The sequence below is a fragment of the Gymnoscopelus microlampas genome (genome assembly GCF_963454915.1).
Source record: "Gymnoscopelus microlampas genome assembly, chromosome: 11".
In the NCBI taxonomy this organism is placed as follows: domain Eukaryota; kingdom Metazoa; phylum Chordata; class Actinopteri; order Myctophiformes; family Myctophidae; genus Gymnoscopelus; species Gymnoscopelus microlampas.
The window spans coordinates 35,897,078-36,011,253 of record NC_139948.1 but is presented as its reverse complement, the minus strand read 5'-3'; the positions used below and the strand labels follow the sequence as shown (position 1 = coordinate 36,011,253).

The 114,176-nt window shown below is 42.4% G+C and overlaps 3 protein-coding genes and 1 long non-coding RNA gene across 10 annotated transcripts; 2 read left to right on the top strand and 2 right to left on the bottom strand.

Annotated features, from left to right (window-relative positions):
• Positions 1–15,354: 15,354 nt before the first annotated feature.
• pde4a (phosphodiesterase 4A, cAMP-specific) lies at positions 15,355–80,961 on the top strand. Of its 2 annotated transcripts, XM_084073053.1 has the most exons (16): positions 51,821–52,217; positions 52,485–52,704; positions 56,238–56,405; positions 57,059–57,095; positions 58,085–58,158; positions 59,076–59,125; positions 60,493–60,605; positions 69,130–69,223; positions 69,615–69,778; positions 71,639–71,737; positions 72,159–72,323; positions 72,716–72,815; positions 73,859–74,013; positions 74,405–74,527; positions 75,292–75,474; positions 76,419–80,961. In XM_084073053.1, exons 1-16 carry the CDS (start codon positions 52,211–52,213, stop codon positions 76,974–76,976), a joined length of 2,310 nt encoding a protein of 769 aa, XP_083929179.1. In that variant the 5' UTR covers positions 51,821–52,210; the 3' UTR covers positions 76,977–80,961. The 2 variants fall into 2 exon arrangements, with proteins under 2 accessions (XP_083929178.1, XP_083929179.1); XM_084073052.1 differs by lacking the exons at positions 51,821–52,217; positions 52,485–52,704 and adding an exon at positions 15,355–16,233.
• On the bottom strand, positions 30,706–31,848 carry LOC311056444. Its single transcript, XR_014601880.1, has 3 exons — positions 31,685–31,848; positions 30,915–31,033; positions 30,706–30,807 (listed from the first exon to the last, which is right to left on the bottom strand). It is a non-coding gene; the product is annotated as an uncharacterized lncRNA (long non-coding RNA).
• Positions 80,962–82,392: 1,431 nt separating the features above from the next.
• On the top strand, positions 82,393–93,412 carry prkcsh (PRKCSH beta subunit of glucosidase II). Of its 3 annotated transcripts, none has more exons than XM_084071569.1 (18): positions 82,393–82,411; positions 82,948–83,091; positions 84,078–84,194; positions 84,411–84,506; positions 84,589–84,646; positions 85,123–85,240; positions 86,142–86,271; positions 87,779–87,863; positions 89,477–89,555; positions 89,740–89,823; positions 89,916–90,071; positions 90,155–90,245; positions 90,470–90,539; positions 90,789–90,878; positions 90,967–91,041; positions 91,134–91,233; positions 92,160–92,316; positions 93,189–93,412. In XM_084071569.1, the coding sequence occupies exons 2-17, from the start codon at positions 83,007–83,009 to the stop codon at positions 92,301–92,303; spliced, it is 1,578 nt and encodes a 525-aa protein (XP_083927695.1). In that variant the 5' UTR covers positions 82,393–82,411; positions 82,948–83,006; the 3' UTR covers positions 92,304–92,316; positions 93,189–93,412. The 3 variants fall into 3 exon arrangements, with proteins under 3 accessions (XP_083927695.1, XP_083927693.1, XP_083927694.1); XM_084071567.1 differs by having other exon boundaries at positions 82,393–82,505; XM_084071568.1 differs by lacking the exon at positions 93,189–93,412 and adding an exon at positions 92,893–93,169 and having other exon boundaries at positions 82,393–82,505.
• Positions 93,413–101,466: 8,054 nt separating this feature from the next.
• elavl3 (ELAV like neuron-specific RNA binding protein 3) lies at positions 101,467–108,830 on the bottom strand (the record flags this gene model as incomplete). Of its 4 annotated transcripts, none has more annotated exons than XM_084072659.1 (6): positions 108,075–108,830; positions 107,868–107,971; positions 104,685–104,838; positions 103,971–104,196; positions 102,567–102,605; positions 101,467–101,815 (listed from the first exon to the last, which is right to left on the bottom strand). In XM_084072659.1, the coding sequence occupies exons 1-6, from the start codon at positions 108,277–108,279 to the stop codon at positions 101,467–101,469; spliced, it is 1,077 nt and encodes a 358-aa protein (XP_083928785.1). In that variant the 5' UTR covers positions 108,280–108,830. The 4 variants fall into 4 exon arrangements, with proteins under 4 accessions (XP_083928785.1, XP_083928786.1, XP_083928783.1 ...); XM_084072660.1 differs by having other exon boundaries at positions 101,467–101,794; XM_084072657.1 differs by lacking the exon at positions 102,567–102,605.
• Positions 108,831–114,176: the final 5,346 nt, after the last annotated feature.

Sequence of the window (114,176 nt, the reverse complement as noted above, 5' to 3'; positions counted from 1 at the left end):
AAAGAAGGGTCACTTTGTTTTTTACGCAATTACAATGGGCCATCACTTTGGGACGGACAGACACTATCTTGGATTTGGCTATAAATAACTGATGGTAATTCCACTGAAAACATAGGTTAGACACCAAACCACCTCTATCTAGGTTATATAGCAATTGAGATCTATCTATAAGCTCCTGTCATCCAAAATGATGCCATCTTGAAAATGGCACCTTTACAGTAGTTTGATTTTTCTAGATTCTTAGTACTGGAATCAATTGAAATCTGGTCCAGTCTAATTTGCATATGTGGCAGGAAAAAAGATGTTGCCCACATTTTTGCGTGGGGCATGGGGGCTCAATTTGTTAGCCTAAATGACAAATCCACTGTACTGAGAAACGGACTTCCGTTAGTCCACTCTCCACCGTCACGGAGGTTCTTGAAATGACCCAACTAGTTTTTTTCATGGCAAATTATCCTAACTAAGTGAACCTTGAGCATGAGGCATCCAAAGGTTTGTTTTAGGGTAATTCATTCTTTTTTTGGCAAAGACACTTTTCAGGAGGTTTCCCACTCCCACCTAGGGTTATAGTCTAATTTCAAATGATGGGAGTCATTTAATCATTTTGTGTTTCTAGTACACTGCTAACATAACTCTATAAGTAACCAAAGCTAAGAAGAGATTCATATAATTTGTCGCACTACATTTTTATTTTGGTTTAGCTATTGGGGAGCTGTTGGAGGCAAAGCATATGGCAAATGCATTATGTCACCTGATGGCTTTAGGTTATCATTACTCACAAAAGTGAGTTCACCTCTTCTTATAGCTAAATTATATCACACTTTATCATCCAATATATCCAAACTTTTAGCAGATACTTTCCCTCAGGCATGGGATGGGAAAACAATGGCAAATCAGAAGGCAGCCAACTGCTAACAAACACTTTCTTTTTTTTGTATAAAGCTACTGCATACGGTTGCGTTCCAAAAAATTACATTACAAAAGTTCCTTTCTACAGAATGTGATTCAAAAAGTGAAACTTTAATATATTCTCGATTCATTACACAAGGTGAATATTTAAAAACTTGTCTTGATTAAGGTATATAGCTCATGAAAATAATGACTGATCAATCTTTTTTCTCATTCAAAATATTAGAACATTACATAAAACCACATAAAACCAATCAAATATTTATAATACAGAAATGGCTACCTTCTGTAAAATATGTTCATTCATGAACTAAATACTTGGTCGCGGCTCCGGGCTCCTAACACAAATTGCCTCTTTTCAGATGAAAGTAAATTATGCATTTCATTTGGAAATCGAAGTCCCAGAGTCTGGAGGAAGGGTGGAGAGGCTCAGAATCCAAGATGCTTGAAGTTCTAGAGTTAGTTTCCACTCGGTAATGTTTTGGGCTACCATGTTATCTGCTGGTGTTGGTACACTGTGTTTTATCTGAGTCAATGCAGCCGTTCAGGAGTTTATAGAGCACTTCATGCTTCCGTCTCCTGACAAGCTTTATGGAGATGTTGAATTTATTTTCCAGAAGGACTTGGCACCCCCAACAATGCAGACTAGTTGAAGGCCGCTATCAAAGCAAACCTGGGCTTCCATAACACCTCAACAGTGCCACAGGCTGATCGCCTCCACACCGCATTGTTGCAGTCATTTATTCAAATGTAGCCCCGACCAAGTATTGAGTGCATAAATGAACAGACTTTTCAGATTGTAAACATTTCTCTATTAGAAACTTTTTTTATTGGTCTTATACATCTGTATTCTAATATTTTGAGATACTGGATTTTCTTTTTACCCCTCTGTCGCCTCAATTTAGACATTATGCCAATTCATTTTTCCCCACACACATTTATGTTGTACTGACTCAGCTGCCAGTGAGGAGCCCCCACGGGGAAGACGTGGAGCCTTTGTCCTACTCCTTCCTTCCAACACTCCCTGCTGACAGGTGCCGCCCCAGCCCGTAGGAATACGTGCAGTGACAAATATCACCCTCCCTGCCTGGCGTCCCTCGCCCGAACACGCCGATTGTGTTCGTATAGGCGCTTGACAAAGCACCACGTGGATTCAAACCCACAACTTCACCAGTGGTGGGCAGGCTCTCTACCACTGCGCCACCCCAGCACCTGAGATATTGGATATTTGATATTCATGAGCTGCCGTAATCAAGATTAAAACAAAAGATGCATCATTGTACCACTGTACTATTTGTGAAGTAACAAAAAAAGCAATTTTAAACGACCTGGGCATGCACTCACTGTGGCATCCCAAGTCTGAAGTTGCATCCACGTTTCCTTTACTTGCATCTTTTCCTTGTGTCTTAGTCTAGTCCCTCCCATGAGAATAGATGGATATGTCGCTTGATTGTGACATTGACCTTTGATCTTTTCAACCCAAAACTTAATCATCTTTTCTGGGCACCCTACTGATCATTCCCACCAAGTTTCATGTAAACCCACCCATCCGTTTTCAAATGTCTTTCTTGACCTTGATTGTAAACCTGTCCTTTGCAACCCAAAACGTAATTATCGCTGTCTGCAGTCTGCTGAGGTAATAAGTAATATTAAATGTATGTTTAGAAAGTAACTTTTACAACACTAATAGATCTCGGGTGCAACATATGGTCTGGAAGCAAACTCCCCAGATAAAATGAGGAGTAAAATAAAAAAAAGACTCAGCCATGGAGTTACTGAACTCAGATGCCTCCCAAAGATAGTGTTAGCCATAAAGTTTGACATTTAGAGATAGCTTTAATTATGAATAAACACAACCTTTAAAAAAAACAACTCTGATCAGCTTTGATTATACTGAAGAATAGACTGTTGTTGACATCAAGATAGACACAGAGGAAAACAAGCTGAAATGTCACCTGCTGTTTCTATATTCAGGGTGAGCAGTGAATGGTAAGGGACAATCAAGGTCTGTTATTAATGGATTCATTGTGAATGCACATCCAGGCGTCGGGCTGTTTGGCATTCAAAAGCTCTTTCCTGTAAGCAGTGATCAGGAGAGATTTGATTAGCTGATGATTGATTATCACAAGCTCACAGCTTGTGAGCTTGTAGATCTGCTATTTTCAAAATGTTTGCTTCTATCTTATAATATTTGACAATTTGGCCAATGTTTGACCATTACTGCATTATTGATGCAGTAATCATATTTTTTCATTTCTTTTTTTTTTGGGGGGGGGGGGGTATTCAAAATATCTTAAGTCCTTACATTGTCTGTCATCTGGGGACCCCCCCCCCCCCCAAAACAAATAAAATAATGTGAGGACCCCTCCTGGAGGACCCGACCCACAGGTTGAGAACCACTGTCATAGATGACAGGCTGGCCAGGTGAAGCCCGAGATCCACATGAAGCCAACCTCTTCCAATTTGTATTAGGCATTTGGAAATGTTATTTTGTCGTTGACAGTTAGGCTAATGCTTGTTTTAGCATCTCTATTTGTGTTCTCATGCCCACTGTCTGTCTACCCAGGGTTCTCTGAGGGAGCAACTGCGGCTCAGTGGATGGTATGTCAGACACATTTAGAATTCTGCCTTTCATATTTCCACCATTTCCACCCACACTGCCGCATCGACATTTCTCAAATGAAGACAAATAAGGGACAGTGGTGTCTATTTGGCCTTGGTACAGTACTTCTACCTTTTACTGTGTCACAACAGAGGGATGCCTTTGTATTGTAGCACAATCGTGATTTCCAGTGCAATAGAGAAATCAAGTTGATTTGGGTGAATCCTCTTGGTCCACTTAGTAGATGAAGAATTCTAACCTGATAGCTGGGTTACCACCTCATTGCATATGTATATATAAAAAAACACAAATATAACGTGTGACCAAGTGGAGTTATTTTTAGCTAGATTAGTCATGGAAATCCATCACATCCCTGTGTCACCATCTTTGTAATACAGTGTTGAACACACTGTTTTTCCATGAGAGAACTACACGTTTACCTTTGTTAAATTTAAAACGGAACATGTATTTATTTCTACACTTTGATGAGGTCATGTCATGGGATAATGGAGCAAATGTATCCTGATCCACTATAAATAATCGTGATACACAGAGTGTCTCGTTCATTATAAGGTTGAGGCATTACAGACTGAGCCAAAGAATGCTTTTCACACATGTTTACAGTATAGTGCATAGAAGTGGTATGTATTCATACAGACTTAGCTGCCCAAGGCAGAGGATGCATGCATACTTCAAATATGAAATGGCCCCTACGAAACCCAAATATTATTGATCAAATAAATCAACTGTTTTTGCTTAGTAGTGCATTATTAATTATATTGGATTTTATTGGTTGTTTACCTGGGATAGCTGTATCATATCTTGCATATTGATAGCCTACTAAGCAAAGACGTAACCTAATGAATAAGTGAATAAGAAATCCATTCAGGCAAATTGAGATGACACTGAAACCTAATTAGACTGTTTTCTCGTGTTTAAAAGTGGCTTCTTATTCTTAATGTGGCTGCCAATAAAAAAATAAAATAAAGATAAAACAAAGCACAAGGCGTGGTACAATGTAATACGATGCTGTGGTGCGCCACTGGGCCGTTAGTAGCACAAAGTCAGAAAAGATGCAACAGTCAGGGGTGCTCTGTGGTTTGTAAGGGCCCAATTAACATTGAGTTGAATTTTGGAGGTGCACTGGTGGAGTACCCAGGAGGAAACTGCCTGTCCTTGGGGCCAGTCTGACACTTGATTCCAGGCTCCGGTTGCATTTTTAGCTCCACTGGCTCATCAATACCGGTTCTGTGAAGCTCTGAGTGGCATTCAGCGTGTCCCCAAAGTGAAGCACTGTCTCTTGAGGTCTCCAACTCCATGCTGCAAACATGACATCATTTCTTTCAAACTCCCACTCCCTCTACACATCCTCGTTCTGTTTGAAAACACATCAATGAAAATGGACCTTGCTTCCAGTCCAGAACTCAGATGTGCATTTGGGTGATTCTCCATTTATAGGTAGCGTCATCTGCTTTCATGTTGTTAAATGGTTGGATACTTCTAAACGCTGTAGACTGTGACTAGCCTGGAATTCAGTAGGACACACACACACACACACACAAACACACACAATGGAAATACATGTAGTTTTATGATTTATGATGAACAGGCCAATACCAACGCTGCAGAAAATAAAGGAAAAATCCAAGGATCACGCAGTACAAATATAACCTGCTTGAAATGGAACACATATACCATACCTGCAACTACACCACATATGGGCATCTCTCTCTCTCTCTCTCTCTCTCTCTCTCTGAGAAACAAATTATGGTATATAACATGCCATTAACTGTTCATGGTCCTGCACGTGTGGAAACGCATGCACACAAACACACATGTGTGTGTGCATTAGATGCTAGGCTATCCCTCACTGTCAGGAAAGTGTGGATTAATATTTCATGGCCCTCCAGTGGAGGAAGGGGGAGATCCAATTCCCAGCATTCCCTGATGTACATTTAGTTTAGGACCAAGGCCAGGCAAACAGGAGGTCTTTCTGTGGGTGATCAGCAATTTGTGGTTCAATATAAAATATATTGACTAATCTTAAAATAAAAGAGTGTTACGACCAGTCTGCCTGCCTGCACCTATAGCCTTCCAATAAATTATGTTGTGCGCCTCTCTCTCTCCCCCTCTCTCTCTCTCTCTCTCTCACACACACACACACACACACACACACACACACACACACACACACACACACACACACACACACACACACACACACTCAACATCTCTGATGGTGAAATAAGAATGAATTAGGATGAAGGTAGGCTTACATGTCTTTCCATGGCATGTACGCCATCAGATTGAGTCCTTTGGCAGTTCAATTATGCCTCACAATATGAATGCATAATGTGGAAAACCATTTGTGCGGCTTCGTCATAATAAATCATGCCATCCACTAAATTAACTGAGCAGCTGACTCAAGCTACATCATTTTTTCCATACTGCACTGTCTCGCCCGAGGTCATTTTTGCCATTACATTTTTCTTTATACTGTACATAAATTGACAATGTTAACAAAAACTAAAAGTAATAAATAGCTTAGTGATTACAGACTGTTACATATTCAAAGCATAGTTCAATTTATGTGTAATCAAGGAGATCTAACTCCTGGCATAAACATTTGATTAAATATCACCTCCAGAAACATTTTATATGCTTGGTTATAATCAGGGCATATGGACTGTAACAACCTTTTGTAGTGGGTGTGCTGATAATAAGCCGGACTGGACATGTGCAATGTCGGTGCATATCAGTGTTGTTAGGCAACGGGTAACATCAGCGCAAATCAACATTATTCGGCAACGCTTTCTGCTGTGTGTGATGTCAGACCAAGTAAGTCCTGCCCCATGCAGGATCTCTTTCTATAGATAACTTCCTGGTGGCTTCTGTTCCAACAGCCAGGATCCTGGGGGTTGTCCTGGACAGTCAGTTGTCCTTCAAGGCACACATTGCAGCACTCACTCACTCCTGTAGGTTCACACTTCATAACATTCAAAGGATTAGACCCTTCCTCACCCAGGAGTCAGCCCAGCACTGTATCCAGGCCTCAGCCATCTCAAAGTTTGACTACTGTAACTCCCTTTGTATGCCTCCTGGCATGCTCACTTAAGCCCCTCCAAATGATCCACAATGCTGCAGCACGCCTGGTCTTCAACCAGACAAAACCTTCACGTCTCCCTTTTCCGCTCCCTCAATTGGCTCCCGGTTTCTGCCCGCACAGAGTACAAAACACTGACATGGTAACCAAAGGCATGATCCAACCCTACAATCTGAAGCCGTAATCTGAAAACTCATCTCTTCAGACTCCACCTCCCTCCCTAGCACTCCCTCACTTCCCTCTGTGCCCCTTCTTGTGACCTTTTTCGATTGATGAACTAACATTAAGTAACTAATTATCGGTATCACAATGAAAACCTTCTTTAAAGGTTTTAAAGAAAAGAATACCATGACTTTATTTTTACATTATTATTTTAAATATTCATTTTATAATATATAATATAAAATCTTGTGTTTTGCCCACTTGCAATATCTTCACGGCCCACCACCACCAGTGGACCCCAGTGGGGTTCTGTGCAATATTGTGGAGGATAATGGGGTGTCATTGAATGTGCCAATACAACCTGATGAACCGATGCCATGGCCAGCACAGCGCCAACTGGGGCCTATAAAGGAGACAGGACCTCATTCATCGCTTCTAAAATGTAAAGCGTTAATATCTGATCTCTTTAAAAGTGTCGCTGATGGATAGAAGTGAGCAATTTACCTCCACTGCTGTTGAGCACATTGTCAGCCGGTGGAATAGTTATATGATTTGTTTGGTTGTTTGGTATTTTGTGTGATTATTGTTTGCTTTTCTTTATTACTTTGAGTTTGCAATGTATGTTTGACTTGCATGTTTGTTCTTCATTTTATTCTTCCTGTCTACTGACACCAAAGCCTGACTTGATTAGAAAAGAAGACCTGCAGCTGTGTGAATGCAATGCACCTGGGTGTGTAAGTGGCAGCCCATCAAGAAGCTGTAAAGTAAGGAGCTAGATAGGAAGGAACAAGCAGAGAAACACGCTGGATCCCGGGCGTGTGCCATGATGCTAATGGGTGGCAAAGCACCGGAAGTTTGATGAAATACATTGCAGTGAATGAGAGCCGGCTGGACCAGCTTATGAACAAACCCTATTTCTGAACGATTGCGACCTTTGTCAGTTAATCGGTTCAGGAATATAAAAGAAGACATATCACAGGTTGTTTTGTGATCACTGGTTTTTCGATGTGCATTGTACGTAATTTTATTGAGGCATCTAAACAGTGGCAGGTTGGACAGTCTCACGATACTTTGGCATGTTCATAAACTCACTTTGTGCTCTTTAGATACCGCCTAGCAGAACATGGGTGACATGATGTCTTCTTTTATTATTTTATCCTGCCCTGAGTATTTTACAATGGTCTCAATTGTTCAGAAATAGTGATTATTCATAAGCTGGTCCACAGACTACCTGGCTCTCTTTGACACGGGATGTGGACTGAAATGCATTCCATTGAACTCCGTCCCGGCTGCAGTTTGCCACCCAGTGCGACAAATCTGCCAGCTGGAATTGCAGGATAGAGAAAATGACATCTGTGTCATGTCCTTAATTTACTGTCCTTCCTTTAAAAGAAAACACAGCAGCTCAAAGATGGCCACCTAGGCTAAATAGAGTATGTTGCACAGGAGAGGAGAGAATGTGAGCACTGCGGCCTGGCCAGAGGGAGAACAGGTCAGCTACCATGGACAGGACAGTTTGGGCGAACTGGGACGGGGACACCATAGTATGGGGGACACCCTGCCGGTGGAGGTCCATCGCTGCACGACGAGACCTTCAGTGCAGCACTGGCCTGTGAGTGTGAATATTGTTTTGCAATGTGCGGGTGTGCCCTGTCCGCCTGTTTATATTGGCCATATTCCGATTCTCCATGTCAGGGTATTTGTCTAGCCTACACGTGGCCCTTGGTGATTACTTAGCCAAATAAAACATCTGATCAGATTGTTCAGTGAAGATATAAAAACAGAGGCGACATGGATTGAAAGGGATAGAAACGTACACAACATTCATTTTTTCAACATTAAAGGAGGAGTTCACCCAAAAAATGACTTATTTTCTATCAATTGCACACCCCATGAAGCCTTGAATTCATGGATTTATTTTTGTTTTTGTGGCATTCCTAAGCCAATAATTTGATGACCGGGTGTGTATCCGGTAGGAGACACAAATAATATAATTTGTGTCTCCTACCGGATACATTAGCCGGTAGGAGACGGGAATCAAATTATTGGCTTAGGAATCCCACAAAAACAAAAATAAATCCATGGATTCAAGGCTTCATGGGGTGTGCAATTGATAGAAAATAAGTGATTTTTTTGGTGAACTCCTCCTTTAATTTGGCCTAGTAAAGTAAGAGGGAGGTCTATACACTTATTCTGGTCATCCTCCACTCTCTGCAGCAAAGTTAAAAGGTTGAGTTTATATAAGTTCCTGAGGTCCTTATCCTTATGGGCCACTAAAAGGGATTATTATGTTTCACTGTTGTCAAGGTTAATCTCATAATGAGAAAATGAGCTGCATTCAGTAGTGTATGTACATGTCTACTAAATGGGAAAGGGAGCTTTTCTTGCAAAAAGTACATGTTGGTAAAATGTTTTGTGTGAGATGGATCAGATTTCAAGACTGCTTATACTGTATTACTTAAGAGTCTACTCTGATAGTCCCAGTTAGAGGTTCCAGGGGGAGGGCCAAGAGGGCAGGCTAAGTGAGCATTCCTGTCTATTACCCTTAAAGATGGTGAAATAGTCTAAAATTATCCCATTTTCCACAATCTCAGTTTTGGAAGAACATTACAATGATTATTATCAAAATGACAAATTTGGCCTCAGTGATGTCAGTCTTGCTCACATATGGAGGTGTGGACAGATTGAGGACACACGAACATGCTCTTCTACATGGCTCACCCCCTAGGCACCACGCCTTAAGGATGTCTTAAATATTTAGAGGAAATCATTTTGGTTACTAATTTATAATCAGTATTCAAGAGGGAATTTGGGGCCTATAGGAGGGCCGCTTTAGTGGATCTTTTCCTGTTTGGTGAAAAACAGAGATAATGGCCTGCAGAATGTTTCAGGAAATCATTTTCAATTCCCTTGCTAATATTGAGGACTTCAATTAAGGCGGGATTAGGATATTTTTAAATTCCTTGTAAAACTTGTGGGAGGGGGGGTTATTTGAGGGTAACAATTTAATTACTTCAGTTAATTATAGAAAACGCTTTACTCGTGAATTGTCTGTCTTCAGCACTTTACTAACCTTTTCTCTTAGCACATAGTGTATTTATTTTAGACAATGATGGATTCCTCTATTTGGTATGTATTCAAATAACTTGAATATATACCAAATAGAGGAATCCATCATTTCCTTGGTGTCCTCTGATTAGTTTTTTCAAGTGCTTGAATTTCAGGCTCAATAGAGTAGAGTTATGCATTAATCTACAGAGGGATGGTCTTCCTGCTAGCAGCTAGCCCTTAGGTGCCCATGGTGGACTATGCCTGGCAGGGCCTGGCATACCAAATTTATTTCAGTACTTTTGTCAAGGAAATCATTTGCCTTGAGTGTTTTGATAGTGTATAAGAAAATGTGTCTGCTTTCTAATAAAGGAGCAAAAGTCTGGTTGCTTGAGTAGTGCAAAGGTAGACACGCTGTAAGCGTTGAAAAGCGTCTGTTGCCGAAAATCTGCTGTTGAATGGGCGGTAGGTACACTGTCGCGTCTGGTCGGAACTTTTAGGGAAGCGTACCGGCATTCGACCTTCGGGTATTGCAGTGTCTATATGTGTGTCTCCCTCTCTTTGTCTGTGTTCAGTAGCCTACACATACAGTATATATATTTGCAATGTCAATGGCCAGTAGTAGATCCCATACATCTAGTTTCACTCCGTAGAAACGTTGCATCATCAGGCTTTCTGCAGTAACTGTGGAAAGCCTGGTTTGCATGGACATTATGCTGACTGTATCCATCCAGTGTCTGGGTAGCTCAGTCGGTAGTGCTCTTGCCTTTGGATCTGACCACTTCAAAACGGCAGCCATTTGGTTGCTGTGTTAAGTGGTCAGATGGGTGGGCCGCTTGCATTTTCAGAGCTAACTAATTTCCTATTTGGTATCACAATCAAACTATTTTTTCAAGGTTTGAAGAAAAGAAAATACCATGACTTTCTTTTTTAATATATAATGTTATTTTATCATTCAAATCTTTTTCTTTTTTTTTTATAATTTGGGGGTCCACTTGCATTATCCTCACAGCGTACCCCGGCCCACAGGTTGGGAATCTCTGATCTAGAGCAGTGGTTCTCAACCTTCGACCCCCCAAAATAATCATATTTGAACTGGGGACCCCCCACCCTGACAAGCACTGTACTGGAATGTAGGAGTGGAGGTAGTACATTTAGTTTGACTCGGTTCCACAGATAAATATTGTGAAAATAGCCTACAAGCTCACAACACCTTGCAATGCGAGGCGTTGTGAGCTTGTAGATCGGCTATTTTCAAAAATGTTGGCCAGTGTTTGACCAGTTTTTAAAGTATAGTCTGTTGATTACTTTTGATGCAGTAATGGTCTTTTTTCTTTTATTTCTTTCTTTTTTTTCTTTCTTTTTTTTGTTAAAAAGGTCCTTAAATTGTCACTTCACTGTCATCTGGGGACCCCCCCAAAATCATGTGGGGATCCCCCTGGGGGTCCTGACACACCGGTTGAGAACCACTGATCTAGAGTGCAATCTGGGCTCATGGGTGTGTGGACAGAGCAGCAAAGGATTCAAATGTTTACAGAATGCTACTTGCATCAACCTAGCTGCTCCTCTAAAGATAACTTATTCACAGAATAACTTGGGTTTTAAATAGACCAATTATTTGTTTACTAACATTGAGACTGGACGCACAGGTGATTGTTTCACGCAATCAATTCCCAACCTGTTGTTTCGGGGTGCGCTGGTTTCAGCACACCCCAACCCCCTCTTGTGCTCTTGTGTGTTGGCTAGTGAGGCGTGTCCTAGCAAGACCTGATAGAATGGGTTTCATTGCGCGCATACTGGTTGCACGCATACTGGTTCTTATCAGTGTGACGTCGTCTGTTAAGGGGTCTATAATAATAAAATGTGCTAAACTGCTAATGAACTGGAGGGTTTATTATATGCATAAATATGTGACTGATGAATTACAATCAGCGTCCTCTGGTCTTTTACCACGTAATGTGACTGTTCACTGTTCGACTGTTCAGCTGTAACCAGAGGTTTTCAGTGGAGCATCAGATTGGGAGGCAACACTTGAAGGCATCAACTTGTGCTAGGTCTAATATTTTACACGACCTTCACATTACTTCTGTGTTACATCCAAAATGAAGAGTAAAAGGACTAGGCATTCAATGTGGAAGAGGGTGAATTGAATAGAAATGCCACAATAATGTTATGAAAAAGCTTTTTTTGCTGCCTAAATGTCAATGTCTTGATGAAACACAAACAACTCAGAACCTGCAGCACCATCTTGAAGAATTGGATACCTAAGTCTAAACAGCTAATGGTAGATAAACTGCATTATCATTAGTGTGCATGAATTTGTTTGAAGCTTAAAGGACTATTTTGCCACTATTTGAAGGCTTTTGTCATCCTTTAGTATGATCGATTGAAAATAGCTATGTGCCAGTCCACTATTTGTGAGAATGTGTTGATACAAATGTGTAGTTCTGTGCCTTGTATGCACTTATTGTGCAAAATGTACCTGCTTCAATCGAGTGGTTGGGGGAGTGTGCCAGCCATGACAACTACTATTTACCTATTATATAGTAATAAATGTGCTCCTTCTGCCTGCAGGCACACGTAGCCGCCTCTACTTTTGGTAGGCCTACCAAATTAATAAAGTTGATACAGCTACAGATTAAAGAGAGAGGAAAAATGCAGGCGGCTGGATTGACAGAGGAAGATGCAGATGTAATGCCTGGGATTTCGTACTCCGGTCTCCCGCATTGAAAGCCAACATCTTAACCGCTAGACTAAAGGGAATTCTCCTTATCCCAGGGGATATATTAGGCTTTTAGGTCATCAGGCTGAGGTTGTGAGCCACTCTGCTACACAGTGAACAATCCAATCCAATCCAATCCATAACAACCAAAGTGCTGCACACTCAGTAAAGAATTAGGTGGATCGTTCCACAGTTTGGGCACTACAGGGAAAATGATCGATCCCCCTGTAGCCTGTTTTTGGGACCACAAGGAGTGACTGGTCAGAAGTGACTGACAGAAGCAGATAGAAGCAGATGATCCACTGTTCCCTGATGAGAATTAGTCGAAAGAAGAAGAAGATAACGTTGTGAATTATTCTATGCCACGGCAATTTCCTAATGTTACACACGAAAGATGAATTATTAAGAATTTGCTCTGGGCAGGGTAGCTTTGAGTCCATGGGCCCCTGGGCCTGAGACTGCCTATGGAAGTGACAAGCTTATACTGTAGATATCCTTAGTGCACCATCATATTTCATATCTAAAGTCCAAACAACCAAATGGTCCCTTATCCATTTAGTTCCTGAGGTGCAGTCTTCTGGGAAACAAAATGGTGCCCAGAGGACTCAGGTGCCCACTGTGCCCACTGTACCGGTTACCCACTCAGGCCATAATGTCACACATGTACACAGCATATCTTATCATTTAATAGGCCCATTTTCAGGATGAAAACCTCTCAGCAATGGTCCAGTTGTTTTACCTGTTTAGCACATGGGCTACTGCTACTTTTCAACCATAGAGCGAGACGAGTAGACAACATCAGTAGAATGAGTTGACGCTACGAGACAAAAGACATATAATAAATCATTATTTCATCACGTTGAATGGGAAATGTATTTGTCTCATCAGCACCAACCACCCCCCTGGGAAACAGAAAGTCCCAGGTTTGATTCCCGGCCCCGGCAATGTGTCGAGCTGTCCCAGAGCAAGACTCTCTAACCCCTAACTTATTATTATTAATTATTAATGATTAATAGTTAATATGTAGTTAATAGTTAATAATTAATAATTCATCATTAAAGCCTCACTAACTTATTTTTAATGAATAAAATGTAATTTGGTCCCATCTGTATGGTAGAGTATGTTAATACAATTGTGGTGGTTGTATTTTGTCTCCCCTGCTCTTCTATTGAGACATTTAGATCGTGTCAAAGGTCATGTCTCACCTAGACACAGGATCTGACACGAAGTTTGACCTGATGGTCAAGATTCAATTTATCCCCCGAGCAAGCAGAACAGCTTTTTTTTTATTAGCTCAATGGTAAAGATTACTGCACACAGTAATGGCGGAGAAAGGGAACTTGGATAGACACTTTCAAACAAATCACAAATCAATCACAGAGTAGATTTTTCCAACCAACAGTCTGAGAAAAGCAAACAAAGAAATTAATGTCTACCATGTGTAGACTACCATGCATAAAAGCAGAGCCATTCTTGAGACTGTTGAGTCCATGGGCAGAAAACATTCTATTCTGATCTATTCTTGAATGAGCCTGGGCCCCTACTTTTCCTGTTCAGAATATGTACCTCTAAGTGGTGTGTTTTTGGTTCAGCTTTTGAAATTCAGGGCCAGGACCTGAAACAGTGGGTCTCAGTTGGCCTAATTTTCTAGAGGGGCATCCTGACCTTTGGGCCCCTGGGCCTGGGACCAACAGGCCCGATCAGGGATCCAGCTCTGGCTTTGGGACATGGTGTTCTGGTGTGATGATTTATAATCACTAGCAACCGAAACTACATCACTATGGCAGATTAGCCAATCAAATCACAAGTGATAGCCTAACTATGACATCCAGGGAAAATTAGGTAAATTCTTCACTGCCATTTGTGAATAACATGTTTGAACTTCTAAACCCCTCACCTAAATTACATAATTTGAACAATTTGTGTTCATTTCCAGTCTATTCCAAATCTCCAGAAATGCGCAATGCACAACATATAGCCATACAATCTGCCCAGACAAACAAATGATGGAACAACAAACGCTCAAAGCCTCAACCAACCACGCGTGCACTTGAGAGGAGAGAGAGAGAGAGAGAGAGAGAGAGAGAGAGAGAGAGAGAGAGAGAGAGAGAGAGAGAGAGAGAGAGAGAGGGAGAGGGAGAGGGAGAGGGGGGGGGGGGGGGGAGCTCTTGTGGCCAAGCATTCATTCTCATTCATGTATCATTTTTGTCGTCGAACTCATAATGGGTAAGATATGGCCATATGGCCAACCATAAGAAGGATCACAGGACTCACCACCATTGTTAATTTCACTTTTGATGATGTATTGTGGAGAAACAGAAGCAGGAGGGGAAGGCGTGCAGAGAACAGATAAGGATCGCATGGGTTCTGGTGTATATGTTCAATCATATAGATAATCATGATTTGATGAGAGATTGATTGTCACTGTCTGCTAAAGTGCAATTTAACCTCGCACTGAAATGATTGGATCCAGCATTTTCATGGATGAGTCGCCACTGATGCGGGGTAGAGACTACGCGCGCACGGAGACGCCGTAGAGCTCTGTGTCACGGACCCCTGAATTAAAATGTTTTTGCCCACAAACCCCCCCATCTGAAAATATTTTTTGCCAGGGATTTGTGTTGTAAAAATGTTCACATTTTTTCCCTAAGATTCTTTTTTCCCTTTTTTTTTTTAACATAGCAGATCTGCAAGCTCACAACGCGCAGCGTCGCGAGGCGTTGTGAGCTTGTAGGTCGGCTATTTTCAAATAGCCCGTAGCCTACTTTGGAAACAGCGGATTGCCTTGGACTGTCAAAGCGAGCAGAGCAGATCAGGAGACAGACATGTACAGGCAGCCACAATACCCACCACACCGCGCATGCAGCAGCCAAGCGGCAGGCTGTGTGTCTCTGCAATAAGAGGGTTGATGATAAAAGCAATATTACATTCTTCAAATAACTGATGCCGTGCGCCATGGGCGACGAGGATTCAAAGTTCAGGAGGAGCAGCAGCGTCGGTGAGAGTCGTCGCTCATCATCGCCGAACACTTGGATAAATCAATGACTGCATGGGTAGACTGGCAGGATCACAGCAGAACATTGGAGATCTTTGGCTTAAGAGAGACAAAACTACGAGACCAATGCATGGACGGACAACTGCCAGTTTCATCATGTCACCACTGTGATAGCTGGTGTTTTTTTTCTTCATGTTATTGAGGTACCAATTAAGATTTAAATCTGGACGGAGCTGGACTTGGTTACTTTGATTGGACACCACGGGGCCACAGAGATCAAGTGACAGCCACGGACATGATGAAGCCTTGGGTTTTGTTTGTTTCTAAGTAGGCCTAAACGAATATAGCCATAACTATTATTTTGTCAATAAGTTCAGATAAAAAGGGGATCTTTATAATTTTTGCACTATGATGGAAGTACCACCACCACCATGTCCGAAGAAGAGCCTTTCTCTTTCGCTCCCCGTTCCTCGAGAAGGACAAGCGACCCTAAAGCCTCCCCAACATCTCTGGAGGCAACCCCGGACTCCTATCAAGATCAAACACCGTGGATACAGCGACACGGACCGGCACCACCACCGGCAGATCGAGCGCTCCAACGCCGTGGATACAAGCGACAGACCGGGGCTGAGGAAGTCTCGGATGTCCTGGCCATCCTCCTTCCATGGAACCACGTCCATTGGAAACAGACGGTAGGCTGAGGGTTTTCAGTGCATACCCCGACTGTAGCCCTGATACATGACTGTCATCATGGATGAACTTCAACCTGGTGTTTGCACTTTCGCCCTTTTTGGCCCGTACATCTACATTAAACGTTCAGATTTCAAATATAAAGTGCTTATGCCTTGGCCACGGATGTTACAATTATGTTCGGGCACTCAAAAGTACCTGCATCTTCCGTATTGTTCAATAAGAAGCATTTTAATCCGATCAGTGGCCATTTTCTCCGTATTTTGTCATATGCTTTCAACTTCGTGACCCCATCGATGGGGATGTGTATTGCACTCTGATACATCATAACCTTAAGAGAAAATAACCACCGATCGGATGAAAATGCTTTTTTATTGAACAATACGGAAGATACGGGTACTTCTGAGGACCCGAACATAATTGTAACATCCGTGGCCATGGGGTAAGCACTTTATATTTTAAATATGAACGTTTATGTAGATGTACGGGCCAAAAAGGGAGAAAGTGCAAACACCAGGTTGAAGTTCATCCATGATGGTCATGACAGACGACAGCTATGTCTCCACAAGGCATATAGGCTTGTGCGTAAAACCGGGGACATCACATGCACGCATTTAATGAGTGAGTAATAATAATTCAGAATTCCCGACTTGTGGTTTAACTAATATGAAGGATTCTGTATTAGGAGGCGGGACGCGTGCGTGGGCTCACCACGGTGGTGATGCGTTATGCGTCTTGGATAGGATGAGTTTGAAGCGCTCAGTCGGACTCGACTCGGACTGCAGCCCGCCCACTCAAACACACAAGCAGCTTCGGCAAATATCAATAAACGTTTATGGAGCGTATGCATGTCAAATGTAGGCTACCGAGCTTTGATAAGAGACATGGCAGTGTCGTTTTAATGGCATCAAAGGTCTAGTGGGTGCGTTCGTTCGTGCATGATGCTGCCTCACAGGACATGAACGCTGCGCGCTCTCCATTCTGTACCCCCCTATAGCCTGGCTGTGGGCCATGTTGGCAGAACTTGGCTCTTTATAAGGAAAAACAATTGGAATCAGAACTATCAAGTGTTGTTTTTTATTTTATTTTATTTTTTTCATTTTTTTTAATCATGGCTATGCTCCACCTGCAATATATGGGCTTTTTACCAAAAAGCAAGAAAGAAAAGATGATAGTCTATTTTTTGTCATGAGGCTGGAAATCTGTTGGACATGGTTTTGATTGATTGATTGAATACATTATTAACAGTTTGCAAAAAAGGTACAGTGATACAGTTGTATACAAAAGGATACTAAAAGGATAACCCAAAAAAGCCCAGGATTATTTCCATGAGGTCCTGGCTGTGTGTCCTGTGTTGTCCTGTGTTGACAGACACCGGTGGACTTTGTGATATTAAAAGTATACATTATGTAGGTTACATTCACCCAGCTGTATCTAGCATCAAAGCGGTAAAAATCAAAACGTTATTCAAGCAGTGGATTACTGCATAGCAGAGAGCTCAGTGAAAGATATTTCAGTGGATGAGTCATGAAACAATATGTCACTCCTTCCCCTCACAACAAATATCCTGTTTAATTTCCCAACAAATGATTTTACTCACTCACATCACAGACTTGGTGTCCCTTACATTGTTTTGGTCTAATTACTCTATTCTCATTTAGAGCCATATTAGGCCTAATATAGACTATCTTTCAGAGTATCCCAATTCCAATTTAAACCATGACACATTCTGATTCACCGTTTATATGATTCTTTCCTTTTTCAACTAGTATTCTCTCTCTCTCTCTCTCTCTCTCTCTCTCTCTCTCTCTCTCTCTCTCTCCTCTCCCCTCTCTCTCCCTCCTCCTGATTCATGTCTCTTAACACAGTATCTTATGGTTCCTCCAGTATGGGTGTATATACTATAGGACCTGTAACTCCACATTGGGGTCTATGAGTCTCTTTTGTTCTCCCCCTTCCAAGTCAATTGAGGAAGGCTTGACTTCCAGAGCGGCAGACCGGCAGTAACAGTAAACAGGGTGATTATTACAGTAATAACACAGCATTGTGAATGTGGTGTGCCCCCAAGGTTGCTTTTGGGAAGAACCCAGTCCTGGCGTCTCTCCTGTCCTGTCATTGATTTATTGATTTCTTTATTTTTCTCTGTGCCACATGCAGCAGACAGCCTCTGCAGCAGGCTCCGGGGAATAGGGCCAGCTGATTGGAGTTGTATTTTAGTCCACAGGAGCTCTGAGGCGGTCCAAGCGTTCAGTGCGCCGTGACTGTGACTCGAACTGCCCTACTCCTTCCGTGGGTGGCACATCATGATGGGATAGAGAGAGAGGGGGGGAGAGAGCAGCAAGTCCACCCAAGTGTGTGTGTGACTGACTGTGTGTGTGAGTGTGTGTGTGTGTGTGTGTGTGTGTGTGTGTGTGTGTGTGTGTGTGTGTGTGTGTGTGTGTGTGTGTGTGTGTGTGTGTGTGTGTGTGTGTGTGTGTGTGTGTGTGTGAGATTGTTTGTATGTGTTTCTGGGAATTCTGGGTCAGCATATAACTTTTGTGCCACACATACACACGTTTAAAATCAATGAACCCATTGGATTTTATTGTGCACCGTCCATAGGTCATGTTGGAATGACTTGTGTTTGCAGTGCAGTGCACAGTGATCAAGCATTCAGGAGGATGTGTGCATGGGTACTCGTGTGGTGTACGCTAAGATGTAGTGTGTTCTATTTGTGAGTGTGTTTATGAGTGGCTTGTGCACAACATAGTGTGCGGATTGAGCCACATCTCAGTTGGGGGAGGGGAGGGGAGGGGGGGGGGGTTCCGTGGCAAAAATGGCGGAATAATGGAAGCTGTGAGCCAGGGTGCCTTTGGCGGCTTCATGAACAACTATTTGGATCCGACAGCTCTTGTTTTAGCCCATGGCTATGGCTTGCATTGAGCTCATGCATGCAGGCTTTGGGAGGCAGCTATAGCAGCTTCATCTTCCGGAATCTCGCTGCGACACTCTATTGGTCAGCCAGTTGACTTGTCCTAGCAACAGACTAGCCTCTCTAGATCAGTGGTTCTCAACCTTTTCAGGCCGTGACCAACCCAACCCCCCCCCAAATAATCATATTTGAACTGGGGACCCCCCAAAGGGCACCCCCCCAAAATAATCATATTTGAACACCCTGACAAGCACTTGGAATGTAGGAGTTTAGGCATTCAATTTAGTTTGACTCGGTTCCAGATAAAAATTGTGAAAATAGCCGATACAAGCTCACAGCGGCTTGCACTGCGAGGCGTTGTGAGCTTGTAGATCGGCTACAGGACTCTAGAGCTCACAAGAGCAAGCCCGTTTTTCGTTATTCTAAACTTCCATGATCTGGAGCTTTGCTTTCAATTGCGTTGAGCATTTGTCATGAAAGCAATCAAAATTGCAATTTGCCTAATCCAAATGGTTTCTGCCTCATCCCTAGTGAGTCATAAAATGTTGTCCCGAACAAGTTTATTTGATCCCATTCTGAGTAATTTCATATGCCAATTGTCCTGATTCAATATTTAGGATATCAATCAACTTTATTTGTGCAGACTCAAGGGTCCATTCAAACACACAACATAAAAACACTATATACAAAAAGAACACCATCATAAAACATCAGCTATTACAGGAGACAATCATACCAGTGTTTCCAAAAAAGTAGACCGGATTATTATCGGACATCTCTTCAAGCAACGTTATGTTTTGGCCAATACCATCTGATCCATAGGATATAGAATCACCCACTAAATCTCGATCACCTACTACACCTACTACTACAAATTGATTTACCGCTTGGCCAGATGGTAGCGCTATATTAACAAACTTTACATTTTGGCATCTAACCTTTGAACAGTAAGTCTCACAAACAAAAACATTTTTTTCCCCTGTATTCCTTGGGTGGTTTAAAATCTGCAAAGGCCACACCCATTTTCTACTGGATTATTTGCCATTTTGAATTCTGTCCAATATGTCTATATTATGTGTAGAATCATTTTTTATAGAGTTACAGAGACGAAAGAAAAACTAATTTAACAGCAGTAGATAATGGCGTTCTATATTTTTCAAGACAACAGAGACAGCATTGAGGTCAAAGTTTAAAGTAAATCAATACTCAAAGCTGGACACAGCAATCATTGCAACAGTGCCCAGAATGACAATCACTGAAAGCATAAGCTGTCAAACAAACTTGACCATCGCCGGTTGCAACAACACTAAATCACCAGACTAAACAGCACTATAGTCTGATGGTGTCTTAAGTAGATTTTTTAAAATATATGTTTGGGGCTTTTCTGCATTTATTTCAATAGAAATGGGGAGAGAGTCGAGGAGTAACATTCAGCAAGGGTCTGTTGGGCTCAGAAATTGAACCTGGGACTTGTTGTCAGGCCTGAGCTATTGTATCCAAACATGGTGCATGTGTTCAGAAGCTATAGTTCAGAGCTTCTCTGCAAAGTCGTAGAATATTCAGCCACAAATGTGATGTTTATATCTCATAATTAGCTGCACGGATTTGAGGTAAAAAATAATCCACATTTTCTATGGTCATGTTCAATTCATTGTACATTAATGAAGTCTGGTCATCATTGGCAAACGGGAGTGGTTTCTAAGCATAAACATACCTTTTCCTCAATATCATTTAAATTTCACCATACAGTAGGTGACATCACATCCGCTGATGTGTAACAAGGGTTTGCCTCACTGCAACCTATGGTCATTTCCGATGTTTTGCTATTATTTTCAAAATGTGTTACATCAATTAACATCGATATCGCCATTAGTCTTCATTCAAATGCTACCAAAATATTTGACAGTACACCAGACGTCTGTCTGTGTTTGTCTAGACTGGAGGAGCCAGCCCTTTCGAAGGTCTTGAAGGGCGGATCCAAAGCCTTGCGCTCTGTACCAGCGCCGCTTCCTATTGCTTCACCAATCTATGTCCCCGCCTCCCCTCCTCAAAATCGCAAGAGAAATGTATTAAAACATTGCCTGAGGTATGTGCACTGCACAATATAAACAAACACAATATATCAACAGCTTTTGTTGGTGTAATGTTACTTGCTGCAGTCGCCATGTCTGTTTCACGGAGTAGTTATTTAATGTGGACAATTGATGGGCAAATGCAACCGTTTAAGTTTAAGCAGACAAAAATACCCCAGTCTGACACATGTGATGTCATTGCCTCATCGTGCAAGGAGGTATATGTAAAACCATGTCTCCCCAATGGCACAATCAGTAATTCACCTTCTGTGCATGTCCAATTGAAATTTGCCAACCATATGGCAAGTTATGCATGGGCATCTTTTCTAATTCTTCTGATGGTCATATCATAATTGAATTCATTTTACACCTATGGTTTCATAAAAAAGACAGTTTTTCGGAACAGTTTTTGGGATCTAGTATTCTATTGAGTGTCTTTATGATTTGATATACCGCTTTAATCTCATTAACCACAGATCCAATCCTTGGTTCCTGTAGATGGATGTGATAGAAGAGCGAAAGCTTTCTTCCTTAATAGAACTATTGGGAAACAGTGTTATAAAATACAAGCCTCTTCTCTCTCACAATATAAATATATTTCCCATAGGACCTTAACTAATGGGGAGAGTGCTATCACGCTTTCATTGACTGCAGTACAATCTGCAAGCTCTCAGTCTCATTTCTTAAACTTACAGATTTGTGCTTTCCCACACTCCTCCGGTCATAGAGGGGCGACAGTTGCTGATTGAAATAATATAGGCCTATTAATTATCAACCCACAATGTATATTGAGTTTTACTCTCTTTATAGCCTATTTACATAATGGATATTTGATATCGTTGTTCCGTTATCTGACTTTTTCATTCTTCTCTATTCTCATTCTCATAGTCTATAGGCTACTTTAGGTATGGCAAATAGTTGTAGCTTGCCTTGTACATAACATAACATGGCATCATTTCACTGATTTGTTCCGTCCTCCAAAGTTTGCACTTAGTGGGTCTTAGGTGGTTTGGAAGTAATGCTTGACCTCCTTAGATGCATGTGATCAATGGATGTGATCCACATGTTATGTTACCTGTATCATTAAAAATAAAAAGCCTCACGTCTGTACTAGGAACCATAACGCTCTGGTGTGTCACATGCTAGCTATAACTTTAGTTTACAGAGAGCTTCTAGCAAGCGTCAAATTTTGTCAATGTTAGTGTGACGATGATTGGCAGAGTGGAGCTGGTCGTCAGCCACTGGGCCCCACCTGGGGGTAATCAGGGGAACCCTATGTAAAGCTGGGGAAACTAACATTATTCTGTCTCCTGTTATCCTGTGAGTATAGACCAATTATTTGTTTAACATTGAGACTGGATGCACAGGTGATTGTTTCATGCAATCAATTCTCAACCTGTTGTTTCGGGGCACGCACCGCAACCCCCTCTTGTGTGTTGGCTAGTGAGGCGCGTCCTAGCGAGACCTGACAGAATGGGTTTCATTTGGAGCCAGTATGACGTTTGGAGCCAGTGTGACATCGTCTGTTAAGGGGTCTATACAACCAAGTAACATTACGTCACCTGGCTAACATCATCCTTTTTAGACTAATCTTAAAGAATTGCTGGTATTTTGCATTCTATATGAACAGTATTGCGTTTTGCAAGTGTCAGTGTACACTAACTGCCATTGTGCGTGCAGTGTGTGTGTGTGTGTGTGTGTGTGTGTGTGTGTGTGTGTGTGTGTGTGTGTGTGCGTGTGCGTGCGTGCGTGCGTGCTAACTGCCATTGTGTGTGTGTACGTCGCTGTTCATTCCCTGTAGTGCTGAAATGCGTGCATTTGGTTACTTGTTCCGACAAGTCATGTAGGCTGCGTGCTTATTCATGCTTCTCTGGCAAATGTGTGAATAAGAACATACTGGAATCCTGATGTATCAGGTAGACAGGGCCTTATGCCTTCGCATTACATTGACTTCATATTGAATTACGTCTCTGAAAAGAACCAGGAAATGTATACATGGAACTTGTTGATAATCTATGTAATCCACGCATGCAAAAGGCTATTTTTTGCAGCTAATGTCTTGGCAAAGTAGACAGACGGGTAGAGAGAGAAGTGCTTTGGTGAGACTTAGTGGGCGGTGAAAAAGTCAAGTCTAGTATTTGTAATGAGCTGTTGGATGTGTCCACAGAAACATAGATTTATAAACAAGGCAAGGCAGGCAAGGCAAGTTTAGTTTGTATAGCACATTTCAACAACAAGGCAATTTAAAGTGCTTTTCATGAAACATTAAGTATACAGACAGTAGATCAAGATGCAATAAAAAAAGGAGAAAAGTGCACTCCTCAGAGCGCAGGCAGACAGCCTGGCCGGGTTGCCTAGCCAGGGCATTAAAAATGTCCGGAACCGGAATGGAATCTGAAAAATCTGACCTATACATCTTGATCGCATAACCACGGAGATAATGTGTAATGTATTATTGTGTACCGATGTGTGTGAGCTTTGGAAAAAAGCTGTAGGAGTTGTAGAATAAAATGTGTTTTGAGGAAAATGCTGAATGCCGTTGAATCTTGCGGATAGGAGCGAAAACATAGTCTCCGGCCTGGCAGAGAAAACAAATTAAAAGATGAATAAAAAATAAGAATAGAATTGCAGATGCAAATGACATGATACAAAATGAATAAAATAAAAATACGGCAAAAAAGTCCGCGGCAAACAAACAGCTGACAAATTCGGAAGAAGACAATAAAACAGTAATACCCAGCGGTCATTATTGAGGAGGAAATAGGCCTGTGGCACTCCAAGTTTAAGTTCAACCAGGGTGCAAACTCACAACATGCATGCAGTACCAATGTATTGGGCATAATGGTACACGCATAGTTGTGTCCATTATTCATAATCATAATTCACCAACACATATACTCACTGGCATGTCTCGGGGTTCAGCTTAACTAGGCTTGCCTAGTCTTGTTTGTATGTGAGTTGTATAAATCTGTTAATAAATCAGACATGGCATGCTAACAGTGGTGGAAAGTAACTTAGTACATTTACTCAAGTAGGCTACTGCACTTAAATACAAGTTAGAGGTACTTTTACTTTACTTACTATAATACTCTACTCCACTTCATCTCAGAGTCAAATATTGTACTTTTTAATCCACTACAATTATTTTACAGCTTTAGTTACAAGTTACTTTTCAGATTTTGATTATTGTTACAAAACATTCACCACTAGCCCTATTTTATACTTTGGCTATTCGAAAATAGCAGATCTACAAGCTCACAACGCACTTGCAGATCTGCTATTTTCAATCAAGTAAAAGTGAAATGGGCCATTCATAATGAGTAACCTACTTTACCTTTTAGTACTTCTGTGCTTTTACTCAAATAAAATGATGAATACAGAAGTTTTACTTGTAACAGAGTGTCTTATATTGTGGCATTGCTACTTTTACTCAAGTAAAATAGCTGAGTACTTCTTCCACCACTGCTATTAGGCCTGTGTGACATGTTAATCACTGTTAATTGTCCCGTCCATGCGCAGTGCGCTCGCTCAGCGAAGTTTCACATAGAAAGCATGACCAAATGCTGAACCGAGAGAAATAGCTCTTCCTCACGCAGTTCCGTTGCTATGGCAACTTGTTTTGTGCATTTGTAGAAAAAGATAGGTTTATCCAAAAAAAGGCAGACCCTCCAGGCACTGATGGGCTTTAGTGATGTGTCACTATGCGCAGCCTCTACCACCATGCATGCATTATAGGACTTTGTCACTGTCGGGTGGAAACCTTGTATGTAAATGGAGAAAAGAGCCTGCGTTCCATTGGATCCAATGTAGTTATTATTTAGTCACAAGCTCTTGTTAATACTTTTCATTGGTTCAATATTTATAAAACCCACAGACACACATAACCAATTTCCACTTTCACAAAAAAACAAATAGCAAAAAAAGCTGATCCATAAGCACACAACGTGTCACATCACAACATTTTGTGAGCTTGTAGATCGGCTATTTTTGCTACTTTTGCGTGACACTGTAGCATGACGAAGTAGGGTATTAATTTACCAAAAAAAGGGAAAAGTTTAAACATGGAGATACAAGGTTTCTGCCCACAACAGCAACGACGACGTGTGTGCTTATGAGGTGAAAAGTGGAATAACAATTCGCCGATGCCAGCTGAAGCCCCCCCGCTGCTTAGACACAGAACTCCAACGGCATCCCGCTATTCACTGCTCTGCACTTTAAAGCAACGCCACCCTCCCTCGCGTACCACTCCATACATTCTCTACTCCTCTCTCTCTCTCTCTCTCTCTTCCAAGCTCTTATCCAGGGCTGATTGGTAATCTGTGTGCTGTTCTTTTTGCCTACTTACTGGCATAACAATAATTTGGCACTTCATGAGATCCACCTCCAATTAATTGTTTTGATTGATTGATTGAATATTTTATTAGGCAAAAAATGTAAAACAGCACAGTTACATTTAAAATACTTTGTCTAACAGGTCCGTTCATGAAAGTCCTTGCGGACTTGTTTCCAATGAGGGCCTTGGTATTCAATTCATAGACATTTTGCCGTTGCTTCATAGTTTTGTCAGTCACACATTGCATTTACACTCGTAGGCTGTGGGAATTTGCATGTGGATAATAGTTTGCTCGTGCAGGATTTGTTGGGATAAATGAATAGCGTATTATTTTTTTTTTTGCTTTTACTACCCAATTTAGTCGTTATGCCAATTGATTCCTCCCCACACACATTTGTGTTGCGCTCAACCTCAGCAATCCATCTCCCAGGGGTCTAGTGCACTGTGAAACGGGGATAGACTCCCGCACTCATGGCTGATACTGACAATAAGCCTCTCCGTACTACTACTACTACTATTACTATGTGCTGTCACTGCTGTTGTATCCTACGGACTCACCTGCCAGTGAGGAGCCCCCACCGGGAGGACGTAGAGCCTTCATCCCGCTCCTACACTCTCTGCTGACAGGTGTCGCCCCCCCAGCCCTTAGGAATACATGCAGTGACTTATATCACCCTCCTACGAACACGGGCTAATTGTGTTCACGTAGACACTCTCGACAAAGTCGGATGCATCGCGGTGGATTCGAACCCACAACCTCCGTGGTGGCGGGCAGGCACTTTACCTCTGCACTACCTGAGCGCTAATACATCTCTTTAAATGTTATTTGTCTAACACACCACCCCCCCAAGGCTGTGTGATGAACAAAGCCAGCTCTTGCATGCTTCTGCACGCTCATGCTCAATGTTGTTGTTATGTTTACATTTAGATCAGTGGTTCTCAACCTTTCCTGGATCAGGGCAACCTTGAAAATCTCAAAAGCGTTACACCCGGACCATCAATCAATAACATAGTAAACCTGATTTCTTTCTTCATATTATTATTACTACTATCTTTTTTTGTATAGATATCACACCTATTACAGCTCATACAGCTACAATGTCTGAGGAGCCGAACAACATTTTTTGTTTACTCTTTTGTACCTGTACACAAGGCACCTTGAACCTTAATTCAAATTTCAGAACCATCCATTTAAGCCAGTGGATCAACGTCTTTCTCTGTTAATACACTGTGCCTCCTCGCAGCCCTCACTTCTAAGTGGTGACTGCAGGCTGTTTATATGCTGGAACAGCGCTCCGTGATGATTGGCTCTTGCTAAATCCCGGCTTCCCGGGTTGTATCCCTCTGGGTCTTTAACACTGACACCAAACAGGTTGTTCACACTATGGGGTTTCTCCTCCGGCGGGGTCCTCCTTTTGTGTTTGGTCTATACTCATTACTCACCTCTCCTTGGAGGTGCCCATAGGCAGTGTGGTGGGGGCCTTCTCTCTTCTCATATGCTTCCAGTGGCATGCACAGACATTTTGAGGGGCAGGTGCTCAAGTAAATTATACTTTTTTTTGTTTATTTGGTCTGCTCTTTTTTCCCTCTACACCTATACCTCCTTGCCAAAAATAGCCGATCTACAAGCCCACAACGCCTCGCAGCGCGAGGCGTTGTGGGCTTGTAGATCTGCTATTTTTAGCTAAAGTTCTCCTCAGAAAAGGGATGCTATAGGTTTCGAGTGGTTATGGTAAAAAGAAAAATCATATCACATAAAGATTTGGCCTGTAGTAACTCTGAGGACCCCCTAGGGGTCCCGGACCCCCTGTTGAAGACCCCTGCTGTAAACTGAAAAAAAAAGGGCAAAAAAGAGGGCAAAGGGCAGGTGCTCTAGCACCACCTAGAGTCTATCTGTGCACGTCCCTGGTGCCCATAGGCAGTGTGGTGGGGGCCTTCTCTCTTCTCATATGCTTCCAACAGTAATCATATATCTTCTACCTCCCCCAGTTCTGCACACAACCATCACGGTTATTGCTAAGTAGGCTGACATTTTCTTTCTTTCTTTCTTTTTTTTTTTTACACTTGACATCTACTCAGTTATCCACTCCTGATCTCACTGATTGAATCTTCTCAGTGTGGGACTATACTGATATGATTTTTGCATAATGTACAGCTGATGGGCAGCTCCAGGAAACAAAGAGCATTTCCTGCCAGCAAGATGGTCCTATATTATTAAACCAACTGTTTAACTCCTTGAGTCCTGTTGCCTGTCCAAGTGGGCCTAAAAGATTACTTTTTAACACTGTTTTATTCCTGACTTGCATCGTTCCCGACTTGTGTGGCGCCTGAGTTTGGGCGCCGGTCTAGTTCCATCTATATAATCATGTTTTTGTTCATCTTCATTTTATGATCTTGTCCATTGAATGCTGTGTTATACATGCACGGTCCCTCAGCTTCCTATGCTGGTTTTCAGTTCCATGCCCTCTATCACTTTCAAGATGCCCATATTCTGATAGGATAGCCTTTTATGAGTCCCGAGGGAAATTCAGCCATCATAGCTCTCTTGATAAACTCCTGTTGGACAATTTCAATGCCATCTCATCTAATATTATTGCTCACGTGGCTCCCTTGTCCATTAAAATGGTCTTCGCCTTTGCCTCCATGCCGATCTATTATTTCATCGTCTTATTTTCACCCTCTATAAATGGGGAATATTGATTCCATCTCTATTTCTCTTCTGCTCTTTGTGCCCTATTGTGAGGCACTTCTCATTGGCTCCCGGATGCCTCTGAGATGGTTGTTGATAGCCTTGTACTTGCTCATGGCTGTGTTAATCACACAGTGTCTCCATCATAAATCTATCATGGCTTTCCACTCTCCCCCTCTTGAACACCGAGATCATCATCTGCTACCAGACTCTCACCCTCCTCTAAGCGGTCTCTGAATCTCAATTTCTCCAGATTCCCTGTGGTGAAATAAACTGCCCACCACTGTCAGTGTGCGGTGCTTCATCTCCTCGAGAACTCGTCTCTCTAAAGATGTGCTTCGTTTAGTGATGTCGTGTCATTTTTCCTATGCATTCTGCTCAGTTTACAGTAAAGGCTGGCAATTGAAGGTTAAAAGGCTCTCCTCAACATCACAGTTAATAATTATGTTGTATGCGAACCTCACCCTGGGTAAAGATTTAATGGCTTTGTGGAGCTTTCATGCTTATGAATTGTTTTGTCCTACCCAATAATATATAAATGAGTGGTATTAAGAACAGGGTCATCTAAAATGCCTTAAATGTGAATGTTTGTTATCTGACAATAAACACTGCAAAAAAAATAAGGTTTCCGGCTATGAAAACCGATGAATATGAGATGTAAACTCAGAGAATTTACAAGAATTTACAAGAGTTTTCCACCCGGAAAACTCAAAGTTTTGTAGGTCGGTAAACTCCTGTATGGTACCAAATTAAGTATGCGTGACCCCCTGCTGGGGTTGCTGCCAGAAAATCACACCTTCAGCCCTGACCTAGATTTCCACAATTTGGTAGGGGGGAGATCCCCCCTCCCTATCTCGAGTAATGCTACTGAGCATGTGCAATAAGCCACGTATGATTGGCTGTGACGTAGGTGGGCATCCCGCCCTCATTTTGGGGGTCACATTGTGTGGGGGGGGGGCTCACAAGGTGACCCCCCCTCCTAGGGATCTTGGCGGGGGGGGGGGGGTGCCCCCCCCCCCTTATTTTATTTATATATATATATATATATATATTTATATTTATATGTTATGTATGCATTTATTTAGTTATATACACACATATATATATATATATATATATATATATATATATATATATATTTATATTTATATGTTATGTATGCATTTATTTAGTTATATACACACACACACACACACACACACACACACACACACACACACACACACACACACACACACACACACACACACACACACACACACACACACACACACACACACACACGATTCTGAAAACAAATAGGCAACAATCTCAGTCAGGTAAATTGTGTTTATTGATAAAAAAAACAAACATATGAATATATATATATTTTCTTAAAGCGAACATTTGTTACTCAAATCTTTGTTTCTGGGGATTCTACAAATATCTTCTAAAACAGTAAAAAAAAATCCCCAGGGGTCCTTGAGGGGGTTCCAGGGGGTCCCCAGCTAAATGATGGATAGGAACCAAATGGACCCTTATGGGTCTGTAACTCTGAGAGTGTACAAATGGAACCAAATGGACCCTTACGGGTCTGTAACTCTAAGAGTGTACAAATGGAACCAAATCTGCTCCAAAATCGTGGAAAATTTGTGCAAATCTTTGAATATATATATTTTCTTAAAGCGAACATTTGTTACTCAAATCTTTGTTTCTGGGGATCCTACAAATATCTTCTAAAACAGTAAAAAAAAAATCCCCATCTCCAAATGTTTTTTTCCAGGGACCCCCAGAAGTTGTACAAAACTCCCACAAAGGGGACAATAATAACAAAAAGAAATTGTAGTTCTGTCTCTCAGGCAGTGTCTCGCTGAACGGCCTCTCTTGTCTTTGGAGTCCCTCCACCAAACTGGACAACTTAGTTACTGTGTAAGAGAGCTAAAAATGAGCTGTTCTGTGCCAGTGTGTCTCGCCGCACGCGGTAAGGCTGCAACTAACGATTAATTCCATAATCGATGAATCGGGCGATTATTTAAACGATTAATCGATTAATCGGATTATCGCACTTATTAAGCAATTACCTTATCATTTTGAAGTTTAAGGCATGTTTTATCTAAAAATAAAGACAATTTGTAGTTTTGTAGAAATATTAGACCTTAATTGTCAAATATTTAAGCATGTTCTAATCATGTATACTTTAATTTACTTAAACACTTTCCAATTTTTTTTTTTTTTTTTACATTTTGGATAAAATAGCCAATTTTACATTGAATTAATTACATTCCATTATCGATTAATCGATTATCGATTAATCGATTATCAAATTAGTTGGCAACTAATTTAGTAATCGATTATTAATCGATTAATCGATTAGTTGTTGCAGCCTTAAAGGGAACGCGGGTCTCTTCGGTTGTCTTTCCTCTCCTGAAGCACCTGGCATAAAGCAGAAAGCTCCTCATCTCTCTCGGGTGGAGATGAAATAATCCACACCGCCCGTCCATCTACGATGCCGTCCTCTTCATCTGGGCCTGCGTGCGCCCACACGGCCCTTTCTCCATCAGACTCCAGACATGCAGTCCTGGTGGTCATCAACTGTAAAACATAGAATAGCAATTAAATTATGTATTACATTACCATTATTACAGGAACACAGAATGTAAAACAAAAAAACATCTTACAAACAGTTCCATATAACTTACCCTCAATCTTCTCTGTCGGCTCTTCATTGAGGCATTCATCTTTTTCTTCTGGTCAGCATTCTCTGGTTGGTCCAGGCGATGGCTTCTTCTCAGAGACTCAAAGAGAGTCCTGCAAGCCGCTGAAATACAAGGAAAACACAATTAGGATCTATTTAGTTGTTTATCTACACAAACAACACAATTCCACATCTACACTGCTCTAAAAGAGAACCTACATGTGACTGCAATGTTTAACTGGCCCCAGTAAAAGTCTAAAAAGCAGTATATGTTAGTTGACTTGATTCCAGAGAAGCCAGTTTCAGAGTGCAGACTGCAGACTGTAGACACCTCCACCCCACCCCCGACCTGTTCAAAGCCTCCATCAAAACCTAGCATTTAAGCTTTTGAACTGTATGTGAAAGGCTAACACAATTACCTACTTAGATAAAAATAAAACAAATCAATAAATATGTTGTAGCACATGTAAAAGTTTCAGCTAATAGCTTAGCTAGCATACTATAATAATTCAACCAAGACAAGCAGGAAGAATACCCAAACTGAGCAGCATAAAACAGCATGAAAATAAAGTTTAGCTTGTGTTTAGCTTGATGTAAACAAGCCATAGGCTTTTTGGGGTTTAAAATCCTCTTAGCAGACCTTGTATTGAACTGTAGGTTACTTGCTCTTTTTTTTTAGCAAACTGCTAATAAAGTATTCAATCAAAATCAAACAAAGGAATACACAATAATCTATAACTTAAAGAGATCTGTACAGCATGTAAATCCACTTACTTTCTTAGTTTTCACTCCTCTCTGCTTGGCTCCTTTTCTGATTTGAATTTGGTGAACAAAGGGACTCAATGGGGTCCTGGAAGGGCCCAAATAAGGACCTTTAGCTGTCCTGAGAAATGCCTGACCAAATAAACAATAAATAAATAACAATAAAATACTAACTGAATACTAAATACAATGGGCTTGCCTGTCTTAAGGTAAATGTGTAATAATGCATAAAAGCAAACATCACCAGCCTTTATCAACATAACCTGTGCTGCTGTAAATGAACACCCGTCTCTCTCTCTCTCTCTCTCTCTCTCTGTCTCACACACACACACACACACACACACACACACACACACACACACACACACACACACACACACACACACACACACACACACCATCCCCCTTCACACCTCAAGCAAGCTCGCTTGCTTAGGCTACTCCCCTGTCTGTCTTTGAGTGTCTTCCCACAGGTCCTGCAGGCTGGGCATTGGGTTTTCTGAAAAACTTGTGTCCAAAACAGTTACTTTTCAGGATTCCATTAAAAAAAGCATTTGATGCTTTTGTGTGACGCTGTAGTATGAAGAAGTAGGGCGTTTATCTAATAAAAAACATAAGTTTGAATATGGAGATAAGAGGTTTCTTTTCGACAACAGCGATATAGCAGCAACTAATTTGGTCTTCTTTAGTTTAGTCTTTGGTTTGCACACATCCACTCACTTACTGATTCTACAGACTAACACACTCCATGCCATTCTTTGTTATATTTAAGTTAAATATATGATATTATTGTATACACTTTTAAACCAGCCGTGTGTCTTCCTCCTTTTTGTTATGGCCTACGAGCCAGGTCGTAACAGTGTACAGTAGGTAAGATACCCGCAGCAGCACATAAAGCAGACATGTCCAAAGTCTGGCCCAGGGCCCAAGCGTGACACACAGGCAAAGGTGGACACACGCACGCACGCACACACACACACACACACACACACACACACACACACACACACACACACACACACACACACACACACACACACACACACACACACACACACACACACACACACACACACACACACACACACCATTAAGTCAGTCACCTATTCGGTGAACAGATATGGGAAATATTCTTATTCACTTAGATTATATATAAAAAAAAGATTAACAAATGAAGCCCTTTTTAAGCCCTTAACAAAAACATTGAAAAGTATAGTTTTGTTTTGTTCCATTTTTGCTTTGGTAATGGGGAGAGGGAGAGAGAGACCCCCTCTTTAAACAAAGAGTGAATTTGGATGTCAAAGGAAATGGCCAGTCTCCTGCTGGGTCTTTGTCTGGCAGAGGAACGGTAAATCACTGATTTCCAAAGTATATAGACGTATTTCACAGTAAACATTTTCAACTGTAAATTTCCAATTACGTACAAAAACACCAGCAAACTGCAGGTTTACTGAGCAACTGTAAATGCCCAAAAATGCCCATTAATGCCTCTTTTCTTGCAGTGAAATGCGCCAAATCTCTGTCCGTGTGTCTAGTTGACGTATCTCGAGAGCCGTCCATCCGACCGACTAGATGCGAGGGACTGATCTGAACCCTATGCCCATATATGGAACCGACTTCAAACTCGGCATGCGTATCGCTGAGGACCAGAGGACGTGATGTGCCAAGTGGGAAGTCAGTCGGATCTGTGAATCTCCCCAAAATATTGATACATCCGCAAATCTCCTATTATGGAGTACGCTGATGTCATCAATATGACATCATAGTCTGGCCTAGACTCCATATTTAGGCATGCCTGACACTGAGCTCCATATATGGGCATTAAAGTGACACAGACAGACAGATACAGAAAAATCCAAAGAACTCATGCATTTTTGTGCACAACGACAGGTGTGCACTCCTGACACAGGTGGGAACTACACATGGGGAATTGGCAATGACCTGGAGAGAAAATGGGGGAAACTCATAAAAAGATAAGCTCCCTGTAATGCATTCTGAAGACATTATGATACCATCATCCTGATCCCCAGGGTGCCTCTGTGAACCAGTCCATCAAAAATACTTCATGACTTCAATTTGAAGGTGTGATTGTAGCTGTCTTAGCTCGGTCAATGAGAGACCACTGTTGGCCCCCCAGACCAAAAACGGTACCCCAGTCCCATTCTCACCTTGTCGGAAACCCCCATAGGATGTGCTTTAACCTGCTGTCTCAGCGGAGACACATGAACCTCTGTCTGCTGCATGTCAGCACAGACACAAATGCACACATAGCAGAAGTGGTAGGAACCAGCAATACACCTGTCGTGCACACCAGAATGCAAACCTAATGCAAGATATAAAAGGGGACCACACAGGTAAAAGACGACGCCTTGTTCACTCCAGGACCATGAAAACAAATAAGTGTTGAAACGACTAAAAATAATTCACGTTGGAGACTTTGTCCTTCAAAGCTGGTTCAAAGCTAGTCCCCAGATTAGGTCCTTGCCCAAAATGACATGGCAGGATGTCAGTGTCACTGGATGATATAAGTAGAGAGTTGCGGCCCTGCTTAGAAAGGAAGGATAGGTGACTACCATACACACACATTTCAGTGCCTTTTTTTGGGAATGTATGATAACCATTCAAATTCAGAATAGCATACATGTCAAATTTGATGAGAGACAGCCTGAGGCAGTGATCTATAGGAGAGGACAAGCTGACACGTCTTGTCTTGTCTTCATCTCGTTCAACTGGCATTTAACCGCCATCAAAACTATGAATCTAGATGGTGGAATTGAAACAGATTTTCTTTTTTACCTTATTGAAAACTGTTACTGTTTAATGTATGTCATAAATTATTTTTTATTAAAATTAAAAGTATCCATACTGCAGTGGCATTCATAATGTCCAGTACTGTATGTTTGTGTGAATATAGCATAGATGTGAGCATGGCCGTTGTGCTTATCAAAGCAATGCACCCTGTTCACCGTTTGTTACCGTCGTTAATGCAGCATTTTGAATCGGAGCATCAGCAAAGCAATAACAGAGGGAGCGAGTACATACTCTGAGAATAAACAGCAACAATGCTGGCATGCCATAGATCCCATTGTTGTGGGAATCACTTAACACTTTTACATTATGCATGAGGTACCTCATGATTTATTACTACTGTATAGTGAGTCGAATGCGACGGTCTAACCATTTAATTTACAATATAGGCATTTAGCAGATGCTCTTATCCAGAGCGAATTACATCTAAATGGCGTGAACCCTGCTGCACTGACTCTGTGCAGTGGGCATCTGCTGAGAGCTAGGATGGCATTTATTTTTTCTTGCAAAAACAAATTAATTGTCACCACTGGTGCCTGGGTCTCTCTCAACTCCCATTGTCTTCTTCCTTTTCTCTATCTTTCTCTCCTTTCTACTTCTCATTCTCTCTCCCACTCTCTCTCCCCCTCCCTTCTCGTTTACTCTCTCATTCTGTTTTGTGGCAGAGGATTAGGTACACCAGTGGACGTGTCACCTCTTCAGACTCCAACAACTCTACCCTAGATATTCAATCCTCCCTCTCCCTATAGTTCCTTGAATTTGCCTGGCATTTACTATTTTTGCATCTGTACCTCATTCTCATTTATTGTTTTCATACATTCTTGTTGTGTTGCTTACTTGCTGTTCTATACAGTAGATATCGTTCTCCTACAGTAGGTCTCCAACAACCTATGGTTGTTGGAAGGTAACATTGGGGGCTCGTCCGGATCGGTTTCCTGGTGGGGTGGGGGGTGAATGTATAATAGCAGAGTAGCCCTGCCTGAATACCAGAATCCTTGTATCTCTCAAATAACCCTTTTTGGATCCGTGGTAGATGTTTGGGAAATTGGGATCCCATGCAGAAGACCATGGGTTCGAATCAATACTTGAACTTTGTAAGTCATTCTGGATAAGAATCTCTGCGAAATGGATAAATTGTAATTGAGTTTATGAGGAAGGTTCGGTGGGAGAAAACATTGTATTTGTCACTAACTCTGAATTGCAATTCAGAGATAGTGACAAATAAAATGTTTTCTCCTGCTGTGCCACACCACCACTAAACATAGCTCCATCCTGCCGGGAGAAATGTACCATCATTCCCTTATTATTATTCTATCACAGCTTGCCCCATTCAGTATACAGCCACAGGTCCAAACACTGCCCTCCAAAACTCCCGACTGTTCATGCGGTCGCAGTCCAGCGGGGGTGTTCCACTTTACATCGGTCCACAGCCGGGGGTCGAGTACTCCCGCTGCTTCACAGCCAAAGAAAGAAGAAATCACCCCTCCCCTGCTGTTTTCCTTTCCCACTGTCTTGAATCTTGAAAGGAATATGAGGAATCTTGAACAGGTGAACCCTCAACAATCCGTCCCATAATTTGCAATCTTGCCCATTCAGGGCTGCACAATGAATTGAAAAATTGAAAATGATTTTAGGTTTTTCACTTATATAAATGTGAAACTTGGTAACTTGCCCTCATTTGCTCACCATTACACAAGGATGAATAATCAGAATATTGTATACAAACCTTTTTCAGGCTCACAGAGGAACAATAAAATCACTGAGACAATTACACACTATTTGACCAAAGACACGACACCAAATAAACACAGTGAGCAAAAGGGCATTCAATAATAATATTTTTCAGTGATTCTTTCTGCATAATCTTCTGCTTTCTGTTGTGAGCTTGTAGATCCGCTTTTTTGTACAAACAAGTATTTACTGCTTAAGCCAAGTGTGACTGAACCCAGGCTTCCTTCCTCTGTTTGAAAGTATTTACGGCTTACACAGTTTGTGGTTAAGAAAATGCCCCCTCTCCTCTGTTTTGTTTTTTTGTTTTTACAGATGAAACCCTGCTGTGTAGCTTATTTTACTGTGCAGGGAACCCCCATCAGGTAGAAGGTGCACAGATACTGTAAGCAGAGCGAGGCAGAAAGAAAATCTTACGATTGAGTGAGAGAGAGCGTGAGTATGGAGAGTAAGGAATGAGGGTGGCTGTCATCACAGATCATTGGCAGTGTTTTGCCTTTTTTCCATGTCAAATTTGATCCTAGCTCTGCCTGCGATTGGCTCGGTCCTCTGTCACACATGTGGCCGCCGAGGCACCAGCCAGTAAGAAGCTTGCATGGAGGCGTGCCCTCCTCTCTGCGAGGATGCTATAAATAGGGGGCGAGGAGGAGGCCCCAGGCATCAAATGTAATGAGATTAAACCAAACCAGCTTCAGCACCCCAGTGTTTTTATTGAGCTTCATTTCCGTTTCCTTTTTGCGTTTCAATATGTATGAGGGAGATATTGAGCAAGTCTGGCCCCTTGCTCGCTCCATGTCAGAGCATTGTGTGTGTGTGTGTGTGTGTGTGTGTGTGTGTGTGTGTGTGTGTGTGAGAGAGCAGAGGGAGGGAGAGAGAGAGACGGAGAGAGAGAGCACGTGAAAGGAAGACATCGTGTGAGAATGTATGTTATGTGTTCATTTTTCACCCTGCAGGGCATGGCACATGTCCTAAAAGATGCGTTCATGGTGATGGTAAAGAGCTTGTCACCATATCGTCATGCCGTCACGAGGCCGACCCCAACCACAGGGTGGGAATTGTCATGGCTTCCTCACATGTTTGCAAGCATTGCTCTATACATTAAGCCTCTGTGCTGCCGCCAAGGAGCAGGATCAGCGGTTCTCAAAGTGGGGTCTGGGGACCCCCAGGGGCCCTTGCGGGGCTTCCAGTGGATCCCCAGTAAAATAAAAAAAGGAATAGTTTAATTTCACTATTATTTCACTGGCCAGAAGTTAACCCAATGAGAGAATGAAGCATGACCATTCAGACCATACTCTAGGTTTCACTCTCCATTGTTATCTCCTCACCTACAGTACTATATACAGTTATTTAATTCTGTACCACATCTAGTATAACAACACAAAATATTCTGTAATGTGGGTCCCTACCACAACATCCTTTTAAATGGGGGTCTGTGGTAATAAATACATATCAATTTGGGGATCCGACATAAAAATGTTTGAGAACCCCTGCAATATACTGCAGTGCACAGGCTTTTATGCACTGCTACATTATGTTGAGTCCTGATCTGTGTGAAAGCCAGGCAAAGTTCCGTTCTGGCAAAAGCCACTGTGGCTGAGTCACAACGTGCGCTCAAAGTGCGGGCGCGCTGGTGCGAATGCTATTGTGAGACAGAGCGCGTCCGGGGACGTGCAGAGTGGGAGACATCCATTCTGTTTGGACACGCTGCTGATTCACACAGGCCCATATTTCCCCGCTCTGATGTTTTAGAATAGCCTGTTAGAAGACTGGAGAGTGGAGTTCCCAGCATATCTCTCTCAGGCCTCATTAACCAATCTCAGCGTCTTATACCCCATCATTTTGCCATCAATTAGAGAGTCCTTGCCTTCCAGAGTTCACTCGGCTCTCCGCTTCACAAAAGGACCTGCTAAACACATCTGTCTGCCCATCCAGTCCCATTAGGTGTACAGCTGGAGCCACGTCATTGTCATTATTAACCATTTCCGCCCTGGCGTCCCTATTTTGGGCATGTCATTATCAGTGGTGATTTTTTAGGTATTTGTACTTTACTTGAGTATTTCCAATTTCCAATACTTTTACTACTTCACATACATTAACAACTTCACGCCTATATACATTTCGGCGATTTGAAAATCACATCGCATCGCATCGCGACACATTGTGAGCTTGTAGATCTCTTATTTTTAAAAGTTATTTATACATATACATATTTATATATTTATTTGAAAACTTGAAATGGGACATTCTGCACAGTGAGTTCTTTTACTTTTGGTACTTTAAGTAGATTTTGATGCGAATACTTTTACTCAAGTACATTTTGAATTATGTACTTTTACTTGTAATGGAGCATACATTGTGGTATTGATACTTTTACTTAAGTAATTTATTTGAGTACTTTTTCCACCACTGGTCATTATACAGTAGGTGAAAATGTTCGCACGACGCACGTTTTAAAAATAGCTCACGGCGAGTCATGGCGCAACATGCTGTGGGATTGTAGATCTGATCGGCTGTTTCTTTCTCTATTTTCTAAATAGGGCATAAGTGGTTAATATAGCACGACTCTGAGCTTCATCATAACCACCTATCTATCCATCAGCAGTAAGTGATGGAGAGAGAAAGAGACAGTGGAAGAAAGGCAGATGTGGAAGTTTTCCAGCCTACAGTGTGAACTCGGGGATATCAGAGTTCACACTGTGCATCAGAGGGAAATGTTTGAAGCGGTACCATCTTCCATTTCCAAAAGAGAAAATTTAATGAAATTATGTCCTGAAAGAGGGAAAGGTCATGTCCTCACATTTTACGTGTGATAATGAAACAGACCTATGGGAACATTGGATCTTCCCTGGCCTGCATACAGATTGCAGAGTGCTTGAGAGAGGCCAGTGCTTAACCACTTAAACCCGTATATTTCTTTGACCGGGGTCCCCCAGGGGTCTGTACTTGGCTAGCCTGGAAACCAGACGAATCTGCCAGTGCAACAAAAAAAAGCCCTCAGCAATTATGATCTGACCCGCTCGGTTGTGATTGGATTTCGCTGCCCCGGAAGTTGTGGGGCACCAATCAGGGCCCAGTAGGCAAATATGGGGCGGGTTTTATATGGGGCATTTTTTTTAAACCGTCCCTTGGAAATGCAGGTTCCACACAGAGATTCCAGACTAATACGCACTAATACGACTAATACGCAGTGATATTAGTCTGGCCATGCCAGGCTAGCACTTGGCCCCCCAACCCTTAAATTTCTTTGGCGGATATGATAGATCTATAAGCTCTTGTGAGCTTGTAGATCTGCTATTTTCGCCAAATGCTCGCCTATTATGTTGTCATGCCAAGAATTGGGACGCTATAGGGTTCGTGTTGTTGAGACTATTATTGTAGCTACATTGTGACTACTGGGCAGAGGAGAATTTGTCTATTTACAACATACTTTGATGTGAGGACAGGAAGTGGAAGCAAGCAGGGAACGCAGCATTTGGAGCCATTTTTGAAGTCTAAAATGACAGTGCTCATGCCTAAAACAAAGCGAAAGTATTAATGAGGCAACAATATGAGTGACAGGCAGCTTGAATCATTAGCCAGTCACATACGCTGCCAGCCTGTGATGAAGTGACTCTGATTGGCAGTTTCAGGACAATAATCCTCACTGACAATGCCACCTTTGCTACGCTCATGACAATTTTACTGCTATCTAGGATAATCATGTCAATCTCACCATTGTTCCCTTATTAATATCATTCTCCTGGTTAAAGCCTTTTATCACATCACTCTAATAAGGATTCCGTTTGGCAAATTGGTCTCATTTAAATCGGGGTAAATGCGAACTCCCTTGTGGCGTCATCATGGAAACTGTGAATAAAGTGCATAATAATGAAGCCTTGGAAGAATATACTCGGTGATACATTTTAGATTGTGTTCATCTACATCCTGAATGTACTACAACACAGCGTGAAGCATCTACTGTAGCTAAATAGCACATCGACCTTGTATACGATACGTATCTCAGTCGACACCACCCTACCCAGTGTCAGCTATTGTGGTGCATTATATCAGTAATTATGTATCATTTCAGGCTAATACCCAGCCAACCGTATCATCTGTGCAAGGAAATCTGTGTGACAAATTGGATGCCAAGATTGCTCATTAGTCTGCATCTCACTTTTAGGCTGGATTACAGTATATGGGACAGAATTTAAATGTATTGAGGAAATGTACTTAACTGAACAGTGATTGTGTAAATATGTTGACGGGTGGATGGATGGATGTGCAGAGACTTGCATTCCTGTACTAACTAGCAGAGAAACAGAGAAAGGCAGATGGAGGGAGAGATACTGAGATGGTGAAGTGGAACTGAGCCACGGTGACACAAAGGTAGCTCTGGATGACTCACTCTCCCCCTGTGTTTGTGTTACTCTCTCTCTCTCTCTCTCTCTCTCTCTCTCTCTCTCTCTCTCTCTCTCTCTCTCTCTCTCTCTCTCTCTCTCCCCCTCTCTCTCTCTCCAGTCTGGATTCAAATAAAAGAGGCCTGGTAGCCCCCAGCCTGCAGAGAGGGAGTTACGAGTTCCATCTCAGAGATAGGCTGATGTGCTAAAAATACCACTCCTTGTGTGGGCTTGTTTCGGGGGGAGGGGGGGGGGGGGTCAGCGCTGAATGGTGAAGGCTGCCTGCTGAATTGGCGCTGTGGTTGGTTGGAACGGCGATGCTTGCATTCCTGCACAGTGAAATCTGTACCCGTAAGGGTCCATTTTCACACTCTCAGAGCGACTGTAAATTAACGCTGCTGAGATTCTTGCTGTATAGCATCTTTGCTTCTAGTTGCTTTTGTCGTCATTTCTGATCCCCACTGCGCCCTACTCAGGCTCTCACAGAAGCCTCTTTCTTTACTTTCTAGGAATTTTCTGGGTGAGATTTTTCTTTTATAGTAGACAATTTATTTTTTCCTATCAACTTTAGGAAAAATGTATTCCTCCCCACACATTTCTGTGTTGCCACTGCAACACAGAACACTACTACTGGCACACCTGCCAGAGAGGAGCCCCCAACAGAGAGGCATATTGCCTCCATCCTACTCTTCCTGTTCAACATTCCTCACTGACACGTGCTGGCCCAAACCGTAGGAGTACCTGTAGCGACAAAGATTACCCTCCCCATGGGCTTCCATCCTCACACACAGCCAACTGTCTTCATTTAGACACTCAGCCAAACCGGATGCACCTCGTGGATTCATACCGCTAGACTCTGCTGTGGTGGGGTGGTGGGCAGGTACTTTACCCCTGTACCACCATCTGACACCGTAAATAAATCAATATCATTGTGCCCCCCCCTTAACTGCATTGTTATAGATGCAGTTAAAGATGCAGATGTCAGGATGGGAGTAATGGTTCTTAAGTACTTGCCTCTCGGTCACGCTAACCAGCCCCAGGATTTGGAGGGGTAATTTCCATAATATGAAAGGTTAGGGAGCTCAGTGGTGCACGAGAGAGACGGAGAGAGGGAGAGAATGAGGGGGAAGTTGAGGAGGGTGGGTTCGTGTCTGGCAGGATCCACTGAACACCAAGATAACTGAACTGCCTGAAAGGAACAGAAGAAAAAACACAGTAACTCAGTGGCGTAACAAGCAAACAGTGGGCCCCGACACGGGGTGGTCACCGCGGGCCCTCAACTGCCGCGAATCCGCGATTCATGAACAGAGCAGTATAAACAGCGTATGACGTATACTACTGTCAAGACGCCGTAGGCATAGAGTTATTATGGCCGTAGATCGTTGTGGCGAAATATATATGGCTTTCCATAGTTGGTTTTCCATAAGCAGCATCGCAGTCGGTGGAGCCCGCGGGGCGCGGTATCCTCGCGTCTTCTGACTTCCTCCACGTTATTACTCTCTCCACCACAGCGGTTGGGGGTGCTGGTGCTAGCAGCAGCCACCATTCCGCCAAAATTCGGGCCAACTTAACTGTCATTGCATAGATCTGTCTGTTTGTCTGTCTGTCTGTCTGTCTGTCTGTCTGTCTGTCTGTCTGTCTGTCTTTCTGTCTTGAGATCTATCTATCTCAAAATGTGGAAGTGCAAAGAACTTTATGTCTGGATGGTACAGCCAGTTATGCTGAATTCGCACCATTGGCGCTACTTCCCTTCTGTATTCTGAGAAAGTAGTGTGGTTTCATGCATTTATATGGTGAGAAGTGACTTCAGTGCAGCAGGAGGCAGAGCCGACAAAAAGTGTGAAAAAGGAAAGGATTTCTTGCTGTAGCTTTTCAGCAAGACAAACGACCTGTGGTCTGAACATTTTGTACAAATGCATTTAGTGGAAAAACTCTCCGAGGAAATCCTCTACGATTGGACACTGAGCTGCCTGAGCATGTCTTCACTCTCTCTGCCCTCGGGTTTCTGTGCCTTTACACTGTCATGTCTAAGTAAAGTAAAAAATGTAACTTTGCTCGTGCAGCAGGTGTGTCCAAAGTCCAGCCTGGGGGCCAATTGTGGCACAAGGGCAGATTTTATTTGGCCCTCGGCTTCCTTTCTACAATGTGAAATTCATACATTGAGTGTTTTGAAATTAACCTGCAGATACACTATTTCTCGAGAGCTACTTTTTCCTTGTGGTGTTTCATTCTCAAGATGTGAAAGAAGGCACTTAGGTGGCGCAGTGGTCCCTGCCCACCACCACAGAGGTTGTGGGTGCGAATCCACCGTGGTTCATCAGGCTTTGTCTGGCGTCTACACGAACACAATTGGCACGTGTTCGGGGGAGGGAAGCCGGGCGGGGAGGGTGGTATTGGTCAATGCGTGTGCTCCTACGGACTGGGGCGGCGCCTGTCAGCGGGGAGTGTTGGGCGTGAGTAGTAGGATGAAGGCTCTACGTCCTCCCGGTGGGGGCTCCTCACTGCCAGGCGAGTCAGTAGGATACAACAGCAGTGACAACACAGAAATGTGAGTGAGGAGGAATCAATTAGCACAACAACTAAATTGGGGAGAAAAGGGGTAAAAATGTATTGGCTACTCTAAATTTTGAGAGAGAAAAAAGATTTGAAAGAAAGGCTATTTTTATTTTATAAAAAAAAATTGGGAGACGATTTCACATCTGATTACATTTGGCTACACTTTTTGACTAATATTTGAACAAAAGACAATTCATTGGAATGCAGTGCATGCATGTGAAAATAGGCTGAAATCATTTTGTTTTTTTCACAGCACAGATGACTGAGGTGCGTGACTTAGATTTGTCTAAACTGCCAACAAAAGACTTGTGATTTTGCACTGTAGTTAAGTAAAACCTTTGTAATGTGATGCATTTGTATGCAACTTTGTTATGGTCCAAAGGTACAGCATGACAGGAGATGCAGTCGGCCCTAAGGTATTTAGATATTTTCAAATATGGCCCCCTTTGGGACGCCATTACTGTAATATGAGACATTCCTCTAAACATGCTGAACATAATCAAACACAGGGCTGTTTTTAAGTTCAGCCTCAGAGATCAAGTCTCACGTCAAGTCCTGATTTTGGTGACTTATGTCCGACTCGGGTCCCACGTCGCAAGTCAACTAATATAGAGGTTGTGTGAAGATGGGTGTGAAGGAGGATGTGATGTGAGTGAAACAGCTGTAGAAGCATGCCGCACCCCAGAGCGTACAGTTTCACATGTGCCAATTGTACTTACAGTCTACAAGTAAGAAAAGTGATAGAGCTAGATCAGAACGGCTGAGAAGAGAGTCAATTGTGGTTGCGCAACGCAGAACACAGAGGGAGAAGCGACAGAGAAGATTTCCTAACCGGGTATAGGGACTCCTGTGAGAGTTGCAAGGAGCGCAGACACCCACTGATGGAAATGGGAGGTGATGGGTGTCTCTGGTGGATTGAGGAGAACGCAGACACCTAGACAAACAACATGAGTGACACAGGCCAAGTTAGGCGGGTGAAATAAACGGCGCGCTGGGAGCTGCGCGTGTCTGTATCGCATATTAATTAATCTGGGTGACTTGTCCCTTGTCTGTCACACGAATATTCTCAGATGGCTTTAGGGGATCGCTCTGTCACAATGAGAGTGTAGGCCTGGCATCAGGTACAGGTGCGGAAGCAAAAGCTGTTTGTAACGTAAAGGGCATTCATGAAAGAAATCCCTTTCCTTCAAGGCATTTTGCCAGTCGCGAAGGGATCTGCCTGCACTCGGCTGTTGGCGCTTGAAGCGGACCATTGAGAGCTGGATCAGTGATCTTGCGGGCAGGATAATCTGCTGTAAATCCCCCAGCTTCGTTATCTGACCATAGCACAGTGAGGTTCTCCCCATCCATGCCAGACAGACAGTGGTAGCAGATAGTGTCAAGGGATTGCCTGCTGTTTTGGGAATGACCTATCACTCTCTTTCTACTTCACTCATCCACTTTTCTCTCTCTGCTCTTTCCTCTCTCTCTTCTCCCTTTATGTAATTGGTTTATCCCTATCCCAGGCCCACTCAGATGAGGTTCTGATGGCCAGATGTCCTGTCTGGGCCCATGTGGCACGAAGCCGCGTGTGTGCGTACACACACACACACACACACACACACACACAGATCAGCAGCCTCTCGGATATTGTGATCTGTGATGTTAATGTCACTATTAAAGTGCCGGCAGACTGAAAGTGTGCCCTTTATCCTTGAGCTGGGACTGAGAACTGAGAAGCACTAAAGGTGAGCTGAGGCAGGCAGACTTTACAAACCCACGTTGAACCGAGTCATCCGAGAACCATTAGTCACGGGCCAATCCCCCTGAAAGCATGTCCCTGCCCATGGAAGAAAACTTGAAAACAAAAAACAAAAATATATAAAGGAAACTCTTGAGTGTTAATTTAACTCCAGATCAGGTTCTGGGTTGACAGAACGACTCAAACAGCTGCAGAGCACAGCTGTGATTGTATGATGAGCCCATAAAAAGCAGCAATATACAATATTACACGTCCCCCCCCCTCTCTCCCATTTTACTACCTTCCTCTTCCACTCCTCCACCCCCCCATACTGTATCAGCCAGGTGCTAAATGCCTGGCTGAGCCACGGCATGCCCAATGGGGCGATGGAGAGAGGTTGAGATTGTACGTACAGAAATAAACGTCTGCTTGTTTGGCAGAAAAGGAAGTGGACGCCGGAAATTGACATCCTCCACAGAGGCCCAGAGCACAGACCCTTGCTCTGTGTGTGTGTGTGTGTGTGTGTGTGTGTGTGTGTGTGTGTGTGTGTGTGTGTGTGTGTGTGTGTGTGTGTGTGTGTGTGTGTGTGTGTGTGTGTGTGTGTGTGTGTGTGTGTGTGTGTGTGTGTGTGTGTGTGTGTGTGTGTGTGTGTGTGTGTGTGTGTGTGTGTGTGTGAGTGTGTGTGTGTGTGTGTGTGTGTGTGCGTGCGTGCGTGCGTGCGTGCGTGCGTGCGTGTGGTTTGAGATGGGTTATAATGGACTGAGGCAGGTTAATCATTAACTTAGAGTGAATGACAAAAGAAAAAGAGAGCGAGAGAGCGGGGGATAGCTTAAAAGGAGGGTTCCTTCATCCCCTCCCCCTTGGGAAAGACTGATTAACAGCAGTATAATACAGGACAGTGCAGGCAGATTACAGCTGACATGGGCCTTTATGGAGGAAATGCTGATGTGGCTGTAGTTCACCCCAGACAGGGTCTCGGTGATTATTATTGTAACTGAATAATCAATGTCTGGCGAGGGTCAAAGCAAGGATTGTAAAACAAATCTCCTCCATAGTTTAATTAAACTAATCACCGCCGCACTGAGGCAAGCTTCAAAGTCATTTAGAAGGCTTCAGTATACTAGATGACATGTAAATCATCTTCCTGAGTTTTTGAAGCGAGCGCAAAGCAGAGAAAACTAATTATCTCTGCCAGGTCGATAGGACGGGAGGCGAACATCACGTTTTCACCCCTGTGCGTGTCCATCCATCCATGTGTCCGTCCGTCCGTGTGTCTTTCTGTGTACAGCTAATCGGCGGTCTCAGATCAGCCCACTTGTGGCGCTATATCAGGCCACTTCACATTTTGGCAACTAACTATATGTCCTCCTGGATTCCTTGGATCATGTCGCAACCCCTATGTATGCCACGCCCATTTCCACCTAATCTGATTTCCCAGAAGTTCTCGCCAGCTTTCGCATGAAAACGGGAGGGGCGAGAACTTCTGGGCCAGAGACCACATTTATGTGGATTTACGTTTTGGCAACTAAATTTCCTCCTGGATTCCTTGGATCATGTCGCAACCCCCATATAGGCCACACCCATTTCCACCTAATCTGAGTTCCCAGAAGTTCTTCTGGGTCAGAGCCCACATTTCTGTGGATAGGAAATATGTCTCACTCACCTAACTAGAAATCTAGTTCGGCCCACCTAACTAGATTTTCTGCAATTTAGCATTATCTGCCAAACACACGTTTTGCTACAACTACTTTGATTGATTGAATGCTTTAGTTTGCAGTACAGAGGTACAGTTATACAATAATGCTAAAAGGATAACACAAAAAGCCCTGAGGGCTTGTTTCCATTGTGGTCCTGTGTATTCAATTCATCAATACATATAAAGACATATAAGGACATTCAATACTATACAAGAAATCATCAATACTAGGAGTAAATGTATATTTTCAGAAAAACTGTGGGATAATTTATTTTGGCAAGCTAGAAGACTTGTTTAGGTCCAGTTGCAAATTGCAGACAGGATTCTCTTTTATGGCGTTTTTTAGGAAGTCACACTTTTTGATGTCTGGTGGTAGGGCATTCCACATTTTGGTGGCATAATAGTAGAATGAATATTTGTACCGAATATGGGGGAAATAGGATTAGTGGAGCTCCCTCTGGTGTTGTGCCCGTGGGTGTTTCCTCACTCTTTTGAAGTACTTTGACGGCACTGGTCCCTTGAGTATCTTGAAAACCAGGTCCATTGCAAGTTGCTGTACTCTGTCCTCTCTACCCTGAGCCATCCCCTAGCATAATGAGCAGGGGTTAGGTGAGTCCTACAGTAGGTGTGAGGTCAAGTAGTAGTCTGATTAGTTTGCTTTGAGAGGTCTGTAGTTTTGTACCGTGGCATTAGGTGCATGCATAGTCAAAATGGCATTGGATGAGTACTCCAGCTAGTGTCCTCAGTGCATTCCCACTGAACAACGAGGAGATAATTGCCCAAAATCGTATTCTTTGGTTGACTTTCTTGATTGCTTTTGTTTCCATTTTATCACCGGAAAGATTGTTATCTAAAATACAACCCAGATAGGTAATCTCTTCTTTCCTTGTTGTCACCCATGTGAACATTGTCACCCACTAATCGTGAAGTATGTGGCCTTACTGAGGTTGATTTTGGACCCAAAAAGAATGGATTCAGTTTTACCTATAATGACAGGTTGTTATCAGCGAGCCATGTGCAGATTTTACCGAGCTCGGAGCTAAGGGACATTGCAGAGCATGTGACATTGCAGTCACATGCTGATATCATGTTGTTAATGTAAACTGCAGATTTTGTCCCAAACTCACATAAATCGGTAGGCCTACTCATTATCGCTGTATCATACAGATTTTTCATGTTCACTATTCACTCGCATTTGCCCTGTGTGAACCGGAATAATAATTTGGACAGAGAGAAAGATTGAGGGAGGCAGAGAGCGAGTGTTTGGGCGAGATAGAAAGAGAAGGAGAGCGACATCAAGACATGCAGGCACCAGGGCGCTCGGGTGGCACAGTGGTAAAATGCCACTGTGGGCTCAAATCCACCGTGCTGCATCCGGCTTTGTCAGTCAATTGGAATAACCACTAAATAAAAAATAATAAAAATAAAAAGACATGAAGGCACTTCACAGGCATAATTATTTTATGGAATGCATTCATTTCTGGAAAAGAAGGTCACGATTGCTAAGATGACAGACATCCTTTTATTTTTAATGGTTGATATAGCTCTGTATCGAGTTTTGTGAGTGAGTGAGAGAGAGAGAGAGAGAGAGAGAGAGAGAGAGAGAGAGAGAGAGAGAGAGACTTGCAGGCAGAGCCCATGTTGCGCCCGTAACACTCGCACTCGGGCCTTTGGTGCCCCCAAAGGAGCAATCTAATATCCCGACGTTGTCAGGAGATGTCAGTTCAAGACAGAGGCCTTTAAGTGTCACTGCAGGAAAATTAAAATGTTGCATTTTCCCTCATCTCTGTGGCACACAGGGGTGCCCTCCGAAGATGTTGGATATATTCTTTTACCCAGTTCTCTCGGAAATTTGATAGCCCAGTCAGAATAATGCAGCTGTATACGATATCTCAGCCAAAATACCACTCAGCTAAATGTCGTGCGGGCGTCGTGCAAGCGATAAATGAGCTCTAAATTTTCCAGGTCAGTGGCTGCATCTCTCAGTACAAGCCAGAATTGTGTTGTTTAAATATGGCCATTATTGCAGCTCGCTCTACAGTCAGATGATGAATATGCGTCATTTGGCCCCAATGGGCGGTTCAGGTACATAGTGGAGCCACTTGACAGACAGCTTTAATATGCTCCTCTGCCATCTCTGACAGTGATGGACAGTACGCAACCCCATTATTTCAGTCAGTATACTCCTCCTGGTCAGATGTTATGTTAAGTGAAAATTGCTCTGTCAACTTGAGTTAAAATACTGGAGTACTTGCTTTTAAAAATAGATTTATTGAAATTTTGACATAAAAAATGCAAAGATTTTCAGGAAATCTCCAAAAAGTATGAATAATAGTGAAAATAGCAGCGCTACAAGCTCGCAACACACTCACAACATAGCTTATAGACTGGCTATTGTCCACTATATTTGAAATAGGGTAGGTCACCAAAACTTCATTCACTGATAGTTCCTGCAAAGCCATGCCGCATTCAGACAAAAGATTCAAACATAGATCTCAAGTCAATAGCATGACTGAGCAGGGACGCAGAGAATCTTGGGTAATGACAGCAATAACGTTGGCTGCCATTTGTGTCCAAAGTGGCCACTGATACCCAACATTACATAGTGGGGCTTTAAGAGGTTAATTCATGATGTACTTTTTTCCCCTTCCTAAAAATATGGTGAAAAAAAAGTACAATAGTTGTCTTTGAAATGTAATGGAGTGAAAGTCGCAAGTATCAAAAAATGCTAATACTCAAGTAAATTACTGATACTCCAAAAATGTACTTAACCCCTTAAATTGAACCCCAGCGTCCTTATTCTAGGGGGGGGGGCATTAGTAAAAAAAATGCCAGCTGGATGCTTGTTGATCGACGTGTGTGTGTGTGTGTGTGCGTGCGTGCGTGCGCGCACGTGTGTGAGAGAGGCAGAAAAACATTGTTTTTGATATTACGAATAGCTCTCAAAGGACGTTTTTAATTCAACCTTTAAGCAGCAGGTTTTTCCAATTTTTTGGTTCTAGCTGAATAGTGAATAGTGGTGAATAGTCCAGTTTGAAGGTTCAAGTGGTTAAGTGCAGTACCACTGGTTAAGTAAATGTACTTTGTTACTGTCCACCACTGCCTCTGCTATCCTGACAGAGACTCACTCATCTGGCATGTGATCATCATGTCATTGTCCACTGTGAACCAAAAGAGCTTCCCACAGCCTGCCTTGTAATCACACTGCATAAATACAGAGTGTGCACTGCGAAATCCAGACTATAAATGTAACTCTGAGAGTGTGCAGATAGAATCAAATGAGTCCGTAAGGGTTTTTCCTGTGTGTGTGTGTGTGTGTGTGTGTGTGTGTGTGTGTGTGTGTGTGTGTGTGTGTGTGTGTGTGTGTGTGTGTGTGTGTGTGTGTGTGTGTGTGTGTGTGTGTGTGTGGCGTGCGCGTGTGAGTGCGTGCGAGTGTGTGCGTGTGCGTGCATGTAAAAATGGGCCCCTATGGATAAAATGTTACACTCTCAGGATTGTTGCAGTGTATATACAGTACAGCGTTTGTGTGTGTGTACACACGTGCACTGTAGGTGCGTTTGTGTGTGTATGCGTGCGTGCGTGTGTGCGTGTGTGCGCGCGCGCGCGTGTGTGTGTGTGTGTGTGTGTGTGTGTGTGTGTGTGTGTGTGTGTGTGTGAGCACACACGCACATGACTCACTTTGAGTGGCTGCCCTTGCTTTCCGTCGCCCCTGCTTAAAGGGAAAAGGGAGTGACAGAAAAGACATGAACTGTTGAATATGGAAAACGATGGTAGGAGGAGGAGGCGGGGGAGGAGGAGGAGGGGGAGAGGGACAGGGGACTTGACAAGACGTTTTATTTTCATTGTGTTCTTCAGTGCAGCTCATTGAAAGGTGGAACACTTAATCCATGTGTCAAGCCCGATTTATACTTCATTATATGTCAGTATCGCGTGGCAGAAATAACCGATTTACAAGCCCACGATGCGTTGCATCCATGTTGCATTGTGAGCTTGAAAATCTGTTATTTTCAGCGCATAGCACCGTTGTACAACGAAGGATAAATTAGACGCCAGTCGGCTCGCTTCGCTGCTCAGCTCTTGCAAAAGAAGGCAGACAGAAAAGCAGATATTCGCAAGCTTTCTTCTTTGGCATGTGCACAGGTGCACGTGCAAAATCTCATGCTGCACGCTCGTCGCTCACACAAGATAGAATCTCAGCCTTTATCTCTCTATCTGCTCGTTGTCTCTAAAAATGTAAATCACAGATGCACACAGACGGATGCACAGACAGACATAAGTATAGTACTAAGTAAGTACACATGCTCTCCCTTGCGCGCTAACATAATAAACATTGCTCTCACACATATTCACATGCACATGTACACACCCGGGGGCCATGCACAGACTTTTGGAATGGCAGGTGCCCTAATGTAACCCATCTATACTGTGTATGTATAGAGAGAAAAATAAAGCGTGTGCGCGTGCGTGTGTGTGTGAGAGAGAGAGAGAGAGACACACACACACACACACACACACACACACACACACACACCCTCACCAGCAAAACAATATCTGCATACTGAGTTAAAATGATGAAATACTAGTAAATGAAAAAACTAAACAAAACTACAACAACAAAAAAAACCTGCTCATGCCTTTAATAAATTGTCAGCCGTGTCATCTGTGAGTACTTGCGGTAGACCCTATGTGCTCCCTTCCAAGCCATTTCATGGTCCAGTTGTCCTTCCCACAGTATATTACGCTAGATTAAGAGTCTGAATCTGTTCATATCCAAAGGCCAAGGAATGTGCGGTCGGTGAGCAATGCTGTTGATGTCAAAATACAACATGTTTTGGGCGCAAACCTTGCATGCACTTTGGTGGAATATGTAAACATTTACACAGGGCTGTGACTCAACCCATCTTTGTTGTCTTTATTTTCTCTGCTGTCCCTTCCTCCTTCTGGGGTGATTTCTTACTTCCATCCAAACCCTCTGTAGTTTTTCTCTTTCTCTAGTCAAGTGCCTGTGGTCTGTACTGTCGCCTGATCTATCTGTCTTCCTGTTAGTGCAAGAGGAACTGCAAGGTGTGAGATAAGGAGCGTGAGAGGCCCAATATGCTTGCGGTTGGAGGGCGTGGGGACAGGGGCAAATGAAACAGATACCAAAAGTGAAATGAAAGAAAGAGGCAAATTAGGAACATTTCCAAATGATGACCCACCAGCCCCTCTGGGATGTGTGCTGACAGTTGCACGATGGTTGAGAGAGGGGGAGGAGCCGCCAGTGTGAGGTGGAGAACCAAGGACAGCCAAGAAACGTGACGGGGCCGGTCCCGGCCAAGGGCTGAGAGAGAGCCGAGGTGGTGAAATATCAGAAGCACCAACTTGAAAAGAGGCTGGCTCAGACAGGAACTGCACGTACCGCAAAGCCTCACCGCTGACACGCGAGCCTCAAACAGATCTGCAAACACAGACAGGGACACACAGAGACCTATGTAAAGGCAAGGGGACATAGTGAGAGGGCGAAATTGGAAGTTCAGCACCCAGGGATGCGTGCATGTTGACTCTTCCCACAGCAGATGATTAGGAAACCAGGACGATAAGGCAAGGATCAGGATCTGATAGTAGACTATTTTTGGACTGGGGGACCATTTTGTTCTGACCCTCGTTCCTGCATGAGACGTGAGTTGGGGTACTAAAAGTGGGATGAAGGGGACTGCATAGGAGGCGGGGAGCGAGAAGAAAGCTCATCTGAACCACTTTGAAGTGGTTTGAATACTGTGTGTGTGTGTGTGTGTGTGTGTGTGTGTGTGTGTGTGTGTGTGTGTGTGTGTGTGTGTGTGTGTGTGTGTGTGTGTGTGTGTGTGTGTGTGTGTGTGTGTGTGTGTGTGTGTGTATGGGGGGGATTTAAACATTTCTTCAACTGTTCTGCCCCGCTGGGACCAAAAGCGTCAGAGATGAGTCAGAGGAAGCTAACACGACAGCTGACACTGTTGGAGACCCAGGAGTGCCCTCCTCTCACCACCTCCACCTCCAATGCCCCCACCCAGGCCTCACCCGTGTCCCCCGATCAGCCTCGGGGACACGGGGGCTCCTCTCTCTTCCGTCGCATGAAACTGAACCGCAGCATTCAGGAGCGCAGACGCTCATCATCTCACTGTTATTACAGGTACACGTCTCTCTCACCGTCCCTTTAAGTCCAGAGGAGTGCTGAAGCTGACTTGATTGTATGGTGGTATTTGTGTGCGTGTGTGTGTGTGCCAGCGTGTGTGCATGCGTGCCAGTGTGTGTGTGTGTGTGTGTGTGTGTGTGTGTGTGAGAGAGCAAGGCTGAAAAACATTGGTTTTGATATTACAAAGAGCTCCTCAAGGACGTATTTAATTAAACCTTTCAGCAGCAGGTTTTTTCCCAATTTGTTGTTCTAGCTTAATAGTGAATATGGTGAATGGTGGATAAATACTAATGTAAAGTAATATAAAGTAATATAATGTCATGAGTTTATTGTTATTAACGATAGGGATAATAATGCACACTCTGGTCCCTTCCACGGGCTATACGCAGTCAAACCCTCAGTATACTGTACATTCATACGTGGTGTAAAAATGGACACTGAATACCCAAATAGCAAAACTCAGGGTTTTGCTGTGCAATAATGACCATAGATAGATGGATTAGATTGTGAGGAAATGCTGAATTCAAACTCTCATAATTACTCTGAAAGTTTGATGGATTAGTGAATAAAGTTTGCAGAGGGCACCCCCAGCATACACTTGTGATGTATTTTACATCATAGAGATGCATGGATTCTAAATTCACCACTGAATTAAAAAAGGATGCCTGTGAACTCTGCCATGTTAATGATAAACTTACTGATCTTTTATTTTGTGAAACACGTTACATAATTGTTGAGCGCTTGAGCAGAACGTAAAGCGATATTGATTGAAACACCGAGCTGCGCGTTCACACACTGGTGCACGTGCTCGTCACCTCACCACATAACATGTCACAGTAACGGTGCTGGCCAATAGTATCACGATAGCAGAACCTGAAAATATCTTTTATATAATTAAGTAACATTTACATAAATTAATAAAATACATATATATAATGTAAAGAAATTAAATAAAAACATTTTCTCATTTTCAGGCCCCCCTCCACCAGATCAGATAGACACGTGCCTAATAATGCCTGTGCATTAACACGGCCGTACTCCAGTTAAAAGAAAATACCAATTCTCTTCACACAAAAGAGGGCACCTTTCTCTCTCTAAGAGAATGACAACGGTGATACTGAGACATGGGGATTAATTATTACTGTGGAAAGTGTCTGATGACAAGGTTTGATCTGGGACCATGTTCACACATTATTTCTATGGCTTAAGAGTGGTTCCTACTCGGACCATTTTTGAAGTAAATATAAATACACAGTGTGCTTCGCTCTCAATTTAAGGGGTCTGCCAATGTGATGGAGCTTTCCCAGCATGCCTCGGGGCACAAACTACAGTTTATTGTTGTATTATTGCATGGTTATTTGAGTTTGGAAATTGATAACGAGTCTATTGTGAAGAGTGTTGTTGTATGTTCCATGTTGCCATTTATTTAGTTGTATAATTCTGGTTGCAAACCATTGGCGATAGGGGTGGTGGGTGGTGGGTGGCAGTAGTGGTCACCCCCTCCCTTTCTACTGTGAGGGAGAGCCTCTTTTAAGAGCCACTTTGATTTCTAAAGGGTTAGTTTGACATGTGCCTTTGAAGTTGTTGAACTGTTTTTGATTTAGACTTTTTGTTTTGTTTCACCTACAGTATGGTTTAATGACATGCCCAAACTAGGGATACCAGGTTGAAGGTGGTTAAAAGCAAAAGTTTGAGGAAAGGCTTGATGATTGAGAGAATGAAGTTGGCTTCAAAACATACAGTAAATTTGAATTTTTCACTCTAAAGTTTGAAAATGGCCTTCATGTTATATCATTTGAAACACAAAACCATCCTTGCCAATGCTATAACGTAGATCTCACTATGCCCTTCATTTAGATTGAAGGGCATTTGGTGTGAATTCATTTGAATTCAAGAGCTGTTGTTTAGGTGGAAACAGTGCTTTGTCACTACGGGTCTTTGTGGACAACAGTGATCACGGTGCGACTGACCTGGGACCTTACTGTGTTTGGTTTTGTTTACCGTCATCTTGTGAGAAGGTCATTGTCGAGCGGATCTGGCAGAGTGTTCCCAATGCATTATGGGCTCAGTGTCAGTCAGCGTTGTGCTGGATTGATGCTGTGTGGACAGCTGTCTCGTTGTGCCCTCAAATGATTTCACTCCAGACGTCTTAACAACAGGCGATCTCCAACCTAACAGAATCTGCCACTGTGCGGTGTGTTCATTTTGAGCATGCCTTATCTGAACATGCATGCATGTAGCCTGTAACGTCTGTAACGTCTCTGTACAGTGATCTGTGAGATCTTCAGTGTCAATTTAAAACAGCTGTCATATCTTTCTCCCCACCTTCCTTTCTGAGGAGGGACAGATTAAAACTCAAAGGGGCCCTTGGCCAATTATCTTCCAGGTTGGGTAGGCAATGCAAACACACAACTCGGGTTGTAAGGTTTTTGTGGATCAAGAAAGCACCTGTACACATTTTATTGTGCAAAATATACTATAACATAAATATATTTGTTTGTCCTTTGCATGTAAAAAAAAGGAGAGCTGGGATCTCTGTTATGGCCATATAAGGGGGCTGTGGTAAAAGCTCTGGAAAAAAGCTGTAGTTAATCAAAAATGCAAGACAGCAGACACATTACACACATGGAGGATAACATCAAGGTCATTCCGCAAATGCTTGTTTGAACAGTGGTTCTTAAAGATGTCCACAGAGGCTGCAGCTCTCGAGACCTGTGGAAGGGCATGCCAAGGTTTGGGAGCTACAGACTGAAAGGCTCAGTCATCTTTTCATTCTTTTGTTTTTAGGGGAATAACTAGTAGACACCGTTCAGCAGACCTTAGGGTCCTACTGGGAACATTATGTTGGAGCAGGTCAATTATACATTCAGGTGTCTGACCATGCAGAGCTCTACATGTGAGCACCAGGAAGGCAGTGCAAGGAGCCGGAGGTCTGCCTTGGACCTGAGTAATGTGACTCCTTCTGCTGGACCTGGTTAACAGTCTGGCAGCAGACAATCCATGGACGCTTTACTGAGGCATGTGAAAAGTGGTTTTCAATAATCCAGGCGTGAGGAGACAAAAGCATGAATATAATCATCTCTAACACAGGGTGTGAGACAACTGACTTGAGTTTTGCAGTGTTTCTCAGGTGGAAGAAACATGTATGGGTCACCGACTTGATGTGTGTGTCGAGGCGCATATAGCCTGATCAAAACTGACGCCAAGGTTTCTAAGGTTGGAGTGCAAATTGGTTTTGAGGGACCCAATATCCAGCAGGCACCTTAGGAACAATGCTATCAGAGGCAACAATGGGCACTTCACTTTTAGCCTTGTTTAATCGAAGGAAATTACTCACCATACTGGCCGACAAACACTTCAATACATTCAAATTAAATTCATCAGGGCTGTCGGCCTTAAAAGAAAAAACAGCTGGATGTAAAGTCCTGAGTTAAACTAACACTCTGGATTTTCCTGCATACAAATCTCTATTATTCTTTGTGTAAATTGTTTTAATTAATTTTGTACTTGTCCCTTTTTGTCCCCTTCAGCTTTGACTCTGAGAATGGTCCGTCACCAGGCCGCAGTCCCATGGACGCCCATGGGTTGGTGCTGCACCCCCAGAGCCAGCGCAGGGAGTCCTTCCTGTATCGCTCAGACTCAGACTATGACATGTCCCCCAAAACCATGTCACGCAACTCCTCCATCAACAGTGAGGGGTGAGTACCAGGTCATTGTCCCAACTCCATCACACGGACCACAGGTCACCTGTAGTGTGTGGTTTAGAGCACTGGTTCTCAAAATTGGGTCCGGGGACCCCCAGAGGTCCTTGAGGGGTCCCAGGGCGATCCCAACAAAATAAGGAACAGTTTTTTTGGGGGCTTTTCGAAAATAGCCAATCTACAAGCTCACAAAGCTTTGCATAAAATGTTGACAAATCTTGACAAATCTTATCTTATGGGTGTCACTGGCACCAAATCTTTTCAAACGGGGATCCCCGGCCAAATATGTACATATCAATTTGGTGGTCCTTGACCTGAAAAGGCCCACTTGCTTGGCATTGAATAATAATTGTAATTACAGTAGAATTATGATAATGAAATCATACCAAATCCTGTTAGCATTGGCTGTTCAACTGTATTTCCTGGCTCATCTCTCTGAAAATTCCAACCGTCTGAACCTTCCATTAGTAAATTTCGGCACTGTTGCTCTGTTTAGATCCACATAGTCCTGTACGTAAACATCCAGTTCACAGCTATAGCGACCAGTATGAACCTTATCGCACTTAAAGTAACACAGCTGTGTTTGTCCAGCCTAAACACTCCTATTCTTATTTACTTGCTTTCCTTTGTTTTCATCCCTTACGCCACAGGCACGCCGAAGACATGATAGTCACCCCTTTTGCTCAGGTATGTGTTCACTCTCCTACTTGAGTTTTTCTTTTTACCACTTTCAACCTGGCATCCCTATTTTGGGTATGTCATAGGTGAAAATCTTCAACAAATGTTAAATAATCTTATATAAGATTATTTTAGATTATTTGTCGGACGTACAACAACCAAGTATAAGGTAGTTAATGCTCCCTTTTAACGGCAGTGTAATGTTATTTTCTTCACAGGTGTTAACACTGATAGAGGTTGTGTTCCATTCAGGTCAAACAGAGTCAGGGTGCTGCTAAATTAATTAGGATCATTGATAACACCTGAAGAAAGTAACATTACACTACTATTTCATGCCAATTTGGCTGCCATGAAAAGCGTCTATAGTTGTAAATGCCTTGAAAGTTTGGCAATAATTAGCCGTGGTGGACAATTAAGTACTCAACCGCAGTACTTGAGTGAAAGTATAGAAACTCCTGGTCAAATATTATTCAACAACGAGTGAAAGTTGCTCAAGACAAGTCAAGGCAAGACATGGAAGGTTTGTTTGTATAGCACCTTTCAACAACAAGGCAATTCAATGTGCTTTACATAAAAGGAAAAAAACATTATAAAAGGACATTTTAAAAGGACAAATTTGACGTGCTCAGTCAAATTTGACATGCTCAAACAAACGTGACATGCTAAAGGACAAATTTGACATGCTCAAACAAATGTGACATGCTAAAGGACAAATTTGACATGCTCAGTCATGTGCTTGCTTTCTATAGGCCCATACTTATACCTTGGCTCAGACTCAAGCCAAAGTTCAGACCCACGATGGTTCAAGGTTCAAGCTTGTGCTTTATTGTTATGGTGACACTTTAGTGTTATGGTGACACTGGTGACATCATCTCATCTCATCTGGCATATGACCATCATGTCATTGTCCACTGTGATACACTCCAGGTACTTCTGTCTAAGTAGTGCAGTGACTTTATTTTGTCTGCCCCCCCCCCCCCCTCGCCTCCCTTATCCAGGTGTTGGCCAGCCTACGAACTGTAAGGAGCAACTTCACCATCCTCGCCAATGTCACAACATCACCCACAAACAAGTCAGTATCATCATCATGCCCGCCGGCCCTCCCAAATCACTTTGGTCACGCCTATAAGTTTATTTAGTAGTGTGTCATTGCTTGTGTTAGCCCATCTGCGCTCCCACCGGAATGCATTTATCATCCACAGTATCAGATAGCTCGTTCCTGTTAGACCGTGCGAGAGGAGAGAAAAATAAGTGGTGTTATTTGGCGTTGGTGTTTTCAATATGTTGTCCCGGTACTGTGCGAGCGCCTCATATCCCCTGATGTACATCCCGGAGTCTGTATCCAGACAATGGAGATGGTCAATAGAGCTAAAATTACCTCCCTTTGTAATGCAATAGACAGGGGAGCATGAGTTGGCAGGCTTTTAGCGCTTCATCAATATGATATATATATACAGCAATGCGCCCATAGAATTACCAGCATCTATAATTATGCAGCGGTATGCCCTGGAAATACCTCCCCCATTCACAGTAAAAACCCTCAGTGTTCGTTTAACTCTGTCAACATTTGGGTCCATTTCAACAATCTCAAAATTAAATGAAGACTGAGGATTTTATTATGTAAGACTGCAAAAAAATCTAGCTCTTCTAGAGGAGGGCTGAGCAGAGGCTCCATAAAAAAACTATTTTTGGCTACTTGAATGCATGGGGTAAAAAAAGGGGCCTGTTTATCTGTATTGTTCAAACATGTGATGTTTTAATCCAAATGTGTACTTTTCATTATATTTAAAGCCCTCGGCATAGAATGTGACCGTGTCCCACTCATATTATCTCTTTTTATGCACCACATGAACGAATTACATGATGCAATAAATGCATATTTGTGCTGCTGAAATGTTCTTTTGTTGATGGAATAATTACTCATAAGTTACCAGCAGGGGGCAGCAGCATATTGTTTCACATCTAATGTAATGATCCATTTGTCCACAGGAGGTCACCAGTGACAAGCCAACCCACTGTACCTCAGGCTACACTCTCTGGTATGTTTGATTCACACTATAGGTTTTTAAAATCATTTCACAGATTTTCTTCTCTCTAACAGACATACTCACACACATTGGTGGGAAGTAACTAAGTACTTTTACTCAAGTACTGTACTTAAGTACAATTTTGAGGTATTTTTTCTGGAGTATTTCCAATTTTCAATACTTTTACTTCTACTCCACCACATCTCAGAGGCAAATATTGTACTTTTTACTTTTTACTATAGTTACTTTGAAGTAACTGAAACGTACATTAACCAGCCCTCTATACACTTTGGCTATTTGAAAATAGCCGATCTACAAGCTCACAACACGTCCCTTTGCAACGCGTTGTGAGCTTGTAGATCTGCTATTTTCAAAAGATTTTTATACATAATTGAACTTGTGAAATGGGACGTTCTGCATAATGAGTACTTTTACTTTTGGTACTTTAAGTATATTGTGATGGCAATACTTTTGTACTAAGTAAATATTTATTACCAGAAATTGTATTTGTAACAGAGTGTTTCTACATTGAGGAATTGATACTTTTAAGTACAACATTTGAGTAGCTACTTCTTCCACCACTGCTCACACAACCAAATGTCCAGTGCATCACAAATTACATTTAACTACAATATTATTATGATTATTTTTCCAGGCAGAGCTACACACCTCTGATCATGAGGCTCCATACGGTGATATGTCCCCAGACATGTAACAAAGGCAGTCAATGTTCTTGCCACATTTTGACTGGCTTATTTGGACCAAATGGACCCTTACAGTTCTCAGAGAGTGTACAAATGTTAGAATTTGTACACTCTGAGTTATGAGGGTCCGTTGCCAACTGGGGGTCCTGGGAATTAAGTTGTGTGTCTGCGTGCCGTGTGCATGGGTCCCCGCATGCGCGCGTGTGTGTGTGTGTGTGTGTGTGTGTGTGTGTGTGCGTGCGTGCGTGCGTGCGTGCGTGCTTATTGAGTTTATTAGGATCCTCCCTCACTAGCTAATCTTCCTGGGGTTCACACATAACATAAAAACATGACATTCAACAAGACATTAAAAACAGTGACTTTCATATCATCCATATGTAGATTATTCTCCAATTCCCCATTGCCTTGGAAAGAGAGAAAGTATTATATAAATTAAATTAGAAATGCCTAGTACCTTCAATTCTATTAAAGTAAAAACAAACAAATGTGTGTGTGTGTGTGTGTGTGTGTGTGTGTGTGTGTGTGTGTGTGTGTGTGTGTGTGTGTGTGTGTGTGTGTGTGTGTGTGTGTGTGTGTGTGTGTGTGTGTGTGTGTGTGTGCGTGCGTGCGTGCGTGCGTGCGTGCGTGTTTCTACGTGCGTGTGTGTTTCTACGTGCGTGTGTGCGTCCCCCCCAGAGGAGACGTACCAGCAGATGGCTCGGGAGACTCTGGATGAGCTGGACTGGTGTCTGGACCAGCTGGAGACCATCCAGACCCACCGCTCTGTCAGTGAGATGGCCTCCAACAAGGTACGCACCTGTCTGTATAGACCCCTTAACAAACAACGTCACACTGGTTGCAAGCGTCATACGGGTTGTAAATGAAACCCATTCTATCAGGTCTTGCTAGGACGTGCAGCACTAGCCAACACACAAGAGGGGGTTGGAACAACAGGTTGAGAATTGATTGCATGAAACAATCACCTGTGCATCCAGTCTCAATGTTGGTAAACACATAATTGGTCTATACCTCACATGTTTTGTAATAACAATTCAAATCTACAAAGGAACTAAAGTAGTCAAATAATTGTTTTTGAGTAAAAGTACAATATTTGCCTCTGAGATGTAGTGGAGTAGAAGTAAAAGTATTGAAAATTGGAAATACTCGAGTAAAGTAAAAGTACCTAAAAATTGTACTTAAGTACAGTACTTGAGTACATGTAATTAGCTACTTCCCACCACTGTTGTCTTGACATATGTGGTATATGTATACTTGCGTTGTGTTTTCGTACACAGTAACATCCCCAGTGTTATTTAACACTGGATGTGATGTTGTGGACACTGTTGAAGATAATTGAAATAAACTAAACTAAACAAAAAAAACTGGTTCAACTAAAACGAAAAAGTAAGCCTATTTAAAAACTTAAATCACTTTTGTCAGGAATTTTGAACTTAATCAATGTCATTCAGTGCAACACAGGTAAAAGCAATTTTAATGATGTGAATATACAGTATGACTTTATGTGTGTCATAAGTAACAAAGAGGACCTACTGAAGTCCTTCTATGAATGTGTTGAGTTGACAAAATCTCCCAACAAAACACATGTCATTCAGTGCAACACACAGAATAAATACTTGTAATGCTATTATTTTATTTAAAGAAAATATTAAATGGAAAAATAAGGACTCAATAGGTCAAGGTACCTTGACCTAGTTCATAGGGCCATAATTGTTATTGCTGAAGGAATCACATTTAGTATTTATGGACTGTAGTGTTATGTGCCATTTAGGGTAACAAGATAGTAATTCAGTGTAACCAATATTAAATAATATATATAATAATATAATAATAATACATTAAAATACAATAACTTTGTTTTGTTGACTAAGATGGACAAACACTTTTTCAGGCAGGATTTTTTTGTAACAAACCTTCATCAACTTGTACATTATACCCGTGACACTTCAAATATGTGGTATTCAAAATAAAATAATGTTGTTTTTACTGGCTAGTAACATTTCTGATTGTACAAGCATTGATATATAACCTTGTGATTATGAAAAATGGGCATTATTTTATTTTAAAACGTTGCGTTACACTGAGTGACATTTTATATAAATATAAATAATTAGGGCATAGGTGACAGTCCAATTAACGTAATCTATTTATATATATATATCTTTTTGCAGCAGCAGCAGTACAAATGTATTTAATGTTGGATTTGTGTATTGCATCCATGGGTATGGGTGCCATAATGTCTGAGTGTGTGCATGGCTAGGCTTCCTAAGTGTGCATGCATTTGTGTGTGAGAGAGAGAGAGAGAGAGGGAGAGAGGGAGAGAGAGAGGGGAGGGGTGATGTCTGTGGGTGGGAGCCTGGGAGGACATTGGAGGCAGAGGGAAGTGGTCCTGATGCTGATGTCTCTGCTGTAACCTTGGTTGCTATCGAACAGCAGCAGGCTCTGCCCTTCCCTTTCACTCATTGGCTTGCCTCCCTCACCGCAAAGCATGTGGTTGTGGTCAGCGACGAATGGGATCGAGGCAGCGCTCCTTCAATAGCGTTCTGTCTTAAAGAGACGGCGTTCCGTTCTCTCATCTGTTATGTTCTAGAATTTCATTTCATAGGTTACAGTTTTCATTACATTCACAGCGAGGTAGTCAATCATGTGTCATTACAATTGTGATAGAAGGGACAAGGACAAAGGCTGTAAGGAGATTTTTGTGTGACTGTGTGTGTGTGTGTGTGTGTGTGTGTGTGTGTGTGTGTGTGTGTGTGTGTGTGTGTGTGTGTGTGTGTGTGTGTGTGTGTGTGTGTGTGTGTGTGTGTGTGTACATACAGTTTGTGTGCATGCAGAATGTCAAGAGACATTCTCCTGGGGTAAACAGAGACCGTGAATACACAGTAAATCCCTGAGTTAAATCAACACTTGTGGGTTTTACTGTCTGATGCTTTTTTTAAGCAGCTGCTGTTCACCTACAGATATCATCCACTTTGTAACAATATAAGAGGCAGACACACACACACACACACACACACACACACACACACACACACACACACACACACACACACACACACACACACGCACACGCACGCGCGCGCACAGCATCACCACACAGTCTCTCACTCATCCTCACACCCTCGCCCGCACATATTTTTCGACAGACGCACATGCCACCTGCAGCACATGCGCATTTGGTGCCGCGAGCAGCAGTGAGCGCAGAGACGCATGTACACTCGTGCACGCGCCTGCAGCCACACGGTGCTGATTAGCTTGCGAGGGCTGTCTACAGCATATCTAGGGAAACGGCACAAGAGGCAGAGCATTGGAGGAACAGGAAAGGGGAGGAAGGAAGGAAGCAAAGGAGGACAGGGGAGCGTGAAGCAGCAGGATTATAGACCTCCAGCATCTTGAGCCAGCTGAGCCGATGGACGGAGTTTGCAGCATGAGACGAAGCCACGGGGCTGTCGAGAGAGAAGGCTGACTGACTGGCTGGCTGGCTGGCTGGCTGGCTGGCTGGCTGGCTGGCTGGCTGCGGACTGACTGCGTGTTGTTGTGGGATCAGCGTGGTGCGAGCCCGGGCCGATGCACTGGTAGGACTGGGCCAGGCCTCTGGATCGGGCGGTGTGGGGGAGGGGGAGCAGACGCAGGAGGGAGAAGGGGAGCCTGTTTTTCCAGACCGCGGCTCTCCGCCGTGATTCTCCCGGCCTGACCAGCCGCTACAAGGGCCTGCCTGCATCACTCTCTCTTTCTACCTGGCTGTCTCTCTCTCTCTCTCTCTCTCTCTCTCTCTCTCTCTCTCTCTCTCTCTCTCTCTCTCTCTCTCTCTCTCTCTCTGTCTCTCTTCTGTCCTTGTTTCTCCTCACCCCCCCCTCCTCCCCTCCCCACCTTGCCTTTCTGCTGTATCCTCCATCGTCCTCCTTTCCTCTTCTGTCACTCTCTACGGTCATCTGCTCTTCATCAGCGTCTCTCTGCCTGTCTCTCCTCCATTGTCCCTGTCACTCCTCTCTGTGCCCTTCAGACGGTCGCGTGCACCCCTCTCCTGAACACCCCTCGCATTTCTTCTGTTAGGCTGCCGCCCCCCGTTGCCCCTCCACCTTACCCCCCCCCTGCGGTTATCGTACATTCGGGTCAGCTCTGCTCAGCAAATGCGATGAGATGTAGTCTCTCCAGCAGCCGGATCCAGGGGGCTCCTGGCCTGCCCGTTGCGGGCGGACCCTCGTCTTTGGACCGAGCCTAGGCTGGAACTCGATTCTGGACTGACCGGGCGGCCTGCTGTGGAGTGCTGCATGTAGGGAAAAAAGACAGCCAGCAGCAGCAGCCTTTGGCCTCGGCCTTCCCCCCAACCCCGACCCCCTGTCACCCCCCCCCCCCCCCCCCCCCCCCACTATTCCCAATCCCGTCACCCCCCTCCACGGGACTGCTGATCGCTCTGGAGTGTCCCAGCCTGGCTGGCTGTGGCCTCTCCCCGCACACCCTGACGACGGCCTCATGCCACTGGGGCGACCACAGTGCCCCCACGCCGCTCAGCTACACCTGCACCTCCTGCGTGTGCCAGCGGCCGGCGCCCCCCGTCACCCTCAGCATGGGCGTGGTAGAGGTGGATATGGGCATTGACCCGGCCCCGTCTCCCTGCCCCTCCCCTGTGCCGGGGGGCTTCCGTCTGCCCCGCTCCTCCAGCTACAGCCCCCTGCAGGGGAGGACGGGGGCAGAGCTCGACCTCGGCGCGGCTGCCGGAGGGGTTCTCGAAGGGGGGGGTATGGCGGCGGAGCGCCGGACTCCCTTCGTGGACCTGTTCTGCGAGACCTGCTCCAGGCCCTGGCTCATCGGCTGGTGGGACCAGGTAGGGCTCAGGGAGGTGGGGGGAGGGCAAACTGACCCGCTGGCCGCCATCTTGGATTAAATGTTGTGAACTCTTACCAGAGTTTTGTCCACATGGTTTAGCCAGGGCAGCTAACCACTTGAGCCCTAGCGTCCCTTTTCTGGGGGAAACGTTTGCCAAAAATAGCCTATCTACAAGAACTTGTAGATCAGCTATTTTTGGCAAAGAGGTTTGAAGTAGAGGGCAAAAAGCGTGGACCAAGTACAGAGGCAACTGATCCAGTATACTAAGTAAAAAGTAAAAAGGGTTTATGTGGCTAATGCGCACACAGTCTGTGTGTTGTATATTTCTAACTCCATTATAAGAAAAGGCAGTGAATATTATGTGGCAGCGAAACAAGTAGATGATGAAATGAGGAACAGACAAGGAGGCACAGACTTTATTATAACCCTAACCCTGCTCAGAGTTTCTACGCTGGAAAAATAACAGGTTGAATCAACAAAAGGCCTGGTTCTCACGATGAATCTGTGCACAACTTGCCAGATTTTCCATTGTGTGAGGATGTAGTGTTGTGGATGTCAGCTGCGGAAATATAGTTCTGTTTTCTGCAGGTAGATCGCAGTGTTGCATGACCTCCATCTCCATTCTCCACACCTGCTCCCAGCATCCCCCCGCCTTCCACTCCCCCTCACCTGCGGCTGGCCTCAATACACACTTTCGGTTGGCAAAAGCATCATCAGTGAAGGGCAACGCTTAGCGTGCTGCACTGATCTCAGGGGGGCACAAATTGAGGCAGTTTTGTTTTGGTTTATCGCTCTCCTGACGTATAATGTAACGTAGCTCTGTCACTGTAATCAAGCTCTCCTCACCACAAGGACCAGCTCACTCACCTTGATCCATTTCCACTGCCATGTTCTATTTTTTTATTACATCGTCCTTGTCGGGTGGAAGCGCATTGTAAGCTTGTAGATCGAAGGACATCAAAGGACTTTTAGTAAAAAAAAATTACTGAGAAATGCTTACAGGTTAGAGCTCAGTGGCTCTTATCAAAAAGAGAACACGGTCACAATCTACAATTTAGGTATTTAGCAGGCGTTCCTATCCATAGTGACGTTCAATAAGCACGGTAAACAATCATATTCAGAACCATAGAATGTAGAGAAAGCAGTGTAGTGCCTCAAGAAACTAGGATACCAGGCAAACAATGAACCTAGCATCAGTCTAAAATGACATTTTTACATTTGTAGTCCCCTCTGGTACTGTGTGTGTGTGTGTGTGTGTGTGTGTGTGTGTGTGTGTGTGTGTGTGTGTGTGTGTGTGTGTGTGTGTGTGTGTGTGTGTGTGTGTGTGTGTGTGTGTGTGTGTGTGTGTGTGTGCGCGCGTGTGCGCACACGTGTGCACGAGCGTGTGCGTGCGCGGGTGCTAATGTATGTGCGCGCGTGCACTCAACTTCAACCACCACCTCCCTTCTCTTACATGTGCGCATGTGTGTACTGTGAATATGAATTCATTTGGGGCCATCTTTGATAAATAAACAGACTGTTTCACTGTGTGACACACACACACACACACACAGCTGCAGGTGTCTCCTATGTGTGGGCTTGCATTGTATTTCATTGTTTATCCTGACACTTGGTCTGGCACCGTGGAAGTGTTGGTTGGTAGCTATGACTCAGCTTAATAGTGTCAGAGAGAGTGGGGGGGGGGGGGTGCATAAGGTTTTGGACGGCTTATGTGTGCCATTGGGTTTGACTGGGGACTTGGCTTCAGAGTTATTCCACTGGTTCTCAACCTCTGGTCCAGGGACCACCAGGGGTCTAAATGGGCGCTATCAGGTCACTCTCAGACTTACACTAACACTGAGGATTTCACAGTGTACTGTAGATTGGGGTCCCAGAGATTTAAAAAAAAAAATTGTATAAATGGTGGTCCGGGGGCCTAATACATATCAAACTGGGGGTCCTTGAAATGAAAAAGGTTGAGAACCACTGACTTATTCTGCCTGGCTGCCTCAATGATTTAGTTGTCATGCTGTTAACTAATAATCCACTAATACATGCACACGAAAGAGAGATATTAAAGAGGGAAAGGGAAGGGCAGTGTATTATTAAGTATATAAATGTTCCTCAATGTAAATATAAAGTAACTGAGAGGGTATGTTAAAGAAGAAGGTGCAAGGTTCAGAATGAAGAAATGTTTTGGGCAAGCTCCATAATTCATAGTTTTCAGGGGGGGGACAGATAGAGGGAGAGCAAGGAGCAGAAAAAAACATAGGAGAAAAAAAACGGTCAAAAGAAAAAAGAATCTGAGAAATCTTCATTTATACAAAATACTGTAGCATATAAAGTAGCGGGTATGTACTGTACATGAGGTACATCACTGAAACGGCATAGACGTATAGTCTTATGTGCTAGTGACATAGTGCTAGTGTTGTTTACTTAGAAGGGTGGGGGGGTAAGACATAAACAAGAGAGAGAGAGAGAGAGAGAGAGAGAGAGGGAGAGGGAGACAGAGCGGAGAGAAGGGGAGGGGAGGGGAGGGTTTGACCTTGGTAAAGGTCAAAGACACCTGCGCACTCTCTCAGATTGTCACCCAAGCAGATGCTGCTCTCACATCCAAGCTGAAGGGCTGAGTGTGAGGAGGCAGTTGCCGTGGCAACCGCTCTGGTTGCCATGGAGATTATTATGTGTGAAGGATCAGTCACTAGGACACAGACTGAGGGGTCTTGTCCGAATCGCACTGCGCCTTCACGTGACAAGCAGCTCGCCTGGGAACGATTCAACTTGTCTTGGCTTGTCATTTTAGGTTGTTATTCTTCTATATGGATGGTACACCTGCCTCTTTTTATTTTCATTCCTGGAACTTGCATATTCTGTAAACAGTTGCCAAGGGCTGTGTAATATAAACTTGTAAAACATGCTGCATGATTGGATTCTTGTTTGGCGAGCAAAACATGAAATCCCTGAATTGGTTTATGGTTTTCATCTGAAAGAAAGCATAGACAGGATATATTACAGATTTTCTCACCTGTAAGTGATTGAAACCAAAATAAAGATTAAGGCCCAATCTACATTACATTACATTACAGTCATTTAGCAGACGCTTTTATCCAAAGCGACTTACAATAAGTGCAATCAACAAAGGTAGGGAACGAAAGCTACTAATCACCAGAGGTTATAAGTGCATTTTCTGCAATAACAAGCAACCAAGAGCATACCTAGCGCTAAGGTAAATCTATGATTCAGACATAATAAAAACAACAACAACAACAATGGAAACATGGGTTCCAGGGGGTAGCCAGCCAAATGAGGAGTAGTTTCATTAGATTTTGTAAAGTATGCGTAAATATTCTAACAATAATGTCAATATCACCACTATGAATCTGCATATACCCCATGTACAATTATGACATTTAGGTTTAAATTACATTTAATCCAAAACATACATGTGAGGATCCCTAGGACAGCATAATTTGAAATGGGGACTGTTTTCATGTCATTCATGCCCCTTGACATTAATACATGTATTTGAAAGCCCGTCTGCGAGGTGATTGACTTGGTTGTTGATAGAAGGTCAGACAACAGATAATGCTTTTTAAACAGCATTTTCTGTTTTTGGGGCTGTAATAGATTTGTTTACATTGGTAGTAAATTCATATTCCTACAAATCTTATGAATGTAATTGAATATAACCCTAATGTATTTGTTTATACTGTATGTTAAATGCATTGGCCTTCACTTACTGTATCAATACCAATGGAAATTGCAGTTTGCTGTCACTGGTTGTCTCTTGTGTGTAGGTAAGATCAATTATATGTGAAGGCTTGCCAAGTGATCTGCCTACCTTTTGATTTATCTGTTATGTGTGGCACCTTATAACTCACATTACGGTAGTACTGCGTTAAGACAACAATCCTTGATCTTTCAGACTTTCTGTATTTTGTTGATGTAGCGCAACTTTTTATGTTTTTTTCCGTAAATTAACAGCATAAATAAATGCAATTTTCAATACTTTTGAAACATTTTCTGTCTGTGGGTTTTGGAAATATTTAACCAACCAAGAGCTTGTGACTAAATAATAACTACACTATGTCCTTTGGAACAAAGGATCTGTTTTCCATTTACTGAAAAGTAAAAAACGGTTTTAGATAGTGATGCACGATATTATCGGTAGCATATCGATATCGGCCGATATCTCATAAAAAATGCATTATCGGTATTGAACCGATGTCAAAATAATTTCGATATTTTTCCACCAATATCGACCAAGATTCTTTCACCGATATTTCACAGATATTTCACAGATATTGACGCAATAATAATGTGACTGTTAATTCAGCAATGAGCTCAATATAAATATAATATATAATAATGTACTATATCGGTATCGGTTTGACCCTGCATATTATCGGATATCAGCCGAAATTTTGATATCGTGCATCTCTAGTTTTAGACATACAAGGTTTCCAGCCAACAGTGATGATATTCTCTCTCTCTCTGTCTCCCACTCAGTTCAAGAGGATGCTGAACAGGGAGCTCTCCCATTTGTCTGAGATGAGCCGCTCAGGGAACCAGGTTTCAGAATACATCTCCACTACCTTCCTGGGTAAAGCCAACCTGACACCTTTACACCTGCCTCATGCTCCATTCACACTGTCAAATACAAAGCTACAGTTTACCATTCATCTTTAATGGAAGCCATGTGTGTAGCTGCAACAAAATCCACAAAGCTGCAATCCAAGTTGAGCTGGCTTCAACTGCAGCTACAGTGTACATATTGGTACACTCTTAGAGTTAATGAACACTGAGGATTTTACAGTTTATATTGGGGTTCCAGAGATAGATTTTCAGGCTGTTACACGGCCTTAAAATCTTGATTTTAACGTCGAACCACCAAGTCAATTAATATAAGACGGGGGTCCGTGGCCAGGTGTATTGAAAAGGTTGAGAAGCACTGTATGTATCTAGCATGACACCTTCATCACTGACCCCTGCAGATCAACAGAACGATGTGGAGATTCCATCGCCCACCCTGAGGGAGAGAGAGAAGCCCATGTGTCACATCAGTGGGGTGAAGAAGCTCACTCACAGCTCTAGCCTGCCCAACTCCACCGTACCGCGCTTTGGCGTCAAGACCGAACAGGAGGACGCATTAGCCAGGGTGCGTGACTGACTGCATCATCAGCTGCACTGGAAACTATAGGGCTGCAACTATCCATTATTTTTGTCTCCGCCACGCCGAAAGGCATGGCCGAGACTATGTTCTGCACCCTGTCCGTCTGTCCGCGTGTCCGTCCGTGTGGTTCCGTCTGACCCACATTTTTCACATGGCCCATGTGAAAAATGTGGGTCAGACGGATGTTATAGCGCCACCAGGAGGCAAAACACATTTTCTCTCTCTCCTAGAGATTTTGTCCAAACATCACGCGAATTGGTACACAGTATCTCTCTATCTATAGTCATTAAACGAAATGGGTCTTTCAGATTTTTCTGAAAAATCATATTCCATCCTGATTGGCTTCCAAAGTTTGCAGGAGTGCTCTGTTTTTAACAAAATGCCTCAAAACATGAACACAGCGTGCAATTTCCGTGAAATTTGCACACACATTTGCACTAGACCGAGGAAGAAATGCCACTTGACAATTTTCAAATCAGCCTCATGGTGGCGCTATAACAGGCGGATTTGTGTTTTACCTATAACTGTACCAATCTGTGTAACACTTTGTATGTGCACTCCCAAGAAGCCAAGGAAAAACCTTTGCCCTGCATTTTTCACATCTGCCTTTTATAGCACCACCAGGAGGCCGACTTATGTAAAACAAAACACCACGGAATTTCACGTAAATCGGTACACATGATCTCTATAGTCATGTGATCAGGACGGATCTGTTAGATTTTTCATATTCCATCCTGATTGGCTAAGATAGAAATCTAAAGTTTGCAGGAGTGGCCCATTTTGAACAAAATGCTGCAATTCATGAACGCAGCGTCCGATTGCGGTGAAACTTTGCACGCACATTCGCACTACGTGGAGGAACAAATGCCACCCTTTTAACATTGCGCTATTATAGCACCACCAGGAGGACGATTTCTGCAAAACATTTCTTTTTATAATTACTCCTACAAATGTATTCCAAACATCACGCAAATCGGTACACATTATCTCTATAGTCAAGTGATCAAGACGGATCCGAATGAATTAGTGTAACGACTAAATTGGGGGAAAAAGGGGCTAAAACAAATCATTCTATTCACTACTTTTTTGATTAATCGAATAACCATGACGAAGAGTGGTTTAAAAAACACGACGAAAGGGCCTACTCTGTGTGGTGTTTGCATGTTCTCCCGGTGTCTTCTAGGGTAGTTAATACCCTCACAAAAACATGTAGTAATCCTGGTCACTATACTGCCTCCTCCTGGTCAGCCGGGGCGCCTGATGGAGGGGAAGGGAACTGGTTGGAATAACGTGTTCCTTCCACGCGCTACGTCCAACCAGGGAAACTCCCCCCTGTCAGGTGACAAGAAGGTCAGTTGGCTCTCATGCATTGAAGGAGGCATGAGCTCGGCCCTGGCCTCCCTAGGCTGGTGGGGGGAGTGTAGTGCCCAGGATCACTTAGCAAATTGGCACCGGGTGAAAAAAGGGTTACAAAATCGCGGGATAAAAATTATAGAGAAAAAAAAAACACGACTAACTCGAGTCTGAGTACCATTTTTTTTAAATTAAGAGATTCTTTGGGGTTTTTCTGCCTTTATTTGGACATCCCAGTGTACAGTGACAGGAAACGGAGAGAGACATGTAGCAAAGGCCATCAGGCTCGGGAATCGAACCTGCAGCTTTTTGCTACTGTATTTACTGTACTGTACTGATACTTTTATAAAAAATGATTATTTGTTTTTATAATCAATGAAATCGATTAGTTGATTACCTGTTGCACAACATGCACCTGTACAGTATACATTACATACACTGGACCAAACCTCTTAGTTCTTAACTTTAATGTGTTTTCTGTTGTGCTGGCAGGAGCTGGATGACTTGAATAAGTGGGGCCTTAATATCTTTCATGTGGCGGAGTTCTCTAATAACAGACCTCTCAGCTGCATCATGTACGCCATCTTTCAGGTGAGTAATGAATAGACTGTGTTAATTCAATGTGATTATTACTGTTAGCTGCTATTCAATGTTTGACTAATTCAAGTTTAGTGTGATTTATTCAACGTTTCAAGGTTTCCTTTATGTTACATCTTGTGTACATAAGAGGTACATAAGAGAACTATTATTTTGTTCTGGTTCTACAGACATTGTAGCAGCAGCAATAATAATAATAATAATAGTAATATGTATAATAATATGTATAATATTATATAATAATACACATAACACCAAGGAAATTAGAAAGGAATAATCAAAGAATAGCAGCGGTATTAAAACTTTAAAAACTCTTACTGCTAAGTTATAAGCATCTCTGTGCCGGCATTATTTAGGTGACCATAGCTGACCATATTATTGACCATGACCATGTGGTTTCTGACCCTGTCATTAGGAGCGGGATCTATTTAAGACATTTCGGATCCCTGTGGACACCTTTGTCACCTATGTGATGACCCTGGAGGACCACTACCATGCCAACGTGGCCTACCACAACAGTCTCCACGCTGCTGATGTCACACAGTCTACGCACGTACTCCTCTCCACGCCGGCTTTGGATGTAAGATACTCTCGGAGAAGAAAGACAGCTTAAGCGTCTTGTTACAGTATATGCAATTACTCGCATACACGCACACCAGCAATGCTGCACAGTAACATCCAGTGTTCATTTATCCATTTGGTTACATTAATGTACACTCTCAGAGTTAAGTGGATAGAGAGGCCGTCGGGGAATCAGAAGGTCACGGGTCCAAACCTCAGCTCACCCAGTGTCAAAGTGTCCTTGGACCTCCATCAGAGCCATCTGAGCAGCCATCAGCTAGATGAAGCTGTAAAAACAATTACCCCTCCCCCAGGGAGGTTGTTTTTACCCCTCCCTGATAGGTGCTATATTGTAAAAAGTAGTTTGTGACGCAATGACACAAGTGTTCTTTTGGTCTCTGTCACCGATAGGCTGTGTTTACTGATCTGGAGATACTAGCTGCATTGTTTGCTGCTGCCATCCATGATGTGGACCATCCAGGAGTGTCCAACCAGTTCCTTATTAACACCAGTGAGTGCAAAGGATTAGCTTATTTCATCTTTATTTTATTTTGTATTGGTATTATTCTCTCTTGCCTGTTTTACTCTTACTGCTGTTGCTGTTATGACACCTGAGTTGTACTGGTCAACTATCCCCTACTACCCTGGCTTTTGAATGACCACTCAGACCATGCCACATGCATATCTTATTCATTAGGGATTAGGGATTAGGGACATATTTAGCAAAATAATCACATTTATTAATCATTCATTATTATTGATAATGAGTGTTTTGGTGGATCACTTTCAACTTGGCGTTCCTATGTCACTATAGCTGACCTTTTCTAAATATTTAAGTAAATCCAAAACATTAAAGAAAACAATTTCCCAATTATCAAAGACAGTGAAAAAAGTTGACTATTTTCACCATTCCTGATTTGATAAAGCATGATGATTAAGTATTTAGGGCTTGAGTGGTTAATGTCTTTGTCGCTCATTGTGCTTATATCAGTGCCACATATTTGGCCAAATTAAATGCAATGGCCTCTGTGATTTTATTGTGACTGTGTGGGGCTAATGGATGGGGGGATGGGTTGTGCAATGTTTTTGTTATATTCACCCTTGTGTAATGGTGAGTAGACAAATGCAAGGTGCAACAGCTGTTAATTGCTTAGTCGTGAAACAAAATCACAATTACGATTGATTTTGATAAATTGTGCAGCCCTATTACCTCATGACATTTGCAGAGGCAATTTTGTATTATTCCTTTACTCCTTTTTTTTATATTTTGCTGTTTTGTCCATGACACCGGCCAGCAAGGCACCGTGGGCATACAATGCCAAATTCAGGACAGTCATGGATGAACTGTGACAGAACATGCCAGGAGCCTAAATAGCAACACAGCTGCACCGCGGGCTTCAGTGTATTATTTGTGTTTGTTTTATTATTATTAAGTCCTGGTTTGTCTTTGATATTTTTGAGCAGTTATTGTAATTAATATTAATGGCACAGCACGACATAACCGTATGATCATGCTCTGATCCTGCTGTGTTTTGATCCATTTGTTGTAATCAGACTCAGAGTTAGCCCTCATGTACAACGATGAGTCAGTGCTGGAGAACCACCACCTGGCTGTGGGCTTCAAGCTGCTCCATGAGGACAACTGTGACATCTTCCAGAACCTCAGCAAGAGGCAGAGACAGAGTCTAAGGAAACTTGTCATTGACATGGTGAGTTTGTCTCTGCAGCTTTATCGCATCATGAAGAAATATAACCAACCCCCCCCCCCCCCCCCACCCACACACACCTCCCTCCCTTCTGTCCTCACTCCTTCCTTTCTTTCTTTCTCTGTCCCTCCCCCGCTGCCTTCCTTCTTTCCTTCATTCCTAATTAATTACCCCCTCCCTTCTGTCTCCCCCCCCCCGCTCCCTCCTCCCTCCACCCTCCCTTCCTCCTGTGTCCCTCTCCCCCTCCTCTCTTACTTCCTTGCATTTGCTTTTCCCTCCTTCCTTCCCCCTCTTCTCTCTTCTTCCCCTCCCTCGCTTCCTCCCCTCCTTCATGTATTTCTCCCATCCTGATTTTTGGTCTGCATTGTGACACTGAGACCATGTTTCCTCACAGGTCTTGGCAACAGATATGTCTAAACACATGAGTTTGCTGGCAGATCTTAAGACAATGGTTGAGACCAAAAAGGTGACAAGTTCTGGAGTGCTCCTGCTTGACCACTATACTGACCGCATACAGGTGAGTTGTGACCTTTCAAGAAAAATCCTTACTTTCAGCTGGATATGCACAGTAAAATCCTCAGTGTTCATTTGTCAATTTGTAACTCTGAGTGTACAAATGGAACCAAATGGACCCGTAAACACTGAGGATTTTACTGTTTATGCCTCTCTGTGCAGCAGGCAGGTTCGAACTACAGTATGTATACAGTGGTTGCATTGTGAATGGCTGTATGTTACCTGTGCAGGTGTTGAACAGCTGTGTGTAACCTGTGCAGGTGTTGAACAGCTGTGTGTAACCTGTGCAGGTGTTGAACAGTTGTATGTTACCCATGGTGCAGGTGTTCAACACCTGCACCGTGGGTAACACAGCTGTAGGTTACCCATGTAGGTGTTGAACAGCTTTACCCATTGTGCAGGTGTTGAATAGCACGTTTATAGTTCTTCTGCAGGTGTTGAACAGCTGTATGTTACCTGTGCAGGCGTTGAACAGCTGTATGCTACCTGTGCAGGTGTTGAACAGCTGCATGGTACCTGTGCAGACGTTGAACAGCTGTATGCTACAGGTGTTGAACAGCTGTAGGTTACCCATGGCGCAGGTGTTGAACAGCTGTATGTTACCTGTGCAGGTTTTGAACAGCTGTATGCTACCTGTGCAAGTGTTGAACAGCTGTATGCTACATGTGCAGGTGTTGAACAGCTGTAGGTTGCCCAGGGTGCAGGTGTTGGAACAGCTGTAGGTTACCCATGGTGCAGGTGTTGAACAGCTGTATGTTACCTGTGCAGGTGTTGAGGAATATGGTCCACTGTGCTGACCTCAGCAACCCTACGAAGCCTCTTGATGTATATAGACAATGGACAGAGAGAATCATGGAGGAGTTCTTCAGGCAAGGAGACAAAGAGAGAGAGCGAGGGATGGAGATCAGCCCCATGTGTGACAAACATACTGCATCTGTGGAGAAGAGTCAGGTAAATATTCAACTCAGAATTACATATGTGCATAGACGCACACACAAGCTCATGCACGCACACACACACACACACACACACACACACACACACACACACAATCCGCAATACTTTTTCGGACACTTTTTAATCTCGCCCCTCATAAATACCCCATACTACGATAAAAACTAAAACTCTGAAACGAATAAAAACAAAACTCAAAAATAAGCTTTTTCAGAAAAATAAAAAATAAACTATTACTATTAGGCTTCTGTCTATAAGCCCAGAAGCCTAATATCTCCATTGGAGGATTCTCTTTTAACTGAGTGGTAGATGTTTGGTTTCCTGCTGGAGATTCGGGTTTCACGTACATGCATGCCAGCTTGTTTCTGTGATGGATCAGTCAGACCAGCCCTAGTCTCGCGTAGCCAGACCCAACAGAAAATGAAAAACAGCGACCTCTGCTGTTTGTGATATTGTCTGTGGGGTCTGGCCGGAGGCAAATGGAACACCAGTGCGCAGGGAAACCGGGGTTTCATGTCTGCCTTCAGCGCATCACTTCCGGTTGGTGCGACTATGTTTTCATTCCCACTAACAATATTTCTACACGGAACACTAACACCACTTCTCCCAGAGAACATGGATGGTTTTGGTTATAAGCCCACTTGTTTCTATGATGAAAGAGTAATTTAAAATGTGAATATCTTTCCGTGGTTTTGTCCGCTCCGAGGACGCTATTGTTAAATTAGTTTCGGCTAGTTTCGAGGGGGGAGGGTGGATGGACACGTGAATCCCGCCCACTACATTTGATTGGGTAAAGCGCGGCCTGCTTCCTGATCTGAAGGCACGCCCACTTGTAGCCAATGCGCACACGTTATGACGAACCTCCCCGACAGATTCCACCGCAGGGCAGAATCTGTTCTTGAGAGATTAGACCAGCCCTGACCTCTTCTTTCTGTGTGTAGGTGGGCTTTATTGACTACATCGTCCACCCGCTGTGGGAGACGTGGGGCGATCTGGTGCATCCCGACGCCCAGGATATCCTGGACACTCTGGAGGACAACAGGGACTGGTACCAGAGCACCATGCCACAGAGTCCGTCGCCATCCCCTGTGCAGGACAAGGAGCTGAACTCCTGCATTGACAAGTTCCAGTTTGAGCTCACCTTAGAGGACACCACCGAGGGGGGACCGGGTCAGGACGAGGACAAAGGCCACGGCCCCACGCCCAACCACGTGGCACAGGACTGCAGTCAGGGGGACGAGGAGGCGGCTGAGAAAACCGTGGTGGTGGAGGAGGAAGAAGAAGAGGAGGAGGAGGAAGACGTCATGGCAGAAGTGGAGAATGAGGACATAATAGAAGTGGATGGCGAGGTGGCGATGGAGGTGGAGCAGCCGAAAGCACAGCGGCTGGAGGCGGGCGTCGCCGCGAAGGAGAGACTTTCTGACACGAGTCCTGTAGAGGAAGAGGAAGAGGCGGATGAGGAAGCGGAGGATTCTTCCTCACCAGCCGAAGACACATGAGTTCTGCTCCTGTGTCTCTCTCTCCTCACTTTCGCGCGCGCGCACACACACACACACACACACACACACACACACACACACACACACACACACACACACACACACACACACACACACACACACACACACACACTTCTCTTGATCATCCTTTTGATGGCCAAATAAGAAACTAAACGAGAACAAATGAGACTGCATTGACAATACAGACCTTTAAATCTATTTTTCAAAAAAGAAAAAGAAAAAAAAGGGAATAAATTAATATTGCTTCAAAGACAAGTTATTACACAGCAACTGTAGATTCGGAGGGGTGACGAGTCCTTCATGCTAATTTTCAAAAAGAGGAACTTGGTACTATAAGAGGAGATTTAGGAGATCCTTAAAAGTGATTTATACTTAGCTGCACAACGCTGCTTGCAGATCTGCTATTTTCAGTGTGCAACACGGCGCGCAACCAAGTATAAATCAGGCATTAGTGCTTGGCGAGTGAAGAGATCATAGCACTCTGGAAGTGAAATGAAATGCACGCACGCCATCACATGCAAGTTCATTCTTGATACACATGCTTTGTTAAAAATGACGATAGACATACACGCTCACACTCGTGCATGTACTGTATGCATGCCATCCACGCACTCCCTTCTCTCTGGACTACACACACACACACACACACACACACACACAAGCATGTGCGCACAGTCGCATACACTCATGCACACACGTCAAACACGTGCATACTTTTACCGCTGCACTTGCCCGTGTGTTTGTGTGCGTGCATATTCATGGGGGTGGTGGCAGAGGGGGTGGACGTAGATGAGTAATGAATCTCTTTGGAAAAAGCCATTTCTTAAAGGAGTATTAACTAGTGTCATTCAGTATTAGTAATTCATTTTAGAATCACAACCGGAACTGTTCTCCTCAGAAAAGCTACAGTTCCAAGTGACCTTTTTTTCTATTCCTGTCGGAAAGAGTCAGAGGAGGCAGAGGAGAAGGAGGAGACAGGAGAGCGGAGGACGTTTAACGAAAGGAAGATGCTGCGATGAAGGGACCCACACCCGGGTCCCACACCCCTTTTTCCCTTTACGAGGAGTGCTACTGGTGCAAGGCGGCTCTGTGCCTTTCTGAAACACCGGCTTCCTGGATGGAGCTGTTGTGAAGCAATGCATCATGGGACAGGAAGCGTCTACTTTTGGATTGTCTGTCGTTACAGATCTATCCTTACCATTCATGATGTAGTGGAGTGTATGTCGACACATTTGGTTTCTGTGGTGACATATTTTCTTTTACAGCTGTAAGTCTTCCTATGTTGCTCTTCTGGTAATATAATAACTCAGAACTCTAGATATGGAGCAATCACTACCACCACCGCCACAACCACAAGTGGACTCTCTTTTTCCTTACTAATAAGCCATGTGATGCTTTGAAGCATATGTTTTGCCTAATTTTCTATTTACCAGAGTTTCTAATTATGCGTTGAGTGGCTATGGAATAATTTCATTAGCACAGCAAATTCTCTCATATGCCATCTGATGCCATCTTACGCTGTGCGTTATTATGTGTCCTTGTGCATAATTCTTACCAAACATCAATGGAGGGAGTGCTTTGAAGGGAAGCAGAGAGATAGCTTGTGCAGGGAGGAGGGTTACAGGGGTACAGAAAATATCAGGGAGGCAGAATGTGAGGGGAGAGTGGAGTAAACTTGGCCAATAGGAGGTCTGGCTGGCTGTCCCTAATCATCCTAGTTATGTTCAATGCTTTTTTGCCTTAATGTCAAATGCAGGATACATACCTGCTAGTATGTAGATTTATGATATATTAGATATCCTGGTATGTTTATATCATGCCAGTAGTCTTCTTTCTGTGAGTATTGGTATGTCTATACATAATGTATCGAGCAGTGTGAGTGGAGACAGAAACGTTGCTGCCAATTAGTCATGTTGCTGCATTGCTGTGGCCAACATAAAGAATGTTTTAATCAGAATGGAGGAACAAGGACTATCATATACGTAGCTAGTAGCTACACATTAGAATCCTTACAAATGGATAAATTAACACTGAGGGTTTTACTGTGTACCTGAGAGGTTGCAGATTAAATAAACCATTAACATAAGGATATAGTGGGAAATGTGGATAAACATTTTCTCTGAGGACATTGTCTGTTATTGGAACTGAGCAGGTATCGGCTTGTCAGCACCATGGAGTTGACGGTGCGCATGTTTGTATGCATGTGGGATTCTTCGCATGAGTGAGTGACTGAGTGACAGAATGAATGAGTGAGTGAGTGACTAGTGGGAAAAGACAAGAAAGACATCGCCATATACTGTGTGTCATTTGTCCACTCACTAACATCACCATACGATGAATGATGTTCAGGATTTTCTCAGCACAGCTTCAGTAGGTGCCGGTTGGTCTAGACATTTTTCACAGGGTAAAAAGAATACAAATGTGGCTGTTTTGAAGGCAAGCGCTAGTTTCTGCAGGTCAGCAACTGAGCTTATTTGATGACTCCTATGCGTAGTTTGGCCTGCTCTGTCTTTGGATGGAGCAGAGCTCTGGGGGCCACACCACAGGCTGTCTTTGGATGGAGCAGAGCTCCGGGGGCCACACCACAGGCTCTGTCGATGGATGGAGCTGAGCTCTGGGGGCCACACCACAGGGTTCTACCAGGTGGAATGGGAATCCAAATGACAAGATTCCCATATCAATGCATATGGGGCCTTATGATTTCAAGATGTTATGTTATGTTTTTGTGGCTTCACTTTATGTCATGAGCTATGAAAACATATTAATATTTAATTGCCATACTAACACAATACTGTAGCGATTGTTTCTTAATAAGAAATTATTCAATTGATTAATTGCTGCCATTCTTTTTAAAATGAAGAAGAGAAAACCATGGGATATATCACAGGTCTTTTCTTTGAAGTTTGTGTACAGTTTATTTTTGTATCATTGTTGTGGACGGTCGGGAAATTTAACCATTTATTGATGATATATCTATAAGCATTATCACCCTTGTATATAGTGTAATATTGGATTGTAAATTATGAATTTATCCCAGTCATAAGAATTGACAAATAACCACTTACGGTTGTTGAGTGATTTGAATCACTTAAGCACTGCAGGCCACATCCTCACTTAAGTCATTCTCCTGTCAGTCTCTGTCACTCAACTTGTTGTCATTTGTCACATTTTTAATTGTGCACATTTATTGTTGAAATAAAGAAAATAATATTTGTACCAGCACTTTACTTTAGCAGGTTGTGAGGCAGAAAATGTGTTTCAGGTCGTGTACAGTCTGTGTTGGACATTTGGTCATTAGCGGTCACACATTGATTACATTCCATCAGGCCAAGTCCTAAACACTCATTGTGCAATATTCTTGTGTTAAACCCTGCCCTGTTTATAGACACATATAACAAAAGAATTATTCTCTATTAATGTCCGATGCGAGGGTATATTTTTGACTTACGTGGATTAAGTCACATGGGATGTGATGTGACTCTGTGAAACTAAAGTGAATAATACAGGTTGGGTCCTTTAATGACTTGGCCATTGCTAGAATGATCTATTCTTAGTAACTTTTATCACTAGTAGCCTGAATGTCAGTCCCATGGCAGCCTAACTAGTTAGTTCCCACTATGGCTGCGATCAGGTTACTTTGTCACTGACTGACTCCCTCTGAGAATAATTCTCTGGGCTTTAATTCATGTGTTTGATCACAAGCTAGAAAGATTATATAAGTGGGGTAAAAACACCATGAAATGATTGTAATATTTGTAAATTATATTGCTGTAATGTGCAAAATGTGTCCAGTTATTTTTTATTATATTATTTTTATGAAAGGTTTTCCTCTTGACATAGCTGAGGTGTCATTTTGTGAATAAAGGCATTTAATAAGCAAACATCTATATATAAAACAATATTATATATCAGTATATTTTCTTTTATTTCACTGTTCAGTACTGTAAAGTGTGTTAAGATTACAAATAAAGGAAGATTTTTTATATTAAACACAAATATCCTGCTGCATTTATTTATAGCCTAGTTTTATAGAGTTAATCAAAACTGCTTCATAAATCATAATATGAATGTGGTTATTAACAAATCGTGTGTTGGTTCTTGGTTGACTTTGGAACTCATAAACACTTTATTGCCACAATGTAGGTTCTGGTTTTGTTGCCAGTGTAAAACACTGGTTCTCAATGTGTGGTCCAGGGACCCCCAGGGTCATTGAGGAGTTATGGGTCAGTAACTATGAGTCAGTGGTTCTCAATCTGTGGGTCGGTCCCCACATGATTTTGTGGGGGTCCCCAGATAACAGTGAAGTGACAATTTAAGGACAGCTTTCTGCTTGGTGTGGACAGCCCAGTCCTTAACATTGAGGATTTTACAGTTTAGAGATAAATTAGAGATTTCTTTAAAAGAAAGAAAGATGGTGATCTGTGGCCTAATATAATGCAAATCAAACTGAGGTGACTCCCTTGAAAGTTTGAGAATCACTGACATAGGCCAAAAACACATAGGACACTTTATCAAAAATGTATGAAAATATCTTTCCATGACAGTGAGAGTGGTATTCTGGTTACTTCTAATATTGTTGACATTGACATGTTATGCTGTACAAGTGGGCTTATATGAGAATGTGGCCTGAACCAAATAATTTGAACTTCAACATATATATATATATTAAGTTAATTTCTCCTTTGATCAACTGAAAGATGCTTTTTGCAGCATCACATGCACGGGAAGGGATGAGATGGCTTCATCTCATCATCTGCATCCATCTAGCACTTTACCCACAATGCAGCGCACTACCAGCGTTGCCAGATTTAGTGAGAGAAACAAGCAACCAGGTCTATGAAAACAACCAGCCATGTCTATGAAAACAAGCCCAAAGAAGTGAAGCGACTATTATAGGCCACATGAGCCCTTTTAAAAATGATATACATTGGCTTACAAGCTCGTAGATTGTGAGCTTGTAGATTGGCTATTTTCGAAAAAATCTTGAAGAAAATGTGAAAAATGTGGAATATTTTTTAAACATTTTAACAACACAAATCTTGTATGGGGTGGGGGTCCCTGGCATAACATATTTTCAGATGTGAGGCCCGGGTCTGCAGACATGAAAATGTTTTTAGAATCACTGGGTTAAACAACATTACACCGTATGACAGCAAGGTCCAAAATAAACAACTACACTTTAGAAACAAGCCCAAAAAAACCTTCTACAACCAATATTTTCAAGCAACAAGAAAAACAAGCCCAAAGTCGCTTATAACAACAAGTGGACATGGCAACCCTGAGCACTACTTCAGACGTTCCCATTGTGTCCACCAATCAGGACGCGTAAAAAAAAACATCCGTCCAATCAGAGAGAAACAACACGGAACCGCTCCACACAGTTGCGCATGCGCCTGGAAACCAGGAAACTAATGGTAATGAACTTCAACTGAGTGATGAGCCATTTATCCGCTAAACAACAACTCGCCTAAAGTGACATTTGGTGTCAGTTACTCGTATTTGTTGCAGGTATTGAAGGATTATTGTTAAGGCATACATACAACGGTTTATTGCTTTCGCAGTGTAACGTTAACGTTGTCGTTTACATGGTTTTCGATGAAATGAATCGCTCCAGCTAATGTGGCTAACGTGTTGTAGCCCGACTGCAGCCGTCAAGAAGTCTCTTTAAAAAAATAATGATGTCAACATTTATTGGGTTGTTATTATTTATCCATCATCTCGATCTGTCCCGTCAGACTTTACTGTCTCTGGCCGTATTAACCCATTGAAACCAGGAATTTATAATGTGTCATTTAAGATTTTTTCTTTGGCTATTGAAAAATAGCAGATCTACAAGCTCAGAATAGAGCTGCTATTTTTTTTTTTTTTATCTTGAAAGTGTGAGAAGAACTGCTGATTTAGAATGCTGCTGCCCACATTAATTTTGTTGTGGCTTTCATTTCATCGACAGGTGCTCGGGGAATACTAGCATTACCCAGATCCATCCTGACCTCTGACCTGGCCGTCACCATGTTCAGTGTGTCCCTGCTGCTGCTGACTGTGGCATTCGTCTCCTCCGTGGAGGTCCAACGCCCCCGTGGTGTTCCCCTATCAAGTATGTTTAGATCGGTGACTCTCTTAACTTTTAACGTTAAGGACCCCCCCAGTTTGATATTATGCTTTAGACCACGGACCCTCTTTTTTTTATTACTCTGGGACCCCAATCTACACTGTTAAAATCCACTGTTAATTTAACTCTGAGAGAGCCAATGGAACCAAATGGAGACCTCCATTTGCTCTCTAACTATCAATCATTTAGTTGGGGACCCCTAGCTACAAGCAACTCTTAAATCCTATTTTTAATATGTAGAATCTAAAGTTGCAATACCAACCCTTGACAGCCCATACAACCAAACCAACATTGCAGCTGTACGGAAAGCTTGTATTATCCTCTTTGTATATGCAACGTTTTTGTTTCATAAAAATCCACCATAGATATGTCATGAGCTACTTTCTGGCAATACATTCCGTGGTGTGCAGGTGATTCTTTTTGTAAGTCTTCAAGTTTGGAAGCGCTCGTTGGAAATCACGCAACGGTCCTGCGTACCAGTTGTTTAGATACAGTATTGCACATAATGCTGGAGGGAACAGGACGTTGCGTTGTTGAAAACGAGGGCTTCCAAACTCCAACACTTGGAAAAATAATCACCTGCACGGAATTTATTGACAGAAAGCAGCTGATAACAGCTGATAAAAAATGCAGGATATGGTGCATTTTTATGAAACAAAAAAATTGCCAGATACAAAGAGGATAATCCAAGCTTTCCGTACAGCTGCAAGGTTGGTGAGTTTAACGTTGTGTAATACAATCAGATCTGACTTTTCTGTTGTTATGGGTTGGTATTGCAACTCTAGATTCCAGATATTAAAAATAGGATCCAAGAGTTGCTTGCGGCCGGCTAGAACCTTCAGAGAATCAATCATTTAGTTGGGGGACCCCCTGAAACGCTGTTTTCTGTCTTGTGGGATTAGAAAATCATTCTGTTAAACCTCTGAGATGTCTAATTGCCACTGACTGTTCCTTGTTGTTCCACCCAACAGAGAGGCAGTTCTACGAGGAGAACAAACCATTTACTTGCTTGGATGGCTCTCGCACCATTCCCTTTGATAGGGTCAATGACGATTACTGTGACTGCAAGGACGGATCCGATGAGCCAGGTATGTCTGTTGATGGCAATCCCTGCCTGGACATGATCAGTTAGTCAGCGTGTCGACTGCATGACACGCTGAGAACAAGCTTTTCCAGTCTGCATACAGTCTTCAGTACTAGTATTAAAGTAAATTGCCTAGGTGGGTTAAATGGTTTAATCCATAGGGCTGTCACCACATGTGGAGAAATAAGGGACGTTTATTTTAATCATCATTTTCTTTTAGGCACAGCTGCTTGTCCCAATGGCAGTTTCCACTGCACAAATGCAGGTTTCAGACCAGCCTTCATTCCTTCCTCCCGTATAAATGATGGAATCTGTGGTAAGAATATATCCCCAAAATGTAAAGCCTTTCTTCAAGCTTGTAGTGTATGTTTGGAGTAATGCATTCTCTCCCATCCCAGATTGCTGTGACACAACAGATGAATACAACAGTGGAGCATCATGCCAGAACACCTGCAGGTGAAAATGCTTTAGTGCACGTGTTCTCAACATGGGTTCCAGAGCCCCCCAGCAGTCTTTGAGAGGGTTCCAGGGGGTCCCCAGCTAAATGATTGATAGTTTAGTTATGAATTAAATAGATAGATAGATAAGCTTTATTGTCATTCAACAATACATGAAATGCATAATTGAACGAAATTTTGTTCCACTGGCTTACTAAATGGACCCTTATGGACCTGTAAGTCAGATAGTGTACGAATGAAAATAGTTCATAGTTGAATTGCACTTTCTTGTATTGATGTGTATTTTAACATTAGAATGTTGCAGTTACATGCAACAGGACTTGCGAAATGAAAGTGACTTTGATGTACAGTATATTTCACTAAGCTCGTATCTACCTGACATAGTATGTATGACTTGGGCTAAAGGCTGTTTGGTTTATGGTGGTGTGAAGGTTTCTATTTGTTAAAACGTAATTGTGTTTCTGTGATCGCCAGGGATATGGGCCGCAAGGAGCGAGAAGTCCTGCAGAAGAAGGCAGAAATAGCTAAAGAAGGCTTTCTGCTTAAGCAGCAACTGATACATGAAGCCAAGACGGGCCAGGAAGTAAAACAGGTGTGATGTGAATGACAAAATAATTTCTGGAGGTTGGTTTAAGGCTATATGTAGCCATTACCGATGAACAAGGGGAATTATAACATCATGTTGTGTTTTAACACCTAAAAGAATGCATAGTCCTCCCAGGATAATGCGGAGAAAAAGTCTTGGTTCCGCGGAGAACAATCCTGATTCTGCGGTGAACAATCCTTGATAGTTAATATTACGCCGACATTAAAAAACGACCTAAAATTACCAGTTTCCAAGCAAAAATAAATGTAGTTTTAATAATCAGGGAAAATCCTTAATGTAATAGATACAATTAATTGTAATTAGGGATGGATCAGAATATTCGAATAATCGTTTTTAAGGATAAAAATCAAATACAATTTTTTTGTAATACAAACATTTTTTTTTGCAAAGGCCATATTGTCATCCAAACCCTGACCATAGTAACTACATTTTAGAGGATACCTAGTATGGGTGTAATATGTATTCTCTTCTGCATTAGCATTGTCATTGTCAGGACACACATTATTCAGATTCAGTAGGACTATTTAAAATGAGGGACCGGTCTGTCAGTCAAAGTAGTCCCCCAGGGCCCTGTGAAGAAAAAGTCCTACGAGCTGTCCTCACCATGTACAAATCCTTGTAATATAATATTAAAGTATTAATAACTAATATAATTTGTCAGGTTTTACAGCTAGAGATTGAACCTCTCACCCAGATGCCAAATAAAAATCAAGGTTAATTGTTTGATGGAGACTTATTTACCTTTTTGTGGTATTCTAGTAAGCATGATGTTACATCAGTTCTCCTTATTGCATAGGCTTTAATTGAGATGATACATATACTTTCTTACTCAATTCGGATATGACTATATTTGGAGTTTATCTGTTGTATTTGTACACCTCAACAGAGCAAATTGTCAGAGCATCAGGCTAGCAAGAGAAATATCGAAGAAAAGGTGGAGGCTCTGAGAACTGTGAAGGAGACTGCAGAGCAGCCGGAGAAAGAAGCTAAAGATCGCCATCTGAAGGCTTGGGAAGGTAATGCATCTGAAAGGGTTCCTCGACATCAAGTGAGAGGAGTCTTTTGTGTTTGTTTACGAGCCTAATAATTAATTGAATGCTGGAAGTTCACTCCTGGTACAAATGAACATACTGTGACACATCAGTAGCCAGACAACTATTCCACAATCTTCGAATGCTATATAGAGCCTGGAACTACACCCCCCGAAAGCCGAGAAAGGAAGCTGTCGTCTGTTGGTCGTTTCCCTTCATGAAAATGCATAATACAATGTATTTTTGTTGTTATTAATATGTTTATTAGAAGTTAGGCACAAAATCAGTTTAAGTTCACTTCTGCATGACTGCATATATTAAGCATATTCAGGTAAACATGGAATGATAACTTCCCATCATCAACACAAGATCGTTTGCCTTGCCTACTTCCATAAATGTTTTCACTTTTTTTTAACATACAACACACAAGAAAAATGTCAATAAAGTAAAATGGAGAAAATAAAAATGTAAAATAAAGAATATGAACGTAAAAAAACGATAAATAGAAAGAGATAAATAGAAGAGGAAGTAGGAAGATTTATTTAGAAGATTTACTGACCTCCCGGCATGTGCACTTAACCCTCTCCAAATGATCCAGAATGCCACAGCACGCTTCAACCAGCCAAAATGTTCACATGTCTCCCCCCCCCCCCTCTCCGCTCCCCTGATCACTCACACTGATGTTGGCCTACAAAGCAACCAAAGGTATGCCACCTCCATATCTTTAAAGCCCGATCCAACCCTACAACCCCTCCCGCTCTCTCAGATCAGCTAACACAGGGAAGCTGTCAGAACCTTGGCTAAAACATCCGGGACAACGCTCCACACGTCCCAGACTCTTCTCCCTTCTGGCCCCCAAACTGTGGAATGAACTCCCCATTCCAATTAGAACTGCAGACTCACTCCCAATCTCCCGCCAAAATCTGAAGACTCACCTCTTCAGACTCCACTTCAGCCCGTAGGACTTGCCGTAGCACTCGCCCTAGCCTTGACGGCCTTGCAGGCTTATGCAAAGGCTGAAATGTAACTCTAGTTAGCATGTTATGTAGACAGATGCGCTTCGCGCTTGTAGATCTGCTATTTATTTTTTAAATCGTGACAATTTGTGCAAATGTTTTAATATATTTTTTTTTAAAGCGAACATTTTAACTCAAATCGTTGCTTCTGGGGATTCTTCAAATGTCTTCTAAATCGTAACAGTAAAAAAACAAAAAAAAAGTTAAGCTGATTCTTTTTAAGCTTTTTCCATGTCAAGGACCCCCAAAATGATATGTATATGTCCGCGGACCCCCATCTCAAAACATTCAGTTCCAGGGACCCCCAGAAGCAAAGATTTGAGTTAAAAATGTATATATATATATATACAAAGATTTGCACAAATTTTCACGATTTTATCTGCTATTTTTGAATAGCCAAAGAAATCTTAAAGTGATGCGATCCGGAATTGAATGGGTTAGTGAAGCAATGAATAACAGTTGTCATTCTGTTTCAGATCAAAAAGCGCTCATTCAGAAGGAGAAGGACAAGGCTAAGATGGCCGAGGCTTTTCTGGAACTGGATGATGATGCAGATGGCTTGTGAGTATTTGTTTTCTCTGTAGAACTATTTGTACCGTTGGTCAAACTTACTATGGTGACCTTTTTACTGTCATTACTGTTATATTCACCCAATCACACATACATTCGCACACCGACGGCGAAGGAACCCGGGCAAGGCACCAACCTGCTCATCGGGAGCAGTTAGGGGTTAAGGGTCTTGCCTGACACGTAGCCAGAAGGAGCTAGGAATTTAACCTGGAAGTTCAATTCAAAGTGTGTAGTTAATTGACTAAATGATCTTCTGCATCTCTAACAACACTGCTTCACAAGAACAATGGGCCCGATTCACTAAGCTGGTCGTAAATATCAGTGTAAATAACGTGTAAATAAAGTGACTAAAGGAGGGAGTATTTTCTCCAAGAAAAAAAACGACTTGCAATTCACAAAGGGGTGTGTAAATCCCTGTTATGTGCGGATCACAGTTGTTCCTCATTTTTACCTGAAGGTCAGAGGTGCGTTCATATGGAAGATCCTTTGCATTGCTCCATGCCCCCATTTAAGACCATAAAGCTGTTTACACTCAAAATATCGGTGTAAACAGCTTAGTGAATCGGGCCCAATGTCTTAACTAAAAGTTCTGTACCTGCATAGATAAAGTGTACAAGTTTCACTTTCTCTTCATCACTTTCACTTGTATTTCCTTGTCAGTGCATTGTACGGTATGTCTAGTTGATAATCTATGCTTCTAAACATTAATTTTATTTAAAGGGCAAGACCACTTTGGTAGAGGTTTGGGTTGTGTAGTTACCTTGCCATGATGTAACAACAAAGGTGGGCAATGAATAAAAAATAATTTCTCCATTGACTAGAAATTGATAATTCAAAATATGCTCCTCATTGACTTACATTGTCCACTCTGCTGTGGGCTTTTTTGAGCCCGTAAACGAATGTAAACAAAGCTGATTCTGACAGTATAGAACATCACCAAACCCAGTACTGTTTTTTTTTTTAAATAAAAATGACAACTTCCTGTTGATTTTACTATTTGAAGATCCAGATCCGCGGGGTCCAGGCTAGGTTTTCTTCCTCATAGCAAAATCAACAGGAAGATGATGTTTTTATGAAAAAAATTAAACAGTTCTGGGTTTGGTGATGTTCTATATTGTCAGAATCAGCTTTGTTTGAGTTTATTTACAGGCCTCTTTACTGTACAACGTAAGTCAATGAGGAGCATATTTTACCCACCTTTGTTGTTAGATCATGGCAAGGTAACTACACAACCCAAACCTCTACCAAAGTGGTCTTGCCCTTTAACTGAACTTCTTACACCAACATTGTTCTTGTGAAGCAGTTTGTAGGTTACGTTTTTAAAGATCGCTGTTTACATTTGCCGGTGAGGCAGTGAAAGTCTGTGGCCTGTACAGTATGCTTGTCTCTAGATGGACATTTATAAATCGGATCCTTGACCAATAACAAGAACCTGTACAGACTGATTAGCAATGATTTAAGTTTGTCATTGACAAAATGTGCATACATATGACCATATATTTGTACATACTGTATCTGTTAAAAGGATCAAGCACAAAAAAGTTCCAGAGCTTATTTCCATTATGTGATTCAGTGAGTCATGATGTACTTTGTATCCATTTCAGTGTCTCTGTGGCTGAGCTTCTCTCCCACATTGAGCTTGACCCAGATTCGGATGGGGCCTTGACAGAGACAGAGGTGCAGGTAGGATGTCTTGTCAGTCCTTGTACCCAGTTAATGCAGAGATGTGATTCTATTGCGGCAAGTAAATATTCCTGCAGCCTTTGGCAGTTTAGTTTTTTCTTTTTTTAAAAACTATTTTAACAGAAGTTTTTGGTAGCTTAATAAAACAACACGTGTTGCTGCTGTGTGTCTTGTGTTTAATCAGGGATTGCTGGGGGGATCAGACAAAGTGGACACGGTGGGATTTGAGACTGTGTGGAGCAGCATCAAAGAAAAATACATATCAGAGGTAAGAAGAATCTAAGACTCGTCTCTTGGGTGCTCCCTGCATGCGATGGGGCCAGCCTTAAATCTATCCATCTATCTATCAATCTTTGACAGACCCAGGCAGACAGCCCTGTGCCGGTAGAGCCCCCCCAGGAGGAGGCGAGTCAGCCGGTCCCCGACAGCGACTACCCCGAGGACGACATCCCAGAGGAGGAGGACGATGACGACGAGGAAGATGATGAGGAGGACCAAGAAGAGGATGATGACAAGGCAAGCTTCTCCTCCGCCTCAGCTTGCATGGCGACAGAACGATGGTCCGTCTTAGTGACTAACATCTGTGTTTTGATGTTTAGAGTCCTCCTCCGGTGCGCAGTCAAGAGAAGAAAGAGGATGATGACGAGGCTATGCCACCCTATGATGAAAATACACAGAAGCTAATCGATGGTAAGTAGATAAATGTATATAGACCTTAAACAAAGCTGAAGGTAATGACATTAATTGTGGTTGTGTTTATATTATGTATTATTGTGAGTCACCGTGGACAACTTCTGTAAAGTTTGCTTAAAACACCTAAATGAAACACCTACAATTAACATTATATCCCTCAATGTTTCCGTCTTTATTGTGGCGTAGTATTGTTTCTTTAATGAAATCCATCTCATTCTCAGCCGCTCAGAAAGCAAGGGATGAATTTGACGAGGCTGAGAGAGGTCTCAGAGAAGAAGATGATCAGATCAAGTAAGTCCTCGATGTGAATGGACTTCTTTTTCCACAAAAGTTTTCAGGGAGTTTGTTCTTACATAACAAGCTAGCTTTGACCACTGCATTGGGTAGAAGATGATGGGAATGCAATAATGCCCATAATTACAGTTATTGATTGGGTACTGTAAATTAAAAAGCAATTTGATGCATTTTTTTGTCTGTGTAAGAACTATCTGATTTCTGTTCTAATTCTTATCTAATTTAACCCTTTTGATTGATTTGCAGGAGCCTTGAGAAGGAGATCTCTTTTGACTTTGGGCCCAGTGCTGAGTTTGCCTACCTCTATAGCCAGTGTTACGAGTTATCTACCAGCGAGTATGTGCACACTGAAGTCAAACAAACCCTGCATGTTTGTCTATGTATGAATTATCAGTGCTGAGAATAAACTCTCTGTCATTCTCAGGTACATCTACAGGCTTTGTCCATTCAACCGTGTGTCCCAGAAACCCAAGTATGGCGGATCAGAGACCAACCTCGGGTGAGGTCAATATTACAGTGTCCCTACGTTTTTCTATAGCAAATTTGAGTTCTTACTTTACTCAACAATCTCCCTTCATTCTTTCTCTCTAGATCCTGGGGAACTTGGTCGGGGCCTGAAGGTGACATCTACTCTCTAATGAAGTATGATCATGGAACAGGCTGCTGGCAAGGTCCTAACAGATCCACCACCGTGAGTCTGTTTTTCAGCCCCGCCATTGGATTATCGCTTTTAAAGCACATTTACGGTAGTTTAACTCAAAACCGGGAAAATCCGTGTCATTTTAGATTTCTTTGGCTATTCAAAAATAGCAGATATACTATGAGCTTGTATATCTGCTTGTATATGAGCTTGTATATCTGCTATCTTTTAATAGTACACATTTTAATAGTACACATTAACATACTGTGACACATCAGTTGCACCACACATTTGACGCCATCTATCTAGTCTCGCGTAGCCAGACAACTATTCCACAATCTCCGAATGCTATATATATCTATGGAGTCCGGAACTACACCTCCCGAAAGCCGAGAAAGGAAGCTGTCATCTGTAGTGTTCATCTGTTATTTTAAAATATCATCTTTTCTTTTTCATTAATATGCTTATTAGACAGTTAGTCACATCTGCATGACTGCACATATTTAGGTAAACATGGAATGACAACTTGCCATCATCAACACAAGATCGTTTGCCTTGCCTACTTCTATAAATGTTTTCACTTTTTTTTTAACATACAACACATAAAAAACAGACATCAGAAAGTAAAATAAAATGGAAAAGAACATGGCACAGAATCTTGCTTTTGAAAATAAAGAATATGAAAGTAAAAAACAGATAGAAGGAGACAAATAGAAGAGGAAGTATAAAAGGAAAGGTAGAATGGAGAGAAGAATTTTAAAGCAAAAACCTTACTCAAATCTTTGCATCTGGGGGTCCCTGGAACAAAATATTTTGAGATGGGGGTCAGCAGCCAAATACATTTTGGGGGTCCTTGACATGAAAAAGTTTGAAACCACTGAAATGGCAACATATGTTTTTCAGAAAACTGTTAGGGTTTAGAAGCCATTTTGGAATCAGGCTCAGGTCTTAACGGGTTAATGTCATATGCGTTTCAGGTTAAGTTAACGTGTGGAAAGGAGACCGTAGTGGTGTCCACCTCAGAGCCCAGTCGCTGTGAATACCTGATGGAGTTCATCACTCCTGCTGTGTGCCACGCGCCTGAAAGCCTGGATACCCTTCACGGCCACGAGGAGCTCTAGCTTCACTCTTAGCGTAAGTTCACATCGGTTCCTAAACAGCCATAATATGTGTAGGCAGTTTCACACTGACGACAGTAATGGTGAACGTTCCACCACAGATCAACTTCCGTTCTTTTTACTGGATACCAAACAAAAAAAGCCTTGTTTGTTAGACAGCCGTTAGCGTAGCTAGCTTGCAGTATTATCCGATTGTTATGGTAACAACAGAATACTGACAAACATTAAATTATAACTTACTTTTGACTGTCAAACAGACCTTACACACGGTTGTTAAAACTAAAATCTTTTCAAGTACAATTCTGTGTGGTCAACTGCCAACAGCATTTTCTACATAGCACTAATTGAAATGGTTGTGATAATTCTTGCACATATGCTGCGCTCTAGTTTTGAGCCAAACTGTGTCTGCCACATATCCAAATACGAAAGAGGGCTTGAAGCTGTTGTCTGATGCTCCAACATTTACTTGGAAAATTGTTCGTTTTGATCCCTGTCAGTTGGGGATCGAAACAGTCATCCACTAAATGAGTGTTGGAGAGTCAGACTAATTGAAATGTGCAAATATTGATGGTAAAGGCGTCCTCAAGTGTAGGTTCAGCATATAAGACCAGCAATAAAAGCGAAGAAAATTTTGCCAGTAGAAGAACAACAGAACAGAAAAAACAAGGTAATAGTACATTTGGTTGGAGTTAATTCTCTTTAAATTAACTATGTTAATACAAGCATTTAAGCAGTTATTACATGCTTAGTTCATTGTTGTGATGTCTTTCAGGTGGATTTGATTTGATTAAACTTTCCAGCACTTTGCCCTTTTGAAATCAAACCTTGGGGTGTATAGCTACGCAATTCTCTTCAGCAAAAAAATCATTCACATGTTCTCTCTTTCAGGGTGTTCTTAAGGGACCAGATCCATTTTCAACCTCCTGAAACTGATCTGCTGTAACAAGTTTCTGCACTCTCATCTCGATTAATGATGGAGCCAAAAGAGAAATTCCAATCTGTCTTTGTCTCTCTGGACTTCCGTTGTCTGTCTTGTACTTTTGTTTTGGGCTAGAATTTTGTCAAAAAACTGTCATTCCATTGTTTTCGAATAAAGTTCCTTTTTAACAGATTCTAAACTCTCTTCCTTTTTACTTTTTATCACTGCCACGTATGAATAGATGATAGTATGCTAGACTTGTGTCTTAGCCCATTAAGACAGGGAAAGCATCTGTGTCTTGTTAGATCTTAACCACTTTAACTATTATTTTATACTTTAGCTATTCAAAAATAGCATATATAAAAGCTTGCAGCGCGGCACGAAGAGCTTGTAGATCTGCTATCTTTGAAAATCTCTGCAAATCTTTGAATATATATATATATATATTAAAAAAGAAAATTATATATATATTTTTTAAAAGCAATTTTTTTTAAGTCAAATCTTTGCTTCTGGGGGTCCCTGGAACAAAATATTTTGAGATGGGGGTCCGCGGCCAAATGCCTAGAATGTTGGGGGTCCTTGACATGAAGATGTTTGAGAACCCACTGTTTTCAATCCTGTTCTATCACTGCTCTAAATCCTAAGATGTATTACTGCCACAGGCTTTGTGCCGTGCCGTAAAACCTCTCTCTCTCTATATATATATATATATATATATGTATATATATATATATATATGTGTATGTGTGTGCAGCTAAAATAAAAAAAATACACAGATGCTTACCCGCTTTTACTGGGTTGAAAAAGTTGGCTCTGAACATGGAAGTTGCTGCTTGTGGGAAAATCGTCTTTCATGGTGTGCTCACCGTTGAACTCTCCGAGTTCCTTTGGACTCGGATAAACCATCTGCAGTAACTGTGTTTTAGCTTACACTGCTTGGTCAGCTGGTCAGACAGGTATCCGAGAACCCTATGAATGAGAGCCTCAATGACAAACATCAGTGCAGCACTCCACCAGTCAGGTCTTTATGGTACAGTGGCCAGACGGAAGTCATACCTCACTAAAAGTCACCTGACAGCCTGCTGTGTGTTTTGACATACAGTACCTGAACGCCTCTCAAAACATATGAATCAAAATCCTCTGGTCTCATGAAACAAAAATGTAATTATTTGGCCACAATTCCCAGTGGTGTTTATGGAGAAAACCAGGCACTGAGCATCACCTCATTAATACCATCCCTACAGTCAAACTCAGTGGTGGCAGCATCATGCCATGGTATGTTTTTTCTGTGTGGAAAAGATGAATACTGAAGAGTGGAAAACCTTTTCCAGACTGCGCAGAATCTCAGGCTGGGACAAAGGGGATTACATTTCAACAAGACGACCCAAAGCATACTACCAAGGAAACATAGGAGTTGCTTCGGGAAAAATGAGTGGCCCAGCCAGAGTCTGGACCTGAACCCAATAGAGAGCTCTGGAGACACCCGAAAACGCCTGTGCACTGATGCGCCCTATCCAACCTGGCTAAGCTTGAATGATTCTGCCAAAAATGGGAGAAATGTCCATAAGAAAGGTGTGCTGAACTTTAGGATCATTCCCAAGAAGACTTGAGGCTGTCATTGCTGCATGTAAATTGAACATGTCAGTCTTTTATTGTTAGTACATTTACAAAACACTCCAAAAAACTATTTTTGGAGTGTTTTGTAACTGTTTTTGGAGTGTATAATTTTACATTATACACACACACACACACACACACACACACACACACACACACACACTCTGTACATATACAGAATATGTTCATTGACTAAGCTAGGGGTTCCCAAACCTTTTCAGCTTGAAACACAAAAGAAACATTTTGTGTCTTCTCAAACTTACAAAAATACAGTACATTTTTAATTAATCACTTAACCACCTATTTCAAAAAGCAGTGAAATAGGAGATCTACAAGCTCACGTGTTGTAACACGGCACATTTTGAGCTTATAGATTGCATTTGTGAGCTTATAGATTGGCTATTTTTGAAAATATCTGAAACTTTGTATTCTATTGTATTTTTATTTTATTTCTGAAAATCTTTTGAAAAGGTTTAGGGTAAAAAAGGAAACTGTAAAAAAAATCTGGATATTTATTCATGGCACATAAAAACGGGTCTGTGACAAAAAATGGGTCGCGGACCCGATGTTTGGGAAACACTGGATTAAGCAATAATGCAGGTGGTCTTCAAAGTAAGTAAGTCAGAGAAACATTTACACCATGTTTGGTTCTTGTACTATACATGAGTGCATAAAAAAAGTTTTAATCAACAATATTTTATGTGAAAAAGAAATAGGGTCACTCAGATTTGTAACTTTTATTTTTTTCTGGCATGTAAAGTACAAATAATTAAACAATTCCATGAAAAAGTCTTCAAGCGTCTTCAGCTGAAATCCCAGTAATAAATATCCTAGACTAAACTGAAAGGTTTATTTTTTTCTTTGTTACATTTTGTCATTGTTCATTTGGTCATGTTTGGAAGTATGAGATTTTGTGTTTTTTCCCACCGACGTTGGATGTCAGTGGGTCTGTTTTGATCATTTCACTTTTGATTTGTTCTACCATTCCAGGAAAAATGTAAGAAAAACATCACTAAGTTACTGTGTCCCCTCTTCTAAATAAATAGACACAAAATACAGTTGGTTGAGAAACAGAGGAACCACTCGCCCCATTCCCTACCCGTGTAACTCCCAAGAATCCTTTCTGACTGCTGTTATGAGTGCTGGATTAGTTTAAACAGGTGCTTTGGCCTGGGTACTAACAAAAGCATCTTTGTACCCAAGAACATCTTTGTTCCATTAACATACATTGGAACTAAGATGATCTCAGCACTGTGATGTCTTTAGGGAAATCCAACCATCCATAATTGACCCTTGATATATGTTAACCCATCAGAATAGACTGGAAAGTATCTTGAGAGCACATCTAACATTGGACGTTGGCCAATCTCCTGGCTTGTTTACTGGGTACACTTTAATAGGCCACAGCCACGCCCCAGAGCCTGCTAGCACCGGATTTATACTTAGTTGTGCGCCGGTGTCTTGCACCGGAAATAGCCGATCTACAAGCTCACAATTTGTCACGGCGCGACCCACTGCGAGCTTGTAGATCCGCTATTTCCGGTGTGAGCCACGATGCACAACCAAGTAATAAATCAGGCTTTAATGTCCTCTCTCAGGGGTTGTTGGGAGTGGTTGAAAAAACAAGACTGTGATTAGATTAAATAATCAAAAGATTTTTTCATTTAACAAGACAAACAGAACACAGGCAGTAAAGGCATAACATCTAGCACACAGCATGTATGTTTATACACTTCAATTAGTTAAATATAGCAGTGCATTCTTTGACTATGGAGAACATTTCCAAATCGAACTTCTAAAGCTGTTTTTTTTATCTATGTGTCCCCCTTTTTAAGAAAAGAAATGATGTAACCACAATTTTGGCAAACTTAAAATCTTTTTAAACTTGCAAATATAATGAAATAAACCATAAATATACACAAAACATACTTTATACGAGGCAATAATAATAATCATAATAATAAATAGTTTTTAAGTTAACAATAAGTTAAAACTACAAGCTTAAAGTCGCCCAAATAATACAAGTTTGTTGGCGCTATCTTGAATTTTTTCTGTTTAAATTATTTTTATGTTGCAACAAAAGCTACCACAGACTTTTACAAACACAATTGAACACAGTTTGATTGAAATAAAAAAATCTAACTAAGTCTAAAATCGGCATACACTGTAAGAACTAATTAAATAATGGAAGAAAAAAATAACAAATTGTACCCAATCAAAGCAACCAAAAGAAAATATTTGACCCATGTGTGTCCTCTATGGCAACGTCAACAACACAAAATACGTTAATTTAACAAGTGAGTCTTGATATGTAGAAAGAAATTAATAAATTACAGGAAATAAATGATATTTGAAATTGACACGGGCTAAAACTGATGATATATTAGACAGTATTCCTTTCAAGGTCATTTAGAATTGCTCTATTAAGTCAGCCAAATATGCAGTTTGTTTCAGCTTGCATGGTGAGAGCACAAATCAGGGGCTGGGGAAGGGATTATGGACATTTAGAAATCAGAACTCTCATTGCTTTGATTCTCTTAATGAATCTGTTCTTTTTAACACTTCATTTTCTGAACATTTGATCCTTTCACTATTCCGCAAACCATTTCAGTGTGACGTTTAATTTCTTTTTAAAAAATATATATCATTTGTTCTCAGTCAATATAAAAACAAAGCACATTGCACTTACTGTTCCATAGGAAAGTTTTTTTGTCTTTTTAAATGATTATTGTTGTTGCTGAAGCGGTTGTACTACTGTTGTCTCCTGCCATTGTCCTTGGCTCTCTACTGTACGGTAGGCGTGTGGGAGAAGGGTCTTTGCATTTGTCTGTCCGAAGGGTCACGTTAGGGCTGTTGGTCTGGGGTATGGGTTGACTATACTAGACTGGACATGGCTAGGTCAACGACTCCAGCTGCAGCTCAACATGGCCTATTGTCTTGGTTGTTCCTAATGGTTTACCACTCATCAAGTGCTCAGTTCTGCTGTGCTACCTTTTCGTGCAAATGGCTGGAACTGAATATAGCTAGGTGGTAAGATCTAGCTATGTATGACCTTTACAGGTCTGGTTTGTGGTTTGGACTGGACACACCACAAACATTTGGAGCATATTTGGGAATGAAGGGTCAGATAGAAAGGAACCAGGGTTGTTATTTGAGGTGGCGCAATGTTCACAGATTGTTATTACGATTGATGATGTTAGGATTGGAGGGAATGCACTATATGGATGCATAATATTTTTCCTTTGCCAAGATATGAATTGATCCATCACCATTATGGTTTTGAAATATGCCTTTTTCATTAACTGACATTTCTGAAAAACATGCAAATGGGATTGCTTGCTTCTATTTAATTCAGTCTAGTGATATTAGTTCGCGTTTAGTATGGTGATTTTTAGGCTACAAAATGTCAACTGATATGCACAACTAAGATATTAAATAATAATGATAACAAAAATTATAGAGGGTCCCCATTCAATAAATGACAAAGATTCATAGAGCAATAACTTGGGGAAGATAATATAGCTAATCTCAATTTATCCTACTTGGTACTGGCTTGCAACACAATTCTTTGGCTAAAATAAAATCAATTTTAATTTAATCATACATATTTGTAATCGATGTTCAATAAGAATCTGGATAATATATGAAACTGTCTTTAATGTTTCTGTTTGCAAGCAGTCATTGATTTGTTTTTTCCAGCTGGGCAATGAGCCTGGCTCACTGCAGCTGTTTCTGGGACTCACAAGTCAAAGCACTTGACTTCACTGCACTATCATTGAAGCAACACTGTACACTACCTCAGGACAGGAGATACGAGTGTGTCTACACACTCAGATGTGTCTGTCAGGTTATACCCCCTAACTGTTTAATTTTGCCTTTTTTTCTACCTTTTTTGTTTTTTTTTACATCAAATTTGTTTTCATTTAAGACAATTTAAATCAGTTCGATATGGTAAAACAGTTAAGTTTGTATGAGATACAACTTTCCTTCGCCCCCTCCCTAAATCCCCACCCTTACACCACATGCCTTGTTTGCCCTCTCTCTGCAAAGATCAGAGGGTTTAATATAAAGCCATGCGATGTCCCAATTTTTTCCAAGCTTAAGAATCTGTAAAAATTCAGCACAAGGTCTTGTTCTTTTGTATGTATAAAAATAGATTTATCTCTAATGTAATCCTTTCAAAGAGATCGACATCCTCTTTGGCTAACACAGCGTCATTTAGAAAAGCAAGAATGTCTTGACTATAGTCTAATTTATACTTCGTCACGACGGTGTCGCTTGCCAAATATAAATTAGGCTTACAGTTGACCTTATTTCATCTATTATCATGTGCAGATGTCTCAATATTAGAAGACAATTGCTCTCCCCTTGGTACACATCTTAAGTCAGGTCTCTAACAGACAGTTCAGCAAGACAGGTTGTAGTTGGTCTTAAATGTTTTATCAAGGGTGCCATAAATAATTTCCATGCAACTGGGTTGGGGATATTTTGAGAAATGCTATTTTGGTGGTAGTGCCAAACATGTCCAAAGCAAATATATTTTCGACACTGTATGAAAGTCTGATTTTGTACAATCATCTACTAGGATGGCAGGAGTGAGTTAAAAGCTCGTTCTGGGAAGCCTTTGATAGAGTGGAAGGAGTTTAAATGAAACTAAGGAGCATTTAGCAAAGCTGGAGGAATTGGTAACAGACTGTCTCCTCTAAGGCTCAATGATAATAATGAGATCATTGCCAGGTAACATTGCTCACACCCATGACTCTAAATCAGTCTCAAGTGTTCAGTAATTGGAACTGCAGTCCTCTCTATCTGCTCTATGCAGGTTGGAATTATAGAGCAGTCAAATTTTCAGCTGAAATGTAAAACTGTGACCTTTTCTTGGGAGCGTTAGTTTAAAGTAAAATACCGGTGCTGTAGATTAATATATACGGTAGGTGTATGTGCTCATCTCTATTATTTCTGTGCTACCTTGGGCCTGCCTGGAGCATATGTGACTCAGAGAAGCTACTTTCTGCAGAACACCGCATCGCAGTTATTTTGGAACTAATATCCTGCTGACAGATGTCCTTGTCAGTTGGAAGCCATAATCCTGGACTGTGAATTTAGCATGGACATTTCTTTCCTGTGTCCGGTAATAAACAGGAACAAGTTCATTGTACAGCGTTTCTGAATTCATAGCATTCTGTTGGAACAATAGAGATTACGTTGGGATTGGAATCTGTTTAATATTACGGAAGCCACTATACAGTATGGCATGTGTTATTATGAGACCTCACCCCATATCAGTACATCAAAGCCATGCAAAAGAGAATGGTCCGATGTATAATACTGAGGTACAGTGATCGAATGGTAACACCGGTATTTTACGTTAAAGTTTGCTGTCTTTTGGTGAATGGGTTTCCCTTTACACCCAGCTCTCCCTAGCTCCCTAGATACGCAAATGAACACTGTCAACGTGGGAATACAGCCACAACGCTCTAAGTTCACAGACAGCTTGTGGTGGAAAACATTCTGTAGATTGGATACAGAGTTTGAAATTACAGGGCTCTTCCCCCCTCCCCCCCCTTGTATACTTATAGTTGATAATTGAACCATGTTAAATGTGCATTTTGATGATAAATGTACAGTATGCGTACTGTCGCCGTGTCTTTTGGTGTGAGACCAAATAAAGTGAGGGAAATATAGTGAAGCCTGATTTATACCTCGTCATGAAACGGAGTATAAATGAAGCATGATTCTGATGGCCTTCAGGCTATTAAATTCTGTGGCCAGTATCCATTAGCTAACCTAAATAATATTGGCTCTGAGCTTATAAGCTCGCATAGGGTAGAGAAACTAGGCACCACCTAATGCAGTCAGGAAACAGTAGTCAAAGTTTCTAGAAAATGCTTACATACTCGGCTATTATAACCACCTTAAATATTGAATATATAGTTATATTTTAATATACGTATATAAGAGAACACTGTTTTTTAATTAATTTTTCTTTGATCTAAAAAAATCACTGATTCAAAATGCCCAAGTGTAAAAAAGTGACTACATCCTCTCCAGCAAGATAATGGGGAGAGATGGTAGGGTAAGTGTTTGGGTAAATTGCACATATTCGTTCATTTAGATTTTTGATCATTTTGTTCAGCAGTTTGTCATTATTTGCCTGAATTCAATCAAAGCACTCGGCACACATTCTCTGTCACATTCGTTAGACTGTCTCCCTCGCTTCGGTCTCTCACCCCTGCCTCCGAAAAACCAACTACGTATAGCCCTACTAATTCAATCCAGGCAAATGTAGGGAAAGACTAGCATGTTGTCTAAAGAGAAAAGAAAAACTCTACTAGTGTATTTTTTGTTTTTAAACTCTGACTTGTGTTATGTTTTTGCGTATGGATGTGTTTGATTGTGTTTGCGTGTATGTGTCCGTGTATGCGTCATGTGTACGTGATCGTATAATATGTCATGAATGTGTGTCAGAGAGAGTCAGTCCAGGCCCATGTAGAGTGTTGGCACAGGGAGCTCATATACTCTCCCTGCAGGGTGAAGTGCTGGCACCAGCAACTCCTCTCTCTCTCTCTCGCTCTCTCTCTCTCTCCCTCTCTCTCCCTCTCTCTCTCTCACACTCTCTCTTTCTCTCGCTCAGGCTTTGTGCTGCTTGCTGGTCTTGAAGGACACCTGCAGCACGCGGTCGCCCAGGCGATAGCCGTTGAGGCTAGCGATGGCCATGGCCGCCTCGTCGTAGTTGGTCATGGTGACGAAGCCAAAGCCCTTACATTTGTTGGTGGTGAAGTCACGGATGACCTTGACGTTGGTGACGGCCCCGAAGGGCCCAAAGAGCTGCCACAGGACGCTCTCGTCCGCCTCGGGGGACAGGTTGTAGACAAAGATGCACCAGCCGGCTCCGGTGGGACCGGTGAGGTTGACGCCCGCCAGGCTGGTCATGCTGTCGATGGTGATGGGCGAGAATCTGGGAAGGAGAGAAGGAGAACTACCATGGGTGTCATTCTGAAGTTCCACGCAGCATTCACCACTCTATACTGTCTGTTAGAACCCATAAAGCTTTCTGGATGTTGGGTATGGAGTCTCCATCCCCAAGTAGATAGATATACGTGTGGGCGCCACAGTGGCTCCAAACTACCTGCTTTCACCCGAAATGACACACCGAACGCCCACATATACACACATACTGCATATTTTAGTCATAATTCTCTGCTGACCAAAAGCCTCTGCAAGAATCAGACACATCACAATGTTCAACGGAAAAGAAGTCACAATATCGAACAAAAACACAGAAACCTAGAGAGGGGGATGAAAAGCAAATTGGAATCAAATCATACAGAAAAAACTGGCGCAAACAGAGGAGACGCAAACGGAATCTGGTATGTCCATGCTGGTGGGAAAAGAAATTAGACATTAAAGCAACTGAAATTGACAATGTTAGTTCATAAAAGAAATACATAGAAATCAGTTCAATTAATCAAAACAAAAGAACGAAAAAGGTTAAAACAAAGCCATGCCAGAATACCCTGCTGTTAGAAGCCTACAACAGTAGTTTGTACGTTTGGCTTGTTTACTGTATGTGATTGGGCACCGGGCAATGTGAACAAGGAAATGTCTTAATTTTTAGATGATGAAGTCAGCAGGTTGTATTCCGGGCGCTTTGTTTGAGGGTTGTTTTTGTTTTTGTTTTTGTTTTGTTTCGGCGTGGATGCTTTTGAAAGTACACCTTTGTAAATTACCTCTTGACTCCGTAGCTGGCGTTTAGTAAATTGTCGAGTCTGCAACGCAAGAGGGAGAATGAAGGGGATGGAGAAGTTAGTAGTGAGATCTACAAGGAAGGGAGGGCTTTTCAGTTCAACATGCAGCTCCTTCAACTGCTGGCCTCCAGAGGGCAGCCTTCACTGCAAACAGCGCCAAATCAGCCAATCACAAAGTGATGGTGCAGCAATCCCCAATAGTGGATAGATTTCCACTTTAATGTAAGAAAATCTACTTTATCTGTGTCCTTTGTTGTGGTCATGCACATATCTTTAGCTGCTGCTTCTAATATGTGGTTAATATAGAATCTCTCTCCTTAATAATGTTACAATCTGTGATAACCTGTTATCATTTTGTCAGTATACAGTCAAAACTGTGCCATCTTAAGCCCCTTATTTACAACCACAAGTCAGCTAGCATGATATATTTGATATTAGACACATATTTGAATCTCAATTTAAAACCAGTTTAAATTGAGCAGTGTAGATGTGATCACATCCTGGTGTATAATTAATATACTGCACATGTACATCTACTCTCAGAGTTTAAAGGGTCAGTATGATTCTTTTTAAACCAAGATTTGTGGCACTTTAGTTTTTATTAGGGTTGGCAAAATGTGGTCTCTTACATTGGTTTTGTGCCGTTATTTGAATCTGGTCCCTTTCCAAATGGAGGGATGATACTGCAATTTAAAAGAAAAAGTGAGAGGGAAAAAGATACAGTAAGTGCCACAGAGCTCACTCTATCACTGTAAAAAGAAATGTCATGAACTTTTCTAATGTCTTTGAGACAACTCAATCGGTTGCTTTGACTTACATTCCATAGTTTTGGCTTCATAAATGCTTCATTGTGAAGAAATAACACAGTTTATAATGTATTCACTTAACTAAACCAGTGACAGATGAAATTGAAGTTATTTCAGATGGTACACAGTGACTTTTTTTTTAAATTACCGTACTACAAAATTATCCCCCATGCTGTGAAACCTTCTAGTCCATAATTTGACTTCTTTCTGTGCAAATGAAGATTTCTCATCTGAAGCAACTTTCAAAATATTAAAGTTATATATGTAACTGTAGAGCAAACTGTAAGATGTTCACACAACTAATATCAAAACAGTAGATTTAATAAGTCATATTATTCGCATAATATCTTCCTTCTCACATGCATTTTTTGTCACAAGTTCTAAAAAAATAATCATTGAATCGATGGCATGGTGGTTTTGATTCGCATTAGCAGACTGACTTGGCTTCGAAGACCCAGCACAGAACAATTACATTTGATTACATGCTTCAACAACATCTATTCTTTACAGTGCAGTTCTTGTATTGGAGGATGGGCTGGCTTTGACATGGTTGTAATAGTTGGTGTGGAAGCGGCAGTACCTGAAACGTTGAGTCTGGTGGTGCAGAGGGCCTGTGTATCGGCGGGCAGCCGTCTGGTACAGTTGGGTCAATAAGGCCTGTCCTGTCTTCTGGCTGGGATTGTTGGCGAACTTGACAGTGATGGGTTCTGCAGCACCCAGGGGTTTCTGCCCGTTCAGACCCTTGATGGCTTCCTCCGCCTCGTTTCGCTTGTCAAACCGGATGAAGCCCACTCCTCGCGATACGCCTGCTCCGGTTTCAGAAAACAGGCCAATGTTAGTACCTGGGGTGGTTGGGATGGTAAGACTGAACTGACTCACTGGCTAGTCACATGGTCATGCATGGCCTGGGCTAACTGTAATGCCCCCAGTGAAACAGGCAGTAGTGCAGGGGTAGGCAACCTTTTCGGGCACATGGTCACTTAGCCATTTTTTATGGCTGGCCAGCCTGGCCTGCATGATCAGCCAGGCAGACAGTGAAAACACCTTAATAATTCATCATAAAGCTGTTAATTAGAATTAGAATACAAAAGTCAATAATTCAAAAATAGCAACTACAAAGAAGGAGTCAATAATTTAATATGAATGACAAACAGTAAGATCCATTTTAACTTTCTGGGGAGATTTTCTTTTTGCACATTAAACAATAATAATCTCATCCCCTGGTAGATCAAAAAGAGGAGGCTGCCCACCCCTGCAGTAGAGTCACACCATGTAAGCTAGCTAAAGGCTGTACCTGTGACTTGGTCCACGAGGATTCGGGATGTGATGATGCGACCGTACTGGGAGAACAGCTGTTCCATGTCTTTCTGGCTCATGGTCTTGGGGAGACCACTCACATAAAGGTTGGCATCACGAATGGAAGCCGAGCTTGGCCGGGCGTACGATACCTACAGCACAGCAAGGAATCAGACACATTCTGTACCAGCTCGGTTGGCTACTTCATTGCAAGTTGTTTCAGTTTGATTCCATCTGGAGACCTGTGTGTGTGTGTGTGTGTGTGTGTGTGTGTGTGTGTGTGTGTGTGTGTGTGTGTGTGTGTGTGTGTGTGTGTGTGTGTGTGTGTGTGTGTGTGTGTGTGTGTGTGTGTGTGTGTGCGTGCGTGCGTGCGTGCGTGCGTGCGTGCGTGCGTGCGTGCGTGCGTGCGTGCGTGCGTGCGTGCGTGCGTGCGTGCGTGCGTGCGTGCGTGCGTGCGTGCGTGCGTGCGTGCGTGCGTGCATATATATTTACACACACACACACACACACACACACACACACACACACACATGCACACACACGCACACACACATGCACGCGTGCGTGCGTGTGTATATATATATTTACACACACACACACACACACACACACACACACACACACACACACACACACACACACACACACACACACACACTGTATATGTATACATAGATACAGTATATGAAGAATGGAATTGCATTTTTCTTTTCTTTTGCAATTGCATTCCTGGGCAATAACATTTTTTATATAGCACCTCTCTCAACAAAGTTCCAACGTGTCTTATTGTAGACAGGACAGTAGAGAGACAGGAAAGCAACGCAGGTCCCCCACCCGGAATCAAACAGGGACCATTGCGCTCTAACCATTACATTTCATGGTAGCCCCCCAGGAGTTGCTTATTAATCACATTTTATTTTTACACTTAACCTTTCCGGTGTATCCTACGCTTGTCTTGTCCGCAGAAAAATAATCTCCCTGATTCATTTTTTTCCCCCTCAGCCAACGGAAACTAAAGTGTTCTGCAGTGTCTTTGAGCTCTCACCCACTCTGTCACAGACAATCAGACGCCTACAGATCCACTTTCCCCCACGTCGATGATACATGTTTACATGTACAACCAACATCAGCGCCATTACTAGCTGGTTCATTAGTGCAATGCTGTTTTCTGGTGCCACTGTGTCTCTGTTTTGTGATTTATTGTTGGTGCCTACTTTTGAGTACATTTTAGTGTTCTAGAGAGAGGATATGGTGCGAGTGTGATTGCTTGTGAATCCATGCATATTCATGTGTGTGTGAATGGGAGCGAGTGAGCATGTGTATGATAGATAGTGTGACTCTGAGCATTGTTGGGAGTGTTGTGTTTGTGTCTGACGGAGGAAGAGAGTGTGAGTGTTGTCTGAGATAGGCTGATCTGCCCCCCCCCTCCCCCCCCCCCCTCACCACCACCACCACCACCCCTCCCGTGCCTCCTGCCTTTGTCTCCGACCTCTAGGGGAGAACAGCTCCACTGGCAACCAGCAAACAATGTAAATACATCACAAGACAGGCAGGGTCCTTGACAACAACTCATAAAAACACACTCGGCTCGCTCATTTTATAAACACCACCTGACTCGAATGCACTGGACCGTAGATATGGCAGGGATGATGCCAAAGTGTGCCAAAATTCAAATAATTCTGATACATACAGTATACAGTGACACATAATATTTTAACCACTTAAAACCCTACACTCAGTTGACCGGAGTCCCCCAGGGCTCTATACTAGGCCTTCAGCTTTCCCTCCCCCCTCTACAGGCACCAAATATCTTTGCTACACATTGTGAGCTTGTAGATTTGCTATTTTTGCTGGATGTTAGTCCCAGAATAGCGGCGCTAGGGTTCATGTGGTTTAAGTCTCACATGGGCCGTTGTGATATAAACATGAAGAGACAGCATATTACTTATTAAACAAACAATGCGTCGCTGGGTTCAGTACTGAGCACCAGAGTGTGTGCATTGTGCGCACAGACAGACTGTGCATCAGAGGGAGGGTTGTGTGGTGCAGTGATTAGGGTGTTCTGGTAGGAGTCGGGGGAGTTGCTGCATTCGGGGAGCAGAGACTGCCCTATAATTAACCCTCTCCCTGTCGCTCCCACAGTGCAGATGGTGCCTGCAGCCCATATGGCCTCTAATCCCGTCATTGGCATTCTGCTCCCCAAGCTACGCCCTCCGATGCCCCCCCACCTCCCCCCTACCCCTCGCCATTCTCTATTGAGGCTTCATGCGAAAAATCGGATATTTGCTTTGTCATAATCTACAAAATGTCTGCAAAGATCACGTAGGACTAGGGGTAACATTTTCAACTGTGGCTGTTTGTGCTTTAGTGAAGAATTAATTGTGGAGCAAATGGTGTAATAACAGACACACTAAGCCTGATTAATTAATATAATTGCCAATATAGCATAAGTGCTACCACCGATACTTTAGAATAATCATATTGAATATTTATTTTATCCATAAATATATAAGCTACAGTACATCAATTCATTTGACTATTCCCAAATACAGCTATAGACTTGCTGTATTTGTTTCTGTGTAACATGTCAATTGCTTGTTGTATGATAAGCCATGAGTCAATAAGTTCCTTATCCATGGACAGCTGCTCCAGGATCTCCTGCTCTGGTCTTTCAGAGATTCGATTTCTCAATCCTGTGCTTTGTCACGATCTTTGATCCACTTTGATCAGGTGGGGGGAGGGGAGGCAGCAGTGTTTAATCTGCCCCACCCAGCCTTTACCCCTCATCTGATTTCGGGACAAAGACGGCCCCTAATTAGCCCAGATTGCAGGCAGATGGGGTAACCTGGACTGACCCTGCTGCCCCACAGTCAGGCTTCCTAATTACATTTCCATCACAATCACCTCTGCGTGCTGCCCGCCCCTTGCTTTCTGACCTCCACTCTCTCCTTCTCTTTCTTCCAATTCTGTTGCTTCCTTTGTTCCTGCCACTGCTGCCCTCGACCACGCGCCCACCCCCCTTCCCTCTGTCACGTCTGTCTCTGCCTCTTGCTACAGAATCCCCACTTCCTTTCTTTCGTCTTTCCACGCTGTGTTGAATCAGAGGATGAGTACGAGGGTGAGAGGATAGAGAGAAGTCAAGTATGTAGATGAAGGAGGGGGAGAGTAGAGGGCCTCTTACCTTGATTGTTTTGGTCTGAAGTTTTAGACCATTGAGTGTGTTGATGGCCTTATCTGCATCATTGGGATCCACATAGTTTACAAAGCCATAACCCAAACTTTGACCTGGAGACAAGGATACATAAGAACATCAGTCTTTCTCTGGAACAATTCGTCATGAAAACGCAGTGCAGTAAATAGCAACATGTGTATCAAATACGGCACGCACCTGTTATCTTGTCTCTAACTAGTTTGCAGGACTCGATCTCTCCGATGCTACCAAACAGACTTTTGAACTCCTCCTGGGTCATGTTCTGAGGCAGATAATTGACGATGAGATTGGTCTTGCTATCATCTGTGGCACCATTGGTGCTGATGACTGGGCCGTTAGGCAGACTGGTTCCGCTCGGACCGTTGGACACCTGGGTTTCCATGGTACTGATTATCTGCTGAGGAGAAGGGTGGAATTAGATCTCACTCACAAATAGACATTGGAAGTGGGAAATAGTGGTTAGGTCGCAATGGAAATGTGCACATGCCCTATTTAATAATGAGCTAATATATAATACGGGCACATGTACATAAATCACACATATGCACAGCCTCTCCACTTTGTCATTGTCATGACAAGAAAAGGTCAGGAATCAGCGTTGCTTGCAGGGAATAGGAAACAGGGTCTGATTTGCCATACACGCAACACAGACAATTTCCCTGCCCCCATCTCCCCCTCTTTCCTCCTCACTCCCTGCCTCTGGTCCTGCAGATGTCACAGTCCCTTTCCCTTTTTTTCTGTCCCCTCCCCCAACTCTCTTCAGGGTCAAACGCCATCGCATCATTATACAGACTAAGGGATGATCGTAATGGTGGCGTATTGGGCCAGTGGGGGAGTTCTGTTACAGACAAGGCAGCATAACATCAATCAGGTTTATTCATAAATAAGGAATATGACTTTGGAATAAAATCATTTGGGATTACTTTTGGGATGCTCAGCTAGTTTTGTTTGGTTTCCTTTACTTTTCTCGCAAGTGAGTTTGAGTGTGGGCTAGTGCGCAATGGCAGTGTGTTTTATGCGTTGCCTTGGTGTACACCATGTTGCTTCATTCGATCCACTGGGGATTCTCAAGGAACGTCTGTGTGCAGCGGCAGAAACAAAACTTCCTGCTCTACTTTTCTTCCCTGTTTCCAGACCTCTCATTCAACACCCAGTTCTCTGTCCCTCTATGACTTCTTTCATTGTAAGCCTTGATACTGCCGACACTGGACAGTCTGTATGGCTGCTCAATGTGATGAAATTGTGAATTACCCCGTTAAACTTAAAACATGTTGTTTTATTTGTTGCATTCATTTCACCTCCACGTCACCATTATAGATTTGATCATCCATTTACCTTCAAACGAAGTAGAGTGTATTATTGAATTCAAGGACAAACCTCCCCATACAAGAATAATTTAACCAACACAAATATAAGGACGCATCCCTTCAACATTAATGAGAGGAGATAACACTTAAACCTCAAAACAAGTTATAAAAAATGATATCTCCAGCATGCTGATGTGAAAGTCCTTAGTCCAATGAGCAATATGGACAAAGTGCCTGATTGAAGTTGAAAGTGTTTAGTTGTATACTATTTTCAAGGTTGAACATCAAATGTTTAAGAAAAAGAAGAAGAAGTCGATGTAATTGCATTTATGGATTCATCTAAATGTATCTACTTTCACAGTGTTATAGCTGTTTTTATTTATTGTATTTTACCTGTCAAAATGTTGACTGACTGAATGTAACTATGCAATTTTTAAAGCATAATGTGGATAAGATTATTTTATCTTTGAAACAAAATGCTAGTTTCTTTTTTTTATATCCATGTAACAGATACAATATATAGATAATCAACTAAACAGCGAGGATGGGGTGTGTCCATTTATAAACCTAAAGAAGCCACTCAACTCAGGCCCAGTTTGGAGGAAGGTGCCTTGAGCGAGAAAAAGAAGGAGACTGACTCACCGATGGTGTAGGGGCGAGAACCTGTAAAGGTGAGCCAGTTGTGGTAAGCCTTGTGGTATTTTGCATAGTTAACACAGTGTCTAAAAACACAACATTATTACATGCACTGTGCCGTGTATTACTCATAGTGTGGTCCAAAGGTGAATTATTATGCTGGTTTCTAGAAAATGAGTTGTGGCTGCTGTCTCACAGCTGGTTGTGTCTGTCAGTGGGGCTAAATGAATCTCCCATAAATCTCATGGGGTCTCAAAAGGTAGACCAAAGTATCTTTAGTCCAGGGACTTAATTAAACCGTCTTCTATAGAAGAATTATTTAAGATTTTCTGTTGTGAAGGAAGCACTGAGTTGAATGGCACCTAGACATCATTAAAGGATGTCTACACCTACAGTGAATATAGTCCTTTTTAGTATGTGTTTTTTGGAGGTATGACAGTATTCCCTCCAGCTAAAATTACCACAGACAAACAAACAAACAATGCAGAGAGAACACCGAAAATACATTTCTACATTTGGTTCAGGTCCATCACATCTACAGGAGTTTAGCTTCCTCTTATTGGTGCACTAGTCCCTTTTGTTGTAACCATCGGGCTATATTTTCCATCTCCAGTATGATCACATAGCCTTAAAAGCATGTGTTGCTTTGAAGCTATTCTCAAATCCCTGTGTGGATTGCAGGGCTCTAACCTGCCTTCTCGCTTTGAGCATGACCTCCACTCAAGTTGTCCAGGTAACACCTCCTCTAATGCCTGAATGAGCGCCGTGTCCTTGTGTGTTGGAGAGCGTGCACACATACGCGTGCACGTATGTGTGTGTGTGTATGTATATATGTGTGAATCAGGAGGTTATCTTTAAGTCAAATTAATGTTGACATGGTGAGAACGTCACACAGAGAAAAGAAGTGGAACAGTGTGAAAAATGACAAAAACTGCTAAAAATAAAACGCTTTAAGCTAAAACCTGTGCACAAAGGCACTGACTAGTAGAACGGCTATTAATCATATGAATATGATGGTGAATAGTTCACATGCTTGCTTATCTGTGTGCAACGGTATTCATATATGCAGGTGTCTCTGTACTAATTGGTATGATTAATACATATAGGAAAAAAATGAAATGTGTATATATAATGATATCATTGTTCTCAGACATAAATCTCTTATCTCCATATTCCAACTTTTTATGGGTTATTTTTGTAAATGAATGCCTTACTTCATCATACTACAGCGTCACACAAAAGTAGCAAAAATAGCAGATCTACATGCTCAAAACACCTCACGATGTGACACGATGTAGACCTGCTTTTTTTGCCAATTTTAAATTGGAATCCTGAAAAGTAACAGTTTTGGACATATGAGGTTTCCATCCGACAGCAACGATATGCAATATTAGCTCAGATACTGTACTGTAAAAAATAGCTATTTTCAATGTGTCCCTAATATGACAACTCCACATTAGAACAAATGTGACTCAAACTGAAATAAACCTCGGCATGACAAACCACTATCCTCAGAGCACAGTGTAGACGTTATATAATTCACAGAGACAGTTGAGGGGAGGCCGGCTACACAGATTGACTGACACTAACTGCATTTAAAATTCAGATTATCATGTAGAAAAAGAGAGGACTGGTGGGTGTTGTTGAAGTTTCTTGACACCCGTTTTTAAAAATGGTACTGTTACATCCGATCCATCTTACAAACTAATCATAAATACCGTAAACGCCAATGGATACAGCTTGACAGTTGTATGTTAGGATTAAGGGATGATTGCTAAGGGTTGTTGTGCTGTGAGAAATCTCAAAACAGGCTGAAACGCAAGCCTGTACAAGTCATTACAGATTTACTCTCACTTTATACACAGGCACTGGATGCAGCCACATTAGACACTAAAACCCCCGGAGAGAACACATAAATTGCCAACTTAAAATTCTTGACAGATTCAGGTAGTTGGGCCAACCATTTTGTCCAACTGTGCTTTTTCTATTTCGGGGGTCTGAGAGATCTCCCTCAATATTTAATGTATTGCATCAGCATCATCGCCTACACATGGGCCCAGACTTTGCACGCCAACGAGAGCGCTGCCTGCTCTTTCCAAATGCATGAACCCAGACTCGCACGCAAACAAGAGCCTGCCTCCTCTGCCAAGCACACATACTGTACCACCTACACTGTACACTTTTCAATTACAAAACAGAACCGTTACATGACTGCACAGCAAAATCCTGAGTGTTAATGTAACTCTGAGAGTGTAAAAATGGACCCAGTACATTTTTACGCTCTATGAGTTAAATCGACACTCATGGAATTTGCTGTGTAAATGTAAATGTAGTTAGTCGTATCTGAACTCAGTGCATAGAGCACTGTCACTAGAGTAAGAATCACGAACAACCCTTAACTTTACCTTACATAGTAAAATCCTCAGTGTTCATTTTTCCATCTCTAACCAAATGTAACATTTGTACACTCTCAGAGTGAAATACTGAAGATTTGTACTGTGAAATTAGGTATTTGAGAAACACACTGAGAGATGGCGATCAATGACTATCAATACCAGGACAGAAAAGAGTGCTTTGGGATTTTGGGGTTTTGTGTAATTTTCGGGATCATGATCCAGAGATCATGCAATCTAGTTGCACCCAAGAAAACAAATCGCATTGATAATTATTCAATTATTGTGAGCTTTGGTGATTGTAAATGATATCATTTTACAAGGAGGATTTAAAATTTCAACGTGTGTGTGTGTGTGTGTGTGTGTGTGTGTGTGTGTGTGTGTGTGTGTGTGTGTGTGTGTGTGTGTGTGTGTGTGTGTGTGTGTGTGTGTGTTTGTGTGTGTGCGTGCTGCGTGCGTGCGTGCGTGCGTGCGTGCGTGCGTGTGTGTGTGTGTGTGTGTGTGTGTCTCGCTGCACCTCTCTCGGTGCTCTCTCCCAGACATACAGACACACACACACACACACACACACACACACACACACACACACACACACACACACACACACACACACACACACACACACACACACCACACACACACACACACACACACACACACACACACACACACACACACACACACACACACACACACACACACACACATTCTTCAGTCATACAGTATATCAGAACATAATTTCATTACAATTATTTGTAGGCTACTCTACGTTATTTTCTAGGAGGCATGAATGATATTTGAATGCTAGTCTGAAATGTAAATGGGCCTTCTAAATAACACAGATTACGGGATTATCCTAAACAAAGGGCATTAGCCACACTCCCTGCAGCTTAAAGGATCATGGTGGCAGGCAGCTGTAAAACAACAGGAGTCACAGCTCGTGTCACTGTCACTGTCACTGTGTCTTTGCTTTATATGTTCAGGTTCTGTAGGAAAAAGATTTCTGTTCTCTCAATAGTAAGATTATTGTTTTTATCTCTCCTATGGTACCACAACAATATAGCATGGAATTGTGGACAAAATCCAACGAGAACAAAATATTCTATGTCTTGGGGTCTGAGAGGCAAAATCTCATCGAATGGTGGTTCCGTGGCTCAAAGGCCGAATAAATAATGGACTTTGACATGAAAAGGGTTGAAAACCACTGGATCAGATCAAAGCAGACAGCGTCAGAGACGAGGGAGAGAATGCCTGCTAGTTGTAGTAGTAGACTACATGCGGGGCGCTATCCAGCGTGCTGAAAAAAGGGAGTGGCTTTCGGGGCTATTTTGTACGAGAGCAGAAAGACCCGTGCAATCTCAACACCGTCGAGACGTTTTTTTTTTGTTCAACTTTATCACGTCTGAACGCGCGTTAGAAACATGATTTAATTGCTCAGCGTGTTAATTAATAAACGGTTATTTAGCCTACATCCCTAATAATAATAAGAATCCTACTTCTCTTACTGGAAACGAGATGTATAGCCTAGTCTAGGCTCTGCGGGTATTCACAAACCGAAGCGCCTTTTTGCTGAATAAACGTATTGAAACAGCCAAACAAAAGAGCCACCCGTTCCTCCTCTTCTGTCGCGCACAGACTATGGCAGCACTATGAATATTAATGTCAACAGTGGCGCTTTGTGTCGCGGCCAGGGGCTGCAGGACAGGACGCTCCGGGAACAATGAATGGTACAGTTGCCAGCTCTGATTCCCCTGAGAAAGTCAAAAAGCCCCAAAAATACAATTTCTAAAGGGGTAATTATTCCCACTGTTTTATTAAAATGACTGGCCTAAATTGTTAATTTGCTTATCAACATCGTTAGCCTAAAAGGTCAGAAATTATACGGTGGTCTCTGCGATTGCACTAGTAGGCCTGCATGCATGCATGCTTCTCTCTGCTTTTAT

Excerpts from the sequence above, each read along its gene's own strand:
- prkcsh (XM_084071569.1), top strand. The coding sequence starts at position 83,007 with ATGTTCAGTGTGTCCCTGCTGCTGCTGACTGTGGCATTCGTCTCCTCC. Across the intron at positions 89,556-89,739 it reads TGACAGAGACAGAGGTGCAG|GGATTGCTGGGGGGATCAGA; the intron begins GTAGGATGTCTT and ends GTGTTTAATCAG. Across the intron at positions 90,072-90,154 it reads AAGAAGAGGATGATGACAAG|AGTCCTCCTCCGGTGCGCAG; the intron begins GCAAGCTTCTCC and ends TTTGATGTTTAG.
- pde4a (XM_084073052.1), top strand. The coding sequence starts at position 15,950 with ATGATGGAAGTACCACCACCACCATGTCCGAAGAAGAGCCTTTCTCTT. Across the intron at positions 56,406-57,058 it reads TCCTCCATCAACAGTGAGGG|GCACGCCGAAGACATGATAG; the intron begins GTGAGTACCAGG and ends CTTACGCCACAG. Across the intron at positions 58,159-59,075 it reads ACAACATCACCCACAAACAA|GAGGTCACCAGTGACAAGCC; the intron begins GTCAGTATCATC and ends ATTTGTCCACAG.